This window comes from Rattus norvegicus, chromosome 10 (assembly GCF_021556685.1).
Source record: "Rattus norvegicus strain SHRSP/BbbUtx chromosome 10, alternate assembly SHRSP_T2T, whole genome shotgun sequence".
Lineage (NCBI taxonomy): Eukaryota > Metazoa > Chordata > Mammalia > Rodentia > Muridae > Rattus > Rattus norvegicus.
The window spans coordinates 88,738,873-88,879,320 of record NC_141543.1 but is presented as its reverse complement, the minus strand read 5'-3'; the positions used below and the strand labels follow the sequence as shown (position 1 = coordinate 88,879,320).

Genomic DNA, 140,448 nt, shown 5'->3' with positions numbered 1-140,448 from the left:
CCAGGCTGAGAGAGTCACATGATTCTACCGCCAAGGAGTGCTGGGATTAAAGGGGAGCACCATTGGGCTGGAGAGATGGCTTAGTGGTTAAGAGCACTGGCTGCTCTTCCAGAGGTCCTGAGTTCAAATTCCAGCAACCACATGGTCTCTCATTTGTAATGGGATCAGATGCCCTCTTCTGAAGACAGCAACAGTGTGCTCAAATAAATAAATAAGCAGGGGCTGGGGATTTAGCTCAGTGGTAGAGCGCTTGCCTAGGAAGCGCAAGGCCCTGGGTTCGGTCCCCAGCTCCGAAAAAATAAATAAATAAATAAATAAATAAATAAATAAATAAGCTAGTAAGTACATAAATAAATCTTTTAAAAAATGGGGGTGGGGGCTGGAGAGATGGCTCAGTGGTTAAGAGCACTGACTGCTCTTCCAGAGGTCCTGAGTTCAATTCCCAGCAACCACATGGTGGATCACAACCATCTGTAATGGGATCCAGCGCCCTCTTCTGGTGTCTGAAGACAGTGACTGTGTTCACATATATAAAATGAATAAATCTTTTAAAAAAAGGGAAGAATCCCCAAAATTTGAGTTGGAGTGATGGCTCAATGGTTAAGAGCACTGGCTATTCTTCCAGAGGTCCTGAGTTCAAATCCCAGCAACCACATGGTGGCTCACAATGAGATCTGATGCCCTCTTCTGGTGTGTCTGAAGACAGCTACAGTGTACTTACATATAATAAAAAAAATAAATCTTTAAAAAAAGGGTTACCGGGTTGGGGATTTAGCTCAGTGGTAGAGCGCTTGCCTAGCAACCGGAAGGCCCTGGGTTCGGTCCCCAGCTCCGAAAGAAAAAAAAAAAAGGGTTACCACCATGCCATGCCTGTTTGTTTTGTGAGGTAAGACCATCCTAGCCTCAAACTCACTGTGTAGATACAGAATGCTCCTGACCACCTACTGCTACATCTACAGTGTTGGCATTACAAATGAATGCCACCATTTCTGGTCTTTTTATTTTGAGATGGCGGAGTGTGGGGGTGTCTTGCTGTGTAACCTAAGCTGTCTTAAAACTCCTGATCCTCCTGCCTCAGCTTCCGAGGTGTTCATATTATAAGCATGGGCCACTACAACTAGCTACACATTTTGAAAGGCCTATCACAGTTGAAAATCACCAAGGCTAGAAAGGTGGAGAGAGGCTCCCCCAGGGAAGGGATAATTCTAGAACACTTGAGTAGAAGCAGGCATTGCCGAAAAGGGAGTAGGAGAAACAGAGCTGAGGGTTAAAAGAGGAAGCAGCTGCTTTCGATCCCCCAAAGGTACTAAGTAGCTGAGTAACGGAGAAAGAATATCATAGGGCAGAAGGAAGAAGAACCCATTCTCTCTTTCTAGCAGGACCTGTGTGTAAGACTCTTTTTTTTTTTTTTCGGAGCTGGGGACCGAACCCAGGGCCTTGCGCTTCCTAGGCAAGCGCTCTACCACTGAGCTAAATCCCCAACCCCAAGACTCTCATATTTACAATTTACTACTTGTCTGGACTCAGTAGTAAACTGAGGGGACAGGAGAGATGGCTCAGCTATTAAAAGCGCTGGTAGATCTTCCAAAAGACCTGGGTCTGATTCCCAGCACCCACAAGGCAGTTTACAACCATCTGTAACTCCAGTTCCAGGGTTTCTGGCACCCTCTTTTGGCTTTTTGGGCACTGTACACGCACTGCACGCTAACATACATGCAGGCAAAAAAATAATAATAATAAAAATTGAAAGTCCTACACGTAAAATAAATGAAACAGTGCGACTGTGGTATAGTTCAGTAGTAGAGCATTTGTCCTAGCATGCTAGAGAGCTTGGGTTAAATCCCCACAAACCACAAACAGAAAATGAGGCCAAGGATATAGCCTAGTTGTGCAGTGCTTCTGTAGCAACCAGGAAGCCCTGGCGGCCCCAGCACTGCATAACCTGACCTGGAGCCAGACTCCTGAGATCTCCGCACTTGGAAGGTAGAGTCAGGAACATCAGTTCAAGGTCATCGTTGCCTACATAACAAGGTTTAGACCAGCCTAGGCTATTTGAGATGCTGTATAGAAAAAAAATCAGCAGAAAAATGTCTTTGAGAGGGTTGTAACACAATCCAGTTGGTAGCTATGGACACAATCCTGCCTGTGGTTTGGCTGGCTGCAGGGGTGACTCCAGGGGTCAGGATGACACCAAGATTTCTGGTCATAGAAATGAACTGTGGAACCGTACCCTGGAATAGCTGTCCCTGGAAGTGGAGCTCTTAGCTGTGAGAACAAGGAGGATGTCTGAGGGTTTCTGTCAGGTCCAGTCAGATTGAGGACTGAGTAGATCCCAGTAGGAGACTCCAAGGCAGCTTGACATGTAGGTCTGAGCTGAGAGCAGAGTTCTAGCCCTGGATGGTGATGGCAAAGTGGACACAGAATAATGTGTGAAAGGATAGCCAGCACTCTCATTGGAGCCCCATGGGCCACCAGCATTTGGAGCTGAAGATGGAGACTACAGAGAGAGGACGAGAGCAGAGAGCTGGTACCCAGAGGTGAAAGCCTGCAGTTACTAGAAAGAGGAAGAAGCTGGGGCTGGGGCGACAGGTCAGGGCTGGTGAGGGCCTGCTGCTGGTTTTGACGAGATGGAGGTCGGATGAGCTAGAGGCCACTGGGACGGCAGGAGGAGCTATTTCAGTGCCAGGTGGGGGAGGAAGCAGATGGCAGTGGGTTGAGGAGTAAGTAGGAAGTGAGAAGAAGAAAAGAAGGAAGACAGCCTGCTCAGACAGGCTCGGGCAAGTTTGGCTGTGAAAGGGAGAAGGACGAGGGATGGGAGAACAGACTTAGGGTCAAGAGATTTGGCGGGTTGTTTTTTTTTTTTTTTAACTTTTCAGTGCTGCTGGGGCTTAAGTCCAAATCTTGAGTGTGCCAGGCATGCGCACATTAGAACTGATCTGCAGCCTCGTGCTTGGCCTCTGAAAAGGACAGAGCTGCTGGGGGAGGGCGGATAGCTTTGTGCAAAGAGATATCTCAGCACTCGGAAGGTAAAGGCTGGAGGGTAAGGAGTTCAAGAGCAACCTTAACTACACAGTGAGAAGGGAGGACTGACTCCAGCTGCCCTCCACAGTGGGCCACAGAACAAGTATCCATGCAAGAAAGGTGCACACACACACACACACACACACACACACACACACACACGACAAGCATCCATGTAAGCAGATGCACACACACACACACACACACACACACACAGGACAAGCATGTATACAAGCAGGTGCACACACACAGGACAAGCATGTATACAAGCAGGTGCACACACACAGGACAAGCATGTATACAAGCAGGTGCACACACACACAGGACAAGCATGTATACAAGCAGGTACACACACATTTACAGGACAAGCATGTATACAAGCAGGTGCACACACACACACAGGACAAGCATCTATATAAGCAGGTGAACACACATACACACACACCACACCACACACACAAACACACACACACACACACAGAGGACAAGCCTCCATGCAAGTAGATGCACACACATACACACACACACACACAGAGGACAAACATGTATGCAAGCAGGTGCACACACACGCGCGCACACACACACACACACACACACACACACACACACACACACACACACTATTGGAAGAGAAACAGAGCCTGGAGAGAAATGGCTCAGTGGATAAGGGTTGGTAAATTGAGTCATTTGGTAAATTGAGTCATTTGGGATGACTGAAGAAAAAGAGACACTTAAACACATACTGAAGCCTTAAGGATGTGTGTGTGTGTGTGTGTATGTGTGTGTGTGTGTGTGTGTGTGTGTATGTGTGTGTGTGTGTGTGTGTGTGTAGGGGGCAGACTCTGTGGACTGAACCCAGAACAGCTTTACAGAAATGTATTTATTGTTTTTTACACAAAAGTTATTTAGAGTAAGTCTCTTTTCTCACCCCAGATACAACAGCAGGACTGATTTTCCTACTACAGGGAAGACTACTTGTTACTCTTGCAGAGAGTCTGAGTGCGGGTCTCAAGGCCCACATAGCAGCTCACAACCGTATGTACCTCCAATTCCAGGGGTTCTGACTCCCTCTTTTGGCTTCTGTGGACACCAGGCACACATGCGGTGTACAGATATACATGCAGGCCAAGTATCCACACACATAAGATAAACCTACAGAAGAGTTTTTTGTTTTTTTTTAATTCTTTTTTTTCAGAGCTGGGGACTGAACCCAGGGCCTTGCGCTTGCTAGGTAAGCGCTCTACCACTGAGCTAAATCCCCAACCCCCCCTTTTTAAAAAAAAAAGATTTATTCATTTATTATATACACTGTAGCTGTCTTCATGCTAGAAGAGGGCATCGGATCTCTTTACAGATGGTTGTGAGCCACCATGTGGTTGCTGGGAATTGAACTCAGGACCTCTGGAAGAGTAGTCGGGTGCTCTTTTTTTTTTTTTCCGGAGCTGGGGACAGAACCCAGGGCCTTGTGCTTGCAAGGCAAGCGCTCTACCACTGAGCTAAATCCCCAACCCCAGTCGGGTGCTCTTAACCGCTGAGCCATCTCTCCAGCCCCAGAAGCTTATTTAAAAAAAAAAAATTTATTGAGGGCTTCTGAAACCAGGTACTGAGCAAATGGGGCGTATCAGTAAATTACCCATGTGGGATCGGCATCCCCAAGTCTCCAAGAATGGAGACCCCTGAGGTAGAGCTGCTCTGCCCATGCTTGCTGCTTGCACCTCCGCTACTGTAGCAGTTCTCACTTGTAGGATTGCCACAGAAGCATAGGTTGATGACACTTAAGGTTGTTGTGATTTTTTTTATTTCTTGTTTTGAGATGTGGTGTTACTATGTAATCCTGGCTGTCCTGGAAGTTGATGTCTAGACCAAGCTGGTCTCAAACCTTCAGAGTTCTGCCTGCCTCTGCCTCCCGAGTCCTGGGATTAAAGTTGTGGCTACCACACTCACCGACAGTTAAACTTGAAATACGGAACAGTGGTTGACAGTTTGTCTGGGTTTTGGTGATGTGGTGGCACTTCTTTGCAACCCTAGTATGTGGGCGATGAGACAGCAGGTTCAGAAAGTCAAGGTCTTCTTGGCTGTACCAGGAGTTGGAGATGAACCTGAGTTACAGATGGCTCTGCCTCCAGAGAAAACCGAAGGTGAGGGCTGGAGAGACGCTCAGTGTCTAAGCTCACTCGCAGCTCTTGCAGAGGACTAAGTTTTGGCTCCCAGCACCCACATGGCAGCTCATAACCAACTAAACTCCAGTTCCAGGGGATCCAAGACCGTCTTCTGACCAAGCAAACACATGATACACAGACATACATGCAGGCAAAACACTCAAACACATTAAATAAATAAATAATGTAAAGATACATTAACCACTTATTAAAGTCAACAAACTTTAAATTATGAGGTAATTAGAAATGTTTTGTTTGTTTTTGCTTGTCTTATTTTTTTTTTCTATTCTTTTTTTTTGGAGCTGGGGACCGAACCCAGGGCCTTGCGCTTGCTAGGCAAGCGCTCTACCACTGAGCTAACCCCTTGTCTTATTTTTTGAGACAGGGTTTCACCACCATTCGACTTGCTGTGATTAGAAATTCGTACATGGGGACTGGAGAGATGGCTCAGCGGTTAAGAGCACCGACTGCTCTTCCAGAGGTCCTGAGTTCAAATCCCAGCAACCACATGGTAGCTCACAACCATCTGTAAAGAGATCCGATGCCCTCTTCTGGTGTGTCTGAAGACATCTACAGTGTACTTATATATAAAATAAATAAATAAATAAATCTAAAAAAGGGGTTGGGGATTTAGCTCAGTGGTAGAGCGCTTGCCTAGGAAGTGCAAGGCCCTGGGTTTGGTCCCCAGCTCCAAAAAAAAAAAAAAAAAAAAAAAAAAAAAAAAAAATCTAAAAAAAAAAAAAAAAAAAAAAGAAATTCGTACATGGACCTTTTTTTCTGGCCTTGAACTCATAGAGATTAAAGATCTGTCTGAGTACTGGAATTAACAGTGTGCACCATCACAGCCTCTGTGTGTGTGTGTGTGTGTGTGTGTGTGTGTGTGTGTTTAAGACAAGGTCTTCCTGTGTAGCCCTGGCTGCTCTTGAACTCCTGTTGACCTGACTGTCGCAACCTCCTAGGTTCTGAGATCACAGACATGAGCTGGAGAGATGGCTCAGAGCACTGACTGTTCTTCCAGAGGACCAGAGTTCAATGTTCAATTCCCAGCAACCACATGGTGGCTCACAACCATCTGTAATGGGAGCTGATGCCCTCTTCTGGTGTGTCTGGAGACAGCTATAATATACTCATAAATAAAATAAACTTTTATTTAAAAAAAAGGATGACTACAGGGGTTGGGGATTTAGCTCAGTGGTAGAGCACTTGCCTAGCAAGCGCAAGGCCCTGGGTTTGGGGTCCCCAGCTCCGAAAAAAAGAACCAAAAAAAAAAAAAGGATGACTACAAACTCTTGTAAGTTTTATAGTGTGTGTGTGTGTGTGTGTGTGTGTGTGTGTGTGTGTGTATTGATGGAGATCAAACCCTGAGACTTGTACACACTTGTACATCCAAAGTCCCACCAAGTTGCCCAGACTAGTCTCAAACACAGAACTCCACTGCCTCTGCCTCCCACATTCAAGAAGTATAATTGTGGGCCAACATTACGGTACCAGTGTGGGTTTGAGCCTTGGCTCTGCCCCTTGCCAGCAAGGCAGCTTCACCATCTCTTTCTCTCTCTCTTTCTTTTTTCTTTTCTATTTTTCGGAGCTGGGGACCGAACCCAGGGCCTTGCGCCTGATAGGCAAGCACTCTAACCACTGAGCTAAATCCCCAACCCGAATCTCTTTCTCTTGATCACTTAATATCTTCATCTAGTTGGGCAGTGGTGCACACCTTTAATCCCAGTACTGGAAAGGGCAGAGGCAGGAGGATCTCTGTGAGTCTGAGGTCCAGCCTGGTCTACAGAGTGACCAGGACAGCCAGAGCTGTTACACAGAGAAACCCTGTCTAGAAAAATAAAAAAAGGGGTTGGGGATTTAGCTCAGTGGTAGAGCGCTTGCCTAGCAAGCGCAAGGCCCTGGGTTCGGTCCCCAGCTCTGAAAAAAAGAATTAAAAAAAAAAAAAAGAAAGAAAGAAAAATAAAAATAAAAAAGAATACTAAACCAAAACAAATGAACACATGCACATACATAGACACATGTGCACACACACACGCTCACACACATCCATGTGCACACACACATGCTCACACACATCCATTTGCACACACATGGATATTACAAATGCACATATACACATGTCCATACACACGCACACTCACACACATCCATATCTGCACACTCATACTCATGCACACACATGGACATGTACACATGCACAAATACACATATCCATACACACACACTCACACATGTACATGTGCACATGCTTACACACATCCATGTGTGCATACATATGTGCATGCACACACACACACACACACACACACACACACACACACCCTGGATGTATAAATAAGAAGGTGCAATGGCATTGGCGTTGTGAAAAGCAGTTGGGTGGCCAAATGCATGGTCACCCTTGTGATCTCAGCACTTGGGAACTGGATGCAGGAGGATTGCAGTGAGTTCCTGAATCCCTTGATTCAATCACAGCAGGGCTGGCAAGATGGCTCAGTAGGTAAAGTTGCTTGTCACCAAGCCTGTCCTCCTGAGCTTAGTCCCTGCAGAGAGGGATTAAAAACAGTAGAGGAATAGAACCAATTCCTGTGAGTCGTCTCTAACTTCTGCTCAAACACCCAGGAACTCACACACGTATGCTCGCAAATAAATACGTATAAAGTTCAGTGCAGGCCTGGTGGGGTGTCGTGCCGCAGTGAAGCACTTTCCAGAACACACGGGGCTCAGGGGCAAACCCCAGCACGAAGAGAGAAAGTGAGGCTGTGCAGCGAGATGGGCTGGAATTTCCTCCACGAAGCAGTGCGGCGCGATGAGTGGTCCTGGCTATGCCTGCCGAGGGCTGAGACTATAGTCCTGGCCATTATTCCTAGTGTTTGTCTTCTGAGGTAGGGTCTCTGACAGCTCAGGCTGGCTTCAAACTCATCATGTAGTCGTCAAGGATGATAACCTTGAGCTCCTAGTCCTCCTGCATTCACTCCCAAGTGCTGGAATTAGAGAAATGCACCACCACTTCCAGTCATGTAATGACTTGTGTATGTAGGAATATCCCCTCCCTCCCTATCTCGTCTGTCTGTCTGTCTGTCTGGTGTGCGTGTATCAGAACATATGTGTGCAGGTGTGTGTGCATGCTTGTGAAGGCTAGAGGTCAATGTTGGTATCCTCCTCTGCAGATACTCACTGTATGCCCATACTTTTTTTTTTTCCCCTCCGGAGCTGGGGACTGAACCCAGGGCCTTGCGCTTGCAAGGCAAGCGCTCTACCACTGAGCTAAATCCCCAACCCCATGCCCATACTTTTTGAATGAGAATCTTTCATTGGCCCTGGAGTTCAATGAATGGCACTAGCTGGCTGGAGAACGCCAGGGAACCTCTGGCCTCTGCTTCACAGCGCTAGGGTTACAGGCTCTTGCTCTTTGCCTGGCTTTTTACAGGTTCTATAGCAGGTACTTTACCCCCTGAACCATCTCCCTACCCCCTAGAACAGTTTAAAATCAGGCCGGGGAGATGACTGTTCTTCCGGAGGTCCTGAGTTCACTTCTCAGCAACCACATGGTGGCTCACAACCATCTATCTGTAATGAGATCTGATGTCCTCTTCTGTTGTGTCTGAAGACAGTGACAGTGTACTCCTATACATAAAATAAATAATAAATTAAGAAAAACTTAAAAAAAATAGTTTAAAGTCCTAGACCAGGAGTTCAAGGCCAGTCTCCTTCATAGTGATTCTGAAGTTATAGAGACCCTGCCTCAAAGAACAGTGTGTGTGTGTGTGTGTGTGTGTGTGTGTGTGTGTGTGTGTGTGTGTGCACGTGTTACAGTGCTAGGAATGAAGCCCCAACCTTCCTTTGGACACGTTGAATAAAACACTCTACCACTGAGGTCCACAGACAAAGGCATAAATGCAAGAGCTCATGGCCGCACTATTTTTTTTTAAGATTTATTCATTTATTATATATAAGTACACTGTCTTCAGACACACCAGAAGAGGGCATCGGATCTCTTTACAGATGGTTGTGAGCCACCATGTGGTTGCTGGGAATTGAACTCAGGATCTCTGGAAGAGTAGTCGGGTGCTCTTAACTGCTGAGCCATCTCTCCAGCCTGGCCGCACTATTTATAATTAAGAAGTAAAGACAATCCAAATGTGACTGGGTAAGCAGAGCAGGGTCCACCCATCCATCCGTCCAGATGTCACCCAGAAGCAAGGCACAAACTGCTGATCTGTGGTTGGGCACGTGTATACGGATACGCCTCAAAAACACTACACCTCTGTGAAGGAAGCTCGGGCAGAGGGCCACAACGGTTCCGTTTCTAAGCTGTGTCCAGAGATGGGAGCTGTCTCTTTATAGCCTGAAAGTAGACTGGTCCCTGGTCTGGGGAATGGGACTCACTACAAAGGGGGTAAGGGTTCTCATTAGTGATTTCTTATTAATAAAAATAAAATTGGATTTTGATCTCAAGAGAGAATCTTATGTAGCCCAGGTTGGCTCTGAATTCACTATGGATGTAGTTGAGGATGACCTGTACCCTCTGAGTCTCCTACCTCTGAGCACTGGGATTACAGATGTGGCCCACCACAGCTGTTCATCAGCATCACCACCATCACCACCACCACCACCACCACCATCAGCATCAGCATCATCACTACCACCATCACCACCATTATCACATCACCATCACCATCACCACTACCACCATCATCACCATCATCCTCATCCTCATCCTCATCATCACCATCATCACCACCACTACCACCATCATCACTATCACCATCATTCTCATCATCACCACCATCACCACCACCACCCACCATCATCATCATCACCATCATTTATTTTGCAGGAGGATGGAAGATAATTTGCAGTAGTCAGTTTTCTCCTTTTGCCATGTGGGTTCTAGAGATTGAACGTAGGCTTGGTGGTGAGTTCCTTTGTCTGCTGAGCCCTCTCACTGGCTAGTTTTACATAGTACCGGGAATCAAACCCATGGCCTCTAGATGCTAGACGAGCAGCTCCTCAGCCTAGAGTTAGATGAAAAGCTGTATATATTTTCTTTTTGTTTGTTTAATTAAGCCCTCGAGATGGTACATGGCTTCCTTTCCTTCTTCCTTCCTTGTTTTTTTTTTTTAAGATTTATTTATTTATTGTATAAGTACATTGTAGCTGTTTTTGGACACACCAGAAGAGGGCATCGGATCTCATTATAGATGGTTGTGAGCCACCATGTGGTTGCTGGGAATTGAACTGAGGACCTCTGGGAGAGCAGACAGTGCTCTTAACCACTGAGCCATCTCTCCAGCCCCTCTTCCTTCCTCCCTCCCTCCTTCCCTCTCTCCCCCTTCCTTCCTTCCTTCCTTCCTTCCTTCCTTCCTTCCTTCCTTCCTTCCTTTCCTCCCTCCCTTCCTTTCTTTGTATTTGAGGCAGGGTTTCTCTGTGTAACCTTAGCTGTCCTGGAACTCACTCTGTAGGCTAGGCTGGCCTCAAACTCAGAGATCTTTCTACCTCTAGAGTACTGAGAAACAATGTTTAATTAGACATTGGGTTAAGTATATGAGCAGGACCCCTGGAGCCCATGTTAGTCACCTTGGATGATAGGTGAGTTTTGAGAGCAACTCTACAAAATCGTTCTATGCCTTCAACGTATGCACAGTGGCACCTGTTGCCATGCATCAGAAACAATAAGAATAAGTAAGAATAAAGAATAAATATTTAAGGGGCTGGGGATTTAGCTCAGTGGTAGAGCGCTTACCTAGGAAGCGCAAGGCCCTGGGTTCGGTCCCCAGCTCCGAAAAAAAAAAAGAACCAAAAAAAAAAAAAAAAGAATAAATATTTAAAAAGCCCCAGTATAGTCGTTTGGTTTTATAATTCCTTGGACAGTGGGGTAGAGTCAGGTTGACACCTGGGGCCCACTGATCTCTCCTGATCTTCAAGCCTCAGGTCCCAAAGAAAGACCCTGTCTCAAAACCAAGGTGTAACAGATAAATACATAAAAATAAGTAAAAATTTCAAAAAGCAGAAGGCTCCCGGGGAAACAACAGTGGAGGTTGACCTCTGATTTTGACACGTGCACACACATTCACGTGCCTCTGAACATATATGAACACCCACACCACCATACGTACACACACACACACACACACACACACACACACACACACACATACGCGGGCGCGCAAATTTAAAAAGCAGAGTACGAGTGGTGGTAGACAGTTATAATCCCAGCTACTTTGGAGGCTCAGGTCAGGAGGATCTGCAGTTTGTAGCCAGACTGGGCTACCAATTGTCATGGAATTGAACAGAGCAAACAATTGTGTCTACGCTAGAAGGCAGTTACCGACAATAAACAGCAGAATCCTTAGAGATTAGTAAACACAAAATGCCGGGGAGTTCTATTGGGCTGGAAGGACACTTCATGTCTTTTCTTCTTCAGGAAAAAGCTTAGCCTGGGGGGCCCCGCCCTTCCAAATCCTTGAACAAGGCCCCTTCCGCCTCGGTTACGAACTAGATGGGGAGCGAAGGAGAAAAGTCTTCTGGGCTAGCCCCCAGGGGCCCTTCCTATTTCTTCTGTCCCTCCCTCTCTGGAGCGGTGTCCTACAGTTCCTCGCACCCAGCCTGTGTCTGTAGGGGAAAAACCACCCATCCTGCGGTAGGCGGAGGATGGGGCCGAGTGCCCTCTACTGTTCACTATGAGAAGTACAGCAACTGGGCTCGCCCACGTGAGGGGATTGGTGCTGGGAAACTTCGTGTTCAGCCCTGCTATAGATGTTGTGAGAAAACCACAGTTGTCCCATATCCTGAAAGGGACGTTGAGACACAGAATATCTGGGCAATTCTGCTGAGGATTTCATAGCTGCCCCCACCAAGTATTCTGGGAATAAATGTCACCTTGACGTCAGGTCGTTTCAACTGTAGCTTTTGCCCCCAGTGTTTTTAATCGCTTCTATCAGTACTGGGCAGGGAAGGTGGAGGGGATTTCTCTTCTAGGGGAGAACTCTTTAACAGAATTGACCCCTTCATTAAAACCCTAATCTCAGGTTTTGGGAGCTGGAAGCTTTGGAGTGGGAGAAGGAAGAGGCCTGGGAGCTGCATTGTTATATAATATTCCCTGATTTATTCCCACAGAGATCCACACCGTGCTGGGTGCAGGGCTGCAAATTCGAGAGACTCCAGAAAAGGGAAGGAGAAAGGAGCCTCCCAGGCCAAGCTCCTGCAGTGGGCAAAGGCCGATCTCAGACATCTGTCACAGAGACGTGGAGTTAGAGAGTTAGAGATGCTTCTCTGCAAGCTAAAAAAAAAAAAAAAAAAAAAAAAAAAACAAAAAAAAAAAAAACAAAAAAAACCTACTAAGGCTTCCAACCCCCTCCATAGTGCAGATCATCCACCTTCCATCATTTCTTCCAGCCTGTGTGTGTGTGTGTGTGTGTGTGTGAGAGAGAGAGAGAGAGAGAGAGAGAGAGACAGACAGACAGACAGACAGACAGACAGAGACAGAGACAGAGAGAGAGAAAGAGAGAGAGAGGGAGAGAGGGGGTTTAAGGTAGGGACAGGGCTCTATGGGCAAGGAGGTTAGATCCAGTTCAACCACCACGTGACCTGGCAGGACCCCAGAGGGACCCACCCCCTTCATGACAGCTGTCCCAGTCCTAGAGCTCTATTCCCAAGAGGACACCTGGGGTGGGGGAAGAGGGGGATCAGAATATTGAATCCTCTTCTTCCATAACTCCCACTTTGAAGCTTAACCTTGGGTCTCTGCCAAGGGAAGGGTGTGTGTGGGGGTGGGGGACCCATTCTATCCCTTTCTTCTCAGGTTTTGTTTGATGTTATTTAGAAAAACAGTGTGTCTATTGTCACTGCTGGGAGGATGATGTGCAAGCTGCATCACTTGTCCTGTTACAGAAAAACCATCGAGTGTGTATGTAAGCAGAGAGCTCAGGAAGCTGAAGTATCGACTTCCAGGCCACACGGTGGGTGAGACCCTACCAAGGAGGGAGGGAGGGTTTTCTTTTGCCCTGGCCCAGAAGATAATTCTGTATCCCCCAGTCTCATCCTATCCTACCCCTGGTCGGAGCCAACATATAAATCTCTTGTACTTCTATAGAGGAAAAGCGACATCTAAACTGATTTTAGGGTGACAATGAACAGCCCAAAGGCTCACTCATTCACAAATATCATTGTGCCGTTTGGGCAGTAGGGATATATAGCAGTGATCAAGACTGGATGTTCTACTGGCTGCTGGGCTCGACTGTGCAGCCAGGGCGCCGGCTCTTTCTAGACTCTGAGGAGAGAGAGGTCAGCACTAAGGCCAGTTTCACAAATTGTGAGTAGGCTGTGCAGGAACTAAAGGGAAAGAGATGTGTGCATTATAGAGTATGTTCTGGGAATGATTCACTTTTTGTTTGTGGGTGGAGAGTAAGAGTCTTTTGGTCTTTTCCACCCATTCTGGCCGCTCAGGATCCAGAGGGTAGAATCCCGGGATCTGGAGGCTCCCAACTGTGTCAGCGCCTTCGAATTCCGTTAGGGCGTGGGGTACTCCCATACCATAGCAAGAAAAGGAAACAAGACAGAAAGTCAGCTTATTGTCTTCCGTGGGTCTGTCAAAGCTCCCCGTCCTCCAAATTTATTTTTTTCCTTTATGAATCTCGCACATATATAACGAATTCCTAATCACTCACTCTAAAAGCGTTTTTGTTTGTTTTTGAGTTTCCTGTGCCAGGCCGCTGTTCTACCGGCCCTGAGCAAAGACCACAGGACACCCTTAGCTACACCAAGCTCATAAGCCAACGACGCTTGGTTTCATCCTTTTTCTCCACGTTGTTTTTGAGCTTGTCTCTCTGAATTCACGGAGCTCCATTCTCTTCTAAAGGGCTGAAAAAAACTTTCCCATTTTACAGATGCGGAAAAAACCCGACTTCGTCGGGGTAAAAGAGTGGCTGGACCTGGGACCAGGTAAAATGATTCCAGGCTATCAGGGGCCGCGCGTCTGGTCCCTCGTACTACCACCCGCGCGCGCACAGACCCACGCGTCCCTGCTCCCCGCCCTCCAGCCCAGCAGCTCTGGGTCCACGTGTGTGTGTCTGTGTGCGGAATGGGGACGGGGGCCGTGCCGCCCGAGGGGTGGGGTCTACGTGACGTCAGAGCAGGAACGCCCAATCAGAGACGGGCTCGCAGCCGCGGCGCTGGTATTGGGGCAGCGAGGGGGCAGTTCTCTATAACGCGGTCTCCGGAGCCAGCGGGGAAGAAAGAAGCCGAGAGGGCGGAAGGCGCCCTCCCCGCCGCTGGGCCCGGGCACCGGGCGCCGGGCCGGGGTCCTTCCCGCCGGAGGCGAGCGCCGACTGCTTTGTTTGCCCCCGCCTTGGCGTTGAGAGGGGCTCGTGCTGGGCGCTGCGCCGGGAACGCGGCGGCAGGAAGCACGACCGATTGCACCGGGGACGCGCGGGGACCCAGGAGTCCGGCCGCGGCGAGGGCCGCGTGACGATACCGAGGAGAGAACCGGAGAGCGACCGCGGGCTCCCGGTGCTGGGTCCGGGACGCCAGTGAGCACAGACCTCCCCGTCGACGGGGGGCGATGTTCCCCTGGCCCGCGGGCTCTTCGGGCCGCCGGGGTATCCCGCCGTTGGGACCAGGGCCCCCGCACTGGGCGACCCCCAAGGCTGCTCCATGGAGACTCTGTGTCCTCCTCCCCGCCTGGCAGTACCCGCCTCCCCGAGGGGGTCTCCCTGCTCGCCTACGCCCCGGAAGCCGCGTCGGGGGACCCCAGAGTTCTCCCCACTATGCCTGCGTGCCCTCGCCTTCTGCGCCCTTGCCAAACCCCGGCCGTCCTCCCTGGGCCTGGGGCCTGGAGAGCTGGCGCCGCGGACCCCGGTGCTGCTGGGCTCCCGGGCCTCGCCATGCACAGGCGGCTGGGCCGCGGACGGCCTGAAGCACCTCGGGGCACAGGCCGGGCGGCCGAGCGACGTGAGCTCCGCGACCCGCGAGGATGCAGACGTCGCGGTGTGCCCCGACCGTGGAGAGGAGGAAGAGGGCGGAGGCGGCTTCCCGCACTTCGGCTCTGGTTCCTGCACACCTCCGGGCCGCTGCCCTGCTGGTCCTCGGGAATCTCCGACCAGCCCCGCCCGGTCCCCGCCCAGGCCAGCTAGGGGTCTGGAGTCCCAGCTTGATGCAGCTAGCAGTCCGCCCCTTGGGTCCAGCTCCCGGCCTCCGTCACCACCTGCGGGCCTCTCCCCGGAGCCTGCGCCTACAGAGCAGCCTATGCGGGACTCCGAGGCTCCAGAGGGTGGAGACCCTGCGCGGGTCGCGCCTGAGGCACCCGCGCTCAGCCCCTCGACGGCAGACGCAACGCCGGACGCGCCCGGCGATCTCCGCCAGGAACATTTCAATCGTCTGATCCGCCGTTCGAAACTTTGGTGTTACGCGAAAGGGTTCGCCCTGGACACTCCAAGTTTGCGCCGAGGTCCCGAACGGCCGGCAGCCAAAGCTCGGGGAGCAGCCAAGAAACGCCGGCGGCCAGCGCCGCCCCCGCGCAGTGTACAGCCACGGCGACCGGCCCCGACGCTTCCCACCTCGAGCACCTTCCACCTCCTCGACTGCTTTCCCTGTCCCCCAGCCCTGGTGGTGGAAGAGAACGGAGACTTAGGGCCGGCTTCCTCGCTTCGCCTCCAGGGAGACGCAAAGCCGCCGCCTGCCCACCCGCTGTGGAAGTGGCAGATGGGAGGACCCGCTGTCCCTGAGCCCCCGGGCCTCAAATCCTGGTGGGTCAACTTGGAAGAACTCTGAGCGTCGGACCTCTTCCACCCGGGGACAAGTTGGAGCCCCGGATAGCCTGAGGGCTCCAGGAAGGAGCCTCAATTCTCAAATTTATCTGTTCTCCTTTGCCTTGTGTTTTATGAGCTGTGGCCCGAGTGACCTCAAATGACAGTGATCTTCAAGCACCTGAGAGGTCGAGGTGATAGTCCTTCTACTCATCTTAATGGAGGATCCAAGGACTGGCGTCTGGGGGAGCCTATAGAGAACTGCATGACCAGCCCTTCTCTGTCTTCCCTGCGGGCGGGCAGAGCCTTCACCCCAGGGGAGCAAAGCGGCTAAGGTCCTAAGACCAAAAGAAAGGGACAGAGGGACGGACCTTGGTGATGGACAAACCGGTTGTTTCCATGTTTGAATGAGGGTCATTTTAGCGGTCTGGGGGCTGTGGTTGGGGTTTGAAGGTGATTGACAGCTCCCTGGGGGTATCCCCCACCCCCACTGCCCAGACCTTTAACCCCTTACACCTCCCTTTTCTCTCTTCCTAACCCTTCCTCTCCCCAAGTTCAGGTGATCCTCCCCTTGTGGAGAGCTGCAGTCTCAGCCTGCAGACTTTACCCTTTTGTCCAGTTTTGGAGTTTCCCTTTGCTGAAAGGCTTGATGAGGGAAAGAGACCTCCAGCCCAGCGTCCTCCTCATATTCGGAGAGGAAAGGAGGCAGAGCGCCGTGTTGTGGGGCCCAAGGCTGGTTTTGCCTGAGGAAGGAGCCAAAAACTCCCTGGGAAAATGATGGAAGATGGAATAAATCAATAAAATCAAACCAAACAAGTCGTCTTTCGAGGTCCTCGCCCCCAATTTATGGATGGGATGGCGGGGTGGGTGGGAAGGCTAGTCTGAATCCGAACTTCAGACACGCTATGTGGGTGGGGAAAGGCAAGTGAGAGGACCTCGGGTGTGGAGGGAACCTGTGCTGGGTGAGCTACCTTAAGCCTTTCTTAGCCTCAGGCATTTTGGGAGTTGTCAGAGAGCTGATGGATCAGAAGGGGGCAGGGCCTGGGGATTAGGTTGGGGGTCAGAGGTTCTGTTTTCCGGACTGAGAGGAGCTAGGCCTGGACCACGCCCCAGTCAGGGCTGACTCTTGAGTCAGAAGGGTGGAGTGGCTTACTCTATGTGGGGCGATCAGGTTCAGGGTAGGTGAGTTCCGAAGCGTGCCTGGGGTTTGAGATCTGTCCCCTACGGAGGACTCAAATGACCCTTGTGTCCACCTGATGCAAGTGTTCCCACGTGACACTGGGAAGGGCGAGTCTCCTTTTTTTGTGAAGATCCTTTTGTAAAAGTTTGCCGTTTCTGTAGAGCAAATCCTTGGGGAGAACTCTCTTGGACCTCAAAAGTGTTTTCAGAGCGGTCCCCTGGCCCTGGGGGTGAGGAAGGACGGGATGGGGTGGGTGGGCACTTTGGCTCTCTCTTTCCTTAACATCTGGCCTTTATGAACCCTGCTGACCTCCCCTCCCCCTTCCAGCTGTGTCCTGGGGAGGGGGAAGGAGGAGGGGAAGAGTGCTATCCATTCTGACCGGGCTGGGGAAATCTGTCATCTCCTGCCCGCCCCTCCCCCTCCCCCCAGCCCCCTGCAGGAGGCAAAACAGAAAGTTTGGAAAAGGCAGATTTGGGGAATGGGGAGAAAACCCTAAAATAATCAGTTACAGGGGAAAAGTTGAGAAAGGCAGGCGCCACACTCATGGTAACTTCCCGGCTTTGGTAGAGTAGCCTCTTTGGATGGGATTTGTGCCTTTTAGTCTGTCTGGAGCTGGAAGGTAGAGAGTTCAGCTCTGGGCAGACTGCCTTCTCTGACTGGCTGGAAGGACTAGGGTGGCTTGCCTCCTCTCTCCCCACTGGAAGGGTTTATTCTCCATCTGACACCTTTTGGTCAGACCTAGGACTACCCTCTGGGCAAGGTTTAACTTGGAGACTTTCAGAGCTCCAAGCTCTGAGAAGCTTCAAAGCCGAGAAACGTCTAGCCACGTTCCCTAGTAGGGAGCAGAATTTGGTTTCAGCTCTACCACAGCAAATTAGCACAGAGGTGACGGTTTGAAACAGATTTTTTTCCCCACTCACACTTGTACAGGTCAGGACAAAATGACAGCAGTGGGGCTCTGGTGTTCCTGAGGCTCTAGGGGAGAGTCCATTCCCTTGTTTTCCAGCTTCTACTGGCTCTAGGCCTCTCCTGCCTCCTGTTCTGGAGGCCTCACCTGTCTTAGGGAGATTTGTCATTGACTGACTTTAGAATCCACCCATATTCTACCTAGTTATTGAGATTCCAAAGTCCCACTGTTGGCATTTGTGATGCAAACTAGGAGGAAACTTCCTCCGGCTTCTGCCTCTAAGTGCAGGGAGCCTATTTTCTAAGAAAGGCCACGGTCACAGGTTCTTGAGGTTTAGGACATATCTCTGGGGTTCTACCTTTCAGATCACGACAGAACAGTCCCAGGAAAAGGAAAGTTGCTGAGGAAACATGATAGAGCATGGCCTGGGACTGGGGGTGGTGGTGGTGGTGGTCACACAGATCCTCTGCAACTAGGACCACATTTCCTTACAGGGAAAAGGCCTCTAGCTTTCTTCGGACTGGTCTTGAGGATGTTAGAGCACCTCCCCTTTTCCCAGTGCATCAGAGGCCCCAGAAGGGTCAGGGGGAGTGAGCCCGGGGTTCCTCCATGCTTGTTCCCTTCCAGTTTGTCAGGTTGATGAGATCATAGGTCTTGGCTTCTCACCAAGATGTGTGTTTCTGTCTGTCTATCTGGACAAGCTTTCTTGTAGCGCAGGCTGATGAACTCACTATGTTCCTAAAGCACGCCATGAAATTCTGATCTTCCGGCCTGCATCTTCTGAGTGCTGGGGTTCAGAGGTGTGAGCCCCCACTTACAGTTCATTAGCAGGATCTCTTAGGACCTTTCTTTTAGTCACCAAGGGTTTCTACACGGAGCCCCTGGGTTTCCTGTGTCTCCCTTCCCAGAGCCAGCAGCACCCAAGACCATCTCTGTCCCCCTGGCATTCTTGGCTGCCTTGCACGCACACACGATCTGCCCCTTGCCCCTTGCCCCTTGCCCCTTAACCCACTGCAGTCTGACTTTTGGCCCTGTGAAAGTCAGAGGATGACAACCACATCCAGGTGTCCAATGAGCACTCCCTTTCCAATGAGCACTCCCTTTCCAGCTTCTCTGTGGTCTCTGGACACTGGTGGCCATTGCTGATGCTGTCTGTCCTGGTTTGCTCTGTAGGCACCTCATCTGTCCATCTGTCACCCCCTACTCTCTCCAGTGCCCCCCTCCCCGTGCAATGGCACCTTTCACCAGCTAGTTATTCATTAGGACTCTCTGCGTCCCTCCCTCCCTTCAAGACCGCTCCTGAGCTCTGGTTCCATATCTCCAGGTGGACCCAGGCAACTCCTCCTATTGTCTCTCTGCCCACATCAGCCCTGGTCAGGACTCCACCCTGGTTACTGGTCTCTGTTTCTCCTCATCGCCTCTACAAGACCTGACAGCTGGACCAGAATTCTCCTCGCCCAATTGTTTACTTCCAAACTGTGTTCCCTCACCTCCCAAAATCCACGTCACCTTTTTCTTTTCTTTTCTTTTTTCTTTTGTTTGTTTTTAGAGACAGGGTTTCTCCGTGTAGCTGTCCTGGAACTCACTCTGTAGACCAGGCTGACCTCAAACTTTTTTTTTTCTTTTCTTTTTTTTTTTTTTTTTTTTTTTTCGGAGCTGGGGACCGAACCCAGGGCCTTGCGCTCGCTAGGCAAGCGCTCTACCACTGAGCTAAATCCCCAACTCTGGCTGACCTCAAACTTAAGACATCCTCCTGCCTCTGCCTGCGGAGGGCTGGGATTAAAGGCGCGCATCACCCCCCATCTGACGTCTTCCCTCTTCTTTCCCTCCTTTACTCCTTCCCTTCTCTTTGCTTCAATCTCCCAAGCCCTCGGAGTGCAGGGGTGCACCACTATTACTCATCCCTGTAGCTCTTGCACCCACCATTTATGTTCCGACCTGATTCTGTGCCCACTGCCTGCGCCCTGGACTGTTGCCGCAGCTGTCTCTCTAGTTTCTGGACGGCTGTTTTTTCCTCTGACTCCTTTCTGTCAGGCTTCCTTCTTATTTAGTGGGTTCCCTGGTTTTATCCAATATAATTTCCTTGAACCATCTTCTGGGGCCTGTGTTATTTGACCTTGATTCTCCTGTCTAGCCTGGACTACTTTTTTTCAACACAGCATGGGATTACTAAACTGGAAAATACTCCCTTCCCTAAACACCCCCTTTACACTCATTCTCCAAAGCCCGCTTGAAAACGAGATATTTTCCATGGAATTTTTGATTCTCCAGTTGAATGTGACCTATGCCACACCTAGATTTATTTAGTGAGAGATAGAAAGAGTATATAGACTTAGGTAGATAGACAGACAGACAGACAGATGTGAAAGCTAAAGGACAACTTCAAAGATTCCTTTGGTCCCAGGGATCAAACTCAGACCAACAGGCTTGCATAGCAAGTTTTTACACACTGAGCCACCTCACTGACCTCTTGAATTTTCATTTCCTTGGAGGCACAAAGGAAAATAGAGCTCTGGGGTCAGGTGTCCCTCCCCCTCCCCGAGTCGTACCTGGGTCAGGATTCCACACTCAATGCCAGCAGCAGGATGGGAAGCAAGACGTGACTCCCCTCCTTAAGGTCTTATCACAGACAGACATGCTGGGCTACGCCAGCTGAGTGGATTATGTTCAGTCTTCTGTGTTAACCTCTTAAAACTCTGAGCAACGCTTTCATTTCCTGGAGTTGACCTGCACTGAACTGAGAGTCTCTGACGTATGACATCATCTCAGAATCACTCCCGTAGCTTCGCAAGCTTCTGCAGAAGACACTGTCCAGCTTGACAAGCTCCCTGCAGAATGTTGATATTTCCTTTAAGATAAAGAGTTGGGTCTGGTCCAGTGAGATGGCTCAGTGGGCAAAGGGGCTTGCTGCCATGCCAAAGGACCTGAGTTCAATCCTAGAGTCCCACATAGTGGAAAAAGAGACAACACCTGCAAGTTTTCCTCTGACTTGCATACACGCCACCATGCAAAAGCACTTGCACATGTGGCAGAGCCCATGCACGCATGGGTGCAGGTGCGTATACACACACACACACACACACACACACACACTTTCTATTTTTAAAGTTGGGCAGTAAGGACACGGTTATAATCCTTGGGATTTTTTTCACTCTCCTGTGTAGCCATCCAGTCTCTCTTGCTTTCTTTATTCTAGGTCTTGGATCAGTTCCCTGTACACAGAAGGCAGTGAATGAATGCTTGCTTGATGTTGAGTGGGTATTCCAAGGACCCCACAGCCAATTAAGGAGCGGCGATTTGCCAGGGTGCAGTTCCTGAGCTTCCCCACAAGATGTCACTGTCTGCAAGCACCTGTGGGACCTTGGTTGCGGACTGAGGATGACGAAGAGATTGATGCTCATAAGCAATTGAGTGCAGGGGGCCCTAGGCGAGGCCCTGAGACAGTGATTACTTACGTGGCGTCAGTTCCTAAGAACTTAAGGTTGGTGTTAAATGCTAAGCAGGCACAATTTTGCTTTCAAAACATGAAAGAGTATCTGTTCAAAAATTGAGGAAATGAGTCTCTGAGAGGCTAATTGATTTGCCCGAGGTCACACAGCCTGTGGAGGAGAGCTTATCCTTAGTTGGCCTGACTGTTTTTCTCCAGATAGCTACCATCACACAGCCACACAGCAGGTACTTTGACAGCCCTTGCTGGGAGCCACGCATTGTTCTAATCTAAGTGCCTTGAGTTTTTTTTTCTTTTTCCTTTGTCTCACTATCTTTAGCTGGCCCAGAACTCACTATGTAGACCAGATTGGTCTGGAACTCACAGATCTGCCTACTTCTGTCTCCCAAGAGCTGATATTAAAGTTGGGCACCACTACACCTGACTTATTCTAAGTGCTCTCTCTCTCTCTCTCTCTCTCTCTCTCTCTCTCTCTCTCTCTCTGTGTGTGTGTGTGTAGGGGGATGTGCATGGCTGTCATAGCGCTCGCATGTGTGGAAGTCAGAGGATACCTTTGTGGAGCTGGCTTTAGGAGTCACAGCTCTGTGCCAGAGACACAGAGACACAGAATGTGTGCCTATGTGCGCCTGTACGTAGAGGCAGGTCAGGTGATCCCTTCTTTAGGATGTGGGTACTCTATAGCTAATGCTTGTCAACTCTGGCTCAGTGACTTACTCTCTCTGAGCCTCAATTGCCACCTAAACTCAACAGATTTTGTGACACACACAGTAAGTTGGTTACCTGCACTGGTTAGTTTTTTTTTTTTTTTTTTTTTTTTTTTTTTTTTTTTTTTTTTACCAATTGGACATAACCCAGAGTTATTTTGGAAGAATGAATCTCAGTGGAGAAATTGCCCAGGTTAGATTGGCCCATGGCTTTGTCCATAAGAGGTTTTGACTGATGATGTGGGAGAGCCCAGCCTACCGTGGGTGGCACCATTCCCTAGGTAGATGGATCTGGGCTGCAATAAGCAAGCTAGCCAAGCATAAGTCAGTAAGCAGCATTCCCCCATGGTTTCTCCCTCTCTTCCAGTCCTGACTTTCTTTAATGATGAATGTGGAAGATGAAATAAACCCTTTCCTCCCCAATTTGCTTTTGGTCATGGTGCTGATCAAAGCAATGGACCAGAAACTAGAACGCCTCCCAAGCACTTAGGAAAACGAGGGAGCTGAAGCTGCTGCTTCGTGTAGAGAGCACCCACAGAACATCACGGAGGTCCTGGTTTAAATGTTTAGCACCAGGGGTGGGGACGGCAGTGGGGATGACAGACAAAAGAAGCAGGGATGTCGAGAGGAAGAGGAGCAAAGACCGAAAACTCACACTTTGTGTTTACTCTGTGGTTTACCACATCTAGCTTTAACTAGTCCAGACCTAGTCTTCCCCACCCCAACCCAGCCTACTTCCGGTCTGTTGCCCCATCATTTTGGCTCCTGTGTTGGCATGCGGGTCAGGTTGAGAACTGAGGAAGTCCTCCTAGGGCCCAAATCTCCAGGTTCCAGGTAAGTCAGCCGCTCAGGGTGATGTATCTGAAGGAAGATAAGAAGGAACCATCACCACAGGACCAGGCAAAAGCAGCCCAGGGATGTGTGTAGAGGGGCAGGGATGGGGGGTGAAGCCCGAACTCTGATGACATCAGCGGCCATCAGTGTGGAGCAAGGCAGGAGGACTTTGAGGCCACTACTAATTGTCGGCTAACAGATCCTTCTTCCAGCCTGTCCAGGCCTTCTTAAAGTCCCTTGCAGTCGGATGTGGCCATGTGACTGCAATCGCATCAGTAGGCTGCAGGGGGCAGTATTGTGTGCCTTCCCAGCCTGGTTATGCCTTTTCACCTTCTGGCTGGCATACCCCAGGATGGCATCACTCAAGGTTGGTCACGGGAGTGCCCTAGAGGAGGGTGCCCTAGAGGGCACTACAGTGGGACACAGAAAATGCTGGGGTCTCTGAGTAACCGGACAACAGAGCCCAACTGGCTTTTGTTTTCTTGGATCTGGGGGTTAGAAACTTCGCATTTTTTAAGGACCTGTCTTAATTAATTAATTAATTAATTTTAAACAGTGTCTCCCTATATATAGCTTTGGATTGGCTAAAACTTTATATAAAGCCCAGGCTGGCCTTGAACTCTATATGTAGCCAAAATGACTTTGATTCCTGATCTTACGAGGTCACTGACACTTGCCTAAAATACAGCTTTTTTTTTTTTTCCGGAGCTGGGGACCGAACCCAGGGCCTTGCGCTTCCTAGGTAAGCGCTCTACCACTGAGCTAAATCCCCAGCCCCAAAAGTACAGCTTTAATAGAAATTTAAGTTCCAACATTTGGAGATGGAGTGAGAAACACTTAGGAAAAGGTAGCCCCAGCCACTGTCTTCGATGCTATGGGACTTTAATTAACTAATACCACGTGGCCTAAGTAAGGTAATGCAGTTTCGCATAATAGAACTATATGACTAATTCAGCTAATTAATAAAAATTTGTCCAATTAGCCAGGTGTGCACTGCACACACCCACACACCTGGAACTCCAGCATTTGGGAGGCAGGAGATGGTCCTCATTTGGAGACCAGCCTGCTCTACATTCTGTGTTCCAGGCCAGCCAGAAATCCGTGTGAGACGTTATCTCCCAAGAGGTGTGGAAGTGGGAGCAGGAGAGGCCTAGTGAGATGACTCAGCAGCTAAGAGCCCTTGATGCTTCTCCTAGAGAAGCCTTCTGCTGTGCTGCTAAATATCACAACCAAAGGCAACTTGAGGAGAAAAGGGCTTGTTTGACTTACACATCCTTATCACAGTCCATCACCAAGGGAAGCCAAGGCCCGAACTCAAATGGAGAGGAACCTGGAGGTAGGAAGTACTACGGCAGACACCATGAAGGAGTGAGGCTCACCTATCTGTGTCCCCCCACCCCCACCCCCACCCCCCTCCGTCCCCAGCTTTCTTAAACCAACCAGGGCCACCCACAGTGAACTGAACGATGCTAGGTCAATCATTAATTAAGGAAATTCCCTATAGGCAATCAGAGCGAGGCATTTTCTCAGTTGAGGTTCCCTCATGTCAATGACCCTAGCTTGTTTTAAGATGACAAAGTAACCAATTCATGTTCTTGCAGAGAACTGAAGGTTCAGTTCCCAGAACCCATATCAGGAAGCTCCCGACTGCTTATCACTCTAGTTCCTAGGTTTTGGCCTCCAAGAACAGTTGCCTCTTGTGTGTAGTGAGTGAGTGTGCCTGTGTGTGTGTGCCTGTGTGTGTGCTCCTGTGTGTGTGTGTGTGCCTGTGTGTGTGTGCCTGTGTGTGTGTGCCTGTGTGTGTACCTGTGTGTGTGCCTGTGTGTGTGTGTACCTGTGTGTGTGTGCCTGTGTGTGCGCGCCTATGTGTGTGTGCCTGTGTGTGTGTGTGTGTACCTGTGTGTGTGTGCCTGTGTGTGCGCGCCTATGTGTGTGCTCCTGTGTGTGTGTACCTGTGTGTGTGTGCTTGTGTGTGCGCACCTATGTGTGTGCTCCTGTGTGTGTGTGTGCCTGTGTGTGTGTGTGCGCGCGCGCTCCCTCACCTCCTCTGACCCATCATCCCTCCTTCCTACCTCTACACCCACCCTTGTCTGCACTTTGCATTGGATTCATAATACACACACACACACACACACACACACACACACACAGAGTGATGGATTCGCAGCTAAGAGCACAGAATGGCTGGGCAGTGGTGGCACACGCCTTTTGTCCCAGCGCTGGGCAGGAAGAGGCAGTTGGATCTTTGAGAATTCAAGGCCAGCCTGGTCTAGAGGGTAAGTTCCAGGACAGTCAGAGCTGTTACATAGAGAAACTGTCTCAAACGAAACAAAAGCAAAAGGTGAAACACTCCACCAGTAATAGAAAATTCACTTGACACCATTCAACTTATCCTAAGGAACGGGTCCAGGGAAGGTTAGGGTCCTGGCTCAGTGGGGTTTTGCTTTCCGAGCATGTGAAAGGCCCTGGGTTTAACCCTCAGTGTTAAAGAAAGAGTTGAGGGAGGAAAAGGTAACTGAAGGTGGAGGAGAAAGCGAGCCATGGGTGTTGGGTGTCACACAAACATCAGATGGAGTAAGAGGATCATAGTCTTCCCTAATGGGGGCTCTAGTGGGTCCTTCTGTGGGAGGGGAGAAGTCCTTGGGTGGGGGGATCCAGCAGTGTAGGCACCCCTTCTGTGGAACTTAAAGGGTATGAAGGACAGAGATGGAGGAGACTCTAGAAGGATCTAGAAGGAGACTCAGAAACTAGCACCCTCAACAGTGCAAGTTACCCTCAGGTGAGGGGCTGAGGAGTCTGGGTAACAGAAGGCAGGGTGATCGAGGAGTGAGGGAGGCCTCAGAGGGGCTGGGGAGGAACTTATGGCCCTCCACAGGATCCTGTTGCTTTCACACACACGCTTACACACACACACACACACACACACACACACACACACACACACACACACACACACCAGAGAGAGAGAGAGAGAGAGAGAGAGAGAGAGAGAGAGAGAGAGAGAGACTCATAGGAGAAGTGGGCCGCCAGTTTAAAGGAGGGGAAAGGGGCATGAGGGAGAGACTGAGGTGCCTGGAGGAGGTACTCAAGAAGGATACAGCAGAGAAAGAACTGGAAACTGAGAGTAGAGGGAGCAAGTGGCCTGGGCCAGGGGCTTTTCTCGAGGGTTCCTTTAAGGGCAAGGGCTAGGAGTGAAACAGACCCAGGGTGGAAACTTCAGGGAGAAAGTGGCAAGGAACTTGCAAGAGAGGGCAAGGATGACTCCTAGAGTTTGGGTCAGACAGGGAAGGAGACTGAAGCCACACGTGGAGGATTTGTGTGCATATGCGTGCGTGTGTGTGTGTGTGTATGTACACTATGAATCCAGTGCAAAGTGCAGACAGGGCGGGTGTAGAGGTGGGACGGTTGGTCAGAGGAGGCTGCCTTCTGCCTGGATTTTGCCAGACTACCCCTAACCCCCAACAAAAGGAGTTGGATAGCCATTGTGGGAGGAGCTCATAGAGGTAGCAGAGCAAAAGGGTCATTATTTCCTCTGCTGCATTTGTGTCTTCCTTGGATTCCCAGCTCACTGACTTAGGGAAAGGACTGCCATACTCCTGCCAGTAGAGTCAAGCACACCTCTTGCCTGTTGTTCATTGATTGATTGATTGATTGATTGATTGATTGATTTTCACAGTGCTCATGTGAAAGTCAGAGGCAACTGGAGTCTGTCTCCTTCCACCATGTGGGTGCCAGGGATTGAACTCTGGTAGTCAGGCTTGAAGGCAAGTTCCTTTACCTGCAGTGCTGTCTTTCCCACCCTGTTCCCCTCACCCCTTTGGTGTTTGAGAGAGTCTTTCGTGAAGCCCAGGCTGGCCTCAAACTGACTGTGAAGTTGAGGCTAGCCTTGAACTTCTGATTATAGATGAACACCACCATTCCTAGCCATATTTATTTGTTTGAATTTTTGAGACAGGGTCTCTCCATGTAGCTCTGGTCGTCCTAAAACTCACTTTGCACACCAGAAGGGCTTCAAACTCTTTCTCTGCAAGAGTCATCTCTCTAGCACGACTCCCCCACCTGTCTGTCAGTCCTATGCTGGGCACCCCTCACAGAGATCCACCTGCCTCCCCAGTGCTGGGAATAAAGCCGTCACCACACCTGCTCGTTTTTTTAATTTTTGAAATATTTTTTCCTATCATTCATTTCATTACCATTTGTTTTTGTGGGATTTTTGTTTTGTTTTGTTTTCTGGTATAGGGTCTTTATAAGTAGCCCAGGCTGACCTCAGACTCACAGTGATCCTCCTGCCTAAGCCTCTGGAGAACTGAGATTATAGATGCATTCTCCTACAGTTTTGTTTTTGTTTTTGTTTTTGTTTTTGTTTTTTTTAAGATTGATCTATTTTTAGCATGCAAGTTTTTTGGACCATGTGTGTGCCTGGTGTCTGCAGAGGAGTTACAGCTGTTTGTGAGCTGCGGTGCAGATGCTGGAAACAACCTGGGCCATCTGGAAGAGCGGCCAGTGCTCTTAACATCGAGCCATCTCTCCAGACCCCTCCCCTCCCCCTTCCTTGTGTTTTAGATGTATACTTTGTGTATATGAGTGCTCTATCTGTACTTACAGCTGCATACCAGAAGAGAGCATCAGATCCCATTACTGATGGTTGTGAGCCACCATGTGGTTGCTGGGCAATGAACTCAGGACCTCTTGAAGAGCAGTCAGTCCTCATAACTGCCATCTCTCCAGTCTCCTGTAAAGAAGCTCTGTAAACAGAAAGGTACACAAATCAAGATAGCTTCAGGAAGTCCCTGAAACTGAGCAGATTCACTAGGCTCCTCCCTTCCACAGTAAGCAATAGATGTTGAGAGTCCCTTTCAGAGGAGGGAACCTGCGCAGCAAAGACTCTCGGAGGAGAAAAGCTGCAAAGAGCACTCTGAGACCAGACCAGGGCCTGGGAAAACAGGAACCAGCTGAACTCTCTGGAAGAGGTTTAGAGCAGCAGAGATGCCTGGAAAGGTCCAACATGTTGAGTTGCCTACATGTGAGCTGTCAGCCATGCTGGGGTGGGCTTTGGAGATGCAGCTGTCATTTCTGCTTCTGTGACTCCTTACCCTTATCCTGTAACCCCAATAAAACCCATTGGTTCAACAAGTTGGACACTGATGTTGTCTATACTTTGGATTGTCATAGGTTCTCAATCTGAGATGAGTAGATGTGTGGCTTTCTCCCAGGAAAAGCTTTGTCACACAACATGTCACACAGGCATGCACATGGTGCCCAGCTCTTGCTTGGTTTGAGCCTCCTGCTATGTAGTAGGCTTCAAATATTGAGTTCTCTTGCCACAGCCTCTCAAGTGGGCTCCCCAACCTCCAGCTCCTACTTCCATGTCCCCACCCTCCAGGTTACAAATATCTCAAAGGAAGCCTTGCTGCTATGGCTTTTCTGTCAGGGACTCCCAGAGCCTGGAATGGGTCCCCACTTTCCTCCATTGCACCCACCTGGTAACTGCAGGGGCTCATTCTCCTGACAGGACCGTTCCCTTCTGTTTTCACTGCAGTGAGTTTCAGATCACATGAGGATGTCTGTAGGGAACACAGAGAAGCATCCTGAGAGATCCTGAGCCTCTTCGTCTCCCTGGCCTCCTCCTCCACCTCCTCTCATCACATCTACTGAGTATGTTTGCGAGTTCTGTCCTTCTATGGACCAAACTCAGGTCATCAGGCTTGGCTACATGTGCTATTACTGACTGAGTGTCTTCCAGGGTCTCGAACTCTTATCTTCCGCTGGATTTGGTTGTTTGGTTTGCTGGATAATGAGACGGGATCGTATGTATCCCAGGCTACCCTTAAAAACTTACTGTGGGTGAGTCTGGCCTGGATTCCTGCTCCTCCTTCTCCTGCCTCAGGTCCCCAAGTACTGGGATTTTAGGAATGTAGCACACTGTTCTGAGATTAAAATTCTATGCTGTTAAAATGATGGCAGAGGGGCACATGTCTCTAATCTCTGTTGGGAAGCTGAGGCAGGAAGAACACAAGTTTGAAGCATGCCTGGGCTACTGTGTGAGCCCAGTCTCAAAAGAAGCAGCAGCAGTGGTAGAGCGCTTGCCTAGCAAGGGCAAGGCCCTGGTTCGGTCCCCAGCTCCGAAAAAAAAAAAAAAAAAGAAGAAGAAGAAGCAGCAGCAGCAGCAGCAGCAGCAACAGCAGCAGCAGCAGGGGGAGCAGCAGCAGCAACAAAAGGGCCAGCAAGGTATCTCAGTGAGCCTGGGTTTCATTCCTGGAACCCACATGATAGAAGAAGAGAACCAACTTCTGCAATTTGTCCTCTGACCTCCAGAAGTGCATTACAGTGTGTGCATGTGTGTAGACACACATAATAAATAGAAAAATGTAATTTCTATAAGGATACCAAAGGCTGGAGAGATGGCTCAGTGGTTAGGAACACTGACTGCTCTTGCAGAGGACTCTAGTTAATTTCCCAGCACCCATGGACAGGAAGCAGTGGCTCCCAGCATTGTGTAACTCCAGCTCCAGAGAACCCGATGCCCCCTTCTGGACTACATAGGCAACTGCAGACTGGTTGCATATACTTACACAGATACATATGCGTACATGCATACACATAAAAAATAAAAGTAAGGCCAGGTGTGGTAGTCTCTAATCCCAGCCCTAAGGAGAGAGAGGCAGGTGGATCTCGGTGAGTTTCAGCGCAGCCTGGTCTACAGAGTGAGTTCCAGGACAGCCAGGACTACATGGTGAGACCCTGTCTCTAATAAATTAAAAATAAGAAATTTCCAATAAAAGTTTAAAAATTAAAAAGATAATATCTTAACCTATTATGGCATAAACTTTTTTTAAAAAGATATTTATTTATTTATTTATTTATTTATTTATTTATTTATTTAATGTATATGAGTATACTAGCTGTCTTCAGACACATCAGAACAGGCATTGGGTTCCATTATAGATGGTTGTGAGCCACTATGTGGTTGCTGGGCCTTGACCTCAGAACCTCTGGAAGAGCAGTCGGTGCTTTCAACCACTGAGCCATCTCTCTGGACCTTGATTTTTATTCTTCTATGTCAGGACTGTACTACAGAGACCAAGGCACTTTCTTTCCTAGAATTCTGTGGGAAGTCCTGTGTGTGTGTGTCCTATGAGCAAGATCCCTGCGTGTGTCTTTGTGAGGTCTCTGAGCCTGCTGGTGAGCCACCTGGGCACGCAGGCATGAGTGCCCAGGAGTGTACACGGTTCTCTTTCTATAGCATCCTTCCAGTGCGTGCTGGAGTGTGTCTCTGGGTTGGGCACAGCTGTGTCTGAGAGTGTTAAATGTGTCTCCTCTGCACAGACAAGGGAGGTCAGCCTGGTGACGATCCTGTGCTAACGGGATGAAAAAGGAGCGATTTGGGGAGAAACTGGTACTAATTCCCTTAGACTGGGGACCACAGCCTCTTCTTCTTCTTTTTTTTTTTTTTCTTTTTCTTTTTCTTTTTTTTCCGGAGCTGGGGACCAAACCCAGGGCCTTGCAGTTGCTAGGCAAGCGCTCCACCACTGAGCTAAATCCCCAACCCCCAGCCTCTTCTTGATACTTGCCTTAAGAGATGTGTGACCTAAAAAGGGAGAGGCTGGGGGTTGGGGATTTAGCTCAGTGGTAGAGCGCTTGCCTAGCAAGCACAAGGCCCTGGGTTTGGTCCCCAGCTCCGGAAAAAAAAAAAGAAAAAAGAAAAAAAGAAAAAGGGAGAGGCTTACCTGCCTTTTGTTTGTTTTGTTTTGTTTTTCTGAGGCAGTGTTTCTCTGTATAAACTAAACTGTCTTGGAACTGGCTTTGTAGCCCAGGCTGTCCTGGAACTCAGGGACTAGTCTGCCTCTGGCTCTCCACTCCTGCCCGGCTGGCGGCTTGCTTCCTTCCTTCCTTCCTTCCTTCCTTCCTTCCTTCCTTCCTTCCTCCCCCTCCCTCTTTCCAGTTGCTGCCTAGAACTTTGCAAAACAGGTCCATTTCTTTTTTTTTTTTTTAATATTTATTTATTTTGTATATGAGTACGCCGTCGCTGTCCTCAGACACACCAGAATCCCATTACAGATGGTTGTGAGCCACCATGTGGTTGCTGGGCATTGAACTCAGGACCTCTGGAAGAGCAGTCAGTGCTCTTAACCATCGAGCCACAACCACCTGTAATAGGATTTGGTGCCCTCTTGTGGTGTGTCTGAAGACAGCTACAGTGTACTCACACATAAAATAAATAAATCTTTTCTTTACAAAAAAATCTCTTCTTTCTTGGTAAAAGGTTGGTGTCCTTCCTGCTCAATGCCCTCCAACAAGGCCCCTCACCCACCCCGGCCACCCCGACATTACCGGCTCCTAGGGAGACCTGTAGATCCTGGGTGAGGGTGAGGACAGAGAGGCGACTAACTGACTGATGGATGAGAGACTAGACTTAGTCAAGACCGTATCACCCTCTCTAGCTCTTGCTCCACCCCCTGGGGTCAGGGCAGGGAACACACACACACACACACACACACACACACACACACACACACACACACAGCACCTGCCCCAGGATCTGTAGCATAGAAAGTGCTCCTACTTCTGGGACTAGAGTTCACCAGCTATAGCGATGCCTGCTGTCTGTCGGTGCAGTGCCGGGCACCCCTCACTTGAGATCTGTATCCCATTTGCCCTGCCCTGGGCATAATGGGGGCTGGAAGTGTGAATGTCGGGGAGCTGCATTTCAGCTCCTCCCTGCTTGAATTCTTGCCTTGACAGTGGATTGTCCTGGTGCCAGGCCCCCCTGGGGGAGTCTGCTCTTCCTGTGCCAGGGCCCCGTGCCCACCCTGCCTCTGCTTCCCACTTCCTCCTCAGGCTGAGCTGGCACTGTAGCCGCAGCACCTCCTCTTAGCACCTTCCAACTGGGCGCAGCCAAGTAGCACCCAGCCCACAGCATCAGGCCGCTTACAGCAGCCTGGAGCTGGCAGACTCCCTAGAGCCCGATTGTCTTCTCTCCAGCCTCACCTTCCAGTCTTCCACATCCTGCCCGTCTGAGGAGAGCTCCCCTCCCCAGGCTCACCTGCACTGGGGCCCCTCCTGGATTAGGGGCTCAGCTGTGAGTACGTCATCAGCCCTAACTATGGTGAGCTCTGGGCCACCCTGGGCCGAATGGCTGTCCTTTGTAGGATGTCATTAGTCCGGATTCCTGTGGGCAACTTATTCTGAGACAAAGTGAGTCTGCCTTCTAAATCCAGATGGGCTCTATGATTCTCTGAAGTGACAGGAACACTTTTCTTTGTCATTCCCCAGGGCTTGGGGACTGTGTCACTACAGAGCCTATGATCTTTTTTAGTGCTGGCCCCCTGGGCTCCCTGATTCTCTGGCCTGGGTTTTTCAGGTCACTGAGAAAACATGGGTCCTTGGCCTGCAGGAGGCTGTGACAGATGCCACATACAGGTCACATGGATTCTCGAGTTCGAAGGCTGGACTTAGCTGTGGGTGTTCTAGGACTCTTGAATTTGTGCCCAAAGTGTTGTCGCATGACTCTCATATCAGCAGTTAGAAGGCAGAGGCAGGTGGATCTCTGTAGGTTGGAAGTCAGCCTGGTCTACAGAGTGAGTTCCAAGCCAGCCAGGGCTACTCAGTGAGACCCTGTCTCAAAACAAACAAACAAACAAACAAACAAACAACAAAAGCCCAAAACAAAAAATACCCCCAAACCAAAAAACTTATACTTATGTGGATCCCTGGGGAACTCTGGAGCTTGGCAAATGCCCAGGCCTTGATGGGTTGGACATTACATGCACCAATCAGCTTCGGGAAATGTAGATTTAGCCCCACCCTCACCCCTCGGGTCAGGGCAGGCTACATCAACAAGGTTCTTTGTTGATTCAGACCCAGGCAAGAACCCTATTGGCTCATCTCTGAACTTCACCGCACGCAGGGCATCCCGGCATGCAGGGCATCACGGTACGGTGTTAGAGGCCCTATGGCACAGGGGGAGTGAGGTGTGCTCCTAGCAACCTTAGATCCTCCCCTTCTCTGGCGTTTTCGCCGCTCTATCTTGAGGTCTTGCCTCTCACCAACCTCCTGTTCCCTTGCCGAGTCCGGCGATGTCACTATACAGAATACAAGCACAAAGGGCTTTTGTCACCCCACTCTGAGCTCGGCTTTGGGGCTCCTCCGGACCCCCCCACCTCCCATCCCACCTCCACCAGCCCCCTGTCTCCGACGTCAGGCCACCCCAGCTGGAGGTTGCAGCGGTATTTTTCCACAGGCACTGCTCTGCCTCATACACGTTGGGAAGATGCAAAGTCTGTGTCTATATATACCTCCCCGCCCCCGGACGGCGTGCGTCTCCTTCGCCAGGCTGTGGTCGTGCAGTCTGTCGCTGGTTAAGGCACTTCTCAGATTTGCGTGTTTAATATTTTATCCAGGAAGTACTCCTGGATGGGTATGCGGGAAGGTGGTGTGAAGCTGACAGAATGTCAGGTCCCGGAATGGCTGCTCACAGCTTCTGGTGGTGGTGGGACAAACAGGTGGAGGGTCTGGAGAATAGTGACGTCAGCTTCTGAATGTTTCTTAGAAGCTTCAGCACTGTGGTCCCAAGGCAAGGTGGCATTGGATCTGGGCTCCTGCAGGCAGCACAGAGAAGGTCCCTTTTTTTTTGGGACACATAGGCAATGACAGAAGTGGCTTCTTTGGTCCAGCTGTTCAAACAGGTCTTGGACAACTAACTGTTCAGGAAGTCTCCAGAGGGAAGAAGGCCTCTGAGTCTGTGAGGAAGTCACCCATCACCTAGGGCCTCAGTGCAGAGAACACAGGAAGGAGGAGTATCGAGAGCTAGATCAGAGGTTCTGGTGGCCTCTGTGGTACATCGGAGTCCCTGAGCCCTCTGGGGATCCTGTGTGTGACAGGAGGGGACATTAAGATCTAGCTTCCTCATGGGAGTGTTGGGGCAGAAAGCACCAGCTGCACAGAGAACTAAAGACAATCCCTCTGTTTCCATTAATCTGAGTGTGACACAGTCTGGGTGGGGAGAGACATGAGGACGAGGCTGGGGCAGATGGAAAAATCTGGCGCTGGAAGGGGGTGTGGGGCAAACAGACAGACACTGGCCTTTCATTCTGACCCTTCTGAGACATGAAATGCCTGATTGTGCCTGGATCCAGAGGGTGTGGTACTTGGGGAAGCCCGTTCCATACCCCAGTCCCTGGGGAACAAGATCCCCACACATCCCCACTGCTCCTGACAAGAATTGGACAGAAGAGAATTCTCGGGCAGTGGGGTGGGGTAAACTTCCCAGTCTGGCTCTGTCCTTGCTGAGTTTCAGAGATTTATCTCTGCAGGATTCTGAGATCCAGCTCTAATGGGAGGGACATCCTCCTATCCCAGGCAGCAATTCCCCCAGGTGCTAAGTTGGAAAGTTCTTCTTGGTGTCTAGCCCTGGTTCTTTGTATTGTCAGTTGAGTGTGAGAGCCCTGTTCTGCTTTGGGATGCAGTTGATCAAGGACCCTGGCTTCTGTCCTGGGCATCATGCTGTGACAGGGATGCTTGGAGGATGGCACTTCCCACCCTGTTTTTTTTTTTTTTTTCCCGGAGCTGGGGACCAAACCCAGGACCTTGTGCTTGCTAGGCAAACGCTCTACCACTGAACCAAATCCCCAACCCTGCTTCCCACCCTGTTTGTTCTGCACACATACATAGATCCCTTGGTTTTAAGGTACAGTATTCTTTCTCTCCAGTTCCTATCGAAGGCAAGAACTGGACAGGAAGCTGAGAAAGCCTCCAAACAGTCACCCTAGAGCCACCGCTGCATGCACTCGAGGGCAGACATATTGGGAAGGGGAATCTTGCTTGTGGTCCCTCATCTGGCTGAGTGGTTGGCAACTGTCCTTTGGGACCTCTGTCCACTTGGGACTTTGTATTCAAAGGACACAATAAGGAAACTCAAAAACAAAACCAGTAAGGTCTGAGCTCTAACTCCTGCTGGCCCCTTCCATCACCCCTGCAGGCTTCCAGGGGTCCCTCAAGACTCCAGGGCAGCCCTGAGAAAACACTGGTTGGCAAAGCTGCCTGTCTGAACTCTTGGGATCTACCTATGGACATAGGCATGGAACCCACAGCCCCACCGACGTCAACTGGAAGACAGACAGAATGACAAAGGAAAGCACTAGAGAACAGCCTTGCAGCCAGCCGGGCAGTGGGGACCTGCACTGTTAATCCCAGCAACTCCAGAGTCAGAGTTGGAGGGAGTCGAATCTCTGTGAGGCCAGCCTGGTCTACAGAGCAAGTTCCAGGACAGCCTGGGCTACACAGAGAAACCCTGCCTCGAAAAATGAAAGGAGAATGAATAAATAAATAAATAAATAAATAAATAAATAAATAAATAAATAAATAATAGTCTAGAACACTAAGTCCTTAGAACTAAACCCTTACTTAGCTCAAGGAGAATCCTGGCCCAGCCAAAGGGCTCATGGTCTTAGACATCTGAGTGGTTTGTTTTGGTTTTACTTCAGGGTTTCTGGTGTCCAGCCGGCTTCCCCCTTTCTCTGTAGTGAAGGATGTCGTTGATGTCCTGACCCTCCAGCCTCCACCTCCCAAGGGCTTACAGGTACATTCCACCATATTTGGGTCAAATGGTAGTTTTTCAATCTGAATGCTTTTTGACTTCTTCCATATTAGGTCATGTCTGGTTATTTGTCACAGGTCAAGGGTCGCTACTGTCATTTATCTACTGGGCCAAGCCCAGGGTGTTACTAAAGAAAGACGGAAAGTGTCCAGAGCTCTGAGGTTGGGAAAACCTGGTTTAGGTTCTAGAAGAAGCCAGCAGCGTCTTTATTGTTTATCCCACAACCCCCGCAACCCCGAAAGAATGCACCTAGACCTTGAAAACAATGAGGATCTCCTTGTCTTCTGCATCGCATCTGCCTCAGCCCTCTCATGGGGTAGGTGCTTTACAAGCATTTGTCATCTGAATATGAATATGCAAATAGACGACTCGCCTTCATGCAGTGGGCGGGGCTTCCCTTCCTATGCAGCGCCCTGCTGTCCTAGCAGCCCACTTCTGTTCAGTTAGCAGGCCTTCCCTTTGGGGTTCCTGACCCTGGCAACCCTGGAGAAAGCTGGGGAGGGCTCACCCAAAAGTGCCTGAGCTGTTGACTCAGAAATAGCAGATGCTCATTCCCGACTCAATTTGCATCTCATTTGCATATTACTTTGCCTATGATTTGCATGCTGCTCCTTTAAAGGCAAAAGGCACAGATCTCCTGGTCTCTGTTATAGCTTCTTCTCTTCCTTAGGCACCACCCTCTGACTCCACCTCTATTTCTGCTCACCCAAGAATCACCCTGAGAGTTTAGTGAACTCTCTCGGTTGGCCAATTTTTGCACAGCTGAACTCAAAAGCCCTACCCATCCTTTATGGTCAAAGCCTGATTTTTGGTGTTGCCACTCCACAAACCATGTGATATCGTGAGTTTCTTCATCTGTGAGAAGGAGGTTGTGACTTTTGGCCATGCAGAGTGACTACGGGGCTTGATCAGAAGACTCTATTCGGGGTTGGGGATTTAGCTCAGTGGTAGAGCGCTTGCCGCAAGGCCCTGGGTTCGGTCCCCAGCTCCGAAAAAAAGAAAAAAAAAAAGAAGAAGACTCTATTCTTCTGTTTTCCTGGACAGTCTAGCTATAGTCTAGGTTGTACTTGAGCTCCGTTCCTCTGCCTCTGCTTCCCATGTGCTGGGATTACAGTTCTATCCCACCGTGTTCCCTTAAGGCTGTGTTAAAAACTGGCATGTAAGCATCAGGAACTGTTACCCTTCTCTGAACTTCCTTCCTGCTGGGAGACACCCTTAACTGAGTACTCCTCCCACCTCGGGACATCTCAGCTCTCAGTGACCACCCTTCCACCCTTCCTGGCCTCTCATCTCTTCTCTGGGCGCTCATGTTTTCCACACTTAGCACACAGCAGAGACTCCTCATCCTCTCTCCAGAATGGAGACTATACCTAGCATCTGTTGCAAGCTCCACCTAGCTGTCTAAACAAAGGTTATTCCAAAAGAGTGTTGGGATTGGGAGGATTCTGAGCCCAGAGCCTGCTCTAGGCTTCACCGCTGGCTACCCCTAAAGGCAATGCGTCTGGGCAATGCTATATTTATTTCTTTGGAGTCTTTTCCCCCATGTAGCTCAGGGACGCCCTGAACTTACTAGGCAGCTCAAGCCGACCACACAACCTGACAATCTTCCTGTCTCTGCCTCTTGGACACCAAGGTTCCAGGCATGCACTCTCATGCCCAGGCAATATTGTGCTTTCTTTTCTTAGGAGGTTTGGGGGTGTTTCAAGACGGGATTTCTCCGTGAAACCCTTGCTGTTCTGGAACTTGCTCTATAGACCAGACAGGCGTTGAACTAGAAGACCCTGCCTCTCCTCCCAAGCTCTGAGATCAAAGGTGTGCATCAGCATTGCCTGGTTAATATCATGCTTTGTTCTGCAGAGAATCCCTCCTTTGATAAATGCTGCTGACATTTATCCAGTGTTCAAGCCCCAAACTCCAGTGCGAGTCTCCCTCAGCTCCTACATTATGGCCGGCTGTGCAACACATTAACTGCCAACTCGATGGTTTAAATAGCAAACACTTATTCGGGGCATGGTAGCACCAACTGTGCGATAACTTGGGAGGGGGAAACAGGACGACCAGGAGGTCAAAGTCGTCCTTGGCTAGGTAGTAAGTTCCAGGACATCCAGAGCATGTGTCCTGGTCATAGCAGTCCTTGTTTTCAGAAACAGGAAGGAGGCTGGAGAGGATGGCTCAGCAGTTAAGAACACTAACTGCTCTTCCAGAGGTTCAATTCCCAGTCCATTCGCTACTGTCTGCAACACCCATGCACAGACATACGTGCAGGCAAAACATTGCACATAAAAATGAAATGTTTTCTTTTTTATATTTTATATTGTATAAATTTTATATTTCATAAAATTCTACATTTTATAATGTAGAATACATAAATATATATGATACATATACTGTAGAATATACAATGAAATAAATTTCATATATTCTCCATTTATATATTTTTACATTTACCCTGTTCCATTCTTTTCTTCTCCTTTTTTTTTTTTTTTATGAAACCACTTTGTAGTCCCCTTTATTTCCCTTTTGTCCATCAGGCCATGAATCCGTATGGCATGGGCTCCAGCAGCTCAGGCTCCTTCCCGTTAGTCCTCACAAAGTGGGCTTCTCTGGGTGGTGCAGGCTGGCGCTTCAGCTGAACCCAGGTGCTCTTCTCTTTGGCTTCCTTTTTCTTCTGATCGTTCTCCTTCACCCGCTTCAGGAAGCTGTCTCTGCTCTTCAAGGGCTTGATGTGCTCAATCCGAGCATGGATCCGGGCAAGATCTTGGTCAGAATCTTGCCCTTAACTTGCTTGTTTACAATGATGCCCACGGCATGCTGGGTGACACTGCAGACTCTTCCGGTTTTGCTGTGGTAACACTTATGGGGCATTCCTTTTTTTTTTTCTTTCTTTTTTCTTTTTTTCGGAGCTGGGGACCGAACCCAGGGCCTTGCGCTTGCTAGGCAACTGCTCTACCCCTGAGCTAAATCCCCAACCCCGGGGCATTCCTTTTTGAACAGTGCCCATTCCCTTGATGTCTACAATATCACCCTTCTTGTAGATTCCCATGTGTGTGGCCAAAGGAACAACTCCGTGTTTCCTAAAAGGCCTAGAGAACATAGACTGAGTACCTCTCCTCTTTCCCTTTGTGTTCGTCATTTTAGCGAGTTGCTGGAAGATGGCTGCTGTGGCTGTTTTTTTTTTTTTTTTTCTTTTTAAAGATTTATCTGTTTATGTATATGAGTACTCTTTCTTCATGCATTCCAGAAGAGGGCATCGGATCCCATTACAGATGGTTGTGAGCCACCATGTGGCTGCTGGGAATTGAACTCAGGTCCTTTGGAAGAGCAGCCAGTGCTCTTAACCACTGAGCCATCTCTCCAGCCCTCTCCTTTCCGTTCCTTAGAAAGAGTCCTGTGTCCCACCATATCCAAGGGAGGCATCATGGTTTGAATGTAAAACATCTGCAAGCTCGTGTGCAAGCTTGGTCTCCAGTAGGTGGCACCGGGTGGAGATGACACCATGTGGGGGCAGCACCATGCAGGGGACAATATAAGAACTTTTGGACATAGGGCCCAGCCAGGGTCAGACCTTGAAGACCATTGAATTCCGCCCTGGAGTTTCCCTTAGCGTGCATCTAGCTTCCCTGCCCACTTTGGTCCTAGAAGAGAACATAGAGCCAGGGCTCAACCACCGAGCTGCATCCTTAGCTTAAATAGCAACAAAAGCAAGAGGCGGAGGGGCAGGTTTGGGGATGTAGTTCAGTTGGTAGAGAACTTGCTTAGCATGCACAGAGCCCTGGGTTTGATTCCCAAGATCACGTAAATCAGGAGTGATGGTGGGCACCCAGCACTGGGAGGTGAAAGCAAGGTCAGGATTGCAGATCTGCCATACACTGGCTATGCATCAAGTTCCAGGCCAACCTGGGCTAGAATAGACCCTGTCTGAAATCAAACACTGAAGGGAGGAAGGAAAGGATGTGGAAAGACCCAGTGGGGACAGAGGTGCGGCACACGCAGGGAAGAGGTTGACCCTCTCTTTCCATTGCTGCCTGGACAAGAAGGCTAAAGAGCGAGGGTGCGGCTCAGTGGTTGCCGAGTTCAAGGACCTGAGTTCAACCTCAGTACACAGGGAGGAAAGAACTATTCTGCCAGCAGAGGCGGGCAGATCTCTGAATTCCGAGGCCAGCAGGGTCTACAGAGCTGGTCTAGTCTACAGAGTTCCAGAACAGCAGCACTACACAAAGAAACCCTGTCTTGAAATAAATTAAAAAAGAAAAGAAAAACCTTTTAAAAAAAAAGTTTTCTTGGGGGCTGGGGATTTAGCTCAGTGGTAGAGCGCTTACCTAGGAAGTGCAAGGCCCTGGGTTCGGTCCCCAGCTCCGGGGGGGGGGGGGGGGGGAAAGAACGGAAAAAAAAAAGTTTTCTTATCTGGAGGAACTGAAAGGCTTCCAAGAAGCATTTTCAAATCTTAACACTCAGAAAGTCCTCGGTGAAACCACCGCTGGCCCCGTGCCCAGTCACGGAAGAGCCCAAGCCACTGACAAGTAACTAACACCTGTGCCACACTCCGCGGAACGCACTGCACTTCCAGTCCGCTTTCTATCGCTTTTCACGTTAGAGTCCAAGCAGCCAACCAAGGACCCCCAACAAATGAGGAAAACTCGTTCGTTAGTGCCTGTCCTCAGGTTAAGATATGCCTCCAAGGTTGAGGGATCTGCCCTTAGTCTCTGATAGGACAGGGAGGTGGTAGATGGTTTAGAAGGCGGAGTCTAGTGAAAGGAAGTTAGCTCTCTGGGGGTGTGACCTTGGTGGGAGGGAGCAGTGAAGTGGGAGGGGGTAGAGAGGTGGGGAGTGGGGAGTGGGGGTGGGGAGGTAACTGAGGATCTTACTCTGCCTCCGGTCTCTACTTTCCAGGCACGAGGTGGACAGCCCCCTCTGCCACATTCTCCTGTGCTGTATCACTACCAGCAACAGAGGATGGGACCATAGACTGAGCCCAAAAGAAACCTTCCTCTTACTCAGTTGATTTACCACAAGTATTCGTTACAGCAACGGAACACGTGGCGGGCAGGGCATGGCTGCCACACAGAGTTAGAAGGGCCAGAAATATCTTGCACCTGTTAGAGGAGATGCTTGAGGGACTATAAAGAGGAGGAGCCGGCTGGTCTTCAGACTCCTGCCGAGGAAGGAGAGGAAAGGAAAGAAGGCTTTCCAGAAGGATCTCAGGCTACTGTGAGGCTCCAAGGGTCTTAGCACAGAAACCGCCCACTGTAGGAGTCCCCACGGGGCCCAGGTGTCCGTTCCAAGTCCCCTGCTGTACTAAGTATAGGCTGGAGCTGTTTGGAGAAACCGTGGCCTCGGCCCCCAGACCTGACTGCGCCTGGAGATGCTGCCTGTGCCTTCCTCCAGGTGAGGGCCAAGTGGTGCTCCTAGGGAATGACAGCCATACTCCTGGAGTGAAGGGGAAACCGACAAAACGGGAAGGGAGAAACAAAAAGGTAACAAGCCAGAATATAGAAAAAGAAGCTGGTGGTAATCCCGGCATGGGGGTGGGGCGGGGAAGCAGGTGGATCTATGTGAGTTCAAGGCCAGCCTGGTGGTCTACAGAGTGAGTTCCAAGGTAAGGAGAGACCCTATCTCACAAACAAAACAACAAGCCAACACCACCAACAAAAAGCAAACAAACAAACAAACAAACAAACAAAAAACCCAAACCAAACAAACCAAATACAAAACGAATTGGCTACATGCTGTGCTTCCTGGTGTGCTTGAGACCCTAACTCAAAATGTTCACACAACACACACACCGGGATAAGGAGAAAGGTTAAGTAAACAGAAACTACCCTTTAAAACTATGAAAGGAAATCAAGGCAAGCCAAGACCCAGAGAATCGAAGTGTTAAGAGGAACAGAATAGCATAGAGCCTCCTGGAATTTAAACCAGCCGGGAAGGAACAGGAAGTTAAAATTAAGTAGAAAGGTTGTGGAAGAGATAAAAATAAGAATTACCAAGAGAGAAGCAGGAAAAGACGGGCTGGTGAGACTCCTTGAATCTTTTAAGTTTTCACAGAGCACCCACTGCTCGGGGCATGCGGGCACAGCTCTGCTCTGCAGTGGAGCTCCCAGAAGACAGGGATTAGGGGGAGCCAGGCCTGCTGGTGTTCTCATTCGATCCCAGCACTTAGGGGTGGAGGCAGTAGGATCAGAAGTACAAGGCAAGCCTCAGCTATTGAATGAGTTGGAGGATAGCCTGGGCTACCTGAGACCACGTCTCAAAACAAACACATGAATAATGAACAGTCACTATGAAGATGGATTTCCAGTGTTAGACGGGGAGCTCTTGACAGAGAGAGAGAGGGAGAGGGAGAGGAGGAGGGGGGAGGGGAGGGGAGAAGGAGAAAGAGGGAGGGAGAGGGAGAGGAGGAGGGGGGAGGGGAGGGAGAGGGGAAAGAGGGGGAGGGAGGGGGGAGAGAGGGGGAGGGAGGAGAGAGAGGGAGGGGAAGAGGGAGAGACACAGACACAGACAGAGACACAGAGAGACAGAGAGTGAGAGAGAAAGGTGAATACAGAAAAAGAGCCAGGCAGTGTTGCAGAAAGGAAGATTTTTAATCTCTAAAATGCATAGGCTACTAGCCTCTGTCTAAGAGGTGGTTTTGTCTACCTTCCTGCTTGAGGCAACTCCAAAGACAGGCAAAATATATGGTGGGGGTGGTGGTGTTTTGAGACAAGGTTTCATTAAGCTCAGGTTGGCCTTAAACTTATTTGGTCCAGGCTGGCCTTGAATTCCTATGCCCCACCCCATCTCTCTACCTCTCAGCACCTGGGATTATTTATAGGCACGCACTACCAAGCCTAGCTGGACCAAGTCTTAAAACTTATTTTATTTCATATATGGTTTGGGGTTTACCTTTCATTTTTGTTAAACTTGTTTTTTGATTTTGGGTGTTCTTTTTGAGATGGGGGGGGGTCTTGTAACGTAGCCCAGGCTGGCCTGAAACTGGTGATCTTGATCTCCTTTCAAATGCTTGGATCACCGTGCTCAGCTCAACTGTGGGGTGTGGACGCTAGGCTTCACGTCATGGTGTGTGCGCGCGTAGGTATGGATGACCACAAATTACTTAGGTACTGTAGCAGTCCGGCTTAAACAGTGAAGTTGTGGCTATCACAAGGCTATGGAAATAGGTTTCCATGCGATTTCTTTTTCCAGGTTCTATTTTTAATCTTTCATACTTAGGCTTTTATTGTCCGTTTCAAATTGATTTGGGGGTGTATTTGAAGTAAGAGCTGGGATTGAATTTTCTTTGTGAATATCCAATTATTCAACATTTATTGAAGGCTCGTCCATTCCTGTCTGGACTGCAGCTGTGTCTTTGTGGGAGCCAGGTGAGACTGTGTGGATGGCTTTGTTTGAGAGCTCTATTCAGCACTGAGTGTCTAGCTGCACCCCGAATGTATCTCTCACTACCGCTTTATACACGGACTCCTACAACATTTTTTTTTTTTTGGTTCTTTTTTTTGGAGCTGGGGACTGAACCCAGGGCCTTGCGCTTCCTAGGCAAGCGCTCTACCTCTGAGCTAAATCCCCAGCCCCCCTCCTAAAACATTTTTTAAAAACTAATTAGCTCACTTTGCATTTCCATATAAATTTGTTTTCTTTGGGGATGGAGAGGTGGCTCAGTGGTTAAGAGCACATGTTGCTCTTGCAGAGGACCTGGGTTCAGCTCCCTGCACCCACATTGTGGCTCACAACCGTCCTTAACCCAATCCCAGGGTACCTAATGACCTTTTCTGACCTATACAGGTCCATGCAGGCCAAATACACACACAATTAATAAATCTAAAGAAGCCTTGAAATTTATTTTATTTCATGTAAGCTTTTGTGGGTTCACCTTTCATTTTTGTTAAATTTCTTTCCTTTTTGTGTATCTATGTGTGTATGTATGCATATCTGTGTATCTGTGTGTATGGATGTATATATGTGTGTATGCATGTATATGTATCTGTATATGTATGTGTATATATGTTTGCATATATGTGTATGTATATGTATGTGTGTTTGCACATATGTGTATCTGTGTATGTATATGCACGTTTGTGTGTGTGTGTGTCTGTATGTGTGTGTGTGGATCTGTGTAGATAGACACATGCTCTGAAGTGAGTTTGGTGGTCAGTTTTCTGGAGCCATTTCTCTCCTTTCATCATTGGGTCCTGGGGACTTAACTTAGATCCCTAGGCTTGGCGACTACCTTTACCTGCACAGACATCTTGTCAGCTCTGGTTTTCATTTTTTTTTTTTTTTAAGTAGCACAGGCTGGCATCATCTTTCTGTTGTGTTTTTTGTTTGTTTTGTTTTGTTCTGTTTTTGAGGCACAATCTCTCTATGTAGCCATGGCTGTCCAGGAACTCACTATATAGACTGGGCTGGTCTCAGACTCAGAGATCCACCTGCCTCAGCCTCCCACATGCTGGGAAAAGTGTCAAACTCTTGATCCTTGTGCCTCAGTCTCTAGAGTTCTAAGATTACACACATAAGCTACCAAGTTCAGCCTCGATATACATTTACAGTTAATCTGGTTGATGTGGCTCCAGCCAATAATTGTACTGTAGAACTAGAGTTTTAAAAAGGTTACTCATTGGGGCTGGGGATTTAGCTCAGTGGTAGAGCGCTTACCTAGGAAGCGCAAGGCCCTGGGTTCGGTCCCCAGCTCCAAAAAAAAAAAAAAAAAAAAAAAGGTTACTCATTGTCAGAGTCCGGATGTGCAGGGCCGGACATGCCTGAGGGAAAGCCAGAGAAGGGACTTGCCAAACCAGCTATCAGTCCCAAGGACATTGACCATCTGTAGCCACCCCCTCCCCTTCCTTCACTCCCCAGAAGTGAGTCACCCCCCTGAGTGAGATGAGCCACCCTACCGGCGCTGCTGAGCTGCTAGATAGCACGTACTCCTTGCTGACGTAATTTCGAGCCGAAAGTAACTGTGCACCATTTGAATTGACCAATCATGTGTAACCGAGTGAATGCCCCTAACCTCTACTATATAAACCCCCGAGTTTGGAGGCTCGGGGTCGATTCCTCTGTCTCCTGTGTGGGATACGTATTGACCCGGGATCCTGCTAATAGGGATCTCCTTAATAAAAGCTACCTCTTGCTGTTACATCAAGACAGACTGGTTACTCGTGATTCCTGGGCGCACCCCACCCCGCGACTGGAGCGAGAGACGAGGCTCCCCATTTAGGAGTACGCTCTTTCAGTACTAATTGGGAAGATGAGGCAGGAGGATTACCATGAATTTAAGACCAGTCTAATTTACATTGTGAATTCCTGGCCAGCCGAGGCTACAATTTGAGATCCAATTTCAAAAATAAGGAAAATAAAGGGAATAATGGACACTTTTTTTTTCTTTTTTTCGGAGCTGGGGACCGAACCCAGGGCCTTGTGCTTCCTAGGCAAGCGCTCTACCACTGAGCTAAATCCCCAACCCCTATGGACACTTTTAATCCGAGCACATGAGAGGCAGAGGCAGGTCGGTCTCTGAGTTCTAGATCAGTCTAGTTTACATACTGACTTGTAGACCAGTCAGCGCTACGTAGTTTTAACCGTTTGGACTTTTCCAAGTGCGTGCCAGCTGCCGAACATATACACGAAGTCTTATTTTCATTTTCAATGCTTATCACCTTCAGCTTGCTCCTCAACTAGCTCTTATACTAAACCGTTTATACTAATCTAAGTTCTGTCACATGACTAGTTTCTTCTCCTCAGTGTCGTATGCCTGACTTCCTCCTTGGTGGAGCGTCTTCCGGTGCTTGACGTTCCCAGAGTTCCTCTCTCTGTGCTCAATGACCCACTTTCTATTGTCTTCTGCTATAGGTCATAGGCTTTTTATTTTGACCAATCAGACGGTGCCTTAGGTAGGTAAGGAAGGACAGAGACACATCTTCACACAGTGTACAAAAACATCGCTCCAACACAGTGAGACCCCGTTTAAAACAAAACAACACCCAAATGCTAGGGAAATGACACAATCAATAAAGTGCTAGCCTTTATAAGTCTGATCCTCCAATCCCCAGCAGAACATAAACAAGATGGCGCCCACTTCCAGCCCAAACATACCCCACCCCACCCCCGGGGCAGGCGCCAGCTTTGGGAACACTCCAGGCTTGTGAGAGATCACGAACGAACAAACAAAAAAGTAGAAAAGTGTGTAATAGCGTCCCAAGTTCTACTCTGGCCTCCACGCAGACACGCGCGCGCGCGCGCGCACACACACACACACACACACACACACACACACACACACACACACACACACACACACGAACACAACGCATGCGCAAATAAACATACACGCAGAAATAAAAACAAGGCCAGAGAGAGGGGTCAGCAAGTGAAGGCGCTTGCCACCAAGCCAGAGGACCTGACTTTGGGATCGCCAGGAAGTGTCTTAGCAGCTACTTTTCTATCGCATGGACAAAAAGCCGGGACTAGGGTAACTTACGAAAGAAAGCATTTAGTCTGGGGCTCATGATTCCGGAGGGCAGCAGAGTCCACAAGCATTGTGTCGAGGAGCATGGAAACCGGCAAGCATGACTCTAGAGCAACAACTGAAAGCTTCCATGGAGACAGCAGCCGTGAGGGAGACAGACTACTAACTGGGTGGGAATGGCTCTGGGTTTTGAAATCTCAAAGCCACCTTCCTGGTGGCCCACTTCCTCCAGCAAGTCCACACCTCCTAATCCCTCCCAGATAGTCAGCTCAACATTGGACAAAGCATTCAAATGTATGAATCCATGGGGACGCTTCTCACTCAAACCACCACAGGAGAGAACTGACTTTTGCAAGTTGTCCTCTGACATCTGTGCACACACACAAACACATACACAGTATAAATAAATACAAAAAATAAATATGGTAGCACTCAAGAAGGCATGTATGCATACATAGACACAATAAATAATTTTTTAAAAATTTATTTATTTTATGCATATGACTGTACTGTTGCTCTCTTCAGACATAACTAAAGAGGGCATCAGATCCCATTATAGATGATTGTGAGCCACCATGTGGTTGCTGGAATTGAACTCGGGACCTCTGGAAAAGCAGTCAGTGCTCTTAACCGCTGAGCCGTCTCTCCAGCCCAAATAAATGTATTTTTAAGCATTTTTGAAAGAAACAAAAATAATTAAATTTATTTTTATATTATTATTATTACTATTTTGCCTCTTTGGACTTTTATGACAGAGTTCTTTGTGTAACTGAACCCTGCATGTCCTGGAACTCACTTTGTAGACCAGGCTGGCCTCAAAATTACAAAGATCTTCCTGCCTCTGACTCCTGAGTGCTGGGATTAAAGACATGTGTCAACATACTGACTTTTTTTTCTTTTTCTAACAAGGCAGGAGCAAGCAGGCAAAGAGCAAGTGCTTTCTTCTTCCAAGTCCTTATATATTGACTTCCAGCAGAACACATGACCCAGATTAAAGGTGTGTCTTCCCGCCTCCCACCTCAAAGCTGTGGACTAGAAGTGGATTTGAAGTGCAACCAGCAAACCCAGGAACCTTTTTATCATGCAAGGAAAAAAAAAGCAAAATAAATAAATAAATAAATAAATAATAATCTCACAGGTGTGCCCTTCATTTCTGTATTGCTGTTCATTCCAAATGCAGTCAAGTTGATGACCAAGAATAGTCGTCACAGCCAACAAAGAGCAGGAAGGCAGGTGGCTGGCTGTGCGGTTAGATGGGAAATGCCATAGCTAGTACAAAGGCCCTAATGTGGGGTGTGTATCTGGGTGGAGGGCGAAAGTAGTTCATGTTGGGAGCCTCTAGAAGTAATGGGCACTGAGTACTTTCCAATCCTCTGCTTGGTCCCTGGGCTTCACTTCCGGTGGCCATCCCTAGCCAGCCTCTCTTTCCTTGCCGATGCTGGTAGGGGGCTTAGAGAACCCTTTTTTTTTTTTTTTTTTTGGAGCTGGGGACCGAACCCAGGGCCTTGCACTTGCTAGGCAAGCGCTCTACCGCTGAGCTAAATCCCCAACCCCATTAATTTATTTCTTTATTCACTTTAAGAATTATTTATTTATTTTATGTATGTGAGTACACTGTTGCTGTCTTCAGACACACCAGAAGAGGGCATCAGATCCCATTACAGATGGTTGTGAGCCACCATGCGGTTGCTGGGAATTGAACTCAGGACCCCTGGAAGAACAATTGGTGCTCTTTTTTTTTTTTTTTTTGTTCTTTTTTTCGGAGCTGGGGACCGAACCCAGGGCCTTGCGCTTCCTAGGTAAGCGCTCTACCACTGAGCTAAATCCCCAGCCCCGCAATTGGTGCTCTTAACCGAGGAACCATCTCTCTAGCACCTTTATTGAAAATCCCAAACACAACCCCTCCTCCAATCCTACCCTCAAATTCCTCTCCCTATTTACCCCTCCCTTTCTCCTTAGAGAAGGGGAAGCCTCCTTGGGTACCAACAGGCCCTCAGATATCAAGCCCCAGCAGGACTAAGCCCATCCTCTCCCACTGAGGCCCTACCAGGCAGTCCAGCATGGGAAGGAGATCCACTGGCAGGCAACAGCTTAGGGATTGCCCCTGCTCGCTCCAATTGTTAGGGACTCACGAGACGACTGAGCTGCACATCTGCTACAAATGTGAAGGGGGCCTAGGTCCAGCCATGTGTGCTCTTTGGTTGGTGGTTCAGTCTCTGTGAGCCCCCATGGGCCCAGGTTAGTGGACTCTGTAGTTCTTCATGTGGTGACTTGGAACAGGCATCTTTTTTTTTTCTTTTTTTTTTTTAAAGATTTATTTATTTATTTTGTATATGAGTACACTGTAGCTGTCTTCAGACACACCAGAAGAGGGCATCGGATTCCATTACGGGTGGTTATGAGCCACCATGTGGTTGCTGGGATTTGAACTCAGGACCTTTGGAAGAGCAGTCGGTGCTCTTAACCACTGAGCCACCTTTCCAGCCCGGAACAGGCATCTTTTAAAAGAGATTTTTTTTTTTGAAATTGTATTTATTTGTGTGTGTGTATGAGTGTTTTGTCTGTGTGTATCTGTCTCTCATGTATGCAGTGCCTGTAGAGGCCAGAAGAGGGCACCTTGGAACTGTAGTTAACAGATTGTTTTGCACCTCCATGAGCTTGTTGGGAATAAAACTTAGATCCCCTGGAAGAACGGACAGTGGTTTTTTGTTTTTTTTTTTTTGTTTGTTTGTTTGTTTTGTTTTTTTGCAGCTGAGGACCGAACCCAGGGCCTTGGGCTTGCTAGGCAAGCGCTCTACCACTGAGCTAAATCCCCAACCCCTGTAAATGCATTTTTTTAAAAAGTAGCAGCTAGTTCCTAAATAAATGAGACAGAGACTATAAGATGTATTAATTAGCTTTAAAGTAACTAGGTAGTCATTTTTCTATTTTAATCCTCTGAACTCACTTGGCTTCCTCCCAGACAAAATCCCCAAGATACCTGCATTGTCCTATTGCTTTGCCTCTCTGGGCTTCAGGTGTGTTTCCATGATGCCTCTCCCTGACCCCTTCCTTGTAGGATTCCCTGCTTCCTCCTCTCTTCCCTTCCCCTGGCTGGTGGAAGTCCAGCCCTATTCTCTCTTCTGCCCAGCCATTGGCTGATCAGCTTTTATTGACAAGTCATAGAATAAATAGGGAACAATGTTTACACAAACTTGAAACTTGGAACAAGCATTACAATACCTAGAACACCATGTCTGATTACAGCACCAAAAGGGGCAGAGAAATCAGCATCTGAATAAGACAAGGATAATCTTTACACAGTGCACAAAAACCTTATGCCTACAGCAAGCAGCTTCTCTCTGTGTTCTTACCCCATCTCTCCAGGTCCATTTTATGGATGAAAAGACAAGAGATCAACTGGGTGGTGGTGGTACACACTTAATCCCAGCACTCAGGAGACAGTGGGTCTCTGCGTTTGAGGCCAACCTGGTCTACAGAGTGAGTTCCAGGATAGCCAGGGCTACACAGATGAACCCTGTCTCAAAAAAAAAAAAAAAAAAAAAGAAAAAAAGAAACAAGGGTTGGAGAGATGGCTCAGTGGTTAAGAGCACTGACCGCTCTTCCAGAGGCCCTGAGTTCAATTCCCAGCAACCACATGGTGGCTCACAACCATCTGTAATGGGATCTGATGCCTTCTTCTGGTGTGTCTGAAGACAGTGACAGTGTACTCATATATAATAAATAAATAAATCTTTTTAAAAAAATGAAACAAAACTAAAGAAGACTGTCGGTCAAGGAGATCACGTTCTTAGGTAGGAAGAAAACAGATAATTTTAGGGCAAAACGGGCCTGAGTTAGAATCCTGTAGTAGAAAAATTTTAATCCCGATCCAAGGTTTCTACCTGGCCTTGATCATTCAGTTCCAAAGAAAAAGATACACACAACCTTATATTTATAATGAGCCTTAAACAGCACAAGAGCTGGGCAGATGCCTACCCTCTACGCTGTTAGACTTTCCTTTCCCATTGATAACTCTGAGTTATTACTCACTATATTTCATCTGGGCTGCTCTTAACACCAATTAAGCAGCCCTCAGGGCCACGTTTTTTATGACTCACCTAACCCCAGGTGGCTTCTCTTTCCTCCTTTACCATCTCCTCCCCAGCCACCCTACCACCCCCACCCCCACCCCCACCCACACCCACCCCCACCTCGTGGTTCCCCTCTAAACCCAGGAAACCTAAACCCCACCTATGTCTCTTCTGCCCAGCTATTGGCTGCCAGTATCTTTATTCACCAATCAGAAATAGCTTGGGGGAAAGGTCACACAGGGTCACTACTTGGGTCTACTGCCTGGGAGGTGCTCTCTCAGCTCTGGGGCAACCTGGTCTTGAGGAGACAATGCTAGCACTAGAATACAAGCAGCACCAGGCCAGCCCTCTGCAGAATCCTCCCCTGGTAAGAGGCAGTGTGCCCTTGGGTGGACTCTTGGCTTCTTCATCCACGTGGCTGTCTGGGGATTGCTGTGCAGCCCTGGAGGCCTGGGCCAGGTAGAATGGGGCAGAGGTGAAAGCTGAGGCTCTAACTTAGTTACTTGGAGAAGGGGACACATGGACCTAAATTCTTAATCTGGAGACAGGGCTTGAACTATTTTGTTTTCTTTTTCTTTTTTTTTTTTCAGAGCTGGGGACTGAACCCAGGGCATTGTGCTTGCAAGGCAAGCGCTCTACCACTGAGATAAATCCCCAACCCCACTATTTTTTTTTTTGAGATAAAGTCTCAGGTAGCTTAGGGTATTCCCAAGTTTCCCACGTACCTAAGGATGAGCTTGAACACCTGATTTTCCTGTCCTACCCTCTCCAGTGACAAACACCACGGTGCCTGACTGGACTTGAATTTCTTGTATGGCTTTTTAAAATTCCTATTTTGTTTATTATTATTATTATTATTATTATTATTATTATTATTATTTGTGTGAGTGTGTGTTTGTGTGTGTGTGTGTGAGTACACTGACACTATAATAGCAGTTGGTTCTTTCCTTCTACCATGAGACCCAGGGACGGAACTTAGGCTGATTCCTTTGCACAGCAAGGATTTTTGTATCCTGAACATCTTGCTGACCCTGGACTTGAACTTCTTAATCTTGTTTGCACACCAGCACAAAGGAAGAAGTGTACCCGTGGCATGGGCCTGTGGTAAGGACTAAAGGAAGCCATTCATCAGAGTGCCCACCACAGGGCCTTAGGGAGTCCTAGCACTCAGGGTTCCCCTCTGCCAGCTTTTCCAAGAAAACCTCTTGAAATGCAGTCCCTCCCCCACATACCCCCACCCCCCTCCCCGGCTCTGACCTTAGCCCCTGAAGACAGTAACTTTCTCACATCCCCACAGGGACCTTTTGGTTCACATAGATCTCCCTTCCCCAGTCAGAGTGGTGCCACTGCAGGCCACTTGAAGGAGAACAGGGTCTTGGTGCTTGGTGACTGGTACAAAGTTCCCTCCCCCAGCCCTGCCTCTCCCTGGCTGTTGCCTCCCTGCCTACAGCCACATGCTGTGTCTGAATCGTGTTACTTAAAAGCCTGGGGTGGGGGTTGCTAGAGAGATGGCTCAGTGGTTAACAGTGCTTACTGTTGGGAGGAGAAGCCCTTGGTCCTGCCAAGGCTAGACCTCCCCAGTGTAGGGGAATGTCAGAGTGGGGAGGCATGAAGGGATGGGTGGTAGGGTGGGGGAAAGGGGATAACATTTGAAATATAAATAAAATTATCCAATTAAAAAATAAAAAAAGAGGGGTTGGGGATTTAGCTCAGTGGTAGAGCGCTTGCCTAGGAAGCGCAAGGCCCTGGGTTCGGTCCCCAGCTCCGAAAAAAAAAAAAAAAAAAAGAACCAAAAAAAAAAAAAAAAGAGTACTTACTGTTTTTGCATGGTTTGTGGTTCACGACTGTCTGCAGCTCCAGTTTAAGGGATCCAATACTTCCAAGGGCTCCTGTAGGCGCAAGGTGCAAACACATTCACTCAGATATACACATAAAATTAGATAAATATATTTTTAAAATTTCAAAGCCTCACGGTGGGGAGTTTGTAGCAAGCATGATGCCTTGAGTTCAACCCCTAGTACTGTGCAAGTCTGGAGTGATGGCATAAGCCTGGAGCGTCAGCACTCAGGAGGTGGACACAAGAGGACCAGAAACTCAAGAGGAAATATCCTGTCCTCCATGACTTTAACGCCAGCACTCAGGAGGCAGAGGCAGGCAGATCTCTGAGTCAAAGCCAGCCTGGTCTGCAGGAGGAAGCTCCAGGGCAGCCAGGGTGACACAGGGAAATTGTTTTCAAAAAGCCAGAAAAAGAAAGGAAGAAAATCTTGTCCTCACCCAATGATGTGAGGCCGATAATGTTTGTGGGCATGCTGGGCTATATAGTGACTTATGAACAATATGAAAAAAAAAAAACCAACAAAACTGGACAGCCAATATAAATGAATAGGTAAAGTGTTTGTTGCCAAGGCTTCTGACAACTGGGGTTCCATCTTCAGCATCCGCATGGAGCCGCCTGATGAACCGTCTCCTCCTGTAGGATGTCTCCTGAGGGCTGGAGAGAAGGCTCAAGAGCACTGACTGCTCTTCCAGAGGGACTGAGTTCAATTCCCAGCAACCACATGGTGGCTCACAACCATCTGTAATGGGATCTGATGCCCTCTTCTGCTGTGTCTGAAGACAGCTACAGGGTACTCACATACATAAATAATCTTGAAAAAAAAAATCTTGTTAAAAAAAAAAGTCCGGGCTGGAGAGATGGCTCAGCCGTTAAGAGCACTGACCGCTCTTCCAGAGGTTCTGAGTTCAATTCCCAGCAACCACATGGTGGCTCACAACCATCTGTAATGAGATATGATGTGTGTCTAAGACAGCTACAGTGTACTCATATACACTAAATACATAAATAAATATTTTAAAAAAAAGTCCTCTGAGAACCACATACTTTCGCCTCTCAACCCACCCCAAATAAATAAATGGATGTAAATTTATTTATTTTCTAAATAAACAATCAAACAAAGAGATAAATAAATGGGTGTAAATTTTCTTTTAGAGCCTGTAAGGCACACCCAAAGCTCCTAGCTGATCAACCCACACGCACACAGAGAGAGAGCGCTTCTCTTAGGCTCCTCTGTCCTCACTGCCTCTCCTGCTGCCATTCCTCGGCTGGTTCAGCCCTAGCCCTGCTGACTCCAACACACCCCACGGGCACAAGGTTTTCCACTGTGCTCCCTGCTAGGGACACGCTCATCCTCTTTGAGGAGGAGAATCTTGCCTGCCTTCTACAACTCAGTCACCCCGCCTCTTCCCTACGGACTGTTTCCTCTTCCCTCCGTGCTCCACCGTCACGGTGACGCCCCAGGACCCAGCTGTTCCACTTCTGCTCTCCTGGAACTTGTATAGACACGACTGGACTCCTGTCCTTGCCACCCTGGCTACAGGGTGCTTGCACAGTATCCGCTGGGGCCCCTGGTATCTGGGCTCTGAGCCCCAGAGGCAGCAGGTGTAGCCTCCTCCGGCGGGAAGCTCCACCCTGCTTGGCTGTGCGAGAAGCTTTAGTACAGATGGGGATGTCGAAAATATCTGTGACATATTCCAAACTGGCCTACTTTCCTATCACGAGAGTCTAAGACAGAGACGGGCGAGGGCAAGTGAGATGGGGGTTTGGGATTTGCCCCCTCCCTCCGGCACAGGTGTTAGACAGGAGACAGGAGACTCTAGGTTTCCCCGCAGGCTCCTTCCTCTCTTCTGGGCTTTGTGGCTGGGCTGTCTGCTGAGAGGTGAGAGGCACTGTGAAGCAGAGGTGTTCTGGGCTTGAGGGAGCTGGTAGAAGGACGATGGAAAGAGTCCTGGGTCCTGTCCAAAGCTTCCAGCTCTGCAGGAGGCCACACTGGCAGGCTTCTCTGTCATTGGATTCGGGGACAGGGACAGAAGGCCAGAGCTCAAGTCTTTGCTGTCCTGTGAGTTCTTGGACAGGCCTTGAACCTCTCTGGGTTTCTGGTTGCTTTTTTTGTTTTGTTTTTGTTTACCAGTAAACGAGTTACTCATAATCTTGCTTCCTGCAAGCGGTGGTGGTGGATGGCTTTGGGGACGCCACATTTCTGGGGCTTGCTTTCTTTACCCAGCTCTTGAGCTTCTGCCCGAGGACTACTAGGCTGTACTCTAGTCCCAGGGCAGCGTTAGCGATCGCCTACCTGTTCCCTGGCGCTGCCTCCCAGCGGGCCTGGCAGGGCTTCTACTCTTAATCCTCAGCTTAATGAGCTTCTTGCAAAGAGTCCTCCAGAGTCCCTCCCCCTGCCGCGGCCTCGGCATCACTGCTCCTGGGCGCTGCCGGGAAGTTCACACTCAGAGCTAATTTCAGTCTCTCTTGCTGACATGAAAGCCCTTGGGTGTTCTGCTTGCCTCCTTCCCACACGAGGCAATTGTTATTTTAGTTTCTCTCTTTGTAGGATAGATGAGTCCTCTGCTGCTTCTCGGGGTGGGCAGGATCCTAGAGGCTTTTTTTTTTCCCTTCTAATTTTCATAAAGCTGTTTTTCCCCCCAGTTTTATGATGTAGGTGTTCCCTAAAGAAAGGCTGGGGCAGACACAAGGTCCTGGGTTCAAGCAGTAGCTTTGCCACCAAAAGAAGGAAGAAGAGGAGGAGGAGGCGGGGGTTGGGGATCTAGCTCAGTGGTAGAGCGCTTGCCTAGGAAGCGCAAGGCCCTGGGTTCAGTCCCCAGCTCCGAAAAAAAAAAAAAGAACCAAAAAAAAAAAAAAAAAAAAAGAGGAGGAGGAGAAGGAGAAGAAGAAGGAGAAAAGAAAAAGAAAAAGGAGAAGAAATGTTCGTAAAAATCCATGTGTTAGGGCTGGAAAGAGATGGCTTAGTTGTTAAGAGCCCTGGCTGCTCTCCCAGAGGATCCAGGTTTGAGTCCAGCACTTACATAACAGCTCACAACTGTAACTCCAGTTCCAGGGCTTCCGATGCCCTCCTCTGGCCTCCTTGGGCACCAGGTACTCAAATATTACACAGACACATGCAGGCAAAACTCCCACATGTGTAAAATAAAATTTGTTTTTTTTTAAATTTTTGAGGTTATAATATAATCAGCACAATGTCTTCCTTCTCTTCCTCTCCTCCCTGCTCTTTACTCAGTAATCGTTGTTACATGTATAATACATGTCGTATGTTCATATGCATGTATTCCAGAGCTTGCTCCTCTGTACAGCGTTAGTTAGTTGTGTATGTTTTCAGGGAAGACCATTGGGTATTGGATAACCAACTGATGTGCTCTTCCCTGAGGAAGACTCTTTGACCCCCAAAGAGATTTTTTTAAAACGTCCATATACTGAGCTGGGCAGTGGTGACACACGCCTTTAACCCCAGCATTCGGGAGGCGGAAGCTTGTGGAGCTATGAGTTTAAGGACAGCCTGGTCTACAGAATGAGTTCCAGGACAGCCTGAGCTACACCGAGAAACCCCGTCTCGGAGAAAAGAAAGAAAGAAAGATTTATAGTAACCAACCTCCCTGTCTGCTCACTTAGCCTTCTAGCTGTGCAGTAGTTGGAGAAACTGGGGGAGAGAAAGGCCTTGGTGGAATTCAAAGAAAAAGGAGAAAGGGGAAAAAGTCCATAGGCTAAAGGCTTGGTTGCTAGGGTACTCCTACTGGGAGATGGGTCTAGAGGGAGGTGATTAAGCCATTGGAGCTAGGTCCTTGAGGGCATCATGGGGCCCCAACTCTTTCTCTTTCCTTCTCTCTGACTCACGCTGTTCATGAGCAGTTTTGTTCCATACGTGTCCCTACCATGATGCACTGCTTCACCTTGTGCTCAGCACAGCCATCTGGTGATCATGTAGTGCATCCTGCAAACTCTCTCTCTCCCCCTCCCTCTCCCTCTCCTTCCCTCTCTCTCCCCCTCCCTCTCCCCCTCCCTCTCCCTTTCCTCCTCCCTCCCTCTCCCCCTCCCTCTCCTTCTCCCTCTCCTTTCCTCTCTCCCCCTCTTCCTCTCCCCTCTCCCACCCTCTCCCCCTCTCTCCTTTCCCCTCCCCCTCCTCCCCCCTCTGACAAGGTTTCTGTGTGTTACCCTGGCTGTCCCAGAACTCACTCTATAGACCAGGCTGGTCTTGAACTCAGACATCCGCCTGCCTCTGCTTCCCAAGTGCTGGATTAAAGGAATCTATCACCCCCCACACACACACACCATGGTCCCGCCTGGCTGCCCTTTTCTTTTTATAACATGATGAGCTCAGACGTTTTGTGATAGATATGGAAAGCCGGCTCTCACAGCTTTGATTCCACCGAGACCTTTCTCTCCTTCAGTTTCTCCAACGGCACGGCTAGAAGGCTAAGTGAGCAGACAGAGGAAGCTTGGTCGCTGTGAGTCCATCCATGGTCAAGACAAAAACAGAAATAGTGATTCATATTTAAAATGCTTTGAACTGGATGTGCAGCTCAGGGGTAGAGCACTTGCCTAGTATAGATGGCCTTCAGCACCACAAGAGTAAGTACACTGAGCTGACCAACACTGGCCTTGGTGGGGTGCACCTTTAATCTCAGCACTCTGTAGACAGAGGCAGGAGGATATCTGTGAGTTCACGGCTAGCCTGGTCTACATGTGGAGTTCCAGGCCAGTCAGGGCTGCATAGTGAGCTCCTGTCTCAAGCAAAACAAAGGAAAACAACAACCTAGGAAAACAAAACGGAACATCTCCAGCCATTGTACATTAGGGGTTTGGTCCGCTGATGCCCCTTACCTGCTCCAGTAGAATCGTGTCACTGTCAGGGTTTTCGCTGTGCTGGAGGCAGCTGGAACCTGCATTGAACAACCCTCACCTGTATTGACACAGCAGAAGCTCCACGGTGAGGTGCCGGTGTGCATCCTGTGTGGCTGACAGCGAGCAATGGCCACAGGAGTGAATCCCTGCATGGCTCAGAGTTGGTTACTTCCGGGGTAGGATTAGGTGGCTGCAGACAGGCAAGGCAGAGAAAAACGACTTTTCATTGTATTCCTTTAAAAATTTTTTTAAATGTTTAAATTTTTCTCATTAATTAATTAATTAATTAATTAATGCGTTTTTGATACAGGGTCTCGCTGAGTAGCCAAGGCTGGGCTGTAACTACTATGTAGCTGAGCGTGGCCTTGAACTTCTGATCTTCTGGCCGCCATATCTCAGATGCTGAGGCTGCAGGGCTGTGGTCTCTCTTCTCACTGCATCTCGTATCACACACCACATGCCAACACCATCTTCTATTCAACAAGTATGAAAAGTTCTTCTTTTTTTTTTTTTTTTTTTTTGGTTCTTTTTTTTCGGAGCTGGGGACCGAACCCAGGGCCTTGCGCTTCCTAGGTAAGCGCTCTACCACTGAGCTAAATCCCCAGCCCCATGAAAAGTTCTTAATAGTTCCTATATCACTGTATTTGTTCCCAGTCATATACTATCCCTGAGAGAGGCAGACCTCAGAAAACAGAAGGGACCATGACATCAGTGCTGTGGCAGAGAAAGTGACAGAGACTCAGCATGAAAGGGCCCAGGAGGGGTCAGAGCAGGACAGCAACATGGTCAGAATCCACCTGGCACAGTGCTAGGTGTAAAAAGACCAGAGGGGCCCAGGGAGCAAAACTCTGGACCACCTAAAGCCAGAGGGATGGCAACAAGAAAGCTAAGTAGAACCAGGGGGCTGGAGAGATGGCTCAGTGGTTAAGAGCACTGACTGCTCTTCCAGAGGTCCTGAGTTCAAATCCCAGCAACCACATGGTGGCTCACAACCACCTCTAACTCCAGGTCTAGGCAATCTGATGTCCTTTTCGGACTTCCAAGGGCACAGGCACCCATGTGCACATTTTTATATATATATGAAGGTGAAACACATACATATAAAATGAACCTTTAAAAAGAAAAAAATAAAGAAAGCTAAATGAATTTTTCAAGAGCCCAGGGGGGATTTTAGCTGGGATTTCTTGGTGTGTGGTTTTGAGGAGCAGGGTGGGCCCTGGAGGGGCTTCCTGGAGGAAATGGAATCATAGCTGGCCTATAGGTGAGGTGCAGGGGAAGGAAAGAATCCCCCCACCCCGTTTGGGAATAGGCAAAGGCCTGGACAATGAAAGGAAGGAACAAATGTGTGCTCCTGCCCCATGTGTGCTCCTTTCCATGTGTCCCATGTGTGCTCTGTTCCATGTGTGCTCCATTCCATGCTGCAAGAGGCAGTCAGAGATAAGGCTGGCCAGATTAGGCCAGATCCTGTAGGGTGGGGCTTCCAGCCTGGGGTTGCTCCATCCAGCCCAGTTGCACCCCCACCCTGGCTATTTTACCTGTGTTCTGATGATTGCCTATAAAGCAGGGTTTCCTCAGACCGACTTGGGTCCAGCTCATTCTCCTGAGTGCTTACAGGACACATGGAAACACTGAAATACTTATTGAGATTTACTGGTCGATGCCTATCTATCTATCTATCTATCTATCTATCTATCTATCTATCTATCTATCTATCTATCTATGAATGACAAAGTCTCTTGTAGCCCAGGCTGGCTTCCAGCTTGCAATGCAGCCAAGGATGACTCAGAACTCCTGATACTCCTGCCTCCACTTCCCAAGTACATAAAATCTACCCATGCCAACCCCTACACCCCATTTTTTAAAAAAAATATAACAAGATTTTCTGACATTGGCTTTAAACACTCAATCCTCCTGTCTCAACTTCCCCAATACCTCCATATCCTGATGCTGCTTTGTCCTACATAAAATCTATCCTGAGAGACAGCTCAGCAGGTAAGAGTAGTTGTGACAGAAGCCTGCATAACAGGGTTCAAATCTCTAACACCCATTTAAAAAGCCCCGAGTAGCAGCTTATACATCAGTAAACCAAGCTCAGTGGGGTGGGGCAGGGGTGGAGACAGGAAGATCTTTGGGCCTCGATGGCTCCAGCTTAGCTTCAGTTTAAGGTAGAGAGCCTTCCTCAAGGGACTAAGGTAGAGTAATAGAACAAGACAACTTATGACCTCCCCTGGCCTTTGTGCATGCTCATGGGCATGTGCATGTCTGTGTATACACAAGTGCACACTACACACACACACACACACACACGCACACACACACACACACACACACACACACACGAACAAAAGTTAAAAAGTAATAAATAAGGGATAGAGATAGATATTCAGTGGTGGTTAAGAGCACTGGCTGCTCTTCTAGAGGACCTGGGTTCAATTCCCAGCACCTACATGGCAGCTCACAACTGTCTGTAACTCCAATTTCAGGGGACCCGATACCTTCATATGGATATTCATGCAGGCAAAACACCAATGAACGTAAAATAAAAATAAATACATTCATTTTTTTTTTTTGGTTCTTTTTTTCGGAGCTGGGGACCGAACCCAGGGCCTTGCGCTTCCTAGGTAAGCGCTCTACCACTGAGCTAAATCCCCAGCCCCTACATTCATTTTTAAAACAGGAAATAAAGGACATTGCGGACACAGATGAAGAGATGAATGGGTGAGGCACGGGAAGGGCCCAGCACGCCCACATATGCTTCTTGGTCACCCTTCAGCAACCTCCACATGTCCGGCTATCCAGAAGCTCCCCAATCCCTGTCCCATCCTTCTGGGTTTTCATGGGGATTCCATTGCATAACTGTGATTGCAGGAGGGAAGCCAGCAGCAGGCTTGACAGTCACATCCTTCAGCATTCCTCCCTGGTGTGGGCCAGGAACCTTCCAGAATTCGGATGTCTGATGACCTGCTTTCGGGTGAGTGTTAAGACAGAACCACCCTAGGGCTAATTGAAGGTTAAGAAGGTTAGAGTGGATGGAAGTTACCATGAAGGAAATTCTAGCTTGTATGGCCATCCTGGAGGACCCGAGGTATGAGGCAGAAACATGGGCAAAATGAAGGGACAGCACACACACACACACACACACACACACACACACACACACACACACACACACACAGAGAGAGAGAGAGAGAGAGAGAGAGAGAGAGAGAGAGAGAGAGAGTAAATGGGGCTTACTTTTTAGGTTTCCAAATGGCTGCACATCATGCTTTTGTAAAACACAGCAAAAACAGTCACGTGCTTCAATGTCGAACGCTGTCACGGTTTTTCAAGGTTATTCTGTTTCTGTCTTCTTTGTCAAACAGCCTAGGCTGGACCTGACCCACAGACCTCTCTCTGAGTGGCTGTGCCCTAGCGGGTCCTGAGGGCCTGGGTATTTGTTGTAGATGAGCATGTGTGTCCATTTGTCTGCCAAGAGAGTGGGAGAGAGGCGTGGGTCAGAACCTCCCTTCTGTAGAGGGTGTGGGAGTGGAAGCATCTGTAAGGGCAGCCATGTTCGGATCATTCTGGAAGGCCGAGTACCACCAGCTCCCCAGCAGCTAGTCCAGGGCCTGACACCTGGGAAAGGACAGGGATTACGGGCTCTGTGAGATTCCAGAGAACAGAGGTCTTAGCTTAGTGGCGATTAAAATAGTCAGAGGGTTTGCTTGCTTGAGACAGGTTTCTCTGTGGAGCCCTGACTGTCCTGGAACTCACTCTGTAGACCAGCCTGGCCTCCGCTCAGAGATCCACCTGCCTCTGCCTCCTGAGCGCCAGGATTAAAGGTGTGCACCACCACCGCTAAGTCTTTGGGTTCGTTTTCTAGTTTGGAGCACTGGAAACAATACCCGGGTTCTCGAATGTGCTTGGCAAGCACTCAGTCTTCACACAGCCCTTTAAATTTATCTTTTCATGAATTTTGACTAGCTTGGCATGGTCTGCATACCTGCAATCCTAGCACTGGGGAGGAGAAGGCAGGAGGATTAGAACTTCAAGGTCACCCTTAGCAATATAGTGAATTTGAGACCATCTGGGGCTGTATGAGACCTACTCTCAAAAATATATAAAAATGTTTTTAATGTTTATTTACTCATTCATTTATTATTTATTTGTGCGTGCGTGTGTGTGTGTGTGTGTGTGTGTGTGTGTGTGTGTGTGTAAGCCAATGGCTTACTGTTTAAAGTTACTGCTATTTTTCCAGAGGACCTGAGTTCAGTTCCCAGCATACTGGTGGCTCACAACTGTGTGTAACTACAGTTCCAGGGGACCCAATACTCTCTTGTGAGTTCCACCCAGACCAGGAAAAACGCACATGCACATAACATATTTTTATTAAGAATAACAACAACAAAGATGGCAGTGGTGGCCACGCCTGTAATCCCAGCACTAGGGAGCCAGCAGATCTCTGAGTTTGAGGCTAGCCTGGGCTACAGAGCAAGTCCTAAGACAGACAGGGCCACACACGGGGAAACCCTGTCTCCAAAACCAAAAAAGAAAGACAGTCTTGCCTTGCTAAGTTGTTTAGGCTGATCACCAGCTCACAGCTCTTGCCTTAGCCTTCTAAGTGTCTGGGATTACGTGTGTGAATGCCACCATGCCAGAGAACCTTTTTAAGATTTATTTATTTATTTTATTTATATGAGTCCACTGTAGCTGTCTTCACACACACCAGAAGAGGGCATCAGATCCCACTACAGATGGTTGTGAGCCACCATGTGGTTGCTGGGAATTGAATTCAGGGCCTCTGGAAGAGCAGTCAGTGCTCTTAACCACTGAGCCACCTATCCAGCCCCAGAGGGCCTTTTTTTTTTGTTTGTTTGTTTTTTTTTTAAGATTTATTTATTTATTATATATAAGTACACTGTAGCTGTCTTCAGACACACCAGAAGAGGGCATCGGATCTCTTTACAGATGGTTGTGAGCCACCATGTGGTTGCTGGGAATTGAACTCATGACCTCTGGAAAAGCAATCGGGTGCTCTTAACCGCTGAGCCATCTGTCCAGCGCCCCAGAGGGCCTTTTTAAAAGTCAATTTAAGGGCTGGGGATTTAGCTCAGTGGTAGAGCGCTTGCCTAGGAAGCGCAAGGCCCTGGGTTCGGTCCCCAGCTCCGAAAAAAAAAAAAAAAAAAGAACCAAAAGTCAATTTAATTTTAAATTTAAAACTTTTACAGTGGGGTTGGGGATTTAGCTCAGCGGTAGAGCGCTTGTCTAGAAAGCACAAGGCCCTGGGTTTGGTCCCCAGCTCCCAAAAAACCCCCCAAAAACAAAAAAACAAAAACAAAAAACAAAAACAAAAAATTTTTACAGTGATTTTAGATTTATTTTAGCTTGTGCGTGTCTTGTGTGTATGTGCATGGCTCTGAGTGTATTCGTGTACTGTATGCATGAAGGTGCCCATGGCGACCGGAAGAGGGCATCAGATCCCCAGGTGCAGGAATTCCAGGTGATTTCGTCACCGCGGTGGAACTGGAAATCAAACCCAAGTACCTGAGAGAGCAATGAGAGCAGCAAGGGCTTCTAACAGCTGAGCTGTCTCTCCGGCTCTGTTTAGTTTGTTTCGTGTTTATGAGTGTGTGTGTCTATGTACGACCACAGTGCACGTGTGAGAGTTGGACGACATCTTGTGGGAATCAGTTTTCCCCTTCTACCATGTGGATCCCAGAGAGCAAACTCAGGTGGTCAGGTTTGGTAGCAACGCCGCCTTTTACCTGATGGGCCACCTCAAAGGCCCGATAGGTTTTTAAAGCTATCTTTGGTTCTTTATTTTTTTTTTTTTTCTCGGAGCTGGGGACCGAACCCAGGGCCTTGCGCTTCCTAGGTAAGCGCTCTACCACTGAGCTAAATCCCCAGCCCCAAAAGCTATCTTTGAAACACAAGACAAGGATGTGTGCAGTGGGCCTGGTGGTGGCCAGAGGGTACAGTGATACCTAAAATTGCAAGTTGTGCTTGCAGATCCCCGTGTGGCACCTGCTCAGGAAGGTGGCAGGTCCTGCCTAGAAGGGAGCGCTCCACCCAACCCCACACCCCCACCCCGGGATAGGAGCCTGGTGGAGGAGGAGACTTTGGGAGGGACTACCTAGCTGCAGAAAACAGCACCTGAGACTTCACAGTGTTCAGCCATCATCCGAGATTTTAGAGCGGGTGTTTGGTGCCCCTGGGTATCAGAGATGGTTGTGACATGTGGGCACAAATGCTTGTTTCCAAAGAAGGTAAAAGAAATGTTGGGAAACAGAGGCAGGTGGATCTCTGAGCTATGAGTCCAGCCTGGTCTACAGAGCAAGTTCCAGGACAGACAGGGCTAGGGCTACACAGAGAAACCCTGTCTCAGAAAACCAAAAAGAAAAAAAATGTTGAAAGATGTGAATGGGGGTTGGGGATTTAGCTCAGTGGTAGAGTGCTTGCCTAGCAAGCGCAAGGCCCTGGGTTCTGTCCCCAGCTCCGAAAAAAAAAGGGGGGGGGGGAAGATGTGAATGAACTCAGTGACTCCCCTGGCCCCATTCCTAGTTGCTTTATTATTTGTTTGTTTGGGGTTTTTTTGTTTTTTTTCTTTTTTTCGGAGCTGGGGACCGAACTCAGGGCCTTGCACTTGCTAGGCAAGCGCTCTATCACTGAGCTAAATCCCCAACCCTGTTTGTTTGTTTGTTTGTTTTTATAAGAGAGAGAGAGAAAGCCTCAGCCAGGTATGGTGATGGTGTCTTTAATCCCAGCACTCAGGAAGCAGAGGCAGGCAGATCTCTGAGTTCTAGGCCAGCCTGTTCTACAAAGGGAGTTCCAGGACAGTCTGGGCTGCACAGAGAAACCCCATCTCAAAAAAGCCAGAGAGGGAGAGAGAAAGGGAGCGAGAGGGAGAGGGACAGAGAGGGACAGAGAGAGACACAGAGAGAGAGAGAGAGAGAGAGAGACAGAGACAGAGACAGAGACAGAGACAGAGAGACACAGAGAGAGACACAGAGAGAGAGAGACAGAGAGAGACAGAGACACTCGTGACTCATGTGGCCCACGCTGGTCTTGTGTTCACTATGTAGCCAAAGTGACACTGAATTCCTCTATTCTTGGTTCTTGCTTCTTCTCCCTCCTAAGTGCTGGGATCACAGGTGTTTTCTACCACAGCTAACTACCGTCTTCTCATTTTTTTTTATTAACTTGAGTATTTCTTATTTACATTTCAAGTGTTATTCCCTTTCCCGGTTTCCGGGCAAACATCCCCCTAACCCCCCCCCCCCCCCGTCTTCTCATTTTTTATTGAGGTGAAATTCACATAACATAAGACCAGGCACTCTAAAGTGAACAACTGACAGGGTCAGGGGACATAAAACTAAGATAAAAAGAACTCAGAAGGGAGTTCTGGGCTAACCCTGCTTCCGTCTTGTTTCCCAACACCGGGAAGCGGAACCCATTTGGCCACTGTCCCCATGTCTGCCTTCCTACGAGCATGTCTGTAGGAACACCCATTGTGAATCGTTCAAGTAAAGGCACTCAAACAACATGCAACTATGGTGCCTGGCTCCTTCCCCTTAGCCTCAAGGTTCCAGTCTCAGCCAACTTCATTCCTTTTCAGGGTGGAACAGAGGTTCTGCTGTAAAGATATAGCACAACTTGTTTATCTACTCGCCCACCTGAAGGCAGGAAGAGACTGGGCTGTTGGATCACGCAATCTCTTCATACCAAGGGAATGGCTACGTGATTTCCACCCATGGCTACTGAACTGATTTCATTCCCACCAGCAGTGTCCAAGAGGCTCAACAACCTTCTTTATCAAGTAAGTGAGGGCCAGGACCTCAGAGATGAAGGAGAGGTCCCCGGTTGCTAGCATGCATGAACTAGGTCAGTAGCTCCACCCCACTCCCTAAGCAGGCCACAGGCTTATCAGGTTGGTCCTGAGGCCCCAGAAGATGCTGACTAGACTGGGAAGAGTTTATTTCATTCACTCACCAAGCATAAGGACCAGACAGATGGTCAGATCTAGAACCCAAAGCCAGGCTAGGTGTGATCCACTAGGAGCTGAGTCTGTGACCCACCTGGCCCCATTGGCTCATAATATATGTTTTCTTAAGGTCAGAAACAGGCTGCCTTCCTATTCTTCCTTACCCAGAGCCCTCTTCTCCTCTCACCACATCCTTTCTCTCCTTCCCTCTCTGCACTGCTTCCTCACTCCTCCTCTGTTCTGCATCCTCACTTCTGTGCCCCCCATTAAAGTTCATTCACAGGGTTGGGGATTTAGCTCAGTGGTAGAGCGCTTGCCTAGCAAGTGCAAGGCCCTGGGTTTGGTCCCCAGCTCAGGGAAAAAAAAAAAAAGTTCATTCACTCCTTTCCTCATGCTAATTCAATCATTTCTCTTTCTTTCTTTCTTTCTTTCTTTCTTTCTTTCTTTCTTTCTTTCTTTCTTTCTATCGACAAGGTCTTATTGTGCATTCCAGGCTGTCCTCAAACTAATTGCTTAAATCAGTTTGGCCTTAAACCCTTGGTACATCTTCCTCGGCCTCCTGAGTAGTTGAGAGTACAAATTTAAGGCAGCTGAAGGACAGAGTGAGGGTATAGAGTTTATGACTGCAGTCAGGACACACACACACCCCATCTAGGGTCCAGGAGGTCCTCCTTGAGAGAAGGGAGACCTTGGAAAGTCTCTTTCCTTGTTGCTTGTAAGACAGAACACCAGCATCAGGAAGCATGTATCTCACACAGCAGGATTTCAGGAGACACCCCCAACCCCCACTCCTCCCCACCCCACCCCCGATTCTCAGTGTGGAAGGTTAAAGGTTAGGAAGGCAGGAATGACCAAGGATGCTCAGGGTAGCAAGAAATTGCCTTGGTGGTGTTAGGAACACAGAAGGGATTAGATTTGCCAGAGCTAGGAAGGCCTCTTAGACACTCCCCATGTGGGCCAGGCCCTGCCAGGACTTGCCTCCGTGGGCAAAGCCCCAAGCTGGGAGAGCCAGGAGGCGGTCACCACCCACCAGCCCTGCAAGTGTATTCTTGGACCTGAGGCAGACACACTTCCTAGGAGCTTGCTAGAAATGCACATCCCCTCCAACTTACTGACTTTGAAACTTGGGGGACGATGCCTTTCTTCCAACAAGCCCCCCACGGGCTCTGCTTTTCCATTTAGTCTGCAGGGAGCACAAGGAGTTCCCGGTCTGAAGGGAGCGCTTCAGTTCCGTGCTACAGGACAGGGAAGCCAAGCCCGGGGCTCTGAGAATGTTGGCCTCTCTGCTGTGGGGGCTGGGAGGGTGGGCGGTGGCTGAGGGTCTGGGAAAGGGGCGCCATGGAGAACCCCTTCCATTTTTCCCTCCATTCTTCCGAAAGCAGTTTGATGTGCTAATGAAGGCATGAATTATTGAGCACCATTTGCATTCGTTACAATAACAGGCAGGGGAGGGGGGCCTGAGGGAATTGGGAGAGTCTTTTGAAATTTACTGCCTCTTACTGCTCTCCTGTGGAGCAGGGGGTGAGGATCGGGAGCGGTGTGAGAGGAGAAACCTCCCGGGCTTAGGGTCCCGAGATGCAAACCTAGCTGGGGGGCAGTGCCTTCCTCCTCAGCCGCGCTACCACCTCATTGAGCTGTCACTGCTTTTGGGGTTTGGCTTTGTGGGTGGCTCTATGAGAAATGCGCTGGTCGGACAAAGGGGAGGGGACAGTCTTAGGGACCCTGAAGCAGATGGTTCAAAGTGCAGTTTGGGGTGAGGCTTGATCTCTGCCTAACCCCCTTTCCTCTGCTGGCCCTTGGAGCTCCTTTCCTCCTTCTTGCCCAGATGTTTGCCCAGGTGCCCACCCGCCGCTACAGTGTCTTGGGGAAGAGGAAGAAAGGATGAGAGTCCTCCGCTTGAGGGTGCTCCCTGACACTCTCCCTCTCTCTCTCTCTCTCTCTCTCTCTCTCTCTCTCTCTCTCTCTCTCTCTCTCTCTCCTTTTTGCAGGCCTTTGGAGTTGGCCAAGGAGCTGGAGTGTTTGGGAAGGACAAGATAAATGGTTAAGATCTGTTTTTTTTTTTTCGTTTGTTTGGTTTTTGTTTGTTTGTTTGTTTTTCCTCTCCCAATCCTCAAATATGCCAGCTGCTGGCTACGAAAGAGCACTTCCAGAGCCACAGGGGAAGAGGACCAGAGGGAAGTTGTGTTGAGGAATGAGAAGAGGCGGGGCAGCACCTGAGGCATCTCAGGTGGAGGCAGCTGGCACCAGGGTTGTGCTGGGCACCATGCCAGCATTTAGAAGCCATCCTGCTCGGCTCTGCTGGATAAGGAACACCCAGGCTGCTCAGGGCCCTGACCAACCTCCTCCAAGCAGCAGAGCTCTCCTTCAGAGGCCTCAGGGGAAGGTGGGGTCCCTGAAGGGTGAAGGTCTGTGTTGTTCTTTGGGATTGCGGGACATTTGTTTCCCTTTAAAGTACCTGTTTATTCTCACACTTCCATGGGACCCCAGGGCTGGCTGTCCTGATCTTTAGAGGGTCTTCAGAGAGTCCAGCTTGTGTGTGTGTGTGTGTGTGTGTGTGTGTGTGTGTATGTGTAATGAGTTCTCAGCTCTGAGATGATCAGAAATGCTGTGGAAGATTGATTGATCAGAAATGCTGTGGAAGATTGATTGATCATTAAAATGTGGCCCTAGTGACAGAGAAGGTGCACAGCATGTGTAGGCTCTGGGGTCAATCTCAGCACTGACAGACAGTGACAAAAGTGAGCTCAAGAAGCCAAGTCTGGCACCAGCATCTGTGATCCCAGCACTACGGAAACTGAGGCAGGGTGCTTGTGTGTTGAAGGACAGCCTGGACTATATAGCTAGGTTGTGTTTCTTTCTTTTATTTTTTTTAAAGAATTATTTATTCATTGTATATGAGTACACTGTAGCTGTCTTCAGACCCACCAGAAGAGGGCATCGGATCCCATTACAGATGGTTGTGAGCCACCATGTAGTTGCTGGGAATTGAACTCAGGACCTCTGAAAGAGCAGTCAGTGCTCTTAACTGCTGAGCCGTCTCTCCAGCCCAGGTTGTGTTTCAAAAACAAACAAAAAAATCAACACAACAAAACCAAGACAGCTACATAAGTGAATAATAATTACTTGAACGGGATGATTTTGTCTTGTTCTGGAAGGCTTCCTCATGAAGAACTGTCCCTAGAGGGAGAGGGTGCTTTGTCCTGACTGTTCTGGAACTCACTCTGAAGACCAGGCTGGCCTCTGCCTCAGCAGTGCTGGGATCAAAGGCTTACACCACCACTGTTCCTACCCAGTCTTGGTCAGTGGCTTGCTGGCAAGTCTAGGAGTCAAGTGTTAAATGCAGGAAAGTGTCCCAAGCAATAGGAGAAGCCTCTTTACAATTGTCACCTTGGAGAGACTGGCCAGGTCCTTGAGACTGAGAGAAACCCCTGTCCTGACTCCATGCTTCATTCTTGTCCCCACTGTCTGCTAACAGCTGTGTGGGTATAAGACTTGGAGTGGCGGGTCTGGTCTCTGTTCCTGGCAGCCACAAGTAAGAAGCAAGTGGACATAGAGAAGAGGCTGGGTGTCCCAGCATCAGGCCAATTCAGTCTCAGCTACAGCTAGGAGGCTCTTGGATTGGGCAGTTGTCTGTACTTCTTGAAGCCTTCATTTCCATTTTGTTTTGTTTCTTGGGCAGGGGTTCACCACATATTCCTGGCTAGCCTAGAACCTACCTATGAAGATTGGACTGGCCTAAAATTTGTGCTGATCCTCCTGCCTCTGCCTCCCGAATCTAGGATAACAGATGTGCACCTCTATTTCTTCTATGTGGCTAATATGGCAAGATTAAATCAGACAATGGCTAAGGGACTTCCCCTTGGATGGGCATGGAGTATGGAGGGGAATCTGGGTTGGGTCTTATAGAACAGTGTGAAGGTCTGAAGGGAGGAGAGGTACATGCCAGGCTCAAGGCTTAATAGCTGTGACCCCTCCTGTGCACAAGGCCTGCTGGGTACTGGTGTCTATCTTGGGCAGGCAGCCAGGCAGGGAGTTGGAAGGGTTCCCAGTAAGTGCCCAGAGGCCAAAAGATGGGCACCATCCAGTTGGCAGAGGAAGAAGCAGCTGGCCCAGAAGAGAAGTCAGGGTCTTAACTGTTAGGGTTGTGTGCCCAGACCGTGTGTCCAGGGCAGCTCTTGGTTGCCCTCCTGAGATGACCAGCTGAAGCCTGAGAGTCCCCTCCTCCTGCCTTGCCCTGCCACCTGAGTTAGTGGAACTGGACATGGATCTGTAAGGGGCATTTGGGATCTTGCCCCTAGCTGGGCACGCGACTGGCTCAGAGGCAGGCCTAGGGGCGGGCAGAAAAGCAGGAGAGCCCAGATTAAGGCTGGGACTGGGTAGATCAAGAAGTGGGGAAACCGGTTTGTCATCTGGGCCACTTGGGGTGGGGTCTCCTCCCCTGGGCTCTGTCTGCCAGTCATTCTGCCAGGTGGCCTGCAGGGAAGAGGTGCAGGCACTGGGAGGCATTTTCTGGACCATCTGAACTGCCTTCGGGGATGCCAGGAGTAAGTAAAACGATCAGAAAGGTCTCACCCCATCTGCCCCTCTCGAAAAGAAGCTTCCTGAGAGAAGGAACTGGCTTCAGAACCCGAGGGAAGGAAGCAGGGAGAAGCCTGAGAACCAAAGGTCATCGTGTGCCTGGGTCCGAGCGGAGCAGGAGATGGAGAAGTCTGCATCATCACCAGGTAGGCACAATAAAGTGAACCAGGGTGAGGCGCTTCGGCTCTACAGGCTGCCTTGGAGTTGGCAAAGGTGTCGCCAGAAGAGCCGTGAGAAGCCAGAGTCTGGAGCGGCCTACTTTGGGGTCCACTTCTGAAGGGATCAGTGTCTCCTCAATCTCATGCAGAACCTGCTCAAGCCTGCGGTAGGGGCGGGAAACCGAAGTAGGGGCTAGGAGGACGTCCAGCAGGGGGCGCCTGGGAGCCGAGTCCCTTGGCCCGGTGGAGCTGAGGAAGGGGGAGGGGCAAAGGTACGGGGCGCCACCATAGAAGGGTACACTGGGGTCTCCACAATCTATGCGTAGAACGACTGTGGTGCTCCGAGGTCACCTTGGCTGGAGTGATCCCTGACTCTCTCGTCCCCTCCTTAGCCTCAAGCCCTTCTTCTAGGCATTAGGAGTGTTTTGATTTTTTGTTCCAAAGCGTTGAGCGTGCTTGGAGACCCAAAGTGTCACCTCCCCAGTTGACCCCACTTCGGGGTCAACGCATTTGTCTCTACCGCAGTAGGAGGACCGCTTAGGGTGGGGGAAGCAGGTGGAGTGGGGGGAGGCGTGAGCGCGTCCCGCACCCTAGTCCGGGACTTGCGCTGCGGGATCGGGTGTGCTGCTGGAGGGCGCGAGGAGGCGCAGTGCCCCTTCCCCTCCCCCGCTCCCCGCCACCCCCAGCGGCCCTTTGTACCATCCGGCCACACGCGCGTACCCGTGTCGCGCGCGCTCCCGCCCGCAGTGACACACCCGCGCCGGCCGCACGCGCGCACTCGCGCGCACACACACACACAGAGACACACTCGCTCTCGCACACTCGGTGACACGCCCGCGCGCGCGCGCACCCACACGCCCGGCCGCCGGCGCCCTCCCAAGCTGGTCCACCCCGGCGGGGCCCGCGCCCCCGGCCCGCCCGCCTGGCACCGCGCCCCGGGGCTGGGGCCGAGCGAGGAGCCCGCGAGGCGGCGAGAGGGCGAGCGCCAGGCAGGCCGGCCCGGGGCCCCCGCCCCCCGCGCCCCCGCCCGATGGGGAACGCTCCGTCCCAAGGCATGTCCCTGTCTCTCTCCTCCCTAATGTGCCTCCATGCTTAAGTGGAAGGTATTTCTGTTTTCTTTGTGTGTTTTCCCCTCGGCCGGGGGCGGGGGCGGCGGCCGGGCCGGGGAGGCGGCGGCCGGCCGGGCGAGGGATGCTCCAGGCGCAGGTGTTGCGGGGGGCAGGGGACCGCTGCGCGCCCGGCTGGGGCGGACCAGGGAGGGAGAGTGCAGAGAGCCGAAAGGGTCTGGAGCCGGCGAAGCTGGGAACCCGGCGGGAAGGGCCTCGCGGTGCCCGGGGGGGAGGGGACCTGGGGTTACAATGTAAGGGGGAGGGGTGGGTGAAGGGGGATGGCGAAGGGAGTCGGGGGGGGGAGGGGAGGGATCCATGCGAGGTGAAGCCAGGGATGCTGAAGGGGGAAGGGACAAGAAATGAAGGCAAGAGAATCACATCCCCTCCTCTGCTCTCAGAATGGGGTGCAGGCGCTGGGCTGGTAGTGCTGGACCCTTCGCCCCAGTCCCCCCGGGAAGCAAGGGACCGAGAGCGCTCTGGGTTTGGCTGTGTTGCCAGGATACAAGGCTTCATTCTACACCCCACCCCCTGCACCTCGAGGCCCTAGCCCTGGAGACCTCCTAGCCTCCACAGGAGTTGCAGAAACTGGGGACCTGCTCCCCGCTCGCCGGGCGGGTAGGGAGGGCCCTGGAGAGGGAGGGACCGAAGGAGGGGCTTCTGGATCTTAAACCCTCCCCTTGCAGAGGCAAGGGGTAAAGGAGGGCGCCCCCAGCTGGGTAGGGCGTCCGGGGTGATGTGGAGGTGGGGACTGCAGGGGGCTGGAAAAGTAGAGGGGCGGGGCTGGGGAGGGGACTCGCCGTGGCCCCCCCTCCCCTCCCACGCACCCCCCTGCTACGTCAGAAGCTCCCGGGCCAGCTCCGAGTCCTGTCGGTGGGGGCAGCAGGATGCTGGTGGCAGTAGAGGGGGCCGGCCGGGTGCCTCCGCAGCTCAACTGGCAGGGCCCTGTGGGGCGTGTGTGGCTGCTGGTGCGCGCCCCCAGCCCCACGCCTCCCCATGCAGCCCTGGCAGTGCCTCCGGCGCTTTGCCCTGGCCTGGTGGGAGAGGACCGCCGAGGGTCGCGCCCGTTCTCCCAGGGAGGAGGTTGGACCGAGGGACCCTGGGGGCCGAGGGGAGCCAGGTGAGCCGGATCAGCAGTGCAAACCAGGAGAACTGAAACTGCCTTTTCTAGCGGCTCTCAAATGTTGCCAGGTCTGGTGATTCTGCAGACCTCAGCTTTGAGAAGTGGGGTCTTCAGTTGGGGCTTTCAGGCGGCAGCCTCTCAGAAGGTGTTTGGGATAAAGGTGGGAAGTGGAGAAACTGCAGACATCAGTTGTAGAGAGGGCTCTGGCTGCTCCTTTGGGTGGTGTTCGTGCCCTTTGGGATGGGGTGATAAGATACCTTCCTCTACTCTGGTCATCTTTGGTCTGGGTGACCTTGAGCCAATTGCTTGGCTAAGCCTGTGCCTCAGTTTCTCATTCCTTTCGCTGTCTCTGTGGCTGGTCTTTCAAATGATGATGTCTCTGATGGAGCGAGTCGCTGTGGAGATGAGAGATGTCGTCTCTGGTGGCAGCTGGGATGGTGGCTTCTAGTATGGCTGGTGTGTGTTTATAACTGGGGGGCCACTGTGGCATCTGGATTTGGCTGATTGTGGCCGGTGTGGGGTCACTCTGGATAAATGATCAGGGTGGTATGGCAGAAGGAATACTCTTGGTAGGCTGAGAGTTGGAATAATGACAGCCTGGTATAGAAGCAAGGGTGAGTGAGGGCTGTGGACATAAGGGGAGGGGGCTCCCCTACCCACTCCAAGGCTGCCTGGTACCCAGACACCATTGGCGGTGAGTGCAAAGGCTTTGCCCTGGCTTCCTGCCACTCTGCCTTGGGGACAAGAGGGTCTTTGTCCGATGCTGCCCCCCAGTCCTGCATTCTTCCTTCCTTTGAGGCTAGTCAGCCACCAACGACCCCAGGGCAGAGGTTCGGGTGCATCTAGAAGAAACAAATGTAGCCTCAGGCGGGGAGCAGGGAGAGCAACCTCACTAGGGTTAGGGTCCCTGGAACAAGCTCTCAGAGACATGCCCCCATTTCAGCCTTTCGCCCGCCCCTTTGCTTACCTTCCCACTGAGCAGAGGAGGTGGGGGGCTCCCTGGCCTTACTTATATAGCCTCGTAAAGGTGAATGGTCATCTACCAGATGCACAGTCCCTTTGAGTCCCCCTCCCCCCCACCTGTCCAGGGACCCACCCAAGAAAAGGGTTTAATTAGAACCATTGATTCCTTTTTGGCTGCGGGCATCGATCTCCTCGGTGTGGTCAGAGCAGTGGCTGGGGGCAGTGGTGGCACAGCTGCTGTCTGCCAGTGCTAACCTTGGCATTCTCTGCCAAACCCCAGCCCTGGAAGTGCTGAGTAGGGTTAGGGCTGGGCTTTTTGAAGCTCCCCACCTCCACTCCAGATCAACTCCGCTGAGGGCTGAAACAGTTAGGGACTGTGTCAGGTTAGAGGAAGGGTGACCACATAAAATGACCTCTTTCACCGAGCTGGGGGGCACAGCAAGAAGCAGTGGTGGTTGGGCGCGTCCATCCTAATTAGAGGAAGTCGGGAGGAATGGAGTGTCCAGGCAGGTCAGGGACGGAGGGAAAATCGAGGGCTGGCTGTAAAAGTATCTCTTTCGAGGAATTCTGAGCACTTATCTCTCAGCCCTGGCAAGGAGATTGTTTTCCTCCTTCATTTATGTCGTCCAGCCTTGATAGGGACAGGGCCTGCCTGCCTAGATGCCGGGCTAGTCCAGGTCTGGCCTGGCTCTCTGACCCCGTGGCCCCTGCCTATTTGGAAGGCGCTGAGGGTGAGGCGTCTGGCGTCTGTGGCTCAGGTCCCTGGAGTTGGGGGCCCTGGCTTGCGCTTGCTGTGGGTGGGCCTGAGCAGGTGCAGTTTCAATGAGGCACTCAGGGGCTCCTTGAAGACTCCTTCTCTGGCTTCCCAGGGCCCATTTGAGCAAAGATAATAAAAATCTGGCCGTCAGCGGGTTTGAGGGCTGCGCTTGCCTCCTCTTCTTTCATTCCCAGCTCTGAAAAGCTGAGATGAAGGGTTTGGATCTGGCTGGAAAGCAGCTCCTGCCCCAAGGGAGAGAGGGAGGGAGGGAGGGAGGGAGGGAGGGAGGGAGGGCCGACTTCTTGGCAGCCAGTGATGGGCAGAGGGATAAGAGGCATGGTCTCCAACCCCTGCTAACATGACACTTCAGTGTCAGGACTCCATACCCAGTACCCAGGTGATAGCGGAGTTCCTCAGGCCCCCAGAGCATCCTTCTCTGCCCTGTTGTTCCACAAAGTTCTTCTGGTCACTTCAGGTGTCCTCTCTGCCAGTCTTCCACTTCACTCCCTCCCCTCCCGCACCCCCTCCCTGCCGCTGCCCCGCTGCCCGGCTGCCAGTGTCCCCACTCCTCTTGCTCTCTCTGGCGGCCCCTCCCCGCGGTCTGTCTTCTCTGCACTAGCAGCAATCCTGCTTTCTAGGGCTGCTGAGAGGAGCCGCCACAGAGCAGCCTTAGCCGCAGCCTCAGCAGGGATGGGCCAGCTGACTATTATGGGCTGTCAGGTGCCATCACAGTCAGAGTGCGGGCTGGAGGGGCTGCTGTGCATTTAAGAGCACACTCAAGGATGCACTTGTGTGTGTGTGTGTGTGTGTGTGTGTGTGTGTGTGTGTGTGTTGCCAGGCTCCTCCCATACTACCTCGGGCACCTCACCTTGACTTTGAGTTCTCCATACCCTGCCACACACTTCAGTTACCTTCTGGCTTTCGACTTCCCAACAGATTCTTTTTCTCTTTTTTTCTTCCTTCCTTCCTTTCTTTTTCTTTCCCCAGCCCTTCTGGTCCTTGATTCCCTAACGGAACTCTGTCATGCATCTGCCTCTCATCTCATGCCCATCAGACAGACTACCTCCAGGCTCCAGAGAGGCAAGAGGGATCCAGGAAGCTGCTGGGCTCTGTGCCAGGCCCTGGCCACTCTCCTCTGGTTAACCCTCCAGATGACAGATGACCATTAGAAACTATACTGAGCCTGGAGCCCTGCACTGATCCTGCCTCAGGCCTGAATGTCTGTGTGACCTTGAGCAAGTCCCTTCCCTAGCCTCCTTTCTCACCTGAAGCGAGGGGGCGGGGCTGGATGATCTCCAAGGTCTCTTCTGACATTCCTTCGGTGTTGTGTCTCTCTTGTGGGTGATTTGCATATGCTTTGCATATATTAATAGCGCCTTCTTGCCGAGAGAAGGACACCACCCACATGGGACCCAGAGTCCCGCCCATCTTTCCAGTTCCCCTCACCCATTGGCCCAATTCCCAAGGCTCCAGCGTCTTAGAGGGTGGGAGCTAAGCACCAGAGAAGGTTGGGTCTGGCCCCTGCCTCTCCAGTGTCCCCAGGCTGTGTGGCCTTTGGTGGGTGGGATCCTGCAGGACCAGGGATTAGGGTGTGAGTTCTCTAGAACACTTGTACCGGTTTGGTGCCTCAGGCTGCTTGGGCTTCAGTTCAGGCCACAGTACACAGTGAAGCCTCTTACTCTTGACCAGGCTCCTGGACTTTGGGAATGAGGGCTGGAACTTGAGCCTCAGACATAGAGGCCAGGAGAGAATAAGTTATTTCCCATCTAGCCTTAAACCTTCTATGTGTGTATATGTGTTCGAGATTGTGTGTGTGTGTGTGTGTGTGTGTGTGTGTGTTCATGCGTGTGTGCTGGTATGTGCATTCGTATGTTCGTGTGTGTGCATATATGTTTGTTTCTGGGCACGTGTATGGTGTGTGTGTGTGTGTGTGTGTAGAACTCCAGAGGTCCAGGTCTGCCCTCCTGATCTAAAGGTGTTTTTCTTCAGGCTCTCCTGCCTCCTTGCCACCCATGTGTACTCTATACCTGGCACAGGGCAGAGCACAGGCCCCTGGCCCTTAGTCCTTCTGTGACATCTTTCAAATAAAAGTTCCCTGTAACCTGGGGCAAGACTGGGATAAAGGCTGGTGGCCTAGAGGAGGCAGTTTGAGACCACTGAGTCATGACAATAACCTCTGAAGGACAGGACAGAAATGAACTCCACTAAGGACTGGAGGGCTGGTTGGGGTGGTGGAATAGAGTGAGTGGGGATAGGGTTAGCTTTAGTTTTAGGGAAGCACTATCCAATAGGGTGGGACAACAGATGAAAGCCTACAGCACAGTGCCTGACTTATGATAAGCAGACGGGGAGGGGGAGGGGGTATCTAGGGAGGGGCAGAGACTGGCAGCCCAAGGCTGGGGCTTTGAAGAGGATGTGGTTCAACATTTCCTAGAAGAGCTCTTCTCCTATATTCAGGCTGCTACATCTGCCCCTCTTCCCCCATGTGCAAACCGGGCGTAGGGCCAGCTACCAGGACACCCTGCCCTGGTCTTCAGTGCTGGCACGGGCAGTCGGCAGGGTGTGGAGGCTGGAAGTCTGCTGTGCTCCCCGCTCCTTGTCTGTGCCTAGGACAGCTTGGGAGGAAGCGAGCCCGAGCCCACGCTGCAGCAGCAGCAGGAATGGAGGTCAGATAGAAACACTTTCCAGTGTACAAGGGGCCTGACGGGTGGGAGTGAAAGCTAGTATAACAGCTAGGGAACTAGCTGGTCAGCATGGCACTGCCCACCCCAAGGAGCCAATTCTTTTTTTTTTTTTCTGGAGCTGGGGACCGAACCCAGGGCCTTGGGCTTGCTAGGCAAATGCTCTACCACTGAGCTAAATCCCCAACCCCCCAAGGAGCCAATTCTCAAGGGAGACAGAGGGCCCTGCATTGTGGAACAAAGGCAACAAGGAGGAATCTTTTGTTCCCTAGGACAAAGATAAAGTGCACTTTAAAGAACTCAGACTGGTGTCTCTTTCATTGCTGTGTGACCTTGGCAACTATGTTGCCCTCTCTGGTCTTCAGTGTCCGTGATATAAGTAAAGAAGTTGGACATGGAGGGTCCCTGTCAGTTGTCTAAAGTTCTCCCCACCTCCTTTCCCCCTGAGATATGAAATGCCTTGTCACATGAAGGGGAGGAGGAATGTTTTCCAGCTTCAGCTGAGCCAGGAGAAATGGCGGAAGGCCAAACATTTGAGCACACGCACATGCACACACGAGCGGCTCACAGCGAGCGGCTCACAGCGAGCGGCTCCCCACTCCCTGACTGAGTTATACCTTGCCTGCATCTATTCTCCTGCCTGCGAGATGGAACCGGCGGCTGGAAGCCTCTGCTAGCCGTGCACTCCATTCTGTTGAACCATGATCCAGCCCGTGTTTCTCCTCATGCTGAGGGTCCAGTAGGTGGTGGGGCTTCAGCCACCACTCGCAGGTTTCCAGAGAACTGTGGCCAGCAGGCTTGGCTGCCTGCAAGACCTGGGATGGAATATCCCAAGCCAGGAGAGAAGTTGTGTTCCTTGGGTCTCATTGCTGAGGACCCCAGACCCTCAACAAGCCTTAAGTCCGCAGGGAGGCCCCAGTTTGAGAGCCTGGGGTGTGTGTGTGTGTGGAACATCCTTATCCCGTGTTCCCCCACCTCGGTCTCCTGATAACTGTGGAATGGCGGGTGTCCCTGCCGCCTCCAGATACCAGCTAAGAAAGTGTCCACGGTTCCTAATAGCCCTTGCAGGCATAGCCCCTCACTACTAACCCCAGGCCTGGTTCTCCATAGCCTAGGACTCCTGGTGTGTCGAATAGGAAGGGGCCTTTGAGGGACTCTCCTCTGCTGCTGCTAGATCAGGAGGGCCAGGAAAGGGGCTCTTAGAGAGTTAAAGTCACCAACAGTGGAAGCTCAGGAAACCCTGAACCCTGTCTTGAACCCAATAACCCAGGGTCAGTCCCTAGGGTGAGGCAAGGAGACTGAAAAAAACAAAACAAAACCTTTACTGAAGCATGTAATGGACTGAGGTTAGACTTCAGGAAGGACTTCCCAAATATTGAGCAAAGGAAGGCTGGATGGGATGTGGTCCTGGCTGCAGCCCAGCTCTAGAGTTGGGTGGTCTCAACAGGGACACTCACTGGGGAACATCGCTTCACTTCCTTGAGGTATTTATGGTGGCTGTCTTGCAGAGGGGACACCCAGATTCAGTGAGAGAATTCAGGCAGATTTGGAAAAGATTCTACAAGAAACCTTGAAGCTTCTGAGGTCCATTGCTTCTTCACCCATCCCAGAGGGCTGGGCTCTGGGGAGGGTGGTGAGAGGGCACTAGAGAGGTGGTTCAAACAGGAGTATAATAATTCCAGCACCAGGATTGGGGCTCCGAGGTTCAAGGTCATGCTGGTCCATTCGAGGTCTCAGGGACAAACAAAAGGAGTGGAGAGATGCCTCACCCTTAGTCAATCTGTCTATCTGCACACCATCCCCATGCAGGGCGCCCTGGGGTGCTGGATTCCTGATTCATTCTTGCTTCCTTTCTCAGTAGTCTGCCCACATCTGGGCACAGCAGCTGTTTCTCCCCAGGGTGTCTCTTGGTTGGGTAATCGGTGGGAAAATTGGAACCGTGAGATTGGCAGTGCTTGCCGCGAGGATGTGCTTGGGCTCCCAAGTGAGGGCTGAGCCCACATTGCAGGCAGGCAGGGACTCTGTAACTCAGACCCCGTGGTGGGAAAAGTGGTGGTTTCTGTGACACGGCGCAGGGTAGAGTAAGGAAGAACTTCCGTGTAGGCTGAGAGAGGTGTGTATGGGGGACCTGTGGGGACCTTGCCGTGGCTAGCCAAAGGGCCTCAGGCAGGTATGGTGAGGTGGGTTTTCCCCACAGGAAGGTGAACACTTGTAGGACCTTCCTGGCTAGGGTGGGGGTGGGGCTGACAGATCGAGGGGAGGTTTTTTGGAGCTGCGGAAAGGGTGGTCAGCAGTGATGCAGGTCCTCTGACCCTGACCCTATTCCTGCCCCAAATAGGAGACCTGAACAGGAGAAGCTGTTGGCCCCCACAGATGCTGCATTTGGGGTCTGAAATGGGGACCCCAGCCAAGAGTCTGCTCCCCATGCTCAGAAAGAGAACCAGGACTGTCTGTCTGTCTAGGGGCCCCAACTCTGGGGCCCCCATGTTTTCCGTGTTGGTGCTGTCTGTCCTCCTGTCTGTCCCCAAGTGATGTCTTTGTCCTCTTACCCTCTGCCCTTCCTCTAATCCCCGGTCTTTACCCTGCGAGGAGCTCCCCCACACTCTGGCGACCTCAGAAGGGACAGCTCCCAAGACCCTGGCTTGCTGTTCCCACCCCCTGGCCCAGCCCTCCTGCCCCTGGCTCATTCAGATCATTTATTGGTTTCCTCCTTTCCTGTCCCTCACCCAGGGCTCCAGCGAGCGGCGGGAGGGAAGCCGGCAGGACTCTGCTCCCTCTGTTTAAAGTCTCCAGGTTAGTAAGCCAGGAGGGAGCCCACCACGGCCACCTAGTCAGCGCCCTCCCCTGCCTGCAATGGATCACAATGAGCCACCCCGGGAGGGCTGTGGGGGAGGGGGGTCGGCATAGGTCAGGGGGATGGCATGGCGGATCCCCATGCTGGGGAGGGCTCCTTGCCTGGCAAATATGTGTCTGTGTGCATGTGAGTGTGCGTGTGCAAGCACGCAGGCATGTACGTAGGTGTGTGTCCGAGTGGGCTGGGTGTGGGATAGAGGCCGGTCACCTCTGCCAAGGGATGAGGCCCCAGGGTCTCTGCTGTGGGTGGGTGGTGGGGTGGGAGCTGGGTCAGATGACCCCAGTTGCCTTATCCCTCAGTGTCCACTTCACTATGGAGAGCCACCAAGCCTGCTCAGGCTCCCGAGGGCTTGAGAGGGAGACTCATGCCTGACCACCCTGCCTGTCCAGTGTTGTGTCTGGGAGTGGTGGCTCGGGGATGGGTCACACTGCATCCTAGGGTAGGTGCCATGTCACGGAGCAGCAAGAGGGGGCATGTGTCCCCAACCCCACCAAGGTGATATATCGTATCCAATGACACATTGGCGTGGCCTGGTAATGCTGGAAGCTCCTCCTACCCATCCTGTAGAGTGCCCTGTCACCCTGGGGCTCAAGCAAACTGTGACTCAGACTCCAATTCCCTGGCCTTGGACTCTTAGGCGCCCTTATGGAACTAGGCTAGGACAGCCCTCTGCCCTCTTCTGTGCCCAGGGCTAGCAACTCAGAGCACTGAAGGCCAGGGTGGCTTGAGTTCAAATCCCCATCTCAGCCATTGTAGCCATGTGGCCTCAGACAAACTGATTTCTTTCTCTGAGCCTCAATGTTCGCATCAGGGGGAGAATTCGTGTGGGGCAGGCTGTGAAGAGGGACAGGCTCTGGGGCTCTGGCCTGAGCAGGGTGCTTTCTAAGTGGCGTCTCTTTGGGCTTCTGCCCTAGGGCTGGCTGTGCCTAGGTGCTGTGTGGTGCTGTCCACCTATGCTGGAGTGAGGGACAGCAGAGCCCATCTTTGTCCTCTGTCCCCCTTGATCCCCAACCCAGGCGGGCAGTGGGGGGAGGCAGCCCTCCTCACTGCTGCGGCTGGCGCCGCCGTCTTGATGGCTTTTTAATAACTTTGCTCTGAGACAATCTGCGGAGAGCTCGTTTGTCTGCCTCTTAATTAAAATTACCGTTTTCCTAAAAGAGCAGCCATGTTCCTGCCCTCCCCCAACCTCAGCTCCTATCTGAGAAGGTGGGGAGGAGCTGGCACTGCAGAGTGGGCTGGTCCTCCCTGGACCCTCTCTGGTGAGGAGGGCCAGGCCTCACCCTGACAGATTTCAGTGGGCTGAGGCAGAGGTTGAACCTGTGGGAGGAAGCCTGCTGTAGCAGAGGGACCAACGGTTCTTTTTCACTGACCTGCTTCTGAAATGCTCCCAGTAACGGGGAGCTCACTACCTCTTTGAGACTTAAGGTGTATGAGCCCTGTCTTGCTTCGCTCTGAAATGGAAGATGTGGATGGGTCTTAGAACGGACGAAGGCATTGTTAAATGCTAAGGAGAGGGAGCCAGGGCAGTGGGGGTGGACTCAGTCCCTACAACTGGCTGTGTGTTTCCCCCCAACCCCCCTGGGCAGGGGAGAACTCAGAGGACAAGGGAATGGAGTGTGGGGACAGTTAATCACAGCATGGCTGGTACAGTGACACTGCTAGCTTCCTGTGGTTTGTGGTACACTGTGAGAAGTGTGAGGACTTACAGCCTCTGTGACATAATCCTATGGTTCTCTTCTCCTCTGCTGGCCCCAGAGTAACACGGAAGATGCTGCCTTTTGGGGGGGGGGGCACGGCAGCTATGACAGGAAATCGTGTGAGATGCCCGTCAGGCAGATGGCTCCAGGCTGCATCCCTGCCTCTCCTCTCCTTGGTGCCCAGGGCCCCAGGGCTCCGAACTCTGCCCTCCTCCCAAAGCCTGTCTTGGGTCTAGCCTCAGTATCTCTTGTCTGGGCTGTAGGGGAGGCTGTCCACTCACTTTCTGCAGGGCCATTCCCTGGTAGTTCTGGATCTTGAAAACTGACATCATCATTCCTCTGCTGTGTGTTTTCACTGTGTCCTGGTGGAGGTGTAACCAGTTCCACAAGGCCTGGTTTTCCGCTCTATAGACTGGGTCCTCTGTGGCTCCACTTCTGGGACTGTGTCTGGTGTCTATATGGTCATGTAGTCAATCAACAAACAGCACAGGGCTACTGCGTGCCAGGCAGTGTGGAGGTGCCAGGGTATATAAAATAGTTCAGCAGGACAAATGCAGACTTCTTTTGTGACCTCTTCTCTTGGTCAGGATGTCTGAGTAGGAGGGAGACCAACCGGGATAGCAGTGACAACCCTGCTATGGGATATGTACTGATCACTGTGGGGAAATGGCCCTTCTCCAGAACCTCCCCCTCCCCCACTGCCTCTGTCCCATCCCAGCCACCCGAGATGGCAGAGTGGTGACAGGTGCCGAGCTACAGAGATGACAGCACTGCTCATTCCCCCATAATTACCGTCTGATGAGACGCCAGAATTAGCCACCGCGTGAGCACGGGCATCAGATGCGGGCACAGTGCGGGAAGTGGCTGGGGGCAGGGAGCTGAACCTCTCTCCTTTGGAGCCCTGGGGCACTGGGCAGCAGGGCAGGCACAGCACCTAAGAGAGGGAAATGGGCCATAAGGAGGAGGTGCTGTGTGGTTAATGTGCCCAGAGGTCCAGTGGTTTGTGGTTTCCCAGTCCTCGAAGTGATGCGTCCTGGAAATGACTGGCATCTGGACAGGGCTGCTGGGGCCCTGGGCCACTAACCAGAGACCTACGGGTAGACTCTGAACACAGGCGATGTGCACCCTGGTTCTCCCCTGCTGGGCTGTGCAGAGCAGTTGAGAGCCAGGACCAGGCCCTGAGGCAGATGGATGATGGCCTGGGAGGAACGTGAGGGAGCGTGTGGGGCACCTGAGGCCCAAGATGAGGCTATGTGGGCGGCAGGGAGATGACACACTGGTCACCAAGCTGGGCTGCTCCAGTCCTGGGCAGCCTCATGAGCCGAGTGTTTTTGTGGCAGGGCAGAGGAGGTCATCTGGTACATTCCTAAGAACCTTGTCTGAATTACTGGAGTTCTGAAGGACACCGGCTGGGGAAGGCAGTGAACACCAGGGGGATTGCTCTGTCAAGGCCAGGGCAGTTGGGAACTGGAAGGCAGACCATAGAGGGAGGATCTGTCCCAACCAGGAAGGTATTGGCATGGCTGCCTCCCTCATCCCCCAAAGGAGAGGTGCCCTGTGAGAGTCCAGCCTCTCCTCTCAGGTCACTCAGGATGAAGGAGTCCACATAGAGCCCACTTTGCTCTGGTGAGGTCTCCATTCTCAGAAGCATCGAGTCCCAGCTCCTGTCACAGCCTGGGGCTTGGTGGGGATTGAAAAGTGGGAGACCCCTTTCCAGCGTGGGATCTGGGCTTCTCGGCTGGTCTGCCGGTTTCCCACCCTTTTATCCCTCATTCCATCCCCGGAGACCAGGAGGACGGACAGTGGGCAGGAGGATTGAGAGCTGGACAGATGGGGACTTGGGGCTCAGCAGTGGAGGGCGCTGGGAAAGAGCAGTGAGAATCTCGCCTCTGAGAGTTGGTGCCTTCACGCATCCATGCCCACCTTGGGCAAAGTGACCCTTCCTGGGCTTCAGTTTCCTGACCTGTACAGAAAGCAGCTGCACAGGGCTACTGTGAGGGCTAAGTGAGTCATAGCTGCCATTGGCCTTTGAAGTGTCATGCCTGAGGCTACCCAGGGACAAGGCTCTGGTCCATGATGGCATCCCTGCATTCCAGGCAACCCACTGGCTGGTTTTCTCTCTTCCCTCCCTCCCCCTTCTTCCCCCTCCCCCTCCCTCCTTCCTTCCCTCCCTCCCTCCTTCTCTTTCCCTCCTTCATTCCCTCCCTCCCTCCTTCCCTCCCTCCCTCTCTCCCTCCCTTACACTGAGGATGGAGCCCAGGGCTTTGCACACACTAGACACACACATGCTACCATAGCCTTCTTTCCCTGTTTGTTGTTTGAAACGGTTAGAGTTACTCAGGCTGGCCTTGAACTCTCTCTGCAGCACAGGCAGCTCTTGTCTTGTGACCCTCTCTGTCAGCCTCCTGAGTAGCTTGGATGCTTTCACCTTTAGGCTCAGCTTGTTTTCCCTTTGGTAGTGCTGGGTGTAGAGCCCAGCATGCAGCTATGCCTCAAGCTCCAACCCAGTTTCACTCTCTTTACTCAAGGGGACCGAGCAGACACAGAGGGAACCCTGCAGGTTTTAGCAGATGCCAGGGGCTTGCTTCTTCCTTCCAGCCTGCACTGGCCTCTCCCAAGTTCTGCCCTAGTGGGAGGATTCAGGCTGAACAACAGGGAGAACTTCCCCTGGGAGCATGTGGTCAGACTCACTTGTAACCCTGGCTGCTGTGGTCCTCTGGGTGCAGGGGGTCATGGGGTATGGGGGCCACAGAATGCAGGGGGCTAGAGTGATCTACTCTGGAGGGAGGGCTAGCTGTGCCAGCTGTTAGGCTGCTGAGACACTGGATGACGGTGTACCTCGGAGGGGAGGCTAAGCCTCTGTAGAAACAGAAGTACTCCAGGAAAGTACCCGGCTTTGCCTCATTGGTTCCAAGTGGCCATCAGAGTCAGGGATTTGGGGGCCTAGCTTCAAACAGATCAGACACTTGGAGGTTCTGCATAGACAATTCTGCACTGGTGGTTTTGCCTGCACATCTGTGAGGTTGTCTGCACAGACAGTTATGAGCTGCTAATTTACTGGGATTTGAACCTCTGGAAGAGCAGTCAATGCTCTTCACTGCTGAGCCATCTCTCCAGCCCTGGTTTGGTTTGGTCTTTGAGACAGGGTCTCACGCACTTCAGGCTGGCCTGAGACTCTATGTAGCCAAGGATCCCGACCTTCCTGTCTGCACCTCTCCTGAGTACTGTGACCACAGACATCTGCCACCAGCCATCGGGCTGGCATCCTCCACTGACTTTCCCACCAAGCTGGAGCTGCACTGCTCTGACCCAGAGGCAGGACAGTCTCTTTGGGGACTCAGGCACCAGTGCCATGTGTCACCACAGCCTGGTTAGGACCTGTGTGTCCTTTTGCATGGCAATGCCTATGGAGTGTGCAGAAAGTTGTTGGGGGTTGGGCTGAAGCTAGGGTGGGGGTGAGGTAGTACTGGGTCACACAGGCATGGTGACAGGTGCATGGGGTGATGGCCCAAGATGAACACCCACTGTGGAGCAGACTGGGGTCTCTCTGTCCTGTAGATGTTGCCTCTGTCCACACCTGCTGCCGCCAAGGTGGTGTGCCCTGGGTAGACATATTTGAGGAGAGGGGACTCTGGCTATCTCTAAGTTGGGAGGTTTGGTTACTCCTTCCCCCTCCCTCCCCCTCCCCCTCCCTCTCCTCCCTCCCTCCCTTTCTTTCTTCTCCTCCCTCCTCTCTCCCTCTCCCTGGGCTGCTGCTTTCCTCTCTGGCTGCCTCTCCAAGGAGATGAGGAGCTGACAGGACACCTTCCCTGGGCACATGAGCAGCGGTGACGCCATGCAAGCAGGGGCTCGCTTATTAACTTGTTAACATTGTTCCGTGTGTGGGCCCACGCCAGGGCTGTTGCAGCCTTTCCAGTCCCCACTTCAGTCGGGAGGGGGTGACTGCTCCTTCCCCTCAATGTCCACCTCCCCTTTTCCAGGGAAGCCAATTAGTCAAGCCTTCATTAAAAGTGAAAAAGCAGAGAAAAACCTAGAGCCCCAATCTGACAGCTAGCGAGAGACAGTGAGGTCAGGGGTAGAGGCCAGGGGAAGAACACAGCCTCCACTCACCCCATGGCCCCAAGTCCGTGTGCAGGGTATAGCTTGAGCACCTGTCTGTCTGTGATGAGGGTTTTTTTGTTTTTGTTTTTGAACAGAGGACTGAGGTCTGCAGAGACAGACGCCTGACCTCCTCAAGGTCGTAATAACAGCTACTGGCAGGGCCGGGTTTGAGCAGAGCTTTCTTAGCTGTAGATTCAGTGATTTTTTTTTTTTCTGGTAATGCCACAGTTTTGCCTGCTGTGTGTGGGAGGGAGGAACACGGACCAGAGGGAGGGCTGCGCGTTTGAGATTTTGATTTGTGGCTCATTTGGAAATGGGAATCATGTGTGAGTGCGTGCTTGGGTTGTGGTGAGACAAGCTTGATTTCCATATGTGAACCCCTCCCGGGCTGGGCTGGGGAGCTGGGGTCAGGCTAGGCTGTGACCCCCTAGCTTGTGTCTTTGGGCCTGGATACTGCTGTGTTGTGAGATTTGAGTGAATTTGTTAGCTTTCATGCCTCTGGGACTCCCGCAGCTGGGGAGGGGCTCCCCTGGGAGTTGCTTTCTGGGAGGTGTCACGCTAGAATGAAGATGTCCTTGTCCCCCAAGGGCCACCCAGCACACTCGGGCTCTGCCTCTTCTGCCTTGGTCTCTGGTCTCTGCCTCAGTTTCCTTTCAGTGAAAGATGTTGGCTAAAATAACAACAGTGTTTGGACAGTTCTGCAGCCGAGCATCATGGGAGCCTCATTCCTCCCTGTCTAGGAGTTGAGCTGAGTAGGGTCCCACATGCCAGGGTTATTGAGCCCCATGTGCTGGCCTAGGTAAGCCAGTAGCTGTGTGTGAGCCAGGACTACAGAATGAATGTAGCGCCCCCTGTCAGGCTCGGTATGGCTGGCTCCTCCCAGACCCTCAGTCCCCTCTAGTCAGTCCTGAGTATCTTCAGGACCACCCAGTGTGTAGCTCGGCACCTCATGGAAAAAAGGCTTCTTAGTTGAAGGTGAAGACAAGGGCCCATCCTGAAGAGACCCTGAAGGCACCTAGGAGGCCCCTATCACTTGGGGAAGACAAGGCCTAAGTGCAGAGAAAGTCCCCTGCCGTGTGGAATGCCCACCTGGAGGCTGGAGTCCCAAGTGAGGCTGGGGGCTGTTTGGAATTGAGGTGGGCAAGCATCAGTTGTGCTCAGACTAAGGGTGGATGGCTGTTTCCACTCTGGGCTCATGACGGAGGACCCAGACAGCTAGCTGAGGTGGTGGGACTGTTCTTTTTAGTGTCTTCTACCCAGGAAGCATACACTGTGGAAAGCAATAGAAACTCCCACAGGGAGCTGAGGGAGGCCCAGGCCCCACCCCGCTGCTCCTTCTAGGCAGGTGAGCTCTCCCTCCACAGCCCTGAGGAGGTCCTTTAATTAGATTCCAACTCGTTTAACCAACTAAGTGGCCTTTGGTGGGTTTTAAATCTGCACAAATTGGTTTGTGTTTTTTGCCTGCGTAAGGTTGTGACTGGCAGGGCCCAGCGCCATCCTCTCGCTTCCTGGCTTCTTCTGGTGTCTTCCACCTCTTGGTCCATCCAAGCCTGAGTGCCCAGCTTCCTAGGAATGGACAAGAACACGGAGACACAGAGAACAGACTCTCCCTGTCCCTATCCCCAGAAGGGGACACCAGGGTGGCTCAGTCCCCGGCCCTCATATTCCCTGGCTGTCCCAGGAAGACATTGTGGCCTGCAGCTCTCCGATGTGGCCCTGTAGATAACTGAATGGGATGGGGAGGGGTCTAGGCTCTGTCAGCATCTGACAGACTCTTGCTTTGCCCACCTGGTTTCCCTGCCTGTAGAGCCCAGGAAGCTGAGGCCACCATGGCAATGCTAGACTCTGTGTGACCTCCTCTGTCTGTTATGGATCAAAGCTGGCCTTCCCCAGGGACTCAGTAATGAAAAATTGCTGTCACTTGTGACTGCCTCTGGAAGTCACCTTTATTGTCTAACCACCTCTACCATGTTTTCAGCTCCTTTCTCTCTCAGGTCTTCCTCTCATGGGATCCCTTCCTCCCTCCTCCTTGTCCTGCCTCTAGCCTGGATGAGGTTCTGTAAAGGTGACCTGACTTCTAGAGCAGGGCTGGGTTGGTCAAGCCTGGAGAGTTTCGGGGTGCAGTATGGAGGTCCCTGACTGGAAGCTGGGTGGGAACTCTTGTTTTAGTCTTCTGTGGAGCTTGTGTTCGTTCTCCCCACCCCCATGTCTGAGGCTCTTGTTAGAGTGACAGGGAGACTCAACAGGGCGCTGGGCATTAGCAATTTAGGGGGATATTACACAGGAATGTTTACAGAAAGGCAATTGCCTGGAAAATGACTTTGGTGGCTGTGGTATGGGGCGGAAAAGCTGGTTCTAGAAAACAGACACAGATGGGCATCTGCCTCTAGGACCCACAGACAGAGAGCAGGGTGAGGGGCAGAGAGCTCATAGGCCACTGCAAAGGCCTCCCCTGGGCAAGCAAGGGTGGGCATGGCTCTCAACCTTGGCATTTAAGAAGCGGATCTGGGCCTCTGGCCTTTGTCTTCTGGCCTTTGTCCTCTGACCTTTGTCATCTGACCTTTGTCCTCTGGTCTCTAGCTTCAAGTTCATCACTCTTTCAGACTGAAGCGGTACCAGCCAGATAAAGTCATCAGGCAGTATTGACTGTGGCAGCGCCTCAGGGCTGCTCCTGGGTGAAGTGGGCGCCTCTTACTCTGGCTATAGAGGGGACACCAGGAGTTCTGTTGCCTGCACATGTGTGTGTGTGCTTATGAGGAGGGTTCTGTGAGGTCTGAAGCAGGCCCTCTTCTTTTTTTGAAATCTCTGCCACTGTCCCCTATTGCCCTGACTGGTGGGGACAAGAGTTGCTGTCACATTGAGCATTTAGTCCTTCCTTTTGTGCTCTAGCTACTCTCAGGCCCCAGCTTCGGTCCATACCGTGGATTGAGAACACATGTGTCAGGTCAGGCCCCCTCGAATAGTCTCTTGGTGTCCATTAAAAAGGAGCTGGCTGTCTCGGAGTTTCTCAGAGCCCTTTCCTGTCACTTTCTGTCACAGCAGCTCTGATCCCCCCTATATTTTCTCTCCTTTGTCCCCCCTCCCACATTCTCTTCTGAAGATGATGTCATGTTCCAGCGCTGCCCAGCGACAGGCAGAGGACAGAGTAGATGGTGACATCTGGGGTAAAGACGCTAGGTGGGGATGAGAATGATGATTTTACAAGATGGTGTCACTGAGATGCTGGGATCTTAATTCTTCTAATGAGCTACAGTTATTTCATGTAAGAGAATTCAGTGGTGGGTAAAAATAAATCAGGCCCATAAATAAACTGGGGGTGGGGTTTGGAAGCCGCCGAACAAGTAACAATGTTTCTGTGAAGCACCTGCTCATTAATCACAGCCAGCCACTGGGGGGCGCCCACTGCTTCCCATCACCCCAGCAGGGCCACCTCCCCCTCCCCCAAGGTCCCTGCAGAGCTGAGGTGACAGAGGACCCCCTCTGCTTCTCCAGTCCTGGACATCTGCCCTCTGGCCTCCACTTTCCCATTTAAGAATCTTAGAGCCCGGGGTTGGGGATTTGGCTCAGTGGTAGAGCGCTTGCCTAGCAAGCACAAGGCCCTGGGTTCGGTCCCCAGCTCTTGGAAAAAAAAAAGAATCTTAGAGCCCAGTGTGGCAAGGCGTGTTTGTAATCCAGTACTTTGAGGCCAGCCTGGGCTACACCATGTGTTTGAGGCTAACCTCTGCTACAGGTGGAAAAGGTGCCTCAAAAAATCCAAAAGGGGGAGAAAAATAAGAGAGTCACAGTGGGCTTTGCACCGAAAGAGTCCTCGGAAAGAGGAGACCCTGCAGCCCCTCCTCCAGCTCTCTGGCTTCCCTCCTCCTGTCGGGCCACGCCTCCCATTAACAACCCCTCCCCACCCCGCCACCCCACCCCCCGCGCGCATCACAGCCCTTCTTGCCCACCTGCCGAGTTCCCGCCTCTGCTTTCCTCTCCATCCGCATGCTCCTCCCAGCCTAAACCCAGCCGAATCCCTGAGCACCAATGATTCGATCACTGGGCCTGGAGCCTGCTGCCAGCCTACTGGACCCATCGTTCACCCTGGCCTTTCCCCTTAAACTGCGCAGTTCAGAGGAGGTCAGGGCAGAGACTGCTGGGAGCTGGAGTTGGCTGCGGGGATGGGGAACCAACATGCCCCTCCGGGTCATAGTCTCAGTTTTCCCTCTGCCCCTTGGGGGCAGGGTTTGGAAGTTAACACCCATGTTTTACAGATTAGACCCCTGATTTATCAGGGAAGGGCCTGCTTGGCTGAATGAATGAATAACTGGGATCCCTGGAGGGAGGAACCGATTCATTCTAGGTGCCCTGGCTCTAAAGGATTAGGGGCTGGAATGTAGCTTAGCTGGTAGTGTGCTTGGCTAGTAGGCATGAAGGAGCCCTGGGTTTGATCCTCAACACGGTCTAAATCAAGCATGAAGGCTCATTCCTGTAATCTCAGCACTCAAGTGAAGAGGGTGGAGACTATCCTTGGCTACATGGAGAGTTGGAGACCAGTGGTTATGTGTGTGTGTGTGTGTGTGTGTGTGTGTGTGTGTGCACTGTGTGTGCACTGTGTGTATCTGTGTGTATGTGTGTATGCACTGTGTGTGTCTCTCTGTGCACTGTGTGTCTGTGTGTGCGTGCACTGTGTGTGTCTCTGTGTGTGTGCACTGTGTGTGTCTCTGTGTGTGTGTTACACTGTGTGTGTGTACACTGTATGTGTCTCTGTGGTCTCTATGTGTGTGTACACTGTGTGTCTCTGTGTGTCTCTGTGTGTGTGTGTCTCTGTGTGTGGTGTGTGTGTGTGCACTGTGTGTGTGTGTGTGTGTGTGTGTGAGAGAGAGGGGGGGTGGGTAGGAGAGACTGACAGAGAGACAGAAAGACAGAGAGACAGAGAGCAAGGTAGTGACTACAAATGAATCTCCTTTGATTATCCCCTCTGCTGCCCACAGTCATCCTTCCAACTCCACTAGGCCCTGTAAAAAGGTGAAAGATGTGCATGTGCCAAGCAGGAAGTCAGGACCCCGGGGTTTACCTCACTCTCTTTCTGAGCAAAAACCCAGGGTCTCCAAAGCGCTTAAATTGCTTCTAGGGCCTTTCAGATCCAACCCCCTCCTCCCCTCTGCCCCTGCCGGAGAGCACCCCTGAACCCCAGGGACCAATACCTGGGCATCTGATGGGAAATCCTGATGGCATCTTGGGAAAGCCTGTTCATCCATCCCTTCCCAATTGTCACCAGGGGACATTCAAGCCACTATAGACCTAAAGTGCAGTGGTGCTTAACCCCTCACCCCAACCCCTGCTCCTGCCACCGCCATCCTGGGAGAACTGGGGAGTTCCCAGGGTTCCCCAGGTCATTCCCTTCCTTGAGCTAGTACACTCACACCATATTGATGTCCTCCCAGGGATGGGGAAGGAAAGCTGGTGTGCGATGCAGGGGTCAGAGTGAAGGAGATCTTTGGGGAGGGGGACAAGGAGTGACATTCATGTGTGTCTAGAGTCCCGGGGGACAGGACAAGCTAGCCAAGAGTCCAGGTGGTCTGGGCCGAGTTAGGTCTAGCAAGAAGGACAGACAAAACACACATGGTGGGGAAAGAGGGAGGAGCCTGGCGTCCTTAGCCTTGGAGATCTCCCCATCATCCCATCATCAGTAGGATGGGACCCTCTGGTGGAGGAGGAGGGAGGCTGGAGTCTGTACCCATAGAACACGCTGCTTGCTCACCTGTGTCACCCATACCTCAGTCAGCCTCAGTCCCTGGCCACCCTGCCCTGCCACAAGCTTCTCTTGGAGAAGAGACTGGCAGGAAGATGGCCCTTGTGTTCCTAGCCTTAGTTAGCAAGCTTCACCCCGGTTTCTTTTGTAGCCAAGAGAACTGTTTGCACTGTATCAATTCAGCATGGCTTCGGTTAACACAACTTCACTCTGAACTTGACTATATATGTAGTTAAGAGGGAACTCACGGGCTAGAGAGAGGATGCTCAGTGGTTAAGAGCACCGACCCGCTCTTCCAGAGGTCCTGAGTTCAAATCCCAGCAACCACATGGTGGCTCACAACCGTCTGTAATGGGATCTGATGCCCTCTTCTGGTGTGTCTGAAGACAGCAATGGTGTACTCATATAAAATAAAATAAATCTTAAAAAAAAAAAAGAGGGAACTTACTACCACTCTGAGGAATAAAGTCTAGAAAGCCAGCGATTTGCCCTTAGATGTGTTCTGATGCTTATGAAAATAACGATGTAATCAGTTAAAATATAAAACACTCCTGTACAACCCAGTCCTTGAGAAACTGAGGCAGGAGGGTCAGAACCAGCCTGAACTATATATAGCAAGACACAAAATAGTTCAATAAATTATATTTCTTTTTCTTCATTAACTTATTTATTTTTTCACTTTTACATCCCAGTCGCAGTTCCCCATGTTTCACCCTCACACAGCCCCTCCCCCATCCTTTTCTCCTCTGAGGAGTGGGGGAGTCTCCCCATGTCACCCCACCCTGGCACATCAAGTCACTGCAGGACTAGGCACATCCTCTCCCAGTGAGGCCAGAAAAGGTGGCTCAGTTAGGAGAACAGGATCCACAGTCAGGCAACAGATTCAGGGACAGTTGTTTAAGGGCTTGCATGAAGACCAAGCCACACACTTACCACCTATGTGCAGCCCATATTTACTCTTCGATAAATTGTGCACACACACATGCACGTGTAGATATAAAACACTACCTTTAAATTCATCAGTGTGTATCTACCTCATTGGGGAGACTCAAAAAGGCAACTGTGGTAAAAGGGACAGAGGGTACCTGGAAGGTCACCAGTGGTGACTCAGGCCCTGAGTGTTGTAGGGAGACCAATGAGTAAAGAAGGAAGCCTCCGGGGTTGGGGATTTAGCTCAGTGGTAGAGCGCTTGCCTAGCAAGCGCAAGGTCCTGGGTTCGGTCCCCAGCTCCGAAAAAACGAAAAAAAAAAAAAAAACGAAAAAAGAAAGAAGGAAGCCTCCATGGTGTGTTGCATACTCAGCGGTCACTTAGTCCAGTGGGCACTATCATCTGCCCGGGGAGTATGGCAGTGCAAACCTAGCAGATAGTGGGAGTGACTCACACCAGGCCCCTGCTACTTGTAGCTTTGAACTTGTCACTGGGTTTCTGAAGTTTGGCAGCCATGTCTGAAATGGGGACCACAATAACACCTGCCGGACAGGAGTGTTGAGAGCCATGGCAGTGGTGGGAGACTCTTGTAGCTGGTGACTGAAATTCCTATGGGGGGCTGTTGTGTTTTTGTGGTTTAGTGAGAAATGCTGGGAACTCTGGGGCTATTATCCCCAGATGCACGTGCCTGGAAGAGTGTGTTGTGTGTGTCAGGATGGTTCCTCTCCCTCTCCCTCCCTCCCTCCTCTCCCCCCCCCCCCCCCCCCCGTCTCTCTCTCTCTCCCTGTCTCTCTCTCCCTCTCCCTTTCCCCTTCTCCCCTCCCTCTCCTTCCTCCTCTTTCTCTCTGTCTCTCCCTCCCCTTCCCCCCTCTCTGTCAGTGCAGTGAGTATGAAGTGTCCCTGCGTGTGTCTGTCCGTGAATGTGTCCGTCCATGCACTGTTGTTGAAGGTGGCTTTCTTGAGTACATTGCTGGCGGAATGATTCTGGGTGTCTCTGCGCCTTTGTGTGTACGTATGCACGTGCGTGTACGTATGCACGTGCGTGCACACGCATGAATGTGCATGTGTGTGTTGGTGCTGAGGTAGCTTAGTCTTGAAATGTGGCTCCGTGTCTCTTTCTCCCCCTGTGGTTGGGCATTGGGTGGATGTAGCCTAGCAGCAAGCAGGGTAAGCAGTTGTGCGGAGGGAAGAGGGCTCTCACGAACCTACCAAGTCCCAGGATTCCCAGCCAAATTTCTCTTCTTCCGCTGTCTGGAGGAGCACAAGCCTGGCTGCTGGGGCTCGATGCTCCAGTCCTAGACTATGCTTAGGGGTGCCATTTTGAGAGCTTAGGTGGGATGTATGGAGATTCCTGTCTCTCAATAGGGGGACAGGGCGAGCAACTCGATTTCATGTCCAGAAATATGGCTAAGGTGGATATTCAGGAGGACCTACCTGCTTTGGGGGTGAGACTGGGGAGAGCAAGGCTAGGCTGGGAGTGGAGGAGGGGACTTGGGAGGGGATTAAGGATTTGTATGGAGACCTCAGCCCCCGGCCTCCCCCCCCCCCCCGCCCCACTTCTGTTCTGTCTTTGTCCCCTGTGCAGTCACTTGTGGGTCTTATGTTGTGAGGAGATTTTGAAAGGGGGAGGGGAGGAGGAGGGGAAGGGAGGGGTGGAGTCGACCTGTTTTTGTCTGCCTGCTTTCTTCTGTAAGTTTCTCCCTGTCCATCTTTCACTGTCCTCTCTGTGCTCAGCCTCTGCTGTCTGTCCATCTGTTTGTCTCTGGGGAGGGAGGGAAAGGGAGTCTCTGCCCCAGACTCTGGACCTTCATTCATCCTCGGGAAGAAGCCTTGTGACTAACCTTTGCCCTCACCCCGCCCCGCCCACGGTTCCCTGGTTCCTCTCCTAGATAGGCCCCTCCCCCCGCTGAAGGATACCGTCCTGAGTGCACAGGTCTGAGGAAGATGCTCATGACTCCAGCCTCCCCTTAGAAAATGTTCTAGAGCACAGCGCAGCTCTTTCCCCTGTCTTCAGGAAGGGGACCGAATGTACAGTTAGAGAGGTGACCTGGACACCTTCAGTACTCCTTACCTCTCCTATCCTGACGTCATCCCCTGTCTGCTCCAAAGCAAACCAAAGTGCAAGCTGCATGCAGGCCCTGCTCCCTACCCCCAACTTAAAATTCTAAGTTCACCTCATATATCTTCCTAGCTCCCCTTTCAGCTCCCGAAGGCCTCTCTACCCCATCATCCCCGCCCTGCCCCACAGGGACCCTTGTGGGAGATGGGCAGCCCTTTGACATGGCGCCTTGGTGACCCCAGACCCTTTCCCCCTCTCGCAGATCCGGAGCGGAGCAGCCCCCCCATGCTGTCTGCCGACGATGCCGAATATCCTCGGGAGTACCGGACCCTGGGGGGTGGGGGCAGCGGGGGCAGCGGGGGCCGGCGCTTCTCCAACGTGGGGCTGGTGCACACCTCCGAGCGGCGGCACACGGTGATCGCTGCCCAGAGCCTGGAGGCCCTCAGCGGGCTCCAGAAGGCCGATGCTGACCGCAAGCGAGATGCGTTTATGGACCACCTGAAGAGCAAGTACCCCCAGCATGCCCTGGCCCTTCGAGGTCAGCAGGACAGGATGAGAGAGCAGGTGAGTATGATCAGGGGCCAGGGTCTGTAGCGATCCGGATCTGGGGCAAAGCTGGGAGCCCGGAGTTGGGGAGTTTGTCTCCAGGGCTTGGGCAGAATGTGGGAAGAAGGGCTGGAAGGTGTGCCTCAGAGGCCAAAGGAATGATTGGGAAGAAGGCATGGAAGGGAAGCTTTTGGCACTGAGGATACTGGCCGGGACCGAGTGGGAGAGCTGAAATGCTTGGTTGTAGCATCTCTCTCAGACGTGGGAGGTCTGGAAGGCTGATTCTGACCCCAGCCCGCACCTGGACTGAGCCCAGAACTGGAGCCACTACCTCCTTCAGTGACACAGACTGGCTGTGGTACTGTGTGACTGATCTAGTATCTTCTGTGTTCCTTGGCGCTCTCCTGCCCTCAGTAAGGCTTACTTAGGGAGGGGCTGGGGCCTTTGCCTTTGGCCCAGGGCCTACATGGAGTCGGGTGCTTCCCTCCTCAGCCTCCCCCAGCCTGGATTCCTCAATTCCCCTCTCCACTCAAGCACTAGCTTCCTCTCAGGACTAGTATTCTGCACTTAGCCTTGCATGGGCAAGGGGGCCGGTGTGGCTGATGTGTCCTCAGCTCTGGAAATTCGAGCCTTGTCCCTTCTGGGAGAAGGTAGACGGTGCCCATCCATTAGCACTCCTTCAGTCACACTGAGGAGTGTTGGGTCACAGCTCCTTTTCCTCAGGGTGACTGGGGATCAGGGGAGGGACATTGCACCCTCATTGCAGAGATCAAGGACACACTGCCATGTTTGTGGGACCTTGCTTGCCCCCAGACATCCTCTCTAGGTCTGTCTAGCTTTTGCATTTTCCTAGCTCCAGAGTCCACCTAGGAACAGGGTCCAGGTTGGAGAGGGTCAGAAGGCGTTCTAGACTCACATAAGCCCTGACCTCCTTAGGTGAGTTGGGGGTGGGGGGATTAAACATTGTATGAGCGTCCTGGCCAGTTGGGAGGGAGTTTAGGATCAGAGATATCACATGCACAGGCCTGATAGGAAGGCTTCCTGGAGGAGGTGGTCCCTAGGGAAGGCTGCCTGGAGGAAGTGGTCTCTATATGAGGACTAGCAGGGTGAAAGGGTTTGAACAGAGGAAGAAATTGCTCATCAGCAGGTCCTAGGGAAGCAGCGTGGGCTTGAGTGGACTTGGGACATGACACAAAAGTCCCTCTGGCTGGTCTGTAGGGGGAAGGGTTTGCACTGGAATGCAAGGAACCATACTGATCAAGTGGGCTGGACCAGTAGAGACCATGAGGGTTAATTTATTATAAACAGTAAAGTGACAGAGTAGGGGAAGGAGAAGAGGAAGGAAAGAGGTGTTTGGACAGAGTGGGGGGAGAGACTGAGCAAGCATTGTTGGTTATCTGGATCTATAAAGCGGGGAGGCGGGCGGGGAGGACATAGCTAGAGGCCAGGGAAGAAGCTCAGTGGTACGAAGTGCTGGCCTGGTATGCCAGAGGCTGTGGGTTTGATTCCCAGCCCTGCACAAACTGGCTTTAGTGGTGCATGCCTGCAATCCCATTACTCTGTGGGGAGGCAGTATGGAGGGGGCAAGATAGTCAGCAGTTCAAGGCCGTCCTCAGCTACCAACCTGGGCTACATGAGACCTACGTGAGAACTGAAAAGAAACTCTTGACTAACAGGGAGATCAGTCTCTGGGAAAGACACAAAAATGGGTGAAAGTCATGGGGTGGGGTGGGAAGCTGGGAAAGAAGGCCAAAGGGATACCTTTATATACATTTTGGGACTCCAGGGGGACCATGGCTTCAGGAGACCTGGGAGCAGTCAAGTTAGAGGCAGAAGTGAGAGTGGGCCATGAGAAGACCATTAAAGCAGAATACAGCGGTCAGAGAGGAGCCATGGGGCAGTCGGCACCTGCACTGCAAAGGGCTAGGTATTGTCTGGGCAGGGGTAAGAAGCAGCCGTGGCCAGTTTCAGTAGTTTGGTGACCAGGTGTAGTAGGAACTGGACACCCTGGTTACACAGATATCTGGGAGGTTTAGCAGAAACAAAAGATGGGAGTAGCCAGGTGGCAGTTTCAAGGGGCGCCAAGCCTGTCGGGGAGCACTTACATAGGAAGAGGCTGGTGAACACTCAGTAAGTAGTTAGCGAATGCTTCTGCCCTGGAGGGGAGCTCAGACATGCTTGGGTTCGTCCCTTTCCTCTGTCCTGTTCCCATCTGCTTTTGAGGCTCAATGGTAGGACCCAGGGCCCTTTCAGTTGGGCGGAGTACCCAAGCACGGTCTAGCATGCTGTGAAGCCGGGAGGACGTTTGGAGTGGCTGGTTGGCAGAGAGAAGACTCTGAGGCCAGAGGGCCGGGGGCAGGAGGAAACAACAGTGGAGGTGCCTGGTGGCCTTGGGTAGGAGCAGGAAGTCAGAGTTACAGAGATGGCAGAGACTGCAGGAGTGAGGTCACTGCTGTGCAGTGATCCCCGTCACTGTGAGGTCTGAGGTGCCCTGTTAGGAGGAGGCAAATATTACGTCTGGGAACTAGAAATCAGGATTCTCTCCAGTGGCGAGAGCCCTGTGCTGCCTGACACGCAGGAAAACTTGGGACCCTAGTTATCAAGTTCCAGCCACTCTGAAGGCCCCACCATGACTCTGGCTCCCTTCCTTGTGCCGGAGCTTGCCTGGGAACATCCTTCCCTGTCCGCTTCCATCCCCAGCGGCTCCTGCCCGCTCCCCCTAATGGGGTGTCCCTTGATTCACACACACAGGTCGGCGGCTGGACCGTGGACCCTGTGTGCCTCCTCAGCTCCCTCTGTTCCCACCTCCACGGCGACTCCACCCCCTCAGGGGCTGGCCAGCCTGCCCAGGTGAGCCACCCATCCCCCTCACAAAAATCCATTGGTGGAGCTTGGCTTTGGGGAGGCCCTTTTTTTGTAAGGGGGGGGGACACTGAGGATTTTTATTTGGCACCCCTTCTCTTTTATGTGTAGCCTCTCCACTGTATTTACATCTCCCTGATGGGGTCCTTATAGTCGCCTCCCCGAATCTAGCTGGGACCTTTTTGAGGGATAGTTATGATTCCAAAACAAACCAACCAACAAATAAACAGCTATTTCTCTCTTTTAAACAAGAGGGCCTAGTCTTGTTCCTTGGGCTCCCAAGAATCTCTTGTTCTCATCTTATAGCCCTGTGTATGCCCCAGTCTTGGTTCTGAGTGGAGCCTGCTTCCCCCCACCCCCATCTGACCACCAGGAAGTTCTGCGTGGTGTCTTTCTCTCTCCCTTCTTGCATTTTTTGAAAAGAACTAGGGCATCTAGCCATTGCTTCTGATCCTGGTTCCTGTTCCTCACTGGGCCTCATTTTCCCTGATAGGAGGATATATTTCAGCATGTGCTCCCAGCTCAGGCCTGCACACTGCCAGGGGAGGAATAGCAGGCATGGGAGAACCAGGAATTCTAGCCGGACCTGGAGCCAGGGAGTTTTGGACTTGATGGCCACCGTAGTAGGTAGGAGAAGGGCAGTGGCTGCCAGCTCTTTGAGTGGAAGAGGTCCAGTTCTTCACGCACTCAAGTGTGACAAGGCTGGACTTTCCCAAGGAAAATAAAAAGATATTGTGACCAGCTAGGATGTGATGAGCTTCCAGGACCGGGTGCCTGGACCGAGAGGAACTTGTCTGGTAACAGCTTGACACACGGATTATCATTCTCAGGGCACAGAGCCCCTTCCCCTCTGGCTCTCAGCCCCATTTTGGCTGAACTTGGGGAACAGGGTCAGGGATGTGTGTGACCCTAAGACTGGATGACAGGTGGGAGAGAGTTGTCTTGAGTGGCCACGTGGGTGGTGAATACCACAGGCCCGACAGTAGGATTGGGACGATAGAGATGGAGGGAAGACAGGCTCAGGATGGACAGGTGAGTCCCTGGTGCCTCAGGTCTCTTAGATGGAGTGTTGGGGGGGCAGGGTTAGGGCTTTGGAGCCTCAGAGGCAGACATGAGGCTGGATTCCAGTGGGCTCAGTTGTGTTCTGTGATGGAGTGACGGTCTGTCTGTCTGTCTGGAGTTATACTCTGATGGAGGAAGGGGAGTCTGTGGGAGACCTTGGCCCCAGAGTTTAATAGTAAACCTAGGATCTTGTCATCTCTTGATGATACAGTTTATCATATTCCTCCCCACCAGGGATAAGTCTGAGGTTCATTTTTGTAAAGCTAAGGCACAGAGACAGCCAGCAAAGGACTAGAATCACACAGCAAGGCACGGTCAGAAGCCAACGGGGAAACTTAGGCATCCTAGGCCTCCCAGACTCAGTCGGGGATTAAGTCCTGGAAGGATTAAAAGGGCAAAGAGGCGCTGCTGAGAGGAGGTTGAGGGCCGGGAAGGTGGGGGGTAACTAAGACCTTTGGAGATGGGGGCAGTGAAGAGGATCCTGGGAAGGGACCAGAGGTTAGACCAAGCCGCAGCCCCTCCCCCCGCGCTTCCACTAGGCTGTCTAACCTCCCTCCCTCCTGCTGCAACCCGAGTCCTGGGCGGCGGGCCGGCGTATCGGGTGACCGCGGCGACGCAGCCACCAGCCTCCTCTGCTCTTCGGCGGGGCTGCGCTGGCGGGGCCGCGCCGCGGGAGGGGGCCGAGAGGGGATGCGCACGGCGGCGCAACGCGCCGCGCCAGGTGGAGTCGCGGTTACCGGGGCGACCGGGGCCCGGGCCGGCTCGGCGGCGGCGGCTCTCGCACTGCAGCAAAGGGCACCGGCGACGGCTGCGGAGGCGGCCGGGGGAGGGGAGAGCCCGCGCGGGTGGGAGTAGCGGGTCCTTCTCCCTCCCCCGCCCGACGCGGGACCGGGCCTGGAGTGTGCACCTGTGGCCGCAGGTAAGGACGAGTGACTGTGGGGTTCCGCGGGAGGCGGGGACCCAGAGATCGGGTCTCGATCCGCGGCTCCGAGGACTAGTCTAGGGGTGCGGGGCGCGTGACCGCAGCGGGTTCCCGATCTCCGAGAAACGCCCCCTCCCTTTCCTCACCGCAGCAGGTGCCTTCCACGTGTGTCGGCCCCCACCCCCAAATGCGGCAGGCGCCCCCTCCCCCAACCTCAGAAAGTCATGACCTTCCCCGGGTGCGCCCCGGGCCCCAAGCGCCGCGCGGCTCCCGCAGTGCACCCCCCTCCCCGCACACCCAACCTCCGCAGGGCTCCGAGCTGCGGGTGTCGCTGAAAACCCCTGGGGTTGGGCGGTGCGCGGCGTGGCGGTGGCAGGCTCGCGGCCACAGGGCGCGTGGCGTAGCCCTAGGCTGGGAGCCGGCGTTTGCACGGACTCGGGTTCACGAGAGTTGGGAAGTGGGTGTGTGCGCCAGTCTGGGGACGAAGGAAGGGGGCGCGACTCGTGGCTGCCTTCCTCTCTGGAGGATGCTCTCTCGGGGCCTGAGGTCAAGAAGGGGTCATGGGGACACTTAGCCTACCCCGGGACCTCTGCTAAGGGGAAGGGGAAGGGGGAGGGTTGTGGTATAAGGTCCGGATGGGGATTCGTCCTGCTTCTCTAAAGCTGAAGTGGGCGGAGGAGGGCCAGCTCTAGGGGGAGAGACAACCGCAAGACTAACTACTAGAGAGGAATGATAGGGGTTAACGCCTCAGCTGGGAGGGAAAAAGCTGTTTCCTCCACTCTGTGTGTGTGTGTGTGTGTGTGTGTGTGTGTGTGTGTGTGTGTGTGTGTGTGTGTGTGTGTGTGTGTGTGTGTCTGGGGGAAGTCTTCTCCCCCATGGCTGAAAGCTTGGTCCTGAGGGATGGTTGTTTCTCATTTTGCCCCAGCTCCTGAAAGCTTGTCTTCTAAGCAGCGGGTTCTGCCAGTCTCCTGTTCAACACCTTTCCTTTGTAGTCCCTCGGTTCTGGGAAGGCTGTCTCTGGCCCTGTACCTTCTTCCCTTTGGTGAGGTTGTGTTGGGCGAAGAGCAGAGGGACCCAGATCTCTCCTGCCCCTGCCTTGTTTATTTTATTTGTTTGTTTGTTTGTTTATTTATTATGAGACGGGGCCTCTATCTGTAGCTCTGTTTGTCCTGGAACCTGGAATGAACTCCCAGAGATCCCCCTGCCTCTGCCTGGGATTAAAGGAATGCACCACCACATTCAGCTCCTTGTCATTCTTTCAGGGTTAGACCTGTGACAGTCTCAGGAAAAATGCCCACAGCAGCAGGGCCCAGAGACAGAGGGAGTGGGGCCAGGCCTAATATTTAGAGTTACCCCCTCCCTGCTGGCTTTGCCTGGTTTGCCTGGTTGGCATTTACTCATTGCCATGAATATGTTGAGGGCATTGATATATAGCAGGTGTGTGTTGGGCACAGGCTGAAGAACCTACAGCTAGGAAGGGGGTAAGGGGAGGGAGGGGACCACAGGTGTCCCTCTTGTACAATAGAGGAGGAGCCTCTGTTCCCTATCAGCAGGGGTGGTCCCTTGGGTTAATATCTGAAAGGGTGGATGATGGCCCATCTCCCTGAGGGCTTTCCCCCCACCCCCCCTGCTGCACTTCTCCCCCCCCCCCCAAGGACAGTGAGTTGCTTGGAGACCATGCACCTGGTTCCTGCTGAGGCCGGCTGAAAGGATCCTTCTTCCCCTTTTGAACAGAGGACCAGGAAGGAGACAGGGCTCACTGAGGAGGCTCTGACACTCAGAACTACCAAGTCCTATGACTGGATGGCGGTGTCATTTGTCCGTCCAAGTCCCCCAAACATAAACATAACCTCTCTCCTGTGTCCTTCTCAGAGCTAGGATGACCCTTTCCCAGACACTGATGTCACCCTGTTCTCTCCCTTGGGCTTGTTTGTGACCCGAGCCTTCCAGATACTGACCGATGACTGTGTACAGGCTTGGAACACACCGTGAGGGCACAGTCGGTGTGGCTATAGTCACATCTTGCCTGCTTGTCTTCGAAGAACCCCAGTGGGATCCCAGTCATCTGTACAATGGCCTGAGTCCCTTGTGCTGAGACTAATGGAAGGATAATGGATGGGACAACTTTTATCTTTCTTGATTCAGGAAATCAACCCCCAGACACATGATGATAGGACTATTGTAGTCACTGGATACTGGCCAGAGGTGACACAGATGTCCTGACTCACCTCATAGAGGGGAGCAGAGAAAGGGCATTTCCCTTGAATCTCTGTGTATTTCATATATTGCTCTAATGAAAAAAATTACATGTATTAAGTATATGTGTCCATGGGGGAGGGTATACGCTTGCCATGGTGCATGTGTGGGGGCATCAGAGGGCAGTGTGGGGCAGTTGGTTCCTTCATTTCACCATGTGGGATCCAGGTATCGAACTCAGATCATCAGGGTTGGCAGCCAGTAGCACCTTTACCCACTGAGTTGTCTTGGTGGTCCTTGTATACTATTTTGTATATATTTCTGTAACTAGTGTTTGTGTGTGTGTGTGTGTGTGTGTGTGTGTGTGTGTGTGTGAGAGAGAGAGAGAGAGAGAGAGAGAGAATGAATAGGTGTCCATGCCTCTGTGATGTGCTGAGGGTGGGTGTGACTGGCCTTGCTACCCTCTGTGTCTTTGACTGGGTTTAGCTCTAGATAGGGTCCTTGGAGGTACACGTAGATCTGAGTAGGTGGTCTTTGAGCAGATGTCTCCAAGTTGCTGTGTGTTTCTGGGGCCATTTCTCATGGCTTCCCTTAGTGCGGTGCACCTTGGTGGGTGTGTCTGTTGTTCTGGGCACCTTTGTGACATCCTTGCCTACCCGAGATGTGTCTGAGTCAGCCAGCTCACTGCAGGAACAACATGCATGTTACAGGGAGCTGTGGAGGGCTTCCGTGCCCACTGTGGGGTGGGGGGAGCATGAGGCTTTCTCTGCAGAGCCGTCTGTCCGTCCGTCTGTCACTCCTGGTCTGCAGACATGACATGACTTTCCAAGTCTCCAGCCTGGCTCTGGTGTCCCTTTACTTTCTAGGCTTCCCTTTCTATCCAAGGTCACAGAAGCTGTGGCTCAAGTCTTTAAGCCACACTGTCCCCTCCTGTGATAAACTGAAAGCACCCCCTGGTACCACGGGGGTGGGGTGGGAGGGGTGCCTTTGCTGACCCCTTCTCCTACCTGAAACGTATCTGCCTTTCATCTGTTGGAGCCGCTAAATTGGGATAGGAATTGTGGTGTCTCAGGTGTGTGTACAGAGTGTGGCAAATAAACTCTACTCCAGATTCAGACCACCCCAAAGAGCTGTCAGCATAAAGTCTACCCAGCAGTAGCCATCCTCACCTCCTTCCTAACTCCTCCGTGCCCCTAAAGCATCCTAGGGGCACAGGGCACCACAGCATGGTGTCCTCCCAGCAGGAACCCTCAAGGTCCCTGTCCTCTGCCAGTGGCTCTGAGGCCGGGGGAATCTTGTCTGCTCGTGCCAGGCACCCTGGGGCCAGGCCATCTGCTGCCTCTGTTCTCCTGCTGAGGCTGGCACCGGTCAGCAGGGTACCCTCCGCTTTGCCAAGAACCAGCCCGCCCTCAGGGCTGTCCTTCCCTTGTCACCGGCCATCTGGAAGGCCCTTCTGGTCTCTGGGGAGGGCAGGGCGAGCTAAGAGAAGCCTCAGGCCCCCTCAAACTCTTCTCTGCCACCTCTGTAGCTCTAAGTGCTGCCCAAACTCCCCATCCTCTGACAAGCCCCTGAGGTCACTGGCGTCGGTCCACTTTTCTCCACAATCCTTGCACATCCTGGCACACAGGCTTGCCTACTCTGGCCTCGGTCCCAGTTGTCACCATCTACTCCCTGCCCTCAGCCTTACTGGGGTCTCCCTTTGCACACCCCAGCATTGCATTCCTGTGTTTTCTGTACTTTGATCTGTCCATGTAACTCCACTCGGAGGCTGGCATCCAGCGACTACCTTTGACCCCTCACTCCCTTCTGCTTCTTCCCAGCCCCCCTGCCTACTCCAGGGCGCCTACTTAAGCTATCTGCTCTGCTAAGCACACCTTTCTTCCCAGTCTCCAGCTCTTCCCTTACCCAACTGAGCCGGAATGCCATCTTTTCTGGGACATTTTACCCTGGTCTCCCACAAGGAGCACCATTTCTCTGGTCCCCACCACTCAGATTTATCACCGCCCTCCCCTCAAACTTTGCCCAACTCATGGTCATCTACACTTTTCCTCACCTGTAGCTCTCTCTGAGGTTAGTTCCTATGGGTAGAAAGACACTTAAAACATCTGGAACGTTCTATCCTGCTCCCCCACCAGCAGATCTGGAACCTGCCCCATCCTTGGTGACCCAGAAGGTTCCAGCCTCCGGGGAGAATTGAGAGGCACAGGCTTTGCCTGCTGTTTGTTTCCGAGAGGGTGGAGGCCCATGTCCCAGGGTTGAGTCCTGAGTCTCTCTCCCATCCCCGTCCCACTTCCCTAGCAGTCCCTTATAACCATCTCTTCTCTTGTTTCCATCAGCAACCAAACTACTGGAGTTTCAAGGTCAGTGCGAGATGCTTCTGCCTCTGTGACAACTGCATGTCCTGCCCTCCCCCACCCCACCCCCCCGCCTCTGCCTTGCACATGCTGCTCATTGGGGTGTGCATTTGCACGGGCCTCCTCCTTTGCGGGCGGTGGGCCTGGGGCTGCCGGTTATGGCTGCTGCTTTGCGGGGAGAGAGTGGATTTGTCTGCCAGGGGCTTGTGGATCTGGAGTGGGAATCTTACCACTTCTAGGCTTGGCCTAGAGATACTCAGGTCCCCAGCGCTCCCAGCCCTACTAAGGGCATTTTAGAATGAGAAGGGTTCCTGATATTTCTGAGCCTAAAGTTTGCTGACAGAGGCAGGGACCTGAACTCACAACTTCCCTGTGGCCCCTGGCCCCTGAACTCACATTGTCCCTCTGTGGAAGGCCTCAGAGCTGCCTTCCTTATTCCCTACCAAGCTCAGGACCAGGCAACACCCTTGAATGCGTGCGTTCACCTTGGGGCCAGGCCTGGGGAAAATCCTACTTCCTCTGGACAGTTTGTATTATGGAGACCTGGAATGGGATCTTCCCACTCCCAGGATACCGTGGTGCAGGCACTCTATCTTTCTTGGCCCACACATTCAGAGCTGGGTGAGGTGAGTTCTACTGTGGCTTATTGTCTGGGATCTGTGGTCCCTGGAGCCTCCGACATTATGGAAGGGTAGTAGGCTCTCACCCAAACTTGCCAAATGTCCTCTGTGCAAGCAATCATTTTTCCTGCAAGCAACCTTTGAATCGGTGCATCATGGGCTCCTGTACCTGCCTGTCACCCCACTTCTCTGGAAGTGCCAGGAGAGAAAGGAGAGGGTGTGGGCTTGAGGATCTGATGGCCTGGTGGTGAATTCTAACCCGCTCCTAATTACTACCTTAATGACCCTAGCAGTTATTTACACTCCTATGAGCCTTGCTCTCTCCTTTGGAAAGTGAAGCTCTTTGTCATAGAGGCCACAGAGTGGTGATTGAACCCAGAACCTTGGGCATGCATTCTATCACTAAGTCACTTCCACAAACTTTTTGGGGAGATGGGGGTATTGTTCTTGTTTGTTTGTTACTGTTTAGTTTTGAGCCTGAAACAGACTGTGTAGCCCAGGCTAGCCTCCAAGTCACCAAGAGCTACCTGCCTCTGCCTCCCAAGTGCTAAGAGTAAAGGTGTGTGCCCATACCCAGCACCCCAAACCCTATTTTTACCTTTTCTTTTGAGACGGGGTCTCACTAAACTGTCCAGGTTGACCTTGAACTACCTCAGTAGCTCAGGCAGGCCTTGAAGTTGAGATCCACCTGCCTCAGCCTCCTAAATCATTGGATTATAGGTTTGTGCCCTCAGGGCTTACTCAAGGTTGTTGAAGGATGGGAGAGAGGGGAGCAATGCATGCTGGGTCGGAATGCTCTATTAGCTGCTTCCCCGGGTAGCTGACTCCATTAGTCACAGACGCTGACCTGATTCTAACCTCTGCTCACTGGAAGTGCTTTAGGGTTTCATAAGAGGTCTTGGGCCCCAGGCTTTACTCTGTGGAGAGGTTCCTATTAAGGGTCTGTTGATCCTGGAAAGCGTTTGTGAGAGCTCCAGGTACATCTGCCCAAGTCTGTAGACAGCTGTTGGGAGCTCAGATCTTAGGTCTGACTGCCCTAGCCCTAGCTCTGTGCCTGGCCTGAGGCCAGGTCTCATTAGCTCCTTGGTGGAACAGGTCCAACAACTGCCTCCCAGGACAGCCCCTTCCCGTATTCAAGTTCTGTTTGAGTTCCTGTTCCCTTCTCTTGCCAGCTCCCTAAACCAGCATTTTAACACCAGTGGCCACGTGTGGCCCAACACAAAATCCCGAACTTATCTAAAATATTGTAAGATTTGCTTTGTGATTTTTTTTTTTTTTGAGTATAGAATAGAATTTATTCAGGGCATGGGGAAGGGAGTTAAAAAGGTTAATAGGGGCAGAGAAAGACAGAGACAGACAGACAGACAGAGAGAGAGAGAGAGAGAGAGAGAGAGAGAAGGGGAGTAGAGGCTGGCTATGAGCACATGGAGAGAGAGGGGGAAAGAGAATCGGGAGAGAGGGAGGGCAGAGCAAGAGAGTGAGGCTTCTGTCTTGCTGTCTTGCTCTTGCCTTCTTCTTTCTCAGGGCCGGCCTCTACTCCTCCACACACTCCCTACCTCCTCTTCCTCCTCCTCCTATTCTTCTTCTTCCTCCTCCTCCTCCTCCTCCTCCTCCTCCTCCTCCTTCTTCTTCTTCTCTCTCTCTCTCTCTCTCTCTCTCTCTCTGTCTGTCTCTCCCCCCGCCCCCCTGCTTTTCTATACTATACTGTCTTGTGGCTGCTCCCTCAGGGGGAAGGGATGCCTCAGTACGGCCGGTGGAGGCACCCCCTCCCTCCATACTTCACCATACCTCCATAGATTTTTTTTGTTGTTCAGTTCTCAAGGGGGAATGTGGTAGATGACAGTCATGCCACCTCTGCTATGGTGGGCCTGGGCAGCAGATGTTAACAGACTTTCCATAACCTTAGGATTTTCTATAAAGATAGAAAGAATGGAAAGATGCCCGTGGGGCTAGGGAGGAGGGGAGGCAGGTATAAGGAGGGGCGAGGTTATTTTTCTCTTAGTTCCTGTTTTGTGGCCAGCCATCCTAGGACCTGTCCATAACCATGCTTTCACTCCCTCCTCTTCCAGACAGCTCATCTGTGTCCTCTGCTCCCCCCCACACCCCCTATACCTAACCCACTGCCCTCATGCCTCCCCACTTCCCCCCTCACCTCTTCCCCACATCCCCCACCCCCTACACCACCCCATACCCTCCCACACTTCCTTCACTGCCCCCACCTCCCCCCACATATCCCCCACCCCGCCCCTCCCCCTCTCCCCCACCTCCTTCCACTGCCCCTGCACCTCCTCCCCACTTACCCCCACATCTACCTCCACATCTCTACCCTCCCTCTCCCCTACACCACCCCCATACCCTCCCACACCTCCTCATTGCCCCCACCTCACTCCACATATCCCCCACCCCATGCCTCCTCACCTCCCCCCACCCAGTGGCCACACCTATTCCTCATCTCCCCAACTGCTTCATTCTGTAGCCCCTCATCGACCCCAGCCTGGCAACCACTGACCTTTCAGTTGCCTGGCAACTCCATGCCCACCAGCCTGGTGCAGACCACCCCCCCTCTATTGCATAGGCTCCCCACTGGTGGCTTCTCTGGGGATGAGGGTGGGAGGGTCCCTGTCACTGCTGGTCAGCCTAGAGTTGACACCTAGGCTCTGAAGTCTGGATATGAGATCTCCCATACAGACCCAGTTCATATTCTGCCTTCCTTGAATGACCCATGCCCTCCCTGCTGATCAAGGTACTGTGCTTGAGGAAGCTCCTTGGTGATTCCCCAAACCTGTCTTTCCATGCCCCTTCCCAGGCTCTGACGGTGAGGACATAGAGCCTCTCCTTTTCTGAGCATGCTAATTGAATTGGAACATTAAATTGACTTAATGGGAAGAAGGAGATTAATTAGGAGATAATCAGGATTTGGGGGGAAGAAGGAATGGAGGTATGTTCATTAGGTTGGGTAGTGCTTGCCTATAACCTCACATTCAGGAGGCAGGAACTGGGGGATAGACTCAAGTGGGAGGCCAGCTTGGCCTACTTAGCAAGTACTCAGTGGGCCATCCATGGATACATAGTGAGACCCTGTTTCAAAATACAAAATAAATTAAGATATTGTCCTTTTTTTTTGGTTCTCTTTTTCGGAACTGGGGACCGAACCCAGGGCCTTGCGCTTCCTAGGCAAGCGCTCTACCACTGAGCTACATCCCCAACCCCCAAGATATTGTCTTTTTAATTGTGCAAAATAATGTCCCGATTGCTCAAAATTCAGTTTCATAAAGAAGTAAAATGAAGAAAGCTCTCCCAGACCTGCGACTGTTGACGTCCATGGTCCAAAGTGATGTATGTGATTTAAGCATTAAAAATACGTTTATTAGGGGTTGGGGATTTAGCTCAGTGGTAGAGCGCTTGCCTAGAAAGTGCAAGGCCCTGGGTTCTGTCTCAGCTCCAAAAAGAAAGAAAAAAAAATACGTTTATTTTTGTGTTCAAACTAGGTTTCACACTGTAGCGGATTGTAAGCCCAGGATAACCTCAAACCTGTTGGCTATCCTCCTGCCTCAGCCTTTCCTGTGCTGGAATTATAGTCACATAGCAGCATAACTGCCTGTGGAAATAAGAATGTTAGGTGCAGATGGATAACATGTTTTATTTTTATTTTCTTAATCCTGTAAATAACTTAATCATTTGAGTTATGAGAGCCAAACATGGTAGATCACGCCTTTAGTCCTAGCACTCAGAAGGCAGAGCGGGTGGATCGCTCTGTGAGTTCAAGGCCTGCATGGTCTACTTAGCCATTTCCAGGGTAGCCAAGGTGACGTTGTGAGATTCTGTCTCAAAAAATAACAACAGGGGCTGGAGAGATGGCTCAGGGGTTAAGAGCCCTGATTGCTCTTCCAGAGGTCCTGAGTTCAATTCCCAGCAACCACATGGTGGCTCACAACCATCTGTAAAGAGATCCGATGCCCTCTTCTGTTGCGTCTGAAGACAGCTACAGTGAACTAACATATGTAATATAAATCTTTAATAACAGTTTAAGCCGTGGGGTGTCTTGTCTAGTAGCCATGTTTGGTGTAGGGACTAGGTCAGAATGGCTGAGGCTGTGGACCTGGATGAGAGACAAAAGTACACTCTAGAAGGATAATTGAATTAAGAAGGGATGCCACCTCCCCAAGAAACAGTGGTCAGGCCTGTGACACCTCTCCTAGTGAACTACCGCTCCAGGTCTTTATTTTGGGAGAGGGGGGAAACTGGGAATTGAACCTAGGGATTCACTGACCTGTCTGTGACATCCTTCCTCGCCCTAGCTGTAGATCCCTCTCACCTGTAGCTTTAGGAAAGGGACTGTCATACCCAAGGCTACAGAAGTAGGTCAGCCAGGCTATGCGACAGCATGTGCATCACCGGTAGGGGTGGAGCCTAGCACAGTGTACTTGTGTGTATCACACCCGGTTTTGCCTGTTCATAAGCATACAGTTTACTTTAAATTGTGGTTCAGTTGACTTGAGGGTTTCGAAGACTGCCAGTTCCTAAGTTCTCTAAGTGGAGGCCTCTAGACATGAACACCTCCCAGTGCTGAAAGCCTAGGCCCCTCATTCTCTGATTTCTCCCTGCTCCCCCGAGCCCCTTGAACTCCATGAAGAATAAATCCGCCGTTCACACACCCGCCGCTTAATTAATGTCTGGAACTAATGCTCCAATTTGCTCAACAATTCTGCTGCTCACCTCGGTGACAAATTTGTGTTGTTGTTGTTCGTTGGAAGCTTAAAATAGCAGGCGTACCCATGGGTCCAACTCATGGTTTCTTGTATGACTGTCCGGGGTGCCTGAGTCCTTTGCTCACTGCTTACCTGCTGGGTGTCTCAGGGAATCCAAGGCCTTTAGAGTCAGGGGATCTTTTCAGCGGTTACCCAACTAGTCTGGAACCCAGGAGACAGATCCTTCTCTGAGTGTGTGTGTGTGTGTGTGTGTGTGTGTGTGTGTGTGTGTGTGGTGTTGCTGTCTGGCCAGAGCCCCGGGGCCCAGATGGAGGCAATGGCAGAACAAGGGATGGGGGTGGGAGCTCATGCTTGGTGCCTCTCGCCCTGCCCTGCCCCTGCAGACCCGCAGCTCGCGCCATACTCAGGGAGCCCAGCCAGGGCTGGCAGACCAGGCAGCCAAGCTGTCCTACGCCTCGGCTGAGTCGCTGGAGACAATGTCCGAGGCCGAGCTGCCCCTGGGCTTCAGCAGGATGAATCGCTTCCGACAGAGCTTGCCTCTCTCCCGCTCTGCCAGCCAGACCAAGCTGCGCTCACCAGGTACTGCCCAGCGGTCTTGTCTTCCGGCCCTGCCACAGCTCCTCCCTCCGGCTTCTCCCGCCCTTCGCTACTCCATCTCCTGCCACTCCCTCCCAGTCCCTCCTCTAGCGGCCGTCACCTCCCCGAAGTCCTCGGGGCCCTCAACACTCCTTCTCCTTTGCTATACCCTAGCATCCCCTGCTGGCTCTTACGCTCTCAGCCTCCTCTCTATCCAATCCTTTTTTTTTCCTCTAGGCTCTTTTCATTTCTTTCTCCCAGTGTTCTCGCCACTCCCTTCAACTTTCCCGACTTTCCTTCCGTTTCTGCTCTACCAGCTCCTGCCCTTACCTCATTTCTGCGTCCAGACTCCAGTTGCCTGGAGTCTAGTGGATGCTCTGAGAGGCAGCCCGCCAAACAGCTGCATGAGGAGCGCGTGGGTGCACTTGCACTCAGGGGCAGCCTCTGGCCTCAGACCTTGCCACTGTGGGACCGATGCTGCTCCTGAGGGCTCATCGCACTCCCCTGGTGTGAGGCGCGCCGACAGAGGCAGTGACCATGATGGCCGCGTCTCCTTCGCAGGAGTCCTGTTCCTGCAGTTCGGGGAGGAGACGCGACGTGTACACATCACGCATGAGGTCAGCAGCCTGGACACGCTGCACGCACTCATCGCGCACATGTTCCCGCAGAAGCTCACCATGGGCATGCTTAAGTCGCCCAACACCGCCATCCTCATCAAGGACGAGGCTCGCAACGTCTTCTACGAGCTGGAAGACGTCCGGTGGGCGTGGCCCCAGGGGGGTGGGTGGATTTCCCTACACTCCTCTGAAGAGCTCTAGACCCCTGGTGGCCCTTCCTCAGATCACTCTCTCTCCACCCTTTCCCTTCCCCTGCAAGTCCTAGCGCCCTCCCTCGCTGCTAAATCTTCCAGTCCTGAGGCTGTGAAAGTGGACAGGTGGAGTCTACCCGCCCCCGTGTGTGTGTGTGTGTGTGTGTGTGTGTGTGTGTGTGTGTGTGTGTGTGTGTGTGCACCCACCCCTTGCACGCTTGTTTGCTGGTGACAGGCATCCCAAGGTACCAGGAGACACTGAGCACTGAGTATAGGAGTTAGAAAAGGGGGGTTGGGGATTTAGCTCAGTGGTAGAGCGCTTGCCTAGGGAGCGCAAGGCCCTGGGTTCGGTCCCCAGCTCCAGAAAAAAAAAAAAAAAAGAAAGAAAGAAAGAAAAGGATTGGGTGTTGGGGCCATCTTGCCTGCCTGAAGTAGCCGCTGCACCCCCTCCCCCATTGTGCACAGCTGGGTGCCACATAGTGACTCACCGTCCTTCTCTCTACCTGACAGGGATATCCAGGACCGGAGTATCATCAAGATCTATAGGAAGGAGCCACTGTATGCCGCTTTTCCTGGCTCGCACCTCACCAACGGTGACCTCCGGGTATGTCTGAGAGCACCTAAGGCACTGGTGAGACTGGGCAGGTGGGGTCTAGGGAGAATATAGAATTAGGGTGGCTGTGGAGATGGGAGTCTGAGACAAGGGTGCCCTAGTTAATTGTGAGGTTAGGTCACCCCACCGCTACCTGCTACCCTGCCCATTTGTCTACACAAGAGTTCTCTAAGGCTCCTTTGGATACCGGTGTCTGCCAGTTTACCCCCATGCTGGGAGTACTGATGGGCAAGGGGCCCAGGATATCTTGGGAGAGGGAAGACAGAACAGAGGTGGCTTCCTAAGTCTGGTCGGGGGAAAGCGAGGGGTGCTGGGTTCTCAAGCAAGGAGCAGGAAGCGCCCTTCGTGACCTGCTCCATGGGCTTTTCGGGCTGTCTTCTGCTCAGAGAGAGATGGTTTACGCATCGCGGGAGTCGTCGCCCACGCGGCGCCTCAACAACCTGTCGCCCGCATCGCACCTAGCATCTAGCTCCCCGCCTCCAGGGCTGCCATCCGGGCTGCCTTCGGGACTGCCATCGGGCTCGCCCTCGCGTTCACGCCTCTCGTATGCTGGGGGCCGGCCGCCCTCTTACGCCGGCAGCCCGGTACACCACGCGGCTGAGCGACTGGGAGGCGCCCCGACCAGCCAGGGCGTGAGCCCCAGCCCCAGCGCCATCCTGGAGCGGCGCGACGTGAAGCCAGATGAGGATCTGGCGGGCAAGGCGGGCGGCATGGTGCTGGTGAAGGGCGAGGGCCTCTATGCCGATCCCTACGGGCTGCTGCACGAGGGCCGCTTGAGCCTGGCCGCCGCAGCAGGAGACCCGTTCGCATACCCGGGCGCGGGCGGCTTGTACAAGCGGGGTTCTGTGCGCTCGCTCAGCACCTACTCGGCCGCTGCGCTGCAGTCCGACCTGGAGGACTCGCTGTACAAGGCGGGCGCCGGCGGCCCGCTCTACGGAGACGGCTATGGCTTCCGTCTGCCGCCTTCGTCCCCGCAGAAACTAGCCGACGTCTCAGCGCCCTCCGGGGGACCTCCGCCACCGCACAGCCCCTACTCTGGGCCGCCCAGCCGCGGCTCGCCGGTGCGCCAGTCGTTCCGTAAAGATTCGGGTTCCTCGTCGGTCTTTGCTGAGAGTCCTGGAGGCAAAGCCCGCAGCACCGGGGCTTCCACGGCCGGAGCACCACCTTCTGAACTCTTCCCTGGACCTGGAGAGCGCTCCCTCGTAGGGTTCGGGCCGCCGGTGCCAGCCAAGGACACAGAGACCAGGTGAGGAGACTTGGGCGCAGCTACAGGGTAAAGATGTGGTCCCGAAGAGGGTGGCAGTATCTTCAGACGAAGGAGGTGACCAGAGTGTCTTCCATGTGGCAGAGAGGACAATAGTAGGAGACCCACGTTTGTATTCATTTCCCTAGCCTTAGTTTACCCAGCAGTAAAATGGAGCGCTGGCCCCGCCCCTTTAGTGTCCAGCCTTCCAGAGAGAGCTGTCCAGCACATAGCCTCGCTGAAATCCACCGGAGCAGGCTCGGGATGGGGGAGGAGTTGGGATTCCAGACCTGTAGGCAGAGGAGAGCTAGGAGTTTGATCCCGTGCGGCAGTCAGGCGAAGACTAGCTGTCCTCTAGTTGCTAATCTTAGGAGTCAGGAGTCGGGTGGTCAGGGGGGATCACACTTTCACAGGAGAGCTTATTCCCACTTTCCAGGGAGCGTATGGAGGCCATGGAGAAGCAGATTGCCAGCCTCACTGGGCTAGTACAGAGTGCTTTACTGCGAGGCTCGGAGCCGGAGACCCCAAGGTGAGACTTCCCCCCTCCCGCCCCGCCCTCTACACTATCAGGGCTTGAGGCAGATACATGGGCAGTGAGTTAAGTTAGAAACCTGTGTCTACATTGTGACTCAGACTGCTTTCTCTTTTCTGTGGCTCTATCCTAAGATCAGGGAGGTGGGTGACATTTAAGGTCCCATTCAGCTCCCATGGTCTGAGGCCCCCATGGACATTTTCTTCTCTTTCCTTCACAGTGAGAAGATTGAAGGCTCCAATGGAGCAGCCACCCCCTCAGCACGTAAGTGTCCCTTCTCTTCCTCTCAGGGTTTTAGGATGCGTTTCCTAGTCTTTAACTGGAGCTCCAAGAGTAGCTACATCCTGGGCTTTCCACAGATTTCCACTTTACTCCTGCCAGGACTCTCTACCGCTTAGAGTAGACAGTCATAACCATGAGCCTTTCTGCCCGGGTGTGGGAGTGGAGCGGCTCCTCCTCTTCCCATTTTGCTCCACTTTCCTTATGGCTCTCCCTTCTGGTCTCTCTCAGCAGTGTGTGGGTCAGGCAGTAGGAGTAGCGGGGCCACTCCAGTGTCGGGCCCTCCCCCACCCGCGGTCAGCAGCACCCCTGCAGGGCAGCCCACTGCTGTCAGCCGGCTGCAAATGCAGATGCATCTGCGTGGCCTACAGAACAGCGCTAGCGACCTGCGTGGCCAGCTTCAGCAGTTGCGGAAGCTCCAGGTACCGTTAGCTCCCCCGCCCACCCCACACAGCCCCGCCCCGCCAGGCTGTAACTTCTCTCCGCAAGCACTGCCCTACCTTTCCCCAACATTCCCGCTCTCTTATTGTTCAGTGGTCCTTCTTCAGACCCCCTTTCTGCCTCCCTTTCTAGTTTCCACTTACTGTTAAACCCCAGATCCCTCACCAAGCCCCAGCACTTCACTGAGCCCCAGCCCCTTCCCCATGCCTGCACTGTGCCTACCATTTCTCCTTGCATTTTCCTTTGTGGTGGTCTCAGTTCCTTCAGGCCGTATTCCCCAAGTCCCCTCAATCCTTTTCCTGAGCCTGGAGTGGCTGTCCCGCCTTGCCTGGCAGATGGTCCCACCTGTCAGGAGCCTGGCATCTTCGTGCCTGCTCTTCTTAGAGGGGCTTAGGGCTTGTCAGGTGAGGATAATGAGCAGAGACAAGCTGGAGTGGGGGCAGAGAGCTGCCATCTGGGCCACAGATAAGATCTTGCCCACCCACATCAATTGGGCACACTCGTCTTGCAGCCCCTGCTACATCGGCAGACCTTATAGTTGGAATCCTTTTTTTTTTTTTGTTCTTTTTTTCGGAGCTGGGGACCGAACCCAGGGCCTTGCGCTTCCTAGGTAAGCGCTCTACCACTGAGCTAAATCCCCAGCCCCTATAGTTTGAATCCTTAACCCCAGGTCTTGTCTCCACTCATGGCTTCTTGAGGCCACAGGTCCACAGTCACACTGTCGTCAAGGCCTTATCTAGTGTCACTCTTTGGCCACACAAATTCTCATCCTGTTCTTCTGCCCCTATATTTCTCCAGAATGTAACCTTGATCTCCCTCCCCAGCTGTCCCACCCTTCTCTGCTGCTCACAGCCATGTCATCTTGGGTGAAGTCCAGTATAACTTTTCCCCCTCCATGAGCCCTATCATTCCCGGCCGGGATCTCCTGCTGGGTTCTCCCCAACTCCCGTCTCTATCTTGCTGCGCCTTCGGGGCAGCTCACACCCATAGCCCAGCAACCCCGTCTTCTGTGGGAGTTTTGATTGCGCAGGGCTGCCCTCTGCCCACCCTTCCCCGGCAACATGCGTTCTTCTCCCACCCGGTCCACGCAAGCATTCTTGCGTCCCGCAGCTCCAGAACCAGGAGTCGGTGCGCGCGCTGCTGAAGCGCACCGAGGCGGAGCTGAGCATGCGCGTGTCGGAGGCGGCGCGGCGGCAGGAGGACCCGCTGCAGCGGCAGCGCACCCTGGTGGAAGAGGAGCGTTTGCGTTACCTCAACGACGAGGAGCTCATTACACAGCAGCTCAAGTGAGGCTGGGCCCCAGCGTGTAGGGGTGGGGTGTGGGGTTGGGTGGGGAGAGGATCCGAGAGGTGTCTGCGGAGAAGTGGGAACGATGCGGCCCGGGTGAACCAGCCTGACTCATGGGAGGTGTAGCTCTTTTATTTTGGAATCACAGATGACGTTTGTTTGTCTGAAGTCTGATTTCACCCTCCAATGTGGCCTGATTTCAATATGACCCACAAACCTTTGGCCATCTGGCATAATTCCTGATTTCTTCTTCTTCTTTTTTTTTAATCCTGGCTTGGTGCCTCTGTCATGGTATTGCTTCCTGTGGCCTGAAGCATACTCTCATAACGCCAGCCGTCTGTTTCCCTCTACCCTGTGCCTGCGTTCCTTCTGACCTAAGACCAAGGCAGCTTCACCCTTAAGCAAGAAGGTGGAGGGGCAGGGGTGTTGTCACTTGCCCAGGTGGTTCCTGACACATTACCACCCTGATCCCTTCCCTCCTCAGCACAGAGAAGCTAGGCTCTAGTAGTCTTGAAGGAGGAGGAACAGAACAACCGAACCCTGCTCAGACACGGGAGGGTTAACAGAAGACAGTCTGATCCAGATTTAGCAAATGGCTGTCTGGCCACAATTCCATTGTCTGGCACCTGTGAAGGGAGATGCTGCTGTTTTTCCCTGTCCATTCAGGAAGCTGCACCATCATCTAACCACAGCCTTTTCTCCTGACTTGCTTGGGCTGAGGCAAAGGCCCCTCCCCTTCTTGTAGTCCTTTTTAGTGACACAGGGCAATAAGGGGATCCAGAGAGAGCTCCAGAATCTAGGGGCTATGCGATCAAGGTAGCTGCCACCCCCCACCCTCACCCCCACCTCTGTACTGAGATTGCTTTGCAGTTCTTTCAGAAACAGCTGAAGGCTTGGTTGAGCTAAGCGACTTGGGACCAGGGAGCCAAGAAAGCTGCTTTATGGTGCGACCCTACTAAGTCGTATTTAGAGCCCTTACCAGGGTCTCTCTGGGGAGGTCACACCTGGGTGCCCAGGTAAACCTGGTATGCATTTTGGCAATGTTTAAGGTAAGGAGTCCAGCGACCCCACGCTGTTGGAACACAGTAACGAGCCATCTCACGTGGAAATGAGCCAGCAGCAATAACTCCAGCCCACCAATCATGTCTGGGTGGGATGACGTAGTGACAGCCACCACAGGTCTTGAAGCAGACCCGTGGCTGCCAGGCTCTGATCCAGGGATTCTGTTTCCTCCGCTTCCCTGTCTTTTCCTTGTCAATTTCCATTTTGCGTAGAGGAGCTGGGCCAGGATTTTCAAAAGGAGTTAGTCTGAGACATTAAAGAGAAATTAAAGGGGAGAGAGGGAGCCTTCAAAGCACTGGGCAAAAGAGATAAAAGGACTGATTTATGCTCTGGACTTCATGACTGTCTGGTCCCTGGCTTCCTGGGGACCTCAGTTCTCCAGGAACACAAAGAATTCTTGCCCCATCCATCACATCCATTACTCGAGAACCCAGGAACTGCTGGTGGGATTCTTCAGCCTGGCACCTGTTTCTTTTGAGTCAGACAGCGACTGAGCCCTATGTTGGTTCAGGTCTAGCCTTCAAGACCCGTCACCCATCTCCTGCCCTAATCACCTGGCAATAGTCCTGCAGCCCCTAGGTGCTCCCTCCAAACCCCCGTTCCTTCTCCTTTGTTCCTTTCTCTTTTCTGGCATCCTGTTGGCAGTTGAGCCTGGGTTTTTGGTTTTATTCCTGCTGGGCAGACTCACCTGACCGTCTAGCCAAAGCCTTGGACTCTCTGAATGGTTATGGTCCCCTGATTGAAGCCTGGAGTCTGTCTGCTGATCCAGAGCTAGCTGTGAGAAAGGGCTGGTTGATTGTTTTTGTTTGTTTGTTTGTTTGTTCTTTCCCCATGTGGTAGAGTGAGGCTGGGTGGGACAGCAGGTAGGTGACATCCTTCAGTTTGGAAGTGAGATGCGGCAGCGCCCATGGCCGTAGTCCCACACGAGTGGAAAACACCACGCCACGGAACAGTCGTGTGAACTGATTCGCCTCAGAGCTTCTGCCACCCCGCTTTTGAAGGCCAAACCTCAGTTAGGGTTCCTTATTTATTTAAGGCAGATGCTGGAGCGAAACAATCCCAAGTCCTTTAATGGTTCTAAAGTAAAAGACTTTAAGCTGGGTGTGGTGCTGTGAGCCTGTAATGCTAGCGCTCGGGAGGAGGGCAGAAGTGTCTTTAGTCAGGCCATCCTCAGATATCGTCAGCCAGCCTGGGATACGTTGAGAGGCTACCGCAAAAATAATTAAGGGTGCTAGAGAGAGGGCTCAGGAGTTAAGAACACTTATTGCAGGGTTGGGGATTTAGCTCAGTGGTAGAGCGCTTGTCCAGCAATCACAAGGCCCTGGGTTCGGTCCCCAGCTCCGGAAAAAAACAAACAAACAAACAAAAAAAAACCCACTTATTGCTATTGTAGGAAAAACAAAAAAAAAAAATCCAGATTAGTTCCCAGCACCCACATGGTGGCTCACAGCCACCTCCATCCAGTTCAGAGGTTCTAATGTGTGAGCTTCTGTCCCCTGCAGGAACCAGGTTGGCACATGGTACCTATACACCCAGGCAAAATACTTAGACACCTAAAGTTCAAAAAAATACATCATTTTTAAAAACATTTTAAATATTCATTTGTTGTATATGAGTACAGTGTTGCTGTCGTCAGCCACACCAGAAGAGGGCATCAGATCCCATTGCAGATGGTTGTGAGCCACCATGTGGTTGCTGGGAATTGAACTCAGTCCCTCTGGAAGAGCAGGCAGTGCTCTTAACCTCTGAGCCGTCTCTCCAGCCCTAAGTACATCATTCTTTTTTTTTTTTTTTCTTGGAGCTGGGGACCGAACCCAGGGCCTTGCGCTTGCTAGGCAAGCGCTCTACCACTGAGCTAAATCCCCAACCCCGTAAGTACATCATTCTTAAAAAAACATGATAGGCCCTTCTTTCTTAGAAAACACTGTAGATGGTTTGCAGTGCAGATCCGGCCTGGCCGAGGTTCTGCCATGTTCAACATAAACCTCCAGAGTCACCCAGGTCATGGTTCTTCATGGGCAACCAGAAAGAAACGAGCATAGAGGGCGCTTGCATGGCAGGTCTTTGCGGGCTAGATCCAGAAGTGTGCCCTTTCCGTCCCTGCTTTACTGTGCAGGCCTCAGGTGAGAGGCCACGTCACCCCCACCCCTACTCCCAACCCCCTTTTCCTAGACAGGGTTTCTCTGTGTAGCCCCGGCTGTCCTGGAACTCACTCTGTACACCAGCCTGGCCTCCAACTCAGAGATCCACCTGCCTCTGCCTCTTGAATGCTGGGATCAAAGGTGGCCGCCCGCCGCTGCCTGGGCTGAAAGCCCACCTCTAATTGCAAGAAAAGCTGGGAAATGTAGTCTTTGAACCACCGTTTGTCTGTGTGTCAGCTGGGAGCAGTGTTCCCAGTGACAGGATTGTTTTAAGGTTACCTAAGGGAATGAATGTTCAGGCCTGACTGTCAGGTGCCAGCCCAATGAACAGGATACTTAATGCAGAGTTGTTCTCTTACCAGAAGTGCTGAATCTCGGGATTTTGTCCTTGGCTCTGCCCTGGTCTGTCTTTTCATCTGCTGGTTGGCCGATGGTGTCTAAGGCATGCTCTCCTGATTGATAGATGGCACTGAACTTTAAAACAGAGCAGACATGTTGGATGGTAGAACAGATTCAAGTCATTTGCACGTGGGCTGTTGAAATCTAACAGATGGAGCTCACGAGCCCCGAGTGTGTGGGAGGGATGATCCTGACTTACCTTTAGGACTACGGCAACTTACCTGCCTGTGGCAAGTCTCTCTTTCACGTCTCCATCATACAATGTAAAATTATTTAATCTGGTGCTGGGAATCCAACTCAGGTCCTCTGAAGAGGCGGCGAGTGCTCTTAACTACTAAGCCAGCTCTCCAATCCCTCTCCCAGAATTTTGGAGACCAGGTTTCTCACTGACTCGTGAACTCCCAGGATTGGTCATCTCTGCTCAGTGCTGGGGTCGAAGTTATGCCCCATTGTGATCAACTTTTAGGTGGTTGCTGGGGATCTGAACTCAGGTTCTCAGGCTTGCCGGGCAAGCACTTGCCCTGCTAAGCCATCTCCTTGACCCTCCCTCCCATACACAAAGGGTGCCTTGGTTTGCTTTCCTTGGGCTGTTTGTTTTGAGACAACATCTCGCTGTGCCTCAGACTGGCCTTAAACTCGTGACCCTGTTCTCCCAGCCTCCCAAGTGCTGAGATTACAGGCTTGTGCCACTATGATCCGCCCCTGATTTTAGAAAGATGTGAAATCATAAATGTTTACAGTGGACCAGCTGAAAACCCGAGGTGGTTTGGGCCCCGGGAAGAGAGGCGCTGTGGCAGGATTTCTTTGACAAAGGCGATGGGCACGGCTATGCATAGCTGCCTCTAGACCCCTGTGAGACTCCGTATGGCCTCCGGGTTCTCCACTGTGTCTGGGGAAGAGTCTGAGGTTTCACGCTGAGGGGAAGAGATGAGTGCTGGTGCTACTGTAGATCAGAACCTGCGGAGGGGACTCCTTTAAGGAGCTCTCTGAAAGTCTCTTCTTTGAAATCTAGCTCTTTTTCCCCAGAACCATCTCCCCAGCCTACTGACTGGTGCTCAGACTGACAGGGGGCATCCACTTTCATGTGGACATGGAGCCTGGAGGGACGGCTTTTGATTGTGTGGTTTTGTTTTGTTTGAGTCGGGGTCTTACTAGGTAGCCCAGACTGGCCTCAATCTTTCAACAATCTTCCTGCCTCAGCTTTCCAAGTGCCTAGGATTACAGGAGCAAGCCATGACACCTGGCTATCACTTTTAATTCTGATCTGATCGGTGACATGATTTCTTTCCAGCTGCTCAATTTCAGGGGGCTAGGCTGGGGCCAGAGGGGCTGAGAAGGGTCTCTCTGTGCCTGCAGTGACCTGGAGAAGTCAGTGGAGAAGATCCAGAGGGATGTGGCCCATAACCACCGGCTGGTGCCTGGTCCTGAGTTGGAAGAGAAGGCTCTGGTGCTGAAACAGCTTGGGGAGACGCTGACGGAACTCAAGGGTGAGCCTGCCTTGGCAAGGGTGACCCTAAGGAGGTCCCTGCTGTGCTCCAGTTCCTCAGTTCCCCTGCCCAGCCAGCTGACACCCCCCCCCCCCCGCCCTCTCAGCTCATTTCCCAGGCCTGCAGAGTAAGATGCGGGTAGTGCTGCGTGTAGAGGTGGAGGCAGTCAAGTTTCTGAAGGAGGAACCTCAACGCCTCGACGGGCTTCTCAAGCGCTGCCGGGTGGTCACTGACACGCTGGCCCAGATCCGAAGGTCATTGTCTCCTTGCTCTTTAGTTTCCCTTGGGGTTACACACTGGACCCAGAACCCACTTCCTGACTCCTTGGAGATCTCTGTGTGCCAGCTAGATATGTTCTTCAATTCCAACCCACGACCCCTGCATGCAGAAGGCTTGACTTTCCCTCACCTGCCTCTCTAGGCTCTCCCATCCCTCCTGCAAGATCCCAGAGCCTTCCTGCAGGTTCCCCTCCCTGGGCTACCACCTCTCATTAGCTGCTCCTTCCTCTCCCAATCCTAGGCAAGTGGATGAGGGTGTGTGGCCTCCCCCCAACAATCTCCTGAACCAGTCCCCCAAGAAGGTGGCAGCCGAAACAGACTTCAGCAAAGGCCTGGATTTTGAGATACCACCCCCGAGTCCTCCACTGAATCTCCACGAGCTGAGCGGGCCTGCGGAAGGCACCCCGCTTACCCCAAAAAGCGGCAACCCTACCAAAGGCCTGGATGCTCCGAGCAAGAGAAACATGGACAAAGCTGTGTCTGTCGAGGTGATGGGCCAGGGCGGGGCATGAGCTAGGCTCACAGTTTTTGCTGTCACTTGGAATGTCAGGTACTGAAGGGGCACACAGGCTCTTTTCCTTAGGATCAGAAGTCTGAGAGGTGTAATATTGGTGGCATGTACCCTTCTCAATAGAACATATGTTATAAAGCTATGATAACTACAGCAATGTGGAACTTGCATAAACACAAGCTAAGTGGTCAGGGAAACAGAACAGAATGTCCAGAAATAAACCTAATAATGTTGTATCTGATGGGAGTGGCCTCTCTAAGCTACAGGGACAGTGTGTAGCACCCAGTAGGAGGGGCCGAATCTCATAAAGTTCTCTTCTTGTTCTTAGCACAAGTGGGTGGGGAAGGGGCGGATCCCGGGAGCTCAGGGGCTCACAAGCCAGAGTCCTGACCCCAGCTCTGCCTCCCCTCTCAAGGCTGCAGAGAGAGACTGGGAAGAGAAGCGGGCCGCCCTGACCCAGTACAGCGCCAAGGACATCAACCGGCTGCTGGAGGAAACCCAAGCTGAGCTGCTCAAGGCTATCCCCGACCTGGACTGTGCCAGCAAGACCCACCCAGGCCCTACTCCCACTCCAGACCACAAGCCCCCTAAGGCACCCCATGGTCAGAAGGCTGCTCCCCGGACAGAGCCCAGTGGGAGAAGAGGATCAGGTATGGGGGTATCGGGCCCTGGAGTTGGACAGCCCCATCCTCAGAGCTTGGTTTAGGGGGGAAGCACTGGAAAGTGAGCAATTGTCATGGTAATCAGGCTGCCAGAGAATGGGGTGCTAACATTAGTAGTCACTGAAGGGATGGGACACAGAATGGCGGGTAAGCTGGGCTCCATCCAGTTTTCTCCTCTCTGCTGCTGAGGGGCTCATGCAGGGGACATGAGTACATCCAAGCCCACCCTGTCAGAGAGAGAGAGAGAGAGAGAGAGAGAGAGAGAGAGAGAGAGAGAGAGAGCGCCAGGCTGCTCTGAGAGCAGTATACTCCCAAGCCGTGATCTCCGAAGCCAGCTGGAGAGAACATCTGAAAGAGAGGCTACCATCATTGCTGCCAGCAACCCTGACCATGAAGAGTGCTTCAGGGCACTTGGGATTTTCTGTTCTTTCTTTTATTTATATGAGTACACTGTAGCTGTCTTTGGACACACCAGAAGGCATCAGACCCCATTACAGATGGTTGTGAGTCACCATGTGGTTGCAAGGATTTGAACTCGGGAACTCTGGAAGAGCAGTCAGTGCTCTAACCACTGAGCAATCTCTCCATCCCCATATATATATATATATATATATATATATATATATATATATATACATATATATATATGCATGCTTTGCCCTCGTGTGTGTGTGCACCACATGTGTGCCTGGTGCCTGAGCAGGCCTGAGAGTGTTAGCTCCCCTAGAAGTGGAGCTCCAAATGGCTGTGAGCCACCATGTGGGTGCTGGGAGTCAAACCTGGGTCTGGGAGAGCAGCCAATGCACTTAATTGCTGAGCCATCTCTTCAGCTGCTGGATTTTTTTTTTATTTAAAAGATTTTTAATTATCTTATTTGTTTGCACGTGTGCGTGCGTGTGTGTGTGTGTGTGTGTGTGTGTGTGAATGAAAGTGCATATGTGGCAGGGGACAACTTGTGGAAATTAATTTTCTCCTTCCGCTGTGGGATCACAGGATCCAATCCAGGTCATCGGGTTTGTATAGCCTGCCCCTCCAACCTCTGGGTCATTTCTACTGGCCGTGGGTAGAATTTAATGGTGGGACAGGCCTGGTATAGTCTTCAGGCGCTTCCCACGTGATGCCTTCTGAGTGTGGGTCCTAATGATTTTGCGGCAGTTGCAAAAGACAGTCATTCCCTCTTTACGAAGAGGGCAGACTTCAAATGGTTATATAATCTGTCCCAGGCCACATTTAATGTGTCCCTAGAACAAAGGGGCTAACTGCATCCTTCCTGAGCAGGGCGGGAGCTGTACAGTCTGAGAAGGGAGGAGAGTGCTTTCCACTTAGAAATGGGCAGGCTCTCCTCAGGCAGTGAGTGCCTTGGGGGGGAGGGGCATCATGGTGGCAAGCCCAGAGGAGGTGTGGCTTTGCCTGAACGGGGTCCTTGCTGGGTCTTCATACAGAGCCAGTCTGAGAGGTTGTGGACGGTGCTGAACTAGGAACTCGCACTATTTGGGTTGGTGGAAAGCCACAAGAGAATCAAAGGCAAGGGTGTTATGGTTTGACTGACCTTTCTGTGGGTTGCCATGGAAACCAGGCTGGAGGAAGGCAGGGTGGGAAGCAGGACGGGCTCCTCAAAGAAAGGAAGAAGCTCTGAGTGTGGTGGGGCTGGGGAGCAGCTGCAGCCATGAGACAGATTAGAACGACGCAGAGTCCCAGGCTTGAATATGCATGAACCTCGTGGGTGCTGAGGTGCCCATGCTTGGTCAGCAGCTCCGGGCAGAGGGCCTCTCAGGTGCCTCAATGTTCCTGGCTCACAGTCAGCACTGAGCAGCTGAGCGCTGTTGGAAGAAGAGGTGCTGGGCGAGCCAGTGGCAGGCGTGGGGAGATGGGAAAGAAATGGGTCCTGCCTTCCTCCGCGTCTCTGAGGACAGAAGCCTCTTGGTCCTTCCTGGAGGAATGAGCACTCGTGGACACTGTGGCGATGGGTTCCTGATCCCAGACCCCCACTGCTTGCAGATGAGCTCACAGTGCCCCGATACCGCACAGAGAAGCCCTCCAAGTCGCCCCCGCCACCCCCTCCCCGCCGGAGCTTCCCTTCCTCGCACGGCCTGACCACCACTCGCACCGGAGAAGTGGTGGTCACCAGTAAGAAAGACTCAGTCTTCATCAAGGTACAACTCTCGATTGGTGGGGTTCGGGGGACTTGAGAGGGAAGCTTGAGGACGGGAGTTGGCCAGCACAACCCAGCTTGACTTCCAGCCTGTGTGTGTTCTGATCCCACAGCAGGCCATGGCAGGGTCCGGGGTGGGTCTTCCTGGAGGGGTGTGGTGAGTCTGCTGGAGGGAGGGAAGGACCTGAGCTTGATAGGCGCCTGGCTTTACAGAAGGCTGAATCTGAGGAGCTGGAGATCCAGAAGCCTCAGGTGAAGCTGCGTCGCGCTGTGTCTGAGGTGGTCCGCCCCGCGTCCACACCGCCCATTATGGCCTCGGCCATCAAGGATGAAGACGATGAGGAACGCATCATTGCTGAGCTGGAGGTGGGTCAGGCTTGACTGAACGAGGCCCCAGCCAGGCCAGGTTATCTCACAAGCCTTGGCTAGCCCCAGGACTCGTTCTTATTAGCTTCCATTTCCTCTCCACTGTGAAGTGGAAAGAGAGCCTAAAACTCTCCCTGGTAGGTTGGAGCTTTCATTATAGATTCTCCCAGGGACCTCAAGACTCGCTATACTCTGAAAGGCCCAGACTTGCACATTCTTACCCAGACCCCAGGCAGTGTTGAGGACGGCTCGTGCTCCAAAACCCTCTTACCTCAGTACTCTGAGGCCAGAACCCTGGAGACCCTCGTGCTAAAGGGCCTAGCATTACTATGAGCCACCGTTCATAGGGTTCCCAGAAATCTCTGCTCTGTGCCGGAGTCCCTGGATATCAGGGGCCTTTGGTAGAGAGACTCGAGGTCCAGCAGGTCAGTGACAGTGGTGAGGTGCCAAAGGGTATGACACAGAAGCCCATGGCCATCCTGGACCATTCTCCCATAGGTGCCTAGGTACTCAGCTAGCACCTGGGTCCTCCAAACCCGCCCCTGCCTTCTGCTCCCCAGGTGTTTGAAAGAAGTTCAGTCTCTTCCCTCCCCCTCACGCCCCGCCGCCAGCCGATCCCCACCTTGCTGTCCCCCCAGGACTTGGGGTCCCCTGGGGGCTCAGCTCTGGGCTTCCCACGGAAGGTAATGGGCCTCCCTGCACCTCTCACGGCTCTCTCTGCCTGTTCCACCACAGCTTCCTTTCCGCATCTCTCACGCTAACCTGCCACCCATGCCACCCACGCCAGCCCCTCTGTCACGGCCCCAGCTTCACGCCCGTGGACTCACCCTCCTGCACACGCCAAGGGGGTGCACAACTGTCCCTCCCCAAGGTTTCCTGAGGGTCCTCCTTGGAGACTGCAACCTGGGTATTTGGTGTGACCCAGGAGTTCTCTTACAAGCCAGCTTCTGTCTGGCTCTTGGGCGTTTTGTTCCCATTAACAGCCTGAGTTTAGGCTGGATCCAAAGTCTGTGAGCTGTCTTGGGGCCAAGATTGGAATTTGGACCTTGTTCAGGAACTGACGTATGGTCCGGCTCAACTGACCTTGTCTCGAGAGCTTGCCTGATACCTGCCTTATATCCCCCGCTCTGCTGCACACGCCAGGGAAGGAGCCCTGCTTCTCCCACTGGAATCTATGCCTTGCACTGGGGAGTCAAGGACAGACCAGGGAGATGGCTTTCCTAAACCTCTCCCTGCCCTGTGACCTTTCTTGCCGCCGACGGCCGCGCCACCGTGGTCAGGGAGCTTGGAATGAGAGAAGCCATGGCCTTCCTTGGCTGCTGGTTTTCTCTTCAGCATCAAGATGTTCTTCTCTCTAACTTCAGCCCTTGCTGCTGTCCTGCTGCACTTATTCCCTTGTGGGAACATGGCGGGTGGGCCTGCTGTCTGCGCTCCAGGGGCCTGTGCTTGAGGAGGGGGGTGGAGAAAGGTCTGGGCATCTCTTCCTCTGCTCTGCCAGGTTGGGGTAAGAGGACCTCCGTTCTCAACTTCTCGTGCGTGCACACACGTCCCCTCCTCTTCCCTGTGTGGTTCTTCCCAGCCCACAGTGGGGTCCATGATGGCCACCAGCATTGCGGCCCAGCTTGAGGCCTGGTGGTCTTTGGTTACCTGGCAGGGGAGCAGACAGGGCATCAGATGGTGGACAGTGCTGTGTGCAGCCCCAGGAGTCTTCAGGGGAGGGACTGAGCAGTGTGAAAGGGACACTTCCTGACTGGCTTTGTCCTCAGCACCCAGCTCTGCTCCTTTCTGATTCTGAGGCTCAGTTATGAGGGGACCCAGCAGGCAAGGCCCTTTCCCTGGCTTCCCCTCTGCATCCTGAGATGCTGTCGGGCAGAGGAGCCTGTGGAACCGGGGCCCTCCCTGCCTTCCCTGTGTGCACCCCACTTCCAGGTAAGCAGTGGTGGCTGGGTGGTTTGCCTTGGGAGGTGGAGGAGGGGGTACTGAGCTTGTCTAGCAAAAAGAGCACTGGACTTGAACTCAGGCTATCTGGGTTCGAATCCTGGCTCTACTACTAACTGGCTGGCAAGGTGTGAGTTGCGAGCTACGCCTCACCTGTGAAGTGGGGACCGGGAGAGTGACAATTGTTTTATGAATTCCAGAAAGCATTGAAGATGAAGACATAGGCTATAATGTCTGACATGGGCTGGTACTTAGAGTTCAGGCAGAATTCACTCGGGTTCACAGGGCCTTGGCCAGAGTCAAAGCCAAGGTACTCACACAGAAATGGGTGCCTCGCTAGAGCATTACTCAAGGAACTGGCCACGGCCAAGCTCCACCCCTTCAAAGCTGAGTTCACTGGGGAAGGGCTCGCAGGAGTGAAACCAGGAGCCCAAGGTGAGGACGATGGCCCATCAATGAGGTGGAGACTGGGATTTGCTTGCTCTCTGCTCACGCAGCTGAAGCCTTGGTTATTTCATTCAGTTCAACCAGTAGCTTGTATTTGCTCAAATGATAGCAGACACTTAATAGATTCGTTGATTCGTCTAACTTGCCGCACAGCCCGATTACTGTTCTGTAGTGCCTGCGATGAAGCCCAAGATTTGCACTCAAGTTTAACCCCGGTAGTGGGGAAGGAACACACTCTTGTGCTTCTGTAGGAAGCAGGAGGCTACGGATTACGAGGGATGGAAAGACACCTGCACTCTAGGCTCAGCTTTGTCTCCAGTATTGGGTGACATCGTCAGGATGTTCCTTGACTCAGTTTCTCCATCTGGGAGAGGAAGGGAGTGGGCTCATCTGTCTCAGCCTCGTCCCAGCTCAGGATTCCTCCTGCAAGGGGTCACATTCTTCCTCGTTTTCTGTCCCTGCAGGCTGCCTCAGGGCCCAGGGTCTTCTGTGTCCCCCAGATCATCCTGACGGAATGCACTTCCAGCTCTCCCACTCTGCCACAGACCACCTTAGAGGAACTGGGTCCCCAGGCAGTCCCCACACCAAGACCCCGGACCCTGGCTGGCAGTGGGAAGACTTGGAATGGCCCACAGGCCTTGCTGGGACTAGCAACGGAAGTACTCTGGCCCAGGAGCAGCTCAGAGTCCGGAAAGGAACCAGCAGTTCTACAGAGCTCGCACAGTACAGAAGCCAGAGTTCTCTGTCTCCAGGGACCATCTCCGGATGAGACCCAGAAGACTTTTCCTGTTGAGACCCACCTGGAAGAGACCCCTCAGAACTCTGTATGTGACATTCGAGCTTGCAGTAGGGGACTGCGGGGCATCAGCTCAGGCTGCACAGAGCAGGATGCTGCCCTGCTACGGATGGACAGCCTGGAGGAGACACTCCAGGAACTAGAGACCACCCTGAGCGAGATGGGCGCCAAATCGACTATGCCGTGTCCAGGCAGCCCCCAATCCCTACGTCCCCACCCCCAGGTGGCTGCTACTCCCCTCCTCTCCCCTGCTGTCTTCCTGCTCCAGCCTCTGGGCTTGCAGAGTTGGGGAGCAGGGCCACAGGAGCACTGCCCACCTCCCTCATCCTATTGTCTATATTTCAGCCTACCATGCTCTGGGAGCCTTCGTCCAGGCCAAGGCCTATGGGCAGAGCCAGGGGCGGCCGGGAAGCCGGCCCACCCAGGACTCCGCTCTCCTGCTCAGGCATGAACCAAGGGGGCTCTGTCCCTATCTGCTCTCTGTAAGCCAGAGAATAAAGCTTTCTCCTCTTCTCCACCCCTTCCCCCCTTCCTGTCTCTGTCTCTTTCTGTCCCTGTCATTTCTCTGCTTGCGCCTCTGGGTTTCCCCCTGGGGAAGGGCTATACATGAGGGGGTAACTGTAGGAGGTAGATGTGTTCATCTCTGGAGGAGATTTCTCTTGTTACCGCCTACTCTGGGGGTGGGTGGGCCTAGGGATGCTCTCTTATTAGAGACCCCTGTCTCCTATTCCACCTGTGTCTCCTAGACCAGGATGGAATCCTTTGCTGGTAACTGAGGGGTCCTAGGGCCTTCCCTTAGAAGCAACTCCCTAGGAAGGTACCAGCTGCCCCTGCACCACTCAGGAAAAGTCATAAATGAGCTCTTAGCCAGGACAGGGCCTGTTCATCTACTGCAGGGAGGCCTTGAACCTGGACTCAGAGGGGACTTAAATCTTGGATGGTTACGTAGAGTCAGGGAGGGATCTCCAGGCCTCCAAGAACCTCCTTAAGGAGGTCCTAACCCCAGAGACCCCCTCCCCTGTGCTTAAAGTTCCACACAGGACTGTCCCACCCCAGCCCTGTCTCTCTTTCCACAGAGTGGTGGTGGCAGTGTGCCACCCATGAAGGTGGTGACTCCCGGAGCCTCTCGGCTGAAGGCGGCCCAGGGTCCAGCAGGCAGCCCTGATAAAGGCAAACACGGCAAGCAACGAACGGAATACATGAGGATCCAGGCCCAGCAGCAGGTGAGGGTGGGATACCAGGCACCCAGGCCCCTGGAGGGCTGTACACCAAGGCTCTGCTATATGCCGCTGTCTTAAGATAGTTCTGATCTTCTGATTCCCTCCATTTCTTTCCTCATCGCGGGCCTAGTGCTTTGGATCTGGTATATAGACACGAGTCTCTGGACTCACAGCCAGTCTCCTGCTCAGCGTTAGAGGAGCCTCACCCCCTTCCTTGCACAGGGCCTGTCCCTATACAGATTCACTTCCTGCCCCAGTGGTTGGGTCCCTTCTAAAGCCTGCCACACAGCCATCTTACCTCTGCCCCTGTGCAGCGCCCCCCCCCCCCCCCCCCGCTTTGCACAGTTTTTCAACTCTCAGTTCAGGAAGAAGCTTTCAGCAGGCACATTTCGGTGACGGGTCGGGGCGCACAGCCTACAACGCCCATCCAGTGTGCTCAGAATCCCGCAGACGTAACAACCCGCTTGGATTTGTAGGTTTGGAGTTGACAGAATTCACCCATGCTACTTAGAGCCCTGGAGCCTGCTCGTGAGATCTGCCGGGTCAGAGTAAAGGAGGGCCCTGGTGGTAACAGCTATTGAGAGCCCCTCAGTGCTCATGCTCAGTTCAAAACCTCTCCTGAGGAGCTCTTAGTGCCAGGCCCGCTTGGGGTCCCAGGTAGGCCTTGTTCTGTCCAGATAGAAATCCAAAGTTCTGGCGTATTAGGCTAGGGATGGCCCGGGATGGCCATGAGGGTCAGCTCATAGCAGGAGAGAGACTCCCCAGTCCTGTAGAGCGAATGACATTAGAGCTAAGACGGAGACTTAGCTTCCTTAAAACCCCTTCCACCGTAGGCCACAGATAGCCCTGGGCAAGACCTTGTCTACTTTCTGGCTGCTAGGGAGACAAGCATTCAATTGCCCCCCAGCTTTTCTTCCTCAGCCCCCACTTGTTCGTGGTCCCCAGACTCACCCAGTGAGACCCATTCCCCCAGTTCTTTTCTGTGACTGAAATGGGTAAGGACTTCTTGTCTGGGATGCTGGTGGTGGGGGTCCCCTCATTTCACGCCCAGAAAACCAGCTGATAGCCAATGGGGTATTTACTCGTGTCAGGCACATCCGGTGCCTGTTTCACAGCAGTCTGAGGTAGAACAGGTGAAGAGGCTGAGATGGGATGGGAATCTGACACCTGACAGACCTCTATCATGCATATGTCTGCTTCTGCCCAGGCAGGACCCCTTCCTATCCCCCACCCACCACTGCAGCTACACCTCCCTGTCCTTGCCCTGTCTTGTAACTCCCTCAAAATCCAGGCCCTGTTACCTGCTGTCCTGTGGGTCAGCTCCATACATTCCAGGCCTGACCCTTCTCCTCAGCCTTCCCTGCTTCCTACAGGGCATAGCAAGGCCTCCAAGGACCATGCTAGCTCTTTCCTCTTCCTCCTGGGTACCGTGGCTGTTTAGAAAATTCCCCATATCTATGCCGCTGTGCAGCCCTTCCCTGGCTTGGTAAACCCCCTGCTCTCACATCAGCCCCTCCCCATCCTGGGTCCATTCTGAACCTCGAAAGCTCATATGAAACTTTGAGCTAGACAGAGCATCTTCTTGTACGCCCGTGGTCCAAGAATGGTCTTCTGTGGAGGAAAGTCTACTGGAGACCTCTGTCCTCCCGCCTCAGGTCCTTGGATGCTGAGGTAGAATCCAAGGTTCCACAGCCTCGGGAAGGAGGAATAGGAATCTATGAGAGAGGGGAAGGGGACACCCACCCAGCCACCCTGCCAGCCAGATCGGGTGTCACAGCCAGGTCACCACATACCTGGCCTGCCTGGCCACTGAGTGAACTCACCTCCAGCCCCTCTCTGTCAGTGGTCCCAGCTCTTCCATCGTCACAGAGTGGCCCCAGGTGTAGGCCCCTAAGGAAGCATCACCCAGCCCCTAAACCCCACAGCTCCTGGACTCCACTGGGTCCTTCCTGCCCCTCCCAACCCAGGATGGACCCCATTCCCACCCCATTGTCCTTTGCCGTCCACTCCTCTCACATGTGCTGTGGCCAGGGTCTCTCTGCTTTCTGACAAAGTGAGACACGCTTCTTAGGAAAAAAAAAATTTTTTTTAAATAAAGAAAACAATAAAGGAATCGATGTGGGGAGGTTTGGCTCAGTGGAGGATTGCCTGTCTAGGAGGGGGAGAACCCTGGATTTGATCCCCTAGCACTGTAGAAAAACAAACAAACAAACAAACAAAAAAAACCCCAGAAAACAAAACCAATGCAGTGTCACTACGGAAATGTGTGGTCTCCTAAGGTCATCTGTAGCTGCCGTTTTCTCTTATCGGTTTTCTAAGACCTGTGAGGACTTTGTAAAATGCATCTCTGATGAATGCTCACACATAGCAGATAAAAGTCTATGCCCACAAACCCTAGCTTGAATCTCGTCATGGCTGTCCAGCCTATACAGCTGGGCCTCCCTTAGGCTCCAGTCGGCGTGAACACATGCTCCGGCCACTGCATGTGTCCCTAAGACAAACTCTGACTCAGTTTCCCAGTCAGACCCTGGCTTAGATTCTGCCTCAGCAGCCTAAGTAGGTGGGATGAAAGGCCTGTGGCACAGTCCTGGCCTTGAAGCTCTGATACCAATGAGATTAAGAGAACTAGACATGGTGGGGAGCCCCTGAGAAGTGGTGGGGACCTGGGACTCAAGTATAGGAAGACAATTCCGGGACAGGCACGCATTCCAGCGGACATGACGGAGGCCTGGGGGTGCCAGGAAGAGCCCTTGAACGTTGTTTATAGGATCTCTGGTGGGTGAGGTGGGAACTGGATTCCATCTTCTTAACCCAGAGGTGAGGGATCAAGGGCTTGGTGTAGACACACAGCTATGGAACCTCTGTAGGTCAGCCACTTACTCTGTCTCTTTTAATGGCTCTCGTGAAGAGCCTGTAGTTCAGTACCTGCCAGAGTGCTGAGGGAATTACATCAATGCTGAGACCAGAGACTAATGGTAGCTGGCGCTGTAGGCACGCTGCAGGGAAATTGAGGGGGTTCCAGGAGAGCACTGTTCCTGACTGTCTCTGGGCGGCACCAGAAATGGCCTGGCTAAGGCAACCAACTGGGTGTGAGGCTCCAGTTTAACTTAACCCCATTTGGAACTGTGAGTCAGGGCCTGGAGGGACAGGTGTCCTACAGCAGCCTGAAGACCAGATGCACTATGGTCTAGCAGCAGCTGCCACGGCCTCCGGGTCTAGAAGTGTCCCACTTCTCCCGGAGGAGAGCTGAGTCTCTCTGAGGCTTCTGTCTTGTCATAAAGCTGGGGGAAATTCTGCTTCTCTTATCAGAATCAAGACCCATGGTGTAGGGAGGGCTTGGAGAGATGGCTCAGTGGTGAAGAGCAGTTGCTACTCTTGCAGAGGACCTCCATTCAATTCCCAGCACCCACACAGTGGCTCACAACCACCTGTAGCTCCTGTTGCAGGAGATCTGGTCCCCTTTTCTGAACTCCATGGGCACCAGGCATGTATGTGGTACAGAAGCACACATGCAGGGAAAACGCACATACATAAAATAAATCTTTAAAAAAAAAACCCACAAAACAAACACACCAAACCTGCCCATTGGCAGGTGACATGAAAGTGACAGAAACCCCTAGGCCAGGGACTCTGGGTGGCATAGAGTTGCCAAGTGAAGCCTTACCTGCTCCCTTTGCTTCAGCAAATCTTGTGTAGAGCTACAGCCAGGGTGTCCCCAGATGGATGGAAGCTGGCTTTTTGTTTTGTTTTATTTTGTTTTGTTCAAGACAGGGTTTCTCTGTGTAGGCTATCCTGGAACTTTCTCTGTAGACCAGGCTGGCCTGGAACTCACTCTGTAGACCAGGCTGGCCTGGAACTCACAGAGATGCACCTGCCTCTGCCTCCTGAGTGCTGGGATTAAAGGCCCACCCCAAGGTTAATATTCCATTAACAGGCATGTGTGTGAGCCTGAATGAGCGTATGTGCACCCATGCAGCACGTGTGTGCAAGAAAGGGTATGAGAACCCCTCAGTCTAGAGTTACAGGCAGCTGTGAGCTGCTGTGCATGGAGGGTGCTGGGAACTGAACCCAGGTCCTCCTCGAAAGAGCAGCAGACACCCTTAACCACTGAGCCATCTCCAGCTTGGAGAAATAACTTCAAGTGGGAGTGGATAAGGAGGTGGCAGAAGGGATGGTGGGTGGACGGCAGGCTGAACCCAAAGCAAGTGGCAGAGGACACTTACGTGCCTATTTTATGAGTTTGTCCCCAGGGTTAGGTACTACTGGGGTCAAAGGAGAGCAGAATCATACCTGGCCCGCGGTGGTGGACACAGAATACTGTGGGATAGGGTACTGACTGATGATGTGGGCCACAGTAGAGGAGACACTACTGAATCCATACGCTTGCTTAGACTCTGAGGGGGAGGCATTGGCTGCCAGCTACGGCTTAGTGAAGCCTATATGAGTCACGGATGGGCCACTTGATGGCTGCTTGATGTCAGGATCCTCTGGAGGGCAGGTCACTGGGGGCCACACGGTTCTCTTTTCACTCTTTTCTTTCTTTTTGGTTTTTTGAGACAGGTTTCTCTGTGTAGCCTTGGCTGCCCTGGAACTCATTCTGTAGACCAGGCTGGGCTGGAATTTGCTGTCTCCTTATCTTAGCCTCAGATTTTCAAGAATTACATAGTCACATCAGGGTTTTTGTTTTGCTTTTTTTTTCATTGTATGACAGTTGGTGATTTTCCTGCACGTGCGTCTGTGTGACGGGGTCAGGTCCTTTAGAGCTAGCGTCACAGGCAATTGTGAGCTGCCCTGTGGGTGGTGAGAATTGATCCTGGGTCCTCTGGAAGAGCAGTCGGTACTCCCAACCGCTAAGCCATCTCTCCAGCCTTTTGTTCCGTGTTTTTTAATCAAGGCTGTTCCTTTATCACACTGATGGCTGAACTCTAGGTGAGTCGCTGGTTATAGCTGCAGGCTTCGAGGCTTCCTGATTTGTGTCACCCTCCCCCAGTAATGACACCTGCTAAAAATGCACATGTCCCCCTAAAAGTAAAGATGACTCTGAAAGGACTCCAGCTGTGTGACGCATGCCACAGAATGTCCCCTGGAAATGACACAGGTGGCTTTTTTTTTTTTTTTTTGGTTCTTTTTTTCGGAGCTGGGGACCGAACCCAGGGCCTTGCGCTTGCTAGGCAAGCGCTCTACCACTGAGCTAAATCCCCAACCCCCGACACAGGTGGCTCTTAAGTCATACTTTGGAGGCCATGGTTCCAAAGAATAAACCTGGGGGACGAATAGAAAAGAAGTAAGGACAGTGTGTGCACGCGTGCACACAGGGGGCTCTGACTGGGAGACTAGCCTGGGAGCACAGCTTGTGCCTCAGAGAATGGTCTCCAGTTACCCTTAGGGGCACTTGGGGCTTTGCGGGGGTGGGGTGGGGAGGTGGGGAGCATGAGCATGGAGGGTCACAATGGGGACCCTGAACTGGGAGGGATGGATGCTGGTGGTGGCAGGTGGCTACTCCCTGTTCCCAGATGGGGCTAGCTCACTCCAGCTTACACCAGGGGCCTTCTGGTGAGGACTGGTCTCCCACAGGGGCCAGAAGTGGAACTTTTATCGCTGGGCTGAGCTACTGACCCATCTGATCCTGGCTTTAGATGCATCCCTGTTGCTACTAACCATACACTTCTTCTCCCTCCCTCACCTGCCCTCCCACCCCCTGTCCCTTCTGCCTGTCCTGGGCTGGGTCTCTCTGGTGTCTCTTCTGTCTTCTGCCTTTCCTCTCTCAGTAACCATGGACTGAACCCACACCCCACTCTGCTTTCCAGGCCTTTGATCCAACCCCATGGCTCCCCTCAATCTTCTTTGTGCCCTGCTGACACACTTCCCTGCCCCGTTCCCCCAGTTCAGAGGAGCGTCCTCTCCAGCTGCCCAGCCCCTCCTGGGTTCTCGCTTTTGCAGTTAGTTTTCTCTCAGCCTTGTGGAGTTTCCCCATTTTTCAACACTTCAGCCAGGAGCCAGCACGGAGGCTCTCCTATGCTCTCTCTGACCCCTGACCCCTGTTTTTGTTCCAGGCCACTAAACCATCTAAAGAGATGAGCGGTCCGAATGAGACCTCAAGCCCCGTCTCAGAAAAACCCTCTGGTTCCAGAACCTCCATCCCTGTATTGACTTCCTTTGGGGCAAGGAATTCTTCCATCTCCTTCTAGAAGCCCCTCATGCCACCACCCCAGCCTGCCCCTCCTTTATTCCTGCCATCGTCCCTCCTTTCATGCTCTACCCTCTTCACTCTCTCGCCTGAAGGGTTGCAGGGGGCATGGCCCTCTGCTCTCTCATCTCCTCTTGGTGTTTTTGGTTTTTTTAAGCGATTTCCTTTTAATTATCTTCCTTTTCCTTTTTCTTTTTTTAAAGAGTAAAAGAGAAAGCTAAAAACCAAACACACCAACGTCCCCTCACTTCCTGTTCCCCAGCGGGCCTCTGCTCCGCCCACTTCCTGTCATTTTCCCCCTTCTGCTCCGCCCACTTCCTGTCATCTTCTTCCCCTCTGCTCTTTCACCCTTTCCCCCCACCCCCAAGTCCATCCAAAGTTCCCACCTCCCCTAACTTCCCAAGAACACTTGGAACAAACTCTGAGCCACGGAGACTTGGAGCGGAGCGAGACCCCCTCCCATTTACTGGGTTCCTTCCTGGAGGAACAAATGGACAAGGACTGACTCAGCGTCAGGCTGGACAATGGACAAGGGAGACCCTGGCCTTGGAGACGCCCCACTGTCTGTCCAGCCTTCGAAGAGACAGAACTCTGCTGCTGGCCTGTGGTTTTTCTTTCGAACCAGGGTGGGCCTGGAAGCAGGCCTAGCTGGAGGGGATTCCCAGAGAAGAGGCCAAGGCTGGGTGTGAGGAGGGAAGGGGGTGGGGGGGACACTAGGTGCCAGGGGAGAAGCTGGCTCACTGCTGCTCAGTGTCCGGCTGGTGCTAGCAACAAATAGAAGGAGGTCCCCAAGACACCTGTTATGGAGGGTGCTTCTGGGGACAGCCTGCCCCTGGGGTTCTGCCTTGGGAGAGGGCAACCCTGAGAGGGGCAACTGGTACTTTTAGTTCCCTAATTTAGCACTTTAAATGCCATTAACTTATTTTGTGGGGGTGGGGTGGGGAAGATGGAAGGGCCTAGAACTATGTTTGGAGGGTGGGAAGGGTCTGCTTTGAGGGATACAGGGAGAAGGGTTGGGTGGGTGCAGTAAAGTCTCTGACCCCTAGGGGGAGCAACTTGACCTTCAGCCAGCCTCTATGATTTGAGGGTTTTCAGGGAAGGGGTGAGATGTGACTTGCCTGTAGGGATCTGGTGACCACTCGTCAGGTGTTTGAGGGTCCCCAAGGCAGAAGAGCCAGCTAGTACTCCAGTCTGGATACCTTGCAGGGGTCCTGCACAGGGCAGACTGACTTTTGCGTGGGTCCAGGAGTCAAAGGGAGAGGCTGACTTGGTTCTGGCCTGGCCCCCAGCAAGTACAGAGGGGCCAGAGCGAAAAGGATTACGGAGAGGGCTGGAAGGGTGGAGGGGGTCCCCTTTGGAGCACAAAGCAGAGTAAGCACAGAGATGTGGTCTTGGGACTAGTCCCACAGTAAGCACAGAGAGGAACCATTGAAGGGACAGAACCCCAAGACCCTGGAGCCCAGCAGGGGAGAGCCAGTGGCAGCTGTTGACGGTTTGGGGAGGGAGGGAAAACTGGGTTGTGTTTCTTTTCTTTGATTTCGTTCGTTTTTATTTCTTTCTCTTTGTTTTATTGGTTTGCTCTTGTTTTCTAGCTTTGAATCATTTTTGTACTAAGGCAAGCAAGCCTTTTTGAAAAATAACAAAAGAAGAAGAAAAAAAAATCCCTCCCAGAAAAAAACAAAACGAAAAAAAAAAAAACAAAAAACAAAATAAAAAAAACCAAAAAAAGCCCTAAAAAATAGAAAAAAAAGGACCTCACAATGATGCAATTACTTTTAATTGCAAGTAACTCTTTACATTTAAGTGAAGTGTCTTAACATTTTATATTGTTTTAAAAATATATTTACATATTATATATAATATACGTAATATAAATATATATAAATATTTAAAAAAGAAAAAAAAAAAAGAAAACCACAGCACACTCTCCCTGGCCGCTGTCTGGCAAGGGAGGGGCTGGGGACAGGCGTATGGCCTGGTGTCCATAGTCCCCGTGAAGCAGTTTGGTTTGATTTGGCTGTACAGAGACCCCTGGCTTGGGAGGGGAGGGGGAGGGCCCCTCCACTCCATTTCTCTTTGCTTGCTACTCTTTGCTTGCCCCCACACCCGCTCAGCCCTGTGACCTGAGTCTGCGCCCCTCCGTCATTGTCCTGAGTTGAGTGTCCTTCGTGGAGAGAGGGGATGCCGGAGGAAGTGACCATCCACGTAGGGGCTGCCCCACGAGCTCAGGCAAGGCCCGTGGGATTTGCGTAGTTCTAGTTCTTCGATTTGGTTCCTGCGCACGTGTGTCCTGGAAGGCATTTGTGTGGGTTTGTGTGCACGTGTGTGTGCACGCTGGCACAAGCCTACATAACTTGTGTGTGCACATGCATGGATTGTGTGTGCATAGGCCAAACTTAATATTGTATGTGGAAGCCTTGTACATGTATGTGAACATCACCTGCCTGGACATCACAGCATGATTGTGTGAGGAGAGCCTTGGGAGTAAGAACATGTGTAATGTGTGTGTGGACGTGCCTGGCTGTTCTTGTGAGGCCCACATATGGATGGGTACAGTAACCTTAGCTGTGGGTATGGTTGTGCAGGCAGGTGTGTGAGAGGGCCTCTGTGTGTGTGTGAGTACTCGTGTGCATGTGTGTGCGCGCGCGCGTTCCATCATCCCTGCACCACTCGCCCGGCTCCCCTCCCAAGCTCCGCCCCCACCCGCCTTCTCAAAGCCCACAGCACGTCAATCCCCGCCCCCTGGCCCCCAGGCCCCCAGCTGCATGCGCCTCGCCGCTGTCCATCAGTGTGTGCTTGACAAGAGAAACTGCCACATCGGGGACCCTGTACCTGGTCCCCTCACCCCTGCCCGCTGTGCTGTGTTACTCGCATGGGGGGGTTCTCTCTGCCCCCTTCCACAATATACTGTTTCCCTAGGGGCCTCGGGGCCAAGGCTTTGAGTGAGGTCCCAAGTGGGGTCCCCCAAGGCCAGCCCGGCTCCACACCCACCCGTCCACCCCGTAGGGCCTGTGTTGGTGTAGAAGTGATGGCTTCTGTGGATATTGTGACCTCTGTCAGTGTAACTTGACAATTTTTAAATGGAAAGGGTTGCTGTGTTTTCTGTCTCTTTTTTAATGTCCTTCTTTTCTTCCCTACCTCCCGCTCTCTTCCCTTTCCTTTTGGTTTTTCTAGCCGAGTGTTGGGGCTTTAATAAAACTTGTTTCCTTTTTCTCTCCGGGATCTTCTTCCTGTGGGCTGTGCCTCGTTATTTCACTGGGACATGGAAGGAATTGGGGGGAATGGCAGAAGGGCAGAGACTCACTGAAGCCAGCATGCTGAGTCAGTGGGCATGGCACTGAGAAAGGACAGACAGGACAGGAAGCATGGGGCTAGCATTACCCAAGGCACTTGATTCCTGATGCCATGGGGAAGGACACCGAAAATCTTTTCCTTTTCTTTTCTTTTCTTTTCTTTTTTCTTTTTTCTTTTTTTCCGGAGCTGGGAACCGAACCCAGGGCCTTGCGCTTCCTAGGCAAGCGCTCTACCACTGAGCTAAATCCCCAGCCCATCTTTTATTTTTTGAGACAGGGTTTCTCTGTGCAGCTCTGGCTGTCCCGGGACTGGCTCTGTAGACCACTTGCCTTGACTCAGAGATCCACTGCCTCTGCCTCCCTGGTGTGGGATTAGAAGCATGTGTTGCTGTGTCCAACTGATCCCATTGGTTCTAAAGAGTCAGCTCCAGACTGGATGTCACAGAAGACCCCATGACCGCCAGTGAGATCCTGGGCATCTTTCTTGTGTCACAAAACCATCGATCTATAAACAATTTGATTTCAGCTCCACCTGGTCCCAGTGCTAGTTCTTAAAGGTCAGATAACCTGAAGCACTGCCATATTGGGTTTCAGCCTCTGGGCTGCACTGGGAGGGATGACCCCTGACTCCATCTCAGACTTCTGGAACTAACAGGAACTCACATGAAACACCCAAAATACATGACACGAACATGAAGTGTACCTGCTACCACAGTATGCAGGCACGGGCCACATGTCCTGCTCAGGGTTTCAAAACTTAAGAATTCTGAAGGTCTTGTCACAGTTCCCACACATTCTGTCTTTGAGGCTTCCTATATTCTTGGCAGAGGCCTAGTGTTACCAGATCTTCCAGTCAGTCCTTGGTCACCTCTGTCCCATGGGGTAGCAGGGTCCTGAAGCTACAGACTCCCAGCCATTTTTGGAATCCTTAGCATTGTTCTAAGGGTCACTAGCAAACCTGAGAAGCTGCTCACTGCTGCATGAGTCACCTCCAGCCATCGCCCCTGAGTCAGACTGCAGTCTACCTAGAGGCTATTCCTGTGACTTCTAGAATGTCAACAGGCCCTGTTGTCAGTTTCCGGTTGTATTCCTGGAAAACAAGGAAGCAGCAGACCCCTCCTTTTATCCCCTCCCCTGCCATTTTAAAATGAACACATTTAGCCATCACCCTCTTGCCAGAGGTCATGCCAGGCACCGTCCTCACCCTTTCAAGTGACTCTCCTTGCTGCTGTCCCTAGGTAACCCCAGGGCCAACTGTGGCCTGTGGCAGAGGAGCCAACCAGGAAACGGGGGTGGGCGTCCACAAACTGGCAGGCCGAAGGCACTGGAACAAAGAGACAGCTCTTTAACTATGGTGTTGATGGGCAATGTGGACCTGCCCAGGATGACCAGGCCCTAGGGTCCCCAGATTGGGGACTATAAGTATGGGGAATGGGGGCTGGAGAGATGGCTCAGAGGTTAAGAGCATCCTGAGTTCAATTCCCAGCAACCACATGGTGGCTCACAACCATCTGTATTGAGATCTGATGCCCTCTTCTGGCCTGCAAGCATACATGCAGGCAGAAAGCTATATAATGTATACATTAAAAACAAAAACAAAAACAGAAAAAAAAAACCAAACCAAACAAAAACAAAAAACAAACAACAACAAAAAAAAACCCTTAAAAGCCCCTCTTTAAAAAAACAGAAGAGCTGGTGAGATGGCTGCCAGTCAAGTGCCTGTTGTACAAACATAAAGACCAGAGTTTGGATTTCCACCACGCATATAAAACCCAGGCAGTTCAAATCTGTGACCCTAGGGTAGGAGGAGAGGGTGTTGGGGACAGGTCCTCAGAGCTCCTGGCCAGCCAGGTTATCCAACAGGTAAACTCCAGGTTCAGTGAGAGACCGTCTCAAAAGAGTTAGCAATCAGAGACACGTACCTCCCTCCATATATATGGCACACCCAGAATACAAACACAGAATTTTAAAAAATGACCATAAACTTCCCAATAACGGTGAATCTGTGAGTTGGAGGCCAGCCTGGTATACATGGCTAGCTCCAGACTGCCAGGGTTACATAGTGAGAGCCTGTCATCATCAACAACAAAAAGGGGTGGAGTTGGGAGTGGGAGGTAAGCTTGTGAGCCCAGCACTTGGAATGCAGGAGAAGAACCGATAGGAATTAAAGGAGATTGTGAATTTGAGGCTAGCCTGGGATACATGAGACTCTGTCTCAGGAGAACGGAGAAATGGCTTAGCAAGTAATGGTAGAACCCACGGGAGAGCACTGACTCCTGCAAGTTGTCCTCTCACCACACACGTGCTGTGCCCCGCCCCAGTAAAATCTGTAAATCAATAACGTACCCCCCCCAAATGAGTAACATGCCTACAACCTGAGTATCTGGGGATTGGGAATGTGCGCTAAGGCAGGATGCTCTAGAGACAGTCTGGTTTACAGAGAGAAACCTTTTCCCAGTAAATGAAAGTCAGACAAGGCTCACACTTTGTTTGACTTGGTGCAGGGAGCGTCCTTGAGTCAGCCTAGGCTATGCTGTGGGACTCTGTCTTAACAAAACCAACCAACCCAACAAAATATAGCTCTGTGGAGCTAGGCCAAAGGCAGGGCTGGGGTGAAAAGTAGCCTTCCGGTTCTAGGAAAGAAGTGAAACCCAAGTAACTCAAGGAGAGACTGGTGGGGGTGGGGGATGGGGAGGTGCGATGGGCAGGCTCATGGGCCAAGAACAGGAAATTTCATGTCTTCTAGGAGCTGTGGCAGGGAGGGGAAGGTTTCTTACCTTTTTGCATGTTATATTTAAGTGTATATGTTTCGGGTGAGGAGAGGAGTGTGTGTATGAGTAAAGGTTTCTGAGGAGGTCAGAAGAGAGTATCGGATACCCTGGAACAGTGGTTATGAGCTGCCTCATGTGGTTGTGGGGAATTGAACCCTGTCCCTCTGCAGGGGCAATATGCTCTTTGG

The 140,448-nt window shown here is 51.9% G+C and overlaps 2 protein-coding genes and 2 long non-coding RNA genes across 59 annotated transcripts; 3 read left to right on the top strand and 1 right to left on the bottom strand.

Annotated features, from left to right (window-relative positions):
- The first annotated feature begins 14,423 nt into the window (after positions 1-14,423).
- Epop (elongin BC and polycomb repressive complex 2 associated protein) lies at positions 14,424-15,944 on the top strand. Its single transcript, NM_001109627.1, has one exon. The coding sequence runs from the start codon at positions 14,829-14,831 to the stop codon at positions 15,942-15,944; it is 1,116 nt and encodes a 371-aa protein (NP_001103097.1). The 5' UTR covers positions 14,424-14,828.
- Positions 15,945-22,803: 6,859 nt separating this feature from the next.
- On the bottom strand, positions 22,804-46,140 carry LOC134480715 (uncharacterized). 4 transcript variants are annotated; one of them, XR_015632051.1, is made up of 5 exons: positions 33,288-33,476; positions 33,043-33,074; positions 28,473-28,556; positions 27,596-27,737; positions 22,804-23,019 (listed from the first exon to the last, which is right to left on the bottom strand). It is a non-coding gene; the product is annotated as an uncharacterized LOC134480715 (long non-coding RNA). The 4 variants fall into 4 exon arrangements; XR_015632053.1 differs by lacking the exons at positions 33,043-33,074; positions 33,288-33,476 and adding an exon at positions 46,056-46,140; XR_015632050.1 differs by lacking the exon at positions 33,043-33,074 and having other exon boundaries at positions 33,288-33,501.
- Positions 40,734-47,170, top strand: LOC102548331 (uncharacterized). 3 transcript variants are annotated; one of them, XR_015632056.1, is made up of 3 exons: positions 40,734-41,061; positions 42,898-42,945; positions 46,953-47,170. It is a non-coding gene; the product is annotated as an uncharacterized LOC102548331 (long non-coding RNA). The 3 variants fall into 3 exon arrangements; XR_015632055.1 differs by lacking the exon at positions 42,898-42,945 and having other exon boundaries at positions 40,734-40,972; XR_015632054.1 differs by lacking the exon at positions 42,898-42,945.
- Positions 47,171-70,393: 23,223 nt separating this feature from the next.
- Srcin1 (SRC kinase signaling inhibitor 1) lies at positions 70,394-137,418 on the top strand. 51 transcript variants are annotated; one of them, XR_015630943.1, is made up of 24 exons: positions 71,491-71,726; positions 78,861-78,923; positions 93,763-94,064; positions 96,798-96,896; positions 103,425-103,448; positions 109,155-109,350; positions 109,909-110,107; positions 110,666-110,786; positions 111,155-112,014; positions 112,448-112,540; positions 112,764-112,807; positions 113,054-113,244; positions 114,374-114,549; positions 119,509-119,639; positions 119,746-119,893; positions 120,159-120,405; positions 120,844-121,078; positions 123,089-123,243; positions 123,456-123,608; positions 124,169-124,291; positions 125,375-125,537; positions 126,458-127,012; positions 127,866-128,012; positions 134,063-135,256. XR_015630943.1 is itself a non-coding variant. In XM_087573899.1 (23 exons), the coding sequence occupies exons 1-23, from the start codon at positions 71,603-71,605 to the stop codon at positions 134,195-134,197; spliced, it is 4,491 nt and encodes a 1,496-aa protein (XP_087430025.1). In that variant the 5' UTR covers positions 71,491-71,602; the 3' UTR covers positions 134,198-137,418.
- The last annotated feature ends 3,030 nt before the right edge of the window (positions 137,419-140,448 follow it).

Excerpts from the sequence above, each read along its gene's own strand:
- Srcin1 (XM_087573896.1), top strand. The coding sequence starts at position 71,603 with ATGCAGCCCTGGCAGTGCCTCCGGCGCTTTGCCCTGGCCTGGTGGGAG. Across the intron at positions 113,245-114,373 it reads AGCAGTTGCGGAAGCTCCAG|CTCCAGAACCAGGAGTCGGT; the intron begins GTACCGTTAGCT and ends TGCGTCCCGCAG. Across the intron at positions 128,013-134,062 it reads GGATCCAGGCCCAGCAGCAG|GCCACTAAACCATCTAAAGA; the intron begins GTGAGGGTGGGA and ends TTTTTGTTCCAG.
- Epop (NM_001109627.1), top strand. The coding sequence starts at position 14,829 with ATGGAGACTCTGTGTCCTCCTCCCCGCCTGGCAGTACCCGCCTCCCCG.